Source organism: Pseudoliparis swirei, chromosome 2 (assembly GCF_029220125.1).
Source record: "Pseudoliparis swirei isolate HS2019 ecotype Mariana Trench chromosome 2, NWPU_hadal_v1, whole genome shotgun sequence".
NCBI classification, from domain to species: domain Eukaryota; kingdom Metazoa; phylum Chordata; class Actinopteri; order Perciformes; family Liparidae; genus Pseudoliparis; species Pseudoliparis swirei.
This window is the reverse complement of record NC_079389.1, coordinates 8,153,729-8,261,649: the sequence shown is the minus strand read 5'-3', so window position 1 is coordinate 8,261,649 and position 107,921 is coordinate 8,153,729. Positions and strand designations below refer to the sequence as shown.

Below are 107,921 nucleotides of genomic sequence, written 5' to 3'. Positions count from 1 at the left end.
AACAAAATATGAAGCATACAATTTGGAAAGAAAACGTAAGTTTTAACCGATTCAGGCAGAAGTGTGAAAGTGATTGGAGTTATTAAACATTATTGTTGTATGTTCCTGTTTTTTGTAGATTTATTGCGTAATTCAAAATGCTTTCATTTCATCCAATTCTAATTAGATTTCTTACAAAGAAGATATACTAGCTGAAAGTATAAGGTGGCCGGATGGCCTTTTCTCAAACAACACACACACACACACACACACACACACACACACACACACACCCCTGCTGTTCCCAGTCCGGCCTCCTTGTGAATGAGGACTGCAGAACAGAGGTTGGCAGCAGTCAGCAGGGCTACGGATGCTTATCAGAAAGGCTTACAAATCCCCCCCGATGCTCCTGATATGAAGGACAATGGGTATGCGTGTGTAGTAGGAGCTCTCTTTAAATCCTCATGGAAACTGACTTCATCTGCTCTTTAATGAGGTCAGAGAATAGCCTGCTGGCTGCATTTCATCACTAAATACAGGACACGCAGTCATAATAAACTCCTGTGGGGTGACCTGTACGAGATAACAATATCGTGTTCCTAAGATAACACGCTGGACATACTATACCCGGTTAAGTCAACACTTCAATCATTGGACATGACATCGAAATAATTACTTTCACTATCAAAGCATATCATCAACAAATCAAACATAATGAATGTGTATATGTTTTATACATTCCACAGAGCTTTTTTATATAGATTGTGTCTTTGTATTGAACTTGGGGTTAATTGCCCTGGTGGGAGCAGCTGTGAGGCCACCAGCGTTGCAGGTGAGCTTTCAACGGCTTTCAGTAAACACAAGAGCGTCCCACAATGCTTTGTGCTGCTTCCAGAGGACGTGCCTCACATGAGTCTCAAACGACAATGAAACAAAAAGGCTTCAGCATCTAATGTTGATTTTTATATAGTTTGAAGAAAAGCATTGAATCAATAAAAGAACTCATCCTTTTTATTTGATCAACATTATTCTAAATAACACAGACTTGACTTATAGACCCAAGCATGAATATAGGTGTTGGCGTGGTTCGTTATTCAGAGGCTAATTTCAGTCCCCTCAGTGCGGCTTGGTGTTGGGTTTAACCCACTTGGTGGTTTTGGGTGGATGCAGAAAACAGATGTCGTTGACTGACTGCAACTGGTTTCATATTTAGGTAACTGGGGCGGGGCAAAGGGAGGGGCCCTTGTAATACGGTTTAATGTGGTTAATGTGTTTTTTACATTATATTTATTATGCATATATCCTATATAATGTGGTTTAAAGTTTGACTTTTTTTATTGCAGTTTCTAGATCATAAGAGAAATCATGTGCAATTTATAAAGCTCCACGATTTTAGGTAATATGTCTCAATAGATCATATAACTGCTTTGTTTTTACTAATGTGATTATAGCCCCTTTTCTACTAATTTAATGTTTTAAATAAATGATATGACATAGACGTAGACCCGCATGCAATATAAAAACTGGATTATGGAAATATGAAGCTCCATTTGAAATGTTCTATGAAATCACTATTATGTATAATCATATATTTTGTGTTATTAGCCTGTACAAATCAGTCACCAAATCTTAACAAGAGCAGCATGTAGGTAGTTTCAAAATACACAGTTTGCATGTATGATAGATTATTACATTACAGTACATGGAAAATGTCCTAAAAAGTTCATCAAGACAATAATAATATATAATATTATGCCATGCATAAAGGACTTAAAGGTTAATTTATCGGCATCTCTAGGCCATATTCAATCTTGTGGTAACATGCAGTTTGATGCTACAATCATTTAAATATTTGATTGTGAATGTATATGTTGGCCTGTAGCAAGTAAATCATAACATCATTTTAAACTGTTGCGGGACATCTAAACTGGTGAGTCATTTAAAAAGCTTTGGGATTCTACGTTTCCTAAAGTTGCATAATACTAGGTTATTGCATTTTTCTTACATGGTAGTTGTTTCCTAAAATGGTCATACAGGCTACTTTACACCCTTTCTATGATACATTAAAAATAACATAGACTTTTGTCCTGCAGTGCATAGACATGCACAGCGTTGTTTTCCATAATAACACTGTCATGAAGTTAGAAACACATATAACGTGCAGCAATGTGAACTGTTGAATTAAGTTTGATTTATTTGTAAATTAGTTGTAAACAGGAAATTCCACGTGTTGTTTATTTCCTTCTTGACCGAAACTCGCCGGACTGCTCGCTGTGTGTTGAACCTCTGAGGCGATGTCAATACGCATCGCTGTTAGGACCAGCCTTGGAGGCGTTTCTCCTCCGGGTTTCAGCAAGTGCAGAACAAGGAACAGGCTCAGATTCATTTGAGGACGCGCAGCGCAGCGCACGATCACCGCAGAGCAGTTGAAGTTTCCCCTCAGCACCAAAGCTAAACAAAAACAAATCTGTTCTCCTGAAGAGAAGATTTCAGCGGGGGATCAGGAATCTTAAAAGGTAAGGAGACTATATGAGCACTTTTGGAGACAGGATACGATGGTCGGTGTGCAGGGAGTTCCTCGGCTTTCTAACACTTCAAACAAAAAACAGAGATGCTCGATACCGACGATAACCAGTACATACATATAATTATTCTTAATTAGTTTCCATCCAACAACTTTATGAACTTATTACATATACACGCTAGGATAAAATATATCTTACATTGTGATGAATGAAAAGCAGGAAGTTCCTTAATTATCATTTATCACATTTAAGTGACTTTTTTTGTAGTTCTCCATCTCCCCAGAGTGCCTCTCCGCTGTTTATTTGCCTCGAAGCTCAACCACGGAGTGAGGCTACTGTATACCAAGCGGATATCTGATAAGAGCAGTTTGTTTCCAGCCTGATAGAAATCAACAATGGCAACAATGAAATTGTATGTGTTCGCGGTCAACAGCGATCCGGGACTATTCGCTGGATTCGGTTGTGCGTAATGACGCACGAGGCATTAAAACTCGTTTTAATAATATACACGAAAACCTGAAGTCATGTCTTCTTCGGCCCATATGGGATCCCTCCAAACTAAAGTCCGCAGGAACTTCTGACCAACACGCTGCACCTGCACCATTCATGTCGGCAGCATTAGCACATGAAAATCGCTTTTCATTTTCTGTGTATTGAGTAACAAAAGACGTTTCAGGCTAATTTGTAACTGGATGCTCGCGATCTGAAAAGAGGAGAGAGACATAGAGAGAGAAATAGAGAGACAGGGAGAGAGAGAGACAGAGAGAGAAGGAGAGATGGGCTACTTGGACTACATGGTCCGTCTCTGTTATCTGGTGGTGTGGGTGTTAAGAGGTTAATTAGCTTGAAGCCTGTTGGGCTACCTGGCACCTCTAAGTATTTTCCATATAATATAAGGGAATTAGACAGAGGCCATTGTGAGGGATTATCTCAGCATATAAATCCCTCTATTAGAATGAAAAGCACTTTCCAGTGTCTCAAAATAATTGAAAGCGGAATTAAATGTCAAGTTTCTGACATTTCTCGAAACTGCTTAATTAAAAGCTGTAAAATATTGATAGTAAGTCGAGGTAGCTCGATCATACATTACAGACAAGAGTCCTGCATTTAAAATGGGATGCACCATTCATCAAATTCATATTACAAACTATTCTATCACATGTATGTCATTTATCTTGCAGTTTAATTTGAATGATTAGACAACCAGATGTGTATATCTGTTTTGGGCTAATCTAGTACATTAATTCACATTAAAGCAAAATTATACAAGTATAATGTTTCCTTCAAGCGGTCCAACTCAATATGCACAAAATAATGTTGATGTTGCAGCTGGTGGAGTTAATTTTCACAACTTTCACATACAGTATTATTTTGGGGTATTAAAATATGTGGCGTTTGATCCTATTTTACAAAATGATTACATGTTTTTCTATGTACAACATTTTCAACCTGAAGCAACTGTAATATAGCTCTCAAATACTTGTGGAAAAGTAGCATACAATGAAAATACAAAAGATAACTGATAACGAAAAGCAGAACCCACACATGCTGGACGGCTGCACATCACAATGCGTCCTTGTGCACATTGTCTTTGCCTTTTTCTTTTATCATCTTCTGTGACTGTGTGCCAATTATCCTGAGCACTGCACAGACAGATGTGTGAAGCGGTCACATTTCACTGTTTTCCGGCACGCTGTGTCACCTCGTGGTCGCTGACCCTCGTTTTGACCTCGTCCGGACCATTTTGCAGGCGTCAAGACTCCCGCTGATTTCACCACACAATTCACTCCGTGGGTGTACAAGTCAGTCAGGGGCAACAGCTGGGTTTAGCCTCTCGCGTTCTGGTTTCAATCTATTACCTTTCACCTCTGATCTTTCACACTGTGGCAGACTGCCAGTTAGGGGAGCTAAGAAAGACATCACAGCATACAATTGAAAGTGCAGGTCATGCAGGGTTTCGGTGTTTTTTAAAGCTTGAACGAATCATGCCAGATAACTAGCATGCCAAGCTGCTCCAGACTACCCCCTCTGTGACGGTGCATATCGCTCCTGTCCCCTCGCTCATAGCTTTAATGTATCACGCCTCAGCTGTCAGACTCAGATGCTGTAAAATGACGTATTCAAGGCTATAAACTGCCTTTTCTTTGATCATCCTGGTGGTGACAGCTCTTCTCTCGCCCTCTCCTTCACGAGCAGAAGAGAAACATCTGATTCTTTTTCTTACTATAACAAGCACGTCAAAGGAAAACATGGTATCAGGTTTCCTACCCTGACCAACGCTTTATCTTGGAATGCCCGGAACGCTCCGGAAATACACCGTGTTTGGATTTCTCAAACCCACTTCCTTATGCCTAATCTGCACTCGGTCCTCGTGGAGCTCGTGTAAACATTTATTGTACTGCAAACCCTGACTGCACATCAATCACAGATGATATATGTGTTTGTGACAGGGCAAAAGAGAGCTTCTATTAACTCATGAAAGCAGTGTTTTAACAAGTTAACCGCATTAAGATTCTTCAGGATCTGGTGGCACAGCACATGGTTTTATGTTTTATAAACTCATAAACTGCGAGGCCACAACGGTAAAATAAGCGATGCTTTATGAACAGAAAATTGCTTCTTAAATATGATAACAGGCGGTACCCTGTAGTTGTTAGATCTGTATCCAGATAAATAAATGATGAGTTGATGTATTGTTTTTACAGGATCTATCCCAGCCAGAAGTGGTGTGAATTACCTCCCAGTGGCCAGTGGTCCTCTCCCAGTGCTGAAAAATGAGTCTGAGCACCAGTGAGCTGGAGGCCCTGTGGGAGTCGTTTGGGGACCTCAACTTCTCCGAAGCCTTCAGCAACATATCGAGTGTGGATGCACTGGTGTGCGCCACGGCTTTCAACCGCAACGCTCTGCTCTACTCCATGTGCGTCCTCTACACATTCATCTTCATCGTGGGTCTCGCCGCTAACGCCCTCGTCCTCTGGGTAAACATCCGTGCCCAAAAAGACTCCACCCCTCGCCATGAGACACACATGTACATCGCCCACCTGGCGGTCGCAGACCTGTGCGTGTGCGCCACCCTGCCTGTGTGGGTGAGCTCGCTGGCCCAGCATGGCCACTGGCCCTTCGGCGAGGTGGCGTGTAAACTGACACACCTGCTGTTCTCCGTCAACCTCTTCGGCAGCATCTTCTTCCTGGCCTGCATGAGCGTGGACCGCTACCTGAGCGCGGCGACGCACGGGGACCACGACAGAGGCGCGCGCAGGAAGCTGATCCGCAGCGGAGTGTGTGTCGGGGTGTGGCTCCTGGCTCTGGTCGCCTCCCTCCCGGACACCTACTTCCTACGCACCGTGAAGTCGACGCATGGGGACACCATGCTGTGCCGGCCTGTGTACCCAGAGGGGAACCCCAGGGAGTGGATGGTGGGCGTGCAGCTGAGCTTCATCCTGCTGGGCTTTGTTCTCCCCTTCCCCGTCATCGCCGTGTTTTACGCCCTGCTAGCCAGCGCCTTCACCCGCTCCTCGTCTTCTTCATCGTCTTCCACGGTGGAGCAAGAGCGTCGCGTGAGCCGCAGGGTGATCCTGGCATACATCGTGGTGTTTCTGGGCTGCTGGGGGCCCTATCATGGCGTCCTCCTGGTGGATGCCTTGTCTCAGCTGGGCCTGGTGCCTCTGACCTGTGGCCTGGAGAATGTGATCTACGTGGCCTTGCACCTCACCCAGTGCCTGTCCTTGCTCCACTGCTGTTTCAACCCGATCCTCTACAACTTCATCAACAGAAACTACCGCTATGACCTCATGAAGGCCTTCATCTTTAAATACTCCACGAGGACGGGTTTGGCGCGTCTAATCGACGCTTCCAACATGTCTGAGACGGAGTACTCTGCTGTAGCTGTAGAGAACCCACCGCAGATCTGAGAGGGTTTGTCATGGCTGCAAACACAATGTAAACATATGTTACAACTGATTTATTCTTCTTAGAATCTGTCTGCAGACGGCATCCTGTGAACGGAAATCAGAGTCGTGTCGAAAAGCTTGAAGACAGGCTAATATCAATGTTGATTTATCAATTTAAAAGCACTTACAAAGCAGTTTTATTATAACAGCTGATACTGAAAGCATATATTTCACTCATTGTTACTCATTTGCAAAGCCAGTCCAGTGGCCGTATATGTGTAAAATCGTTGCTCGTACTGTTGATGTAGTAGTGTGTGTATATGTGTGTGTTGCATATGTTCGTGTGTATAATCTGACAGGCATTGAATATCAATAGCATCAGCAGAGTAATATTGTTAATCTTTTTTTTCATTATAAATTTGTATTTATATACTGTAATTTTTAAATGTTTTTCCTCCCTCGTGTAAATCAAAGACATCACACAGCGACGGCTGCTCAGTTCTCCACTTCATTCAATGCTGCTTCATCGTTTTAGTCGAGCCACTGACTGGCTCAGTGTTTTAGTCCTGCTGTCTCCGTTGGATCATCACCTCACGTCATGAATCCTTCAAACCCAAAGATTTTATATTTGTTTTCCTGCAACTTGCACTTTGTAAATGATGTAAAACGTGTGTTCTGAGTCGCAGAGTTCGAGGGGTAGTTCGACATGTAGGAAAATGTAAACGTCCGTGCACCAAATATGAAGCTCCAGCTTGCAGCTGTTAAGCTTCACTTTGTATAAGAACTAGAAACAGTGGAACGGCTGGCCTGGCTGTGTATGAAAGAACACCCCCACGCCCACAACAATCTGCTCACCAGCCCCTCCAAAGTTGACTAATTAACAGGTTTGTGGACGCGGTGTGGTGGGTTATGGGCTGGAGGCAGTGACTCTCCTGTTGTCTGAGCTCAAATAATCACAAGCTGGCTGTATCGTCATATTTAGCGTACGGACATAAAGAGTGGCACTGCATCGACCCTCTCATCTCATGTAACTCTGCAAGAAAGCAAATAAACATATTTTCCAAAACTCAAAAACTGAGGCGTTGTGCTTGCATATGACACACATGGCGAATCATTACCTCGTCTGTTTTCTTTTGGTTCTAAATATGTCCGGATGCTTCCACTGGGAGTACTGAACTTAAAGACCAGATGTGTCTTCTGAAACGTACACCATGATGTCAAATACTGTATTTTGCATCAGTGCTAATAATGGATGCAGACATAGAGACATATGTTCACATCCATGTGGTATTAATCCTGCTGTGTCAGCACACAGGCCACACATACAGAGAAAACCTCTATGACCAAATAACATAAACATTTGAATAACCTAAATACCTTGATGTAAGCAGCAGCTGTGGTGTGTAACAACAACGTGTTTATTAGGGACTAAATGACAACATTAAAATATTTAATAGAGTTGTGTGTGTGTGTTTGTGTTCCACAGCTTGACTCCCAGAAATGACGTTCAGTTTACTCTCATTTGTAGGAAACATCTTGTTTTGATATTCTGACATAGGGCTCATGGTGTCATGTGATTGGTTACACAGACATTTTTACACCGAGAAGATTTCATTGAGCTTCTCAGAAAAGAGTGGACACACACACACGTGTCGACGAGAACAGAGGCATTCCTTTGGTATTGTACATGTGTTTTTGGTTATATATTAAATGTTGTTTTGTTCTTTGGCTCTTGTTAAATTAAGCTTACAATATAATGACCATGCTGAGTTTCAACTGAGAAGCTCCAATGACAATGGTTCTGTGAATGCTTTTACTTCCATTTTGTCACTGCCGTGCTATTTGAGGCACTGAATATAGGAAAGAGAAATGTTGTGATTCTTTATTTTATTTTCTGCAATATTAAAAAAACAAATTCATGCATTTCTGGATTCATTACAAATCACTGAAATATTTTGCAAGCTTTTTTCTTTTTAATATTGCTGATTATGGTTTACAGCTTAAGAAAACTCAAATATCCTATCTCTAAATATTAGAATATCATGAAAGTATACTAGTAGGGTATAAAAAAAAATCACTTGATTGTCTAATTTACTCGAAACACCTGCAAGGGTTTCCTGAGCCTTGACAAACACTCAGCTGTTATAAATCTTTTTTTGAAATAAAATTTTTTATGAGAAATTTTTGAGTTAGTTTTTTAGTTTTTTCTTAATCATCAATATTAAAAGAATAAAAAGTTTTCAATAAATTTTGGTTTTTGTTTAATGAATCATGAATATGACATTTTTTTTTTTTTTTTTTTTACAGAAAATAAAGAACTTCATCACAATATTCTAATTTTCTGAGACAGTCCTGTATAAACAACAAAACCAAAAACTCAATCACTTGTGATAAATGTGATTTAAGTCACTTTCCAGCTCGGCTTCAGCTTTTCAATCATCGTCATACCGACTTTTTTTCAGATTGCGAAAGAAGAAAGAGATGTTACTCCCGCCATCTTGAGGCACAGCAGGAATGATTTGTTGTACATCGGGGTCACAGGGTTCACTGAGTTCGTTCTCTTGCATTCCGAACAGAGTTTAGTCAATTTAGTGGAAAAATAATGAAGCGCTTTCGCCAATATGCCCTGAACAATGCAGAAGGATATAGGTGCATGGTGATACGTCAGTGTTTTGCTCCTTTAACCCCAGTTTACTGTCCTGTGGGATGGACACCAGCCTTCCGCTGTTGTGCTCAGGATAAACGACGGCGCTCCACAGTGCCTGCTTGCAATCAACTGCTATTTATGAGACCTTCATCTTCTTCAGGCAGCCTCTTCTCCCTCCTTCAATGGGAGGATGAGCACAATGAGAAAGACCATCTTGGTGGCCATAGACCACACCGCTGCGTCTCGGCGGAGGGATGTGGTGATCTCCCTGGGAGATCTCCCTGAACAAGGTCACCTATTGTTTTCGCCTGAGACGAGAAGCCTGCAGTGTCCCTTCCTATCCTGTAGAAATAGATAAACAATTCGTACTGAAGCGTGACTGTAGTGTGTGTCCTCCTCGCAATAACAATGTAAAATATCAACAATATCAACGATTCCCTCAGTGACACATGTTCTTGTTGGTCTGCCTCATCACACTAACGTCTGAAATCGTTTTTGACATCCACCACCTTATTCTTTTACGAATGTTTCACCACATACCTACACATCTCCAGTGTTTTGGCCTCCCATTTTTGGTATCTGCTCATGTCACCAGCTGCGGTGTCCTTGAGATAGTCTTGCTGACAGCATGTGTTGAAGGGTTGCATTGTTTGGGAGAGGGCAGCCCGGCCCTCCTCTTTGCTGAACCACTGGTGCAGGCGGGTCAGGAGTGTCGTCGGTTCCTCTGATGAGGAAACTGTGCGGGGAGGCACAAAGGTTAAATCAAGTGATTGATCTGCTGTTGATACCTTCCGTCTCCCTTGTGAAACCGCCTTGATCTCACAGCACTCCCGGTGTGTGGTGGTCATCTCTGCCACAACCGGTCACTTCCTCCCTTTTCTTATTTGAATGCATTTCCACCTCACAGGACCAACTCGTCTGACCTGAAAACCCTCCAATCTCTTCCTGATGTTGCAGCCTGCTGACGGCGTGCTCCAGGTCAGTGAAACTTCCACCGACAAACTCACTTAACACGATCACGTGTGTAAATGAAACAACTTTGTAGTGCAGATTGTTTTGGGTTTGACCAAAAACTCGCAAGGAGGCCCCAGGCAGGGCCCGTTAAGCCGACTCCTTGTTGAATAGTGATGTCATGAAATATATGAGATAACCCCTCGATAGGACAAAGGCATCAATCACCTTAACAACAACCAGATATTGTTTGCTTTCGTCACCGCACATTCTTCTTCTTTGTCAAAACCTGTTACGGACAATACAAATCTAACAAATGCCGACGTTTCCGAGAGGTATTTGGGTGTGTTATGCTAATGTGACCGCAAGCGGATAGTCTCAAGCAGAGTCCACACCTCCACCTCGTTGTCATACTTGTATTCTTTAGCCCCAACTATAACAACTCAAAAAAGCAGCTGCTGAACACCTCCCCGGAGCCACAAATGTGCTTCACACAAATGTTCTCAAATATGCAGTAGCACTCCCCAGGTGTTTAAACGGACTCGTAAAATCAATGAAGTTCTCCTTCGACACCCCCACCCACTTCCAGTTGATATTAATCAATAGTTCAAGGTACCACAACATAATTGCTAACCTGAGGGCTTTGGGGCCCTCGAGAGCCTGTGTCCTCGGAGCAGCTTCCAATCGGTAATCCGGCCTCAGATGGCGCTTGTTTGATTTTTCATGCTACAAGGATAAAAACAACCTAAAGCGGTGGTTATATAGGCTACATACAGACTGTACACACACACACACACACAAACACACAAACACACGCACGCACGAACACACACTGAAGATGCAGGTTTAGACGGAAGTCAATCTCAGTTTTAATTATAACTTGAGATCATTCCAAACTGTTCCAGCCTTACAGTCGGTGCTCAGGTGCTGCCGATACGCTCAGGGTGAACGTGTAACACACACTCCTGCTGCTCCGCAACTCAACGCCCGTGTTTCACTTGGCACGCACATATGCTGTAAAGTGCCTCGCTTCCTTTTACCGTTTGCCACTTGTGATTCTCCTCTGGTCCCGAGATGAGCTGCTTATACACAACGTGTCAAACACAATTTAGGAGACAATCTTCTGCTCAAACCCGAACACTCGACTAAGTGTAAAATCTAAAACTGGCTACAGAGGCGTGAACTCTGAAAGCTTCACAGTCTCACTGTTTGCAGTTTTCTACTGTTACCTGGAGGGCATACAGAAATATCAATTTGTAAAAGGAAAGATAGAGATTCAGAAAAGCTCAGTGATTCAAAACTGGATACTGAAATCATCCAACACCCAGCTCTGTCCTGGCTTTTCTGTGTTTGAGTTACAGTGTAATCTGTTTTAGTTTGTTTTAAAAAGTGTAGGAAATGGGCTGGAGATGAAGTCGAATAGGGAGTGTTGTTTTACAGCACGATGATAATCTCTACCTTATACGTAGTAGAGATAACATAATTAATGATAAAACAGGGAGGTGGAGAGTCATTTATGGACTTTTTTATGTTATCAACTTGAGGAGCACACTTAAAAAATGTACTAAGCACTCACATAACATGCTATATAAACATACTCTGAATGCATGTAGAGTTGTAGGAGTAGGTTACATTATTTCTGGCCCGTTTCCAACATTTAGAATAAGTTCACTTCCCAATCAAGTCTGTGCTTGCTTCGCTTGGTCTGGCAGGAATTCCACATGAGGACTCATGCGTGGCGAATAAAGGCTCTTGAATTATACATGAAGTAGAAGAGGAACGCAGCAGCTGCTTGTGCTCACAGGGATTTTAGGTGTGAACATAATTTTGTTTTTAGAATAGGGTTAGTTTAGTACTCTATGACCCCACTCCCGTCAGGAGAGGAGGACAAGTGGTCCGGCCAGATGTCGGACACATGTTCAGCCAAAGGGGAAAGGACGAAATATAGTTAAAAGACCGTCTCGTGATTGGATCAAACAACACTGATGTCACATTTCAATTTACAAAGTCACAGCTTGTTTAACCTTTTGAGCTCAAGGCCCTTGTGTTCACTGGAATAAAGAGAAACTAAGATGTTACCGAGCTAATGATGATACAGTAAGTCTTTGAGGGCCTATAAATCAAGCATACTATTTGTTCTGTTTCAGATGAGAGAAAAGGGCAAAAAGTCGGAGAATAGAAAGACAAAAAAGGGGATTTTAAAAGACATACACTACCGTTCAAAAGTTTGGGATCACTTAGAAATGACTTTATTTTTCAAAGAAAAGCACTGTTTTTTCAATCAAGATAACATTAAATTAATCAGAAATACACTCTCTACATTGTTAATGTGGTAAATGACTATTCTAGGTGGAAACGTCTGGTTTCTAATGAAATATCTCCATAGGTGTATAGAGGCCCATTTCCATCAACTATCACTCCAGTGTTCTAATGGTACATTGTGTTTGCTAATCGCCTTAGAAGACTAATGTCTGATTAGAAAACCCTTGTGCAATTATGTTAGCACAGCTGAAAACAGTTATGCTGGTGATATAAGCTATACAACTGGCCTTCCTTTGAGCTTGAAGTTTGTAGAACAAAATTAATATTTCAAATATTAATCATTATTTCTAACCTTGTCAATGTCTTGACTATATTTTATATTCATTTGATAAATAAAAGTGTGATTTTTCATGGAAGACACAAAATTGTCTGGGTGATCCCAAATTTTTGAACGGTAGTGTATTTCTTCACTAAATTTTATGAGTATCTTTCTACACAGAGTTTTATTTTTATTTATCCAGGTTTTTGAGCTATCTGTCTCGGAGATATCTGATTTGCATTAGTTAAAAAACTCAAAGCAGGTTATCTCATTAAGGGCAACAACATTTCCTGATTTGGCTGAACATATAGTTATTAGGAGAATCATTCGTAGTTTCTTTGCACAACATATCACACAGAAGTAATAGTCTTCTGCAATAATTCTGCTATTTAAAGATGTTAACACAACACTGCAATGTTAGCACTTTATGAAGTTCATGATATGGCAAACAGTTGCATTATATGTACAAACAAGTCCAATATTTACTCTCTCTTTAGCTCGGTTTTGTTTTTATTGGTTTTAGCTGCTCGGTTTAGTTGTTTACTTTGACTGTTGGCTTCGTGTCCAGGAGGCTCTTCAATGGAAATAGCTGCCTGTCGCTATACGTCTGCGAACAGGTTCATAAAAGCACTGAGACGTAGCCAGAGAAGTGAAGTTGTGGCCAGTAAAACCAAACAATGAGCTAAAGAATATGAAGACACTTGGTATCTGTCTGCCTTTGGGTTTATCACTTGCACATTTTACAATATTTTCCACATATATTACAAACATATTGATTGGTGCAGCTTTAAAGATAGCATGGCTTTTGTACAATGATGAAGTCAAACCTGAGGAATTCATTTATAAAGCATAACTTTGTTTATTCCAAAGACATGAAAGCCCCACTCTATGGTTCTTATAGATAGATGGCTACAATATCCACCGTAGGTTGCCTGAGAACTGGATCTCTTCCTCTAATGTAAGGCCCAAACATAAATCAGACACAGAGCGCTCCAAAATAAGCTTCACATGTACAATGAATGATGGGTTGTGATGTTCTCTCATGTTACCACCGCATGCCTGATAAGACTCAGCCCTTCATAAAGCATCCTGCGCTTATTGTTATTGCGAAAGCGCTAATCTCTTCCAGATCCACAAATGTAACTGTATAGGCTAGAAACATATGTCTGTGAAGGCCCGTTACTTAGGGGCCTGATTCATACTGCACTCCGTGCCCGAGCCACGGATCCGGTGTTTAGACATCACCTAATTCATCCACCATCCCGCCGGCTTTAAGAGCTGAGCCTGATGTGCAACGTGAAGGTTCACCCTCCACTCCATCAGCTCCGCAGCACGCTCGTGTCAGAGCCGCTGATGAAACTTCAGAGATGTGTCACAGAAGAGGCGGCAGCTGCTTTACGGCTTATGGAGGCACACAAATCCATACAGAGCATTTGCCTGAGTTATTATTCAAATATCTGTATTACATTTTTATAAGCAACCAGTAATGTGTTTGGAGTTAAGAGGAGGTTGATGATGACTTCATGTGGAAGTATCACTTATATTCAGCCATTGTTTATTCAACTCATCCGTCTTCTTATCCTTTCATGCTAAGTATTTTATATTTCTATCGTGTGGATAATGAGAATGGATTATATGACATAACATCATTACGCAAAGAACTATACTACACCCAAAAAAGCTATAATGTGCTGAGCTCACAAATCTGGCTTTAGTACACAACTGGTTATGTGTATCAAAGTGTATCACTCTGTTAACTCACTCCTTCTCCTGAGATGGATAATGAATGACTTACACAGAGCACTTTGAGAGGTAATGATAGCTTATTTTGTTTCCTGGGAGAGAATGATAGAATGCAGCCGTTGACACACTTTTATCTCAACATAGTGTCTTAACAGTGACAGCTCAAATCAAAAGTAGGATTAATTTCCTCCTCTAAAGTGGCAAAAAATCTAAACTTTTGTCTGCGTGTGATGTTTTGTCTGTGATGGTGTTTAAACAGACGAATGTCCTCCTTTGGTTCCTGTCTGGGGTCAGACTCTGGCATTTGGCTGACAAAACAAGTGTGTTTATTCAAACAGAAGCAGAGTGTCCCAGTCAAGTCAATATGACATCCCTGCACCAGCACCCAGTTTAATACGGTCCATAAACTTCATCGCGAGACATGCCACATTCACGAGATGTGTCCTGAAAAATAGACTTTGTTCAACACTGCAGTGTGAAACGCTACACCTGGGATCACAACATGGAAATCCCCAAAACTAGAGTTAGCTGCCTTTACCTCCACGAATGAATGCAGCACACACAATAGCAATTCTCTGTTATTCTCATTACTATCACTCAATGTTTCTTACGCGCAATGTGAACACGTGCCAACACCGAATACAAAATACCACAGATCCAAAGATGTAATTCATCTTATTTGGGTTTTGTCTGGAAATTATTAAATGTCATTAGGACATGGGAATTCTGAACATAATTACACCATGTAAAGCGATATATATCATCAGGGAAACAAAGAAAAAGAGATGGCATGAATTGATCATTGTAATTTATTTGACTGTATATGCTCATTCTATACACCTGCTGATTCTATGACAGGGTCAAAGGGGACTCATACACTATTTTTGCACACTGCTTTGTGACTTTTCAGAACAAAACCCTTGTCTGTCCGAGACATAACAATACATTTATATTGCCCACCGTCAGGCCCAACACTAAACAGGATCAGGGCAGCGCAGACAGCAGAGAACATATATCGTTAGATTGGGAATAGTGGTTTGCTGCAATATCAATGCTGTGAATGTCACACTGTAACCATAACCAAGAGCTCCCAGAGCCTAAAGATCGATTAATGCGTTTTTAAATTGTGTATTACTATGTTGGAACCACCAAAGCCTTTTTGTGTTGAGACATAAGCTGAGTTTTGGTTACATTGCATTTAACCATCATGACTATAGATTCTCTAACAATAAATATACCTGCATACATTGTATGTACAACTTGTGCAAAACATGTGTTTAAGTCTGTCTGTCATTGAAAAGAAAGCATGTCTGTCTCTCTCCTCTGCTTTATTGTTCTTCTTTTTCTGAATAGCAGGACAGATCTCTGCAGTTTTCAGGGAGTTCCTCTCACCATGAAACACACGATTCACACCATAAGCTGGAAAAGAATGTGTGTATGTCATGCGGTTATCACCTATATCATGTTTTCTTTAAGAAGAGGTACTCGTCATCCTCCATAACACCCCACTTACTCCCCACGCAGGCGTGAAGCTTCAACTGCTCCCCTGGATCTCTCAACTCTTCTTCCATCATGTTGTCTTGGTTGCAGATTCACTCTCCAGCCCTCATGTATGTCATGCATCCTGCAGCGATAACAAGGAATTCCTAATGAGCGTGCATGAACACACCCAGACAAACAAGATTAATCACATGTGACACATGTTTCTAATATAAACCAACTTTGATCCTGATCCTGAAACGGCTGTATCTCATTGTGTGACGAGGTTTGCTGCCATTGGCCTCGACACAATAACCCCACAACCTTTCGGATTGAGGTTTCTGAAATCCTTTTCTCTGTATACAAAGGAGAGTTTCCTCGCCGTTATTTTCCTAAGCTTGGTTTCAGGGGGCTCAATAAACTTTTGTGTGGCTGGACAAATGGGTTTGTGAAAAAGCTTCTGAGAAATAAAACAACAATCACTGCGAGATGAATGGGGGAGGAAGTTGTTGTCTCCGGGTGTGGGTGAGGGTGGCGACGGTGGTGACGGTGGTTTGGGTGGGGAAGCTGAGCGCTGACACGCCCATTGTGTTTGTGACACCGAATCTCAACATCCCCCTCACAGTTGACTAAATGAAAACATGCCACGGATTGCATTTCCCTTCCGGCCTTTAGTTGTGAAAAGAAGATTTTCCGAGCCCGAACTTCTCTTCTGTCCCCTCTTCATCCATGCAGGGGTTTGGAGTCGCTCTCATGTGGCGTTACTTCCAGTTGTATTGTGTTCAAGTCACAGCTGCAGCTATTCCATTTTTCAATAACAAAGATTTTGACATGTTAAAATACCTTATGAAGCAATGAACACCACCTCGTACCACGTTAGCCCTTGTATCTGAACTGGTGGTAACTCCTGATTCCATAGACAGTAAAAACACCCCTATACGACACTTTACTATATTTGTTTAATCTGTTAATTGTCCTGAACTGAGGTGCAGTGGAACAAAACATTCTAGTTAATTTTTCTCAAAAATATGGCATGAAATCATAAGCTATCAGCAGCAGAGTACAGGAAAGAGATTCACTCCACATGAGGACGTGGAAAAACACTGCAGCGGAGATTCTTTTGCAGCCTCTTGTCTCAAAACAAAATGACCGTCTTGATCATTTGCAGCACTGTCCAATTAAGTTACCATAGTTACCTAGAACATCAAGAGACCATAATGTTGGGCTGGGGGCCAAAAAATGCCAGAATAATGAAAGGAGAGAAAGAGGGAATATAAATCCTTTGCCAGCTTTTTAAAATTAAGTGGGAAATCCCTCAATTAAGAATAAGGCCCCTGAAAAAAAAGGCAAATAAAACAGGACAGAAAGGAAAAATATTGAGGATCATGATTTATTTTGGTGCACTTTGTGAGGTCTTAACATTATCACAGACGACAGGCATGCCAATATGACACAATATGAACACTGGACACATGTACAAATTCAAACTTCAAAACTTATAGGTGCAAAACAAGACAATTAACTATTCATTACTTCTCTATTGTTAACAAAGAAAAAGAAAGAGAATAGCGATTGGTGTTAGTTGTCATGGTGACACACATCGGTGGCGCCATAAAGTGTGTCACACATCGTTGCTCTGGCGCTAAGGTCATCCTGGCAGAGCGCACATTGTGTATACTGATCTTAGCTGACCGGATACTGATGAGCCAACAGTGGAGGTAGTTGTTTCACTTTAGGAGCCGAATTGGTCGCTAAATTGACACAAAGCCCTTGCAACTGCAACGGTGCACATAATGGCCGCCTGCTTTGTCGATTCTACTCTATGACTGTCAATATCCTGCTTAGCATCACAATGTTAGCGTTCTCATTGTATCCACGTTGACTCAACGGGCCGCTGTGCCTGAGCGTACTGCCTCACAGAGCCACTCGCATGGCTGGAGACTAAGGCTTGATTAACATTGCTCACAGATGGGTTTACAGCTTAATGTTACTTAAAAGGTACCTCAAGAGTCGGCTATACAGAAAAAGAGGAATAATATCAAGAGAACAATAGTCAGGATGCGTGCTGCGTTTACCTGTATAAACAAAGGCTAAATGTTAAGCTTTAAGAAGAAGTCTTAACCAATAAAATCACCTTTCACGCAGCAAACATTTCAACATTTTGACAGATGAAACGTGGTAAATTCTCTGAGTTTTTTTAGACTTCTCTGTAAACTCCTGAATGTGTTGTAGATTGATGGATGAACATTTTCATTGGGGTCAATATGTCACAAGTAAAGGCTGCAACCCCAACAGGGCTTTCCATCCTGACCTTACACTTGGTATATGGGTTGTAATTCTATAGGAGAAGTGGGGGGTTTGAACAAACACACATTTTAGGGAGGAGGTGTGCGTAGGTGTGTGTTTCACCACTCACTGCTACAGTATTAAATAGCTTTCCTTCACATACCTGTCACCTGGTAATCAATAATGCTAGAATAACACCCGGAACACAACAGCCATCCGTAACCTGTCACTCATTCACAACCAAACCTCTCCACACATGCACACAAATTCAAAAGCATCTATCATCAATGAATGTCTGGTAGCTGTTCAGACAGGCACTCATGTGAACACTTCTTCCAGGCGTCATCCATCACCTCGCCCCACCAGAGGGGGTCCACGCCAGGGACACACACAGGCAGCGAACCTGATCCACACCAGGCCGCAGACCGGTCACACACAGACCTTCCTCCTGGGATGGACAAATACAAACCCACTTTAAATATCGGTCGCCTACGAGCACACACAGGTGCCCGTTTACATTGCTCCGAGCACTCCGAGCACTTCACCTCCTTCTCCGTCATTACGCTGAGTCATTATTTTCAGTCCGTAATCAAAATTCATAATTAAATCCTTCTTTTTTTCCGCTACTTTCCACCCATTCTCCAAGCGATTACCCTCCTCCTGCTTCTCCCGCAGTGCAGATTATGTTTGCAGTGCAGTGTATAAATAGTGCTGAGTAGGTGGCCTCGTAATGGAAACACAGATATACAAATATCAAAAGGTTCAGTCGGCACTTTTCAAATTATAAACACATTAATCAAGACTTGTGTTTAACAGATGTTTCGAAGCATACACGGTGGCTGCTTTTACTCTCTCACAAGAGCAGGTTCAGTAAAAGCCTCAGGTATATAGTGTTAAAGATGATGAAACAAATAGCTCAATGAAATGCAAATGTGTGCGTCCATCCAACATCTTCAGCTTGTTTCATTCACCAGCTGAGGTGTAATGACGGAAAGAAATGAGAACGCAACAGAGATACAGTTGTTCATGGCATAAAAAGTCCTGAGAAACATTATCAACCATGCTCTCCCACATCAGTTATGAGACGCTTAGTGCACTCTAGTGTACACTTGGTCCCTCTTTCCTGATCCCGTTCCCATGGCCTGGTTCTTCTCAAATGACAAAATACATGGTCTTATCTTGCTGAGAAAACAGCCTCAGTTTATCTTAATAGTGTCTGAAGGACGAACTTGAGGTCAGTCTGGTGTGGCTACGAGATTAAGTTTATATACACAGAAATGTATTTAGTTTGTATACCTTTCTATTGATTTTCGATTTGCTTCATTGGCTTGAACATGTCATGGTGTTGATGATCAGTTGTTATGACTTATGGTTCACCATGTGCTGTAAAATTGTTATAAAGCATTCTAGCTCCCATCCAGTCCAAAGAAAAGGTCAAAACCAGTCAGTAAAATGCAACCACGTTCACTTCCTCAGCCAGCTCTCCCCTTTCAACCAAGTCCTGTAATACACTGACTCCTGTCTCTTATCTTACCTCCAGCGCTTGTTGAAGACTATAACATTTGGTGTAGGGTGCAGATAAGGAGGCTTCAATTGATTATCCAACCTCAGACCAAGGAGGAGCACTGCGGATCCTGTCCGTCATGGCCACTGAGCAGTGGACCAGCTATTAACCCTTGCAGTTCTGTTGGAGGAGTTCTTGAGTTTGAAGAAGGCTTAAGACGGGAAGACCTGTTCCAACAGGAGAGCATGTGATGGACGGTTCGATGCGGCGACAGCAGTGAATGTGGGTGTTGTACTGGACCGTTGTGGAGAAGAGAGAGATGAGCCGGAAGCTCTTGATGTACCAGTCAATCTACGTTCAGGCCCTCACCTACTGAGCTTCCTTCGTAGAGCTCAGACATCCAGAGGCTGCCTGGAGTTGAGCTGCTGATACGATGACGTTGAAAGGCTGTGGTGATGGAAGTGGCGACAGATAATTGGAGTACTGTTGGTGGTTCTGCTGAGACACAATACCAAAAACATAGAAGTAAAATAGAAGCAGAAGTGTGAAAATAACATGGATCTGCCTCTGGAGCATGATAAAGTCAAACCAGTAGAAGGAAAGGACACTAATACAGTCAAAGGAGAGCCATCATCGCTCACGCACAAGCAGGTCTCACAGAAGATTTGATGTGAAATTAATATTACTTGATTTGTTACATCGGACAATATCTGGACAGCTGGCTTGATATTGTTTAATCCCCTAAAACCACTGTTTTGGCCACTGGGATGAAGCGGAAACAAACTGTTCACTGTTCATTGATATGTTATTACCTTTAGATAGCAGCCTTTTTACACATCTAGGAGACATGGAGAAATATTAGCATTCATTCGGAGTTATGCTTCCGATGAATGCAAGCCCAATGTTCACACAATGAGAGTGAAGCACAATAGTAAAGTTGCTATATGGAAAAGGTGCTAAAACACTGTCGAGCTGCGGGGAATTGCAGTCAGGTTTTATATCTCAGTGGGTTTGTCACAAGCGACACCTTTCACATTCACAGTACACACTCACAGTACACATTCACACCACACATGTACAGCACACACACTAATGTAATCATTTGTTATTTGAAAAGAAATATTCTTCAAGTCAGCATAAAAATAGTAAATATCAAATTAATTAATTTATCTGCACAGATAGCTGGAAAATGGATGTGCAAAGAGGGAAATATCAAAGTGTCCAGTCCACTGTAACCATGTCCAGATGTTTTTTACATCTGCACATGATATTTCGCCACGATGACGCAGAAGGAAAACAAAGAGTTCCTCCCTTGCAAGCCATGTCTCCCTTCTCCTGATCTTTGCCATCACTGAATAGGTCAAACCCTTATGAAATATTTCACACAACCTTTTGCAGTCAAGGTAATATTGATTATACTCCACGTTTACCCATAAATCACTCAGGGAACACAGCTCGGAGACATCTCTGGACAGAAAGATGAAAATTGGACCCTCGTGGCATCGAGCTGCGGTTGAAAAAAACAAAAACAACTTCCTCCACAGAACATGGTGGATGTTGCCAAGGCAATGGCATGAATCACTTCTAGTTTTTCTCGTATTCATTTAAGATGCTATTCAGAGGTGTCTATTATCCTTTGTCTGCAAGTAATTTGATCCTCCCACCGGTCACTACCATAGTCATAATCACTGCAACAATAATCCTATTCCTTTATGTGTTCATGGATTTGTTGAAAATGTCAGGTCATTTTGCCTTTGTAATACACAAAGGATTTGATATGGATCTGAGTACACTGTGAAACATGTCCACACATACAGGACACGCACAAAAACACCCATATTATTTCATTACGAATTCAGAAACCTGCCAAAAGAAATCCCGAGACTTAAAGTCTTAGCATCTCACAGTGAGGTGGACGTTTTTCCTTAAATAGTCTAGAGAAACACTCAAAATAGAAAAAATATACTTTCTCAGATTCCAGATTTGGTGTGGTTGAACTTTCCCTCACCTCCAAAAGCAGGGCAGGGACACACAGAAACAACAGAGAGCGGGCCAGGGGAAATTCCTACCAGGGATGCACTAGTGTCTTAATACCACAGGAATGCACAAGTGAAATCTACATGACCACCATGACAATGAACAGATACAGCGAGATAAAGCTGGGCCATCTCAAGCAGATTGTTGTGTATTTGTTTGTAGAAAGCTGCGGATGTTGTTTTTGTTTTCAGCTTAGTCACATGGTGAGGTAAAAACATATTAATGTTGTTTCTTACAGCGATCAAGCTTTTCAGGAATCATCACAGATTGGGTGTGGTCTTTTAACAAGGCTTACATTATGTTGGCATATGTAGAAACGTCAGAACTAAATAGCATATTCCCCAAACATATTTCTTGAGATAATAAACTTTATTCCACAAGGATGGTAGGCTATATGTTAGAGAGTTAGCTATAAAACAAACAGAACGTAATGTGGGCAAATTAGTGAGCTTTCGAGGTTCTTGATTGCAAATGTTGTAACCTCTGGAAAGAGAGGCAGGCCTGCAGTTTCCAGTTGTCTTCATGCTAAAATAAGCTAAGCTAAGCTGTTGGTTGCATTCAGGTTACAACCCCCGGGCCTGAAAATGAAGCCAATTTCTGTGGTAAGTTATTTCAAGCGCCTTAAACTTACATTCTGCCTGAATGTAAGTAAGGAATTAGCGTAATTTACACTTGACTTATTCCCTCTGTAGGAGCCAAATATGGTAAAATTATGTTAATCTGTATGTAGGCCTACACTGGGTTGGCGCTGTTCTGGTGTCCTGTGGGCCGACATATAGTCAATGAAATCCTGATCGACGTCAGGAGTAGGACCCTCGGGAGTATTAGAGTGAACCCAATAGCACGACTAGGGAGACAAAACTGCAAATAATGATCCTTTTGAGTAACATCAGGAACCGAACAGACAGAAGTATATAAACACAATGTGGAACGCTCGAGGGCTTGGTCGGAAAAACACAAAACAATCTGGCAGAGGACAAGTGCAAGTGAGGGGACCTAAGTAGACAGGGACCAGGGTTGCCAGGTCTGTGTGACAAAACCAGCCCAATGGCCAATAAAACCAGCCCAAAAACCAGCCCAATGGCCAATAAAACCAGCCTAAAAACCAGCCCAATATCAGAACTCAAAATATGCCCGTGCCAAACCATATGCACTGCTTTTAAAGTCCAACAGCATTGCTATCATTGCCAAATGTATTGTAATATCTACAAAGTAACACCAAATGTTTAGTATGCCAGCATTAAAAGAAGTTTTCCCTAAACAGTTATTTCACCTATAGATCCTAAAATGGCCTTGTGTAATTAGATACAGAATATTATCATAAATAAAATGTGTGAACGTGCTGATCTGGAGTAGGATTTGGGTATAAATACATTATTTCATTTAAAATATGGATTTTTATTTAAAGATATTCATGTAATTTGCATGCAAAATAGGTCGACCCGAACCAGCGGACAAAAAATTCAACCCGCGGCAACACTTCAAAAGTAGCCCAATTCCGCGGGGAAACCGCGGACCTGGCAACACTGACAGGGACTAACGAGGGAATGGGCAACAGGTGAGACGGGCGTGAGGACCAGGTGAAGGGAATGAGACTGACGAGGTGGGAGTGGCCAGAGGCAGGTGAGAGAACAGGTGAAGGGAATTGGAGTGACGAGGTGGGAAGCAGGATCTGGAATGACATCATAGTTAGTGGCAGGCAGACAGAATGAAAACAGCTAATAAAAGAAAGGTGTGAAGCTAAACTGTTACACGGAAGGGAAACCGGGTTTGATCACTTTCGGGTGAACCACGGCCGAAGAGAAGAAATAAACTCTTCCTAACAACAAGAGTGCGTCAACCAGGGCCACCCAGAGTAGCCAACAGTATTGGACTCCTTTAACACCCCCAATAAACACAGTTTATGGTCTCAATCACTAATTTGAAGTCTTGTTCAGTGCAGCATGATGTGCATTTAGTAAATGAAGGTCCCAGTCAGAGTAGAATAGATAATAAAGCAACAGTTTTGGAGTTGCCCAGAGTGAGACCTTACACAACCCATCGAGGGAACACCCTGTCTCAGACTGCAAAACAACATTGATGTGTTACATTGCTGTTTTTTATTGCTAGGTGAATCACCTCCAATACTGGCAGTATTATATTCATTTCTCAAATAGTTTCTGTAAGAGAAAGATTTGTCAAGGCTGGTGAGGATTCGTGGTTTACTTGTGTGCTGGGCTCCTCCCCATCGTTCCTCTATTCCTGTTGATGGAGTAGCTCGTAAAATCTGTTGGCAGAGGGCCCATTGATCTTTGCTCCCCAATTGTCATCTATATTTTCCGAATTCTCTTCTTCTCTTTCAATGCTGTGGGGTGTTTCCTGGCAAAGACGATAAAACATAAGTATCTTCCTCTTTGGAGCTTCAGGCTTCAGGAAACTATCAGGGTCCAGGTTAAATGCTCTACTAATCTCTAAAATCTGTGAAACTCTTTTCTTTGCCATTGAGGGATATCACTGTGGAAAGCACCGTAACGTTGTCACATTTAATGCTATGCATAAACAGTACACTCACCCACGTTACAGTAGCTTGTACCAATATAGCTGTTTCTTCCACTCCATTATTAGTTGTTTTCCGTGCTGGCTATCCGCCAGGACTCTCTAGAAAGTCACTCAAAGAGGCCAGCACCAGCCTGAGCCTGGAGCGTTACCATGCCAAAGAAAAACACATCACGAAAGTCAATATGAACCTTTAATGTAACCAAGAAGCAGGAAAAGCAGAAGACCAGAAGCAAAAATACCTCAAAGGATATCCAGTATGTAAAGGCTGAACTCTCTCTCTCAGACAGTCGGATCGGTGGGCTGCCGCAATCACGCGGAGTTTGGTGAAGTGCACTCGTCGGTGTGTGCGTCTCCAGAGAGCTATAACCCATCGCACTTTTGCTCTCACTTCCTTCTATTCTCCGCGTGAGGTTAATTGGACGGTGGGACACGTTGTCAGGATGTGTGTGTGAGTCTTTACGGTCATTCACACAAGCCTCTTTTTATGGAACGTGTTATTTCCCCAGGCGCTCACGTGTTTCACCGACTGAAGAGTCAGACGGAGAATAACGTTTACAAAAATCCAAGCAAAATAGAGTGAAAGCCACTATTTATTGTCTTGTTTCGCGCACTTTATTAAGAGTTATTTTCTGAGATGTACAATAACTATCATTCTGTGCGGAGACATATGTAGAGAGGTATGGACAGGTCTTTTTTTCACCCGCCTTTAAACTGCACCATCAATACATCTGCACTTATGGCTGCATATGCTAATCCACCATGCGGAACACTGTTGTGAGACATGATCACACACAGACACACTAAGAGTTGGCACATTGTTGATTCATTTAATTAGCTGTGGGAGGTTTGAGCCTCCAGTCATTAGTAATGACTATTTATTTAATCGTCAAGTATGTGTGTGATTTTGTGAGCAACTGTTTTGATAGTTAGCCGTTAGTCAATTGATTTGAAATAATTCCCACAGTCTAAATATTAACGTTGCTTGCAGTCGGCGTATATAAAGAGCGTAGTTCTGTAGTCACTCAACCCCTCTTCACTTAGGAAGAGGATTTTGGAGGATTTCTTGATACTGCTGGATTCTTAAGCACAGTGGATCCAACAGCTGTTGGAAACACAAGATGGGGTCAGGATTCCTAATCCCACTTGGAACATGTGATTGTGACAGTGAAATTGTATTTAATGCTAAGTTATTTTTTCCAAACGCGATCAATGCCTAGTGCCAAAGAGTTTGCTCCATGTTGCATTTCATTCCCCAGCTGAGTAATGGTCTGCAGCTGATGTTCGAGGAGTATTCTTATGACTGACAGCAGATGAGGAAGTCCTCATGATTCACCGTCCAGCCTGCACATGGCTATCGACCAGGCTGCTCTCTGAGGAGTTTGGACAAATATTCTCATTTGTTTCCAGGTTCGCTTTAGCTTTTGTAAGAATGTTGGACTGTATGTCTATATCATCTGTATATATGTGCGTTTGAATATATTAATGGAAAAGTAGCATCAGAGAAATTTCAGATTTAGGTCTAAAAACACAGTTGAAAGCAAATTTAGGATTACACCATGTTTGAAGAATAAATACAAGATTTAAATATAAGTAAAAGTCAATAGAATTCTCACTGTATGATCTCATGAAGCAATTTCATTAGAATGGGATTTTGTGCTCTGGTCAACCAAACTCCTGCACTCCACGAGTTCATGTTGTGAGAAAATATTAAACCCGGCCGTGTGTTTTCTCAGCAGCCCACTTACATGCAAAATCTTCAAATAACAAAAGATTAAATCAGGTGGATTAGATCCTCTTTGAAGTCGGGAGGAAAGCTTCGCACACATAAACCTACTCGTGGGTTACTGTTATTAAATCACAAAAGAATATTCAGAATCTTATTTTATTCTTCACAAGCTCAATTTGTCATTTTTAAATGTCACCGGTGCCCCTGTGGTCACATTTTTGACCCTTTGAAGTGACACATTATCGCCCATAGTGCACAAAATTATGACTTTTGGAACGGTCCATTTCTCCCTAGAGGTGGTTTTCACTAGCAATTACTGTTACATGCTGACCTCTTCTCTGTTCTGTGGTCAGAATACATATAGCACTTTTAAAAATAGTCTAACAAATCAGTTCAAAGCTGGTCAGCGCTGAACTAATTGAGCAAAATTACTATGGCTTGTATTACTTACCTTGACTGGTTTTTATTACTTGCTTTTAATGGTGTGTATTACTTACTCTTAATGGTTTTTAATACTTACTTTAAAATGGTATGTTCTTCTTAAATTTAAAATGCTGTACTGTAACTTTGCATTGTGTGTATTTATCCTATTATTAACAAATATAATATTTGTTATTGTTTTATGTTTCATGTTGTACGGTCTGTCAGGGGACTACAGATGCAAATTAGCTGAAGTTACACTCTGGTACAGTGCATCAAATGGTGACATTTATGTTTTACCTGTACATGGTCCCTTTTAAATAAAGATAATAATAATAATAATAATAATAATAATAATAATAAGTTGAGGTCATGTCAGAGAATACGCAATTTGACATCAATTGATTAAATACTGTTTAGATACTGGACAACGCTAATTATCGTGATCACATATTTGGACATACAACATATAAGGACATGAATATTGAAGTACCACTTCAATGATTTATTTATTTCATGCACTTCTAACAGTGTGAAGTTATATACAACACACACTAAAATAAATACTGCAATCCCAGATCAAGCTGCACAAAGAAATCATTTGTTTTCCTGTTTCCAACGGCCCCCAGTGAGTCTGCATTCCCTGTGAGTGCATCATCACAATAAAAAGCCCTTCTACTACACCCAAAGAGCACCCTCTTTACGGCAGGAAAAACAAACTTGATTGGGAGCACTAACATAGCGAAGGGAGGCAGCACCCACCCCTCCCTTCCCTTTACAGTTATGGACCCCGACCACAGCGACATAAAGCTCCGGAAGGGAGAGGCTGCAAGGACACATGCTCCACACGTTCCTTTCCGACCATCACAAGAAACTCGTTTCGCGTTATCTGTTTGCTCAGGAGTCCCGAATCAACTGCTGGGGGGGAAGCGGGATGAAGGTTTCAATCAAGATAATACATGAAAGTTTGGAGTTGTACCAAGTCCTTGATAATCAACAACTGCAGAGGAAAAATAAAAATAAACTGAGCAGCAGGTTATCAGTTCCTGTTCCTGCCTTAAATAACAAAGGTTAAAGGTCAAATAAACCCAATTGATGAAAGGTTACAGCACACTTATTGTTCGAAGCAAATGTACGTGACAAGAATGATGTCTAATGGAATTAACACAAGTGGCTGATTTTCAGTCGGTTCTTCATTGGAACTGAGCTCACCATTGGTTTACCAGATAATTATTACGGAGTCGGAAAAAAATAACGCACTTCATAAGACCGTTAAACAAGTTAAAACATGTTTAATACACGCTGCTGTGTGGCTGTTAAGTAGTTACCTGCAACGGATAAATCTTAACCTGCAGGGGCACATTTTAAAGTGCTGATGAAGGCGCATGCCCACTTAGTGAAGAAGTAATACTTTGTGGGAAAACGGTGAAAAACAAATATTAATTTAGAGAATATTCTGAAGAAAAACACACATTTATTAGCAATTTAAAAACCAGAAACTGTCATTGCTGACACACATGGAAATGAACAGACGGAAAGTTAGCAGCCGGGAATGGAAATGATTATTCTTCAACTTTTCAACCAAAGACATTCATAAATCATCTTCACAGATGACTGAGATGCAGGAATGCATATAACGAAGGACCGCAGACCATACACACCACAACGAAGCACAATATGTACAGTGCATTTTAAAGATTTAAATAAGTTATGTAAGTTAAAGCCTTTGCATGTGGAGGGGCCCACTTCATGCCTCGTAAAATGAGATGGTATTACAGAAAAGCAAGACTTCAGGCTGTGAATCATCTTTCAACTAGTAATGGAGTACAGTACTGTTTATTATGGACCGTTATTAAAATGAGAATATTTCGAGAATTTGCAATAGAGAACAGCCTGGCAGTTTCCAAGAAAATGCAAGTCACATTCCAGAGCTGCACTTAACCAAAAGAGATGTCTTTAACGGGGACCTGCGATGCACAGAGGCCAATGTAGACTGGAATGGTGTGCTTGTGTTAGAGCTGTTTACAGTCAAGGTGAAGAATGAGTCTTTGTATCAGCTGCAACACCCACATCAACTCTGCTCTCAAGACACCTCAAAGGACTTTTGTCGGGACAGACTTACGGGATAACAATCCTTTGCCGACATGGTCCACAAAATGACTGTCAAAGCCAGAAGCTGGTTTACTACCTCCCTCAGAGAGTCTAGAGGCCCCGGTTCTTTATAAAGCCAACTTACTCTAAATCAGCCCGACTTAACAATCACATATATCATCTCCCTGTCTGCCAGCGTACACCGGGTCACCCGTGTTTCCATCCTTGCTGCAGTAAATGCAAAAGGTGGGTACAACCCGTAAATGTCAGATTTAGTTGAGCGAATCTGGGAACATGAGTGTGGCTCTTTGTGGGCTGAGTGCTGCAGATCCTTTGTAAAACCTGCTTCTTAAAAATCACAACAACCTACACATCCCATCGAAAATAATTATCCCATTTCAGTGGCAAGATAATGACAAACAAATGAAAATATATTATTAGATTATTAGATTATTCCATTATCCATACCGCTCATCCTCATTAGGGTCGCTGGAGCGGAGCCCAGCTGTACACCCACCAGTCCATCCAGGGCACACATAGAGACAGACAACCAATCATGCTCACATTCACACCTGTAGGCAATTTAGAGATTGATTAACCTGCTGCATGTCTTTGGACTGTGGGAGGAAGCTGGAGAGAATACACGCCGCCGCGGGGAGAACATGCAAACTCCACACAGAGGGACCGCCCACGGCCCTCTTGCTGTAAGGCGACAGTGCTAGCCTCTACACCACCGTTCATCCCCAAGGGGAAATGCCTTTGTTGCAGCAGCAAGAATGTTTACAATATATACAATGCAATAGAATAAAATAGCAGGGCATATTACATTTAAGAATTTAAATAATGAAGGAAATGAAAATGAAGAAGAATAAAATAAAAAATAAAAATGCAAAAGTGTATACAGTGTATCCAAGTGTATATAAAGTGAAGCGGTGCAAGGGTTATTGATGTTGTTAAATTTGAGGAGGATCTGTCCAGGTGAATTATTGTCTTATTGCAATGGGCAAGAATGTTCTCCTGTATCTGTCCTTGCAGTAGGAGGTGGTGGATATACATATTTCGATTCCCAGTTTTCACAGGCCTTCTGTGTGGAGTTTGCATGTTCTCCCAGTGGCAGTGTACATGCAGGTTAATTGATGAATCTAAATGTGGATGTGAGCATAAATGGTTGTCTGTTTTTTATCTATAACCTGTATCTTCAACATTATATGATCAAATTAGTACGACATCACAGTTAATGATGCAGCAGGTGAGCAATGCCAAGATTCAAATATTTTGTTTACAAGCCTTTTATACAGCTGCACTTTAAGCTTTTATTTTAATGGAAACCTATTGGCTTGTTTTGTCTGTTTTATCAATCGTTCATTTCTAAGTTGGTTTCAGGTTACATTGGACAATAAAGGTTTTTCCCAAGGTAAGAGTGCTGCAGATGTTTTCTTTCTTCATAACAGGTATTTGGCAGGCAACAGTAACCTTGCAGGCTAACCTGCTCCCTATCAAGCCAAGTGATGAATCAATACTATCTATTTTTCTCATGCCCAGACAACTTTCTATTCGTACATGTTGGTGTCTTCGCAGCACCAAGTACCTACCAATAATTATTCCATGGGGCCATCAAACTATCTTTCTGCTCATACTGACATGTAACTTATATGTTCAGTGATTGGACAGCAGAAACATAGAGATTAGAATGCAGACAAGAAGTCGGACGTTAAAATAAGAAACCAGTGGCCAAATACAGAGAAAATAGAAGCAAAGGGTATGCTGGATAAATTAAAGAGGGGATTCAAAAGGTTTTGCAATATATGCCCTTTACACCATTTATTAAACGAACTGATTAGGCCTGATGTGCCCTACATACTACACTGGTGATGACACAACTGTGTCTCATATTACCCAACAAAGAGCCCTGTCTGTTTGAGGTCGTTCACTGCACCTATTATTATGCCAGGTCCTTGCCTATATGAGCTTTGCGCCATCTAGGGTCAAGAAGTGGGAAATGTCTATTTTGAAGGCAGAAATTTGAGACCACAGTTGAATCAAGTTAACAATTGACACAAGTGTAAAACCTGAAGTGAGAGTCTTTGGGTAAAAAAGAACAATTTTAGATTGCAAGAAACATATTATTTGATCAAAGTGATTGAAGAATGCAATATAGCAGATGCAAAGATATTGACAAAGTAAAACGGTAATAAATTACCTTTTTTCCTGTTTTCTTTACAATTCATTTTTCCTCTTTTATTTTGAAGGGAATCAGCGGAAGTGGTGCCGTTACGTTGCGGTTAACTGGTGTTAGCTGTCTGGCTGCATGCAGACAGGAACAACAGCAGCATGGCATACAGTGCGAAGATCGGTCCGTCCATCCTCAGCAGCGACCTGTCCTGCCTGGGCAGCGAGTGCGTGCGGATGATGGACTGCGGGGCCGACTACCTGCACCTCGATGTCATGGACGGGTGAGTTTATCACTTAGTTAACGCCAGTTCAAACCAGCTAGCGTTGCTAACTAGCGAGTCGATGGGAAGTTCAGTGCGTGAGAGCTAAAGTTGGCTAACACCAACATGCTAAACCAGCTTGGCGGAAGTTAAGCAGGGAAAGCCGATATTAATATGACTGGTTTTAAGTGGCTTGAGTCCGTCAATAAAGAGGCGTTGAAAACCTCAGGCTGTCAACCATTGTAATGTATTGCAAGTCTTTACAGCAGACTTCCTTCTGCTTTTTAGTTTACTCGTTGTTTACCTTCCTGTTTACCTCTGCGAGGCGTTTGTTTGCAACCGTTTACGCAACACAGACGATTTCGTCACACTCGGAAGTGAAATGCATGTTTTTGTTTCCCTTCTAAAGGCACTTTGTCCCCAACCTCACCTTCGGACATCCCATGGTCGAGTGCCTCAGGAAGTCAGTCGGCCCTGACCCTTTCTTTGGTGAGACAGTCATTCCCACACATGTGAAAGACCTAACCCGTGGACCCTGAATGCATCGGCTATGTCTGCAGTACTGAGCCGGGTCATTTTGCAGACCTGCACATGATGGTGTCTCGGCCAGAGCAGTGGGTGAAGTCCATGGCTGCGGCAGGAGCCAGCCAGTATACCTTCCACATCGAGGCCACCACCAACCCTGGAAACCTCATCAAGGAGATTCAAGAGAGTGGCATGAAGGTGGGGAAACAATGCTGCAGACTAAAGACACGTGTGAAATATTGGTATTAATCGGCTACATGCAACATTGCTGAGGCGACTGCACTGTCTATGTCTTCACACTAACACTGTGTGAGTCCTGTAGGTGGGTTTGGCCATCAAGCCTGCTACTACTGTTGAAGAGCTCGCGCCTTGGGCTAACCACATCGACATGGCTCTGGTCATGACTGTTGAACCTGGCTTTGGAGGCCAGAACTTCATGGAGGACATGATGGCCAAGGTACGGTCAAACCGCAGGGAGAGGAAGCACAAACAGGAAGTGCACACAGCAGCAACATGTACAAGACCGTAAAGATGATAACAGTTAATCAGACCTTTTTTTTTTCGAGTGTTATTTAGCTTCTCTTAGTTTTATTTCTGTGCGTGTGTCCAGGTGAGTTGGCTCAGGAGTCAGTTCCCTTCATTAGACATTGAAGTAGACGGAGGAGTCGGACCTGACACGATTCACAAGTGTGCCGAGGTAAGGGATGCGACCGCATGCCTCTCGCCTGGAATCCCAGTCCACTTTTGTGTGGTTTTTAAAAAAAAAGTAAATTTCTGCTCATTTTTGCCGCAGGCAGGAGCCAACATGATCGTGTCGGGCAGCGCCGTCATGGGCAGCGAGGACCCTCGCTCCGTCATCGCTCTGCTGCGCACCGTGGTGGCTGAAGCCATCCAGAAGCGTTCGCTGGACCGCTGAGATGCCCTCTGTGTGACAACCTACCCGCCCATCAGCAATACAACACGACAGCCAGTGGAACAGACTCGACGCGGACATTTCTGGGGTTGAGGTCAGGGGTCAGAGCAGGGCCAAGTCACTTTGATCTGAGTGCAGGTGCACCGTGACTCTACAAAACATTTAGAACGCCATCCTGTCCTCCCACAATCGCCCCTCTGAACCAAAGTTGAGTCTCATCTCGGCGTGGGGACGACCGTTTCCAGACCGGCGGTGAAGTTACACTTAGTTCACATGTGGAAACATTCCTGAATATAGTTTGACACTGTTTTAAGGGGATATTAAATGGTCCAAGGAGGTTCTGTGTTTAGTAGATCTTCAGGTTTGCGAGTAATTGTCTGAAATCACGTTTCATAATTCTGTCTCTTGCTGTTGGGTTGAAATGAACCGTTGACAACTTGCTAAACTGCTCCGCTTAAATAATGTACACTTGTAAATTTCAGGAGATTTGTTTTTGCAAATTAAAGACTACAATGAAGTGAAGTATACGTTTGCTTTTGAATTACTACCAAAATGTATTTAAAAAAATTGCTTGCCTATTAAATAAACCAATAATGTGTTTCATTCAACTTGACAAATGTGGTGTGCTTGCTGCTGGACATCGCTTTTATTTGGAGGTTAAAATTGTATATAGAATATATCCCCTTGGTATGATGTCTTTAGAGAAGTAGGACTACAATATATGATAATTAAAAACAAATTGCATGATTTTTACATTATAATATACAGGACTCTCAGAAAATTAGAATATTGTGATGAAGTTCTTTATTTTCTGTAATGCAATTAAAAAAACAAATGTCATGCATTCTGGATTCATTACAAATCAACTGAAATATTGCAAGCCTTTTATTCTTTTAATATTGCTGATTATGGCTTACAGCTTAAGAAAACTCAAATATCCTATCTAAATATTAGAATATCATGAAAAAGTATACTAGTAGGGTATTAAACAAGTCACTTGAATTGTCTAATTAACTCGAGACACCTGCAAGGGTTTCCTGAGCCTTGACAAACACTCAGCTGTTATAAATCTTTTTTTTTACTTGGTCTGAGGAAATATTAAAATTTTATGAGATAGGATTTTAGAGTTTTCTTAAGCTGTAAAAAATAATCAGCAATATTAAAAGAATAAAAGGCTTGCAATATTTCAGTTGATTTGTAATGAATCCAGAATGCATGACATTTTTGTTTCTTTAATTGCATTACAGAAAATAAAGAACTTTATAACAATATTCTAATTTTCTGAGACAGTCCTGTATAATACATTTCAAGTAATCCAAAGTGAAGACAGAATATTAAATACCATTTAGATTTATGTCACAAATTGGCCTGAGTGCTTTGCAATCTGGACAACATCCTTTTCTTTCCTTGGACCGTTGCATCAGCAATGTATGTAATGTGAAACTAAATAACTACAAGCACTTAAGTATTGAACTTGAGGGGGTAATATTGTACCTTTTACTCATCTACATTTAATTGACAGCTGGAGTTTGTCGCTACATAGCAAAACTTCCATAGAACATTAGCTTTTGCGATCCATTGATGTAGATGAAATCACCAAACAGTATATAAAGCGTTACAATGAGCTGAATACATCAGTAAAAGGTACTTTTTTTATTTATCTGTATATATAGATATATAAACCAAGCTCTGTTGTCGACTTGCACTCCTTTTTCATACACTAGATTGCGAGTCTAAACATAGTTGCATCGTTGCTAGCACCTGGGGAGCTCCAAGAAATTATTTCATTAAAATCAGATAATAGTTCCATTTGTAAGAATGGGCAATCATACACAGTTCTAGATTAGAGACGCGGGGCTGTAATCTATAACGCATTCAAATATGCAGCGTGAACAGCGGCACCAACAGTGTTGCAGAGAATCGGCTCCAGAGCGAACGCCACCGCTGTCGAGTAGTTTGGCAACATCATTTAAAAATGAAGTGTATTGTCCGACTTCAGCGTGTGCATCCCGACCTTTTTCTCAGAATCACCACCCTGTCCATCAACATCACCAGTAAAGTTGTGTGTTTTTGTAAGAAGCGGTGCTACTGACCATTTAAATTTGAATAGAAAGAAAATGTTTGTGAGCAGGATGGGTTTCCAAGAATCAATATATTGCATTGCACCCTTTTCCCGAGGACACCCAGAAACACCAAAGACGTGTGAGCCGCATCCTCATCTCTTTGTCAGCTGAAAGAATTCCTCCTGTCACAGAGAATCACCCATGATGACATCCTCCCAACTGCAACTAGCTCGCTCTTAATAATGCAGCACATGTCTCGAGGCAATTCAAGGACCGGTTGAAATATTGATGCCTGAAATCTGAATTTTCATTTCAACGTCACATGCGACGCATCCGATCGTGCGATGGGAGAGGCGTGTGCATGTGGCAAGAGAGCGTTTGTGTATCATGCATGCGTTTGAGCATCATGATGGGATGTCCTGTGACAGACATGGGTTCTAACAGGTATCACAGAGGCATCTCACACGCTGGGCCCGAACTTATACATCAAAGTCAGTCATGAGAGGCTGTGGTGCCATGGCAACCACATCCATAGGTACGGTCATTTGTGGTTAAGAGCAGTAATAGCTCTGGGAGGGCGAGGACCGATAGAAGAATGGTCAGATAACTATTAGCATTTGGCCTTTCCTCCTGATCACATGTGTGAAACTCTTTCACAGCATGCACACACACAGGGAAGGAGAGAGAGAGCGATAGAGAGAGAGAAAGAGAGAGAAAGTGGTTACTGAAAGTCCAGAAAAGATTTTCCACCAACAGAGAGTCAGACAGCCGTCATGTGGAGCTTTTGATCTTCAGACCAGTGCTGTGAGGGAATCAGTGCCTGCAGAGTGTGCAGACCTCAACACATACCACGGGTTGAACAACCGCACACTGAAGGTCAGATCGCCAAACAACAGGTCCCTTGATGGGCCGCAGGAGCGACTCCTCACTCACAGGAACGCAGAAGACAGCTCTACGTCTGGCAGGAGGAGGAGAAAAATCCACAACGATACATTTTGCATCTGAATTCTGATACCAGAATCTTCACGATCACGACGGTTGAATCGCTGCACGAGGATCCCTTCTTTATAATAAGCTGTGAAATATTCAATGGGCTCATCAAAGATACTGTTTGAAGTCGCTGTTTTGCCCAGGGGAACATCTCTTTTTCCCATTTACGCCCTTATTTCTTTCTTCTCTTCCCCTTTATGCTGCCGTTAATTGTGTTCCTCGTTGTCCCGTCTGTTTTCTCTTTGCCTCCATGACTCCCCCCTTCCCCCTCTTTGGAATCATTATACCTTCCTACGTCTCTCATCCTCTTCAGCACTAAAGGCACATTAGTGGAGACACTCTGGCCTCTCCCGCTCATTCATAATGACTTGGGTTCCCACAGGAGAACATCATGCACATCGCTGATTAGCTCGCCGGTGCTACCACGTTTACGTATGCATAAAGGCCTCATCCTATTGAGCGGGCATAGTCCTATTAACAATTGAAACACAACTTGCTAAGAATAATATTACATGACGTCACTTTTCTTTGCCCTGCAGCCAGGCGGGCTCCAGTAGAGCAGACACTGTCCAGGTGATGGGAAACTGAGCTGTGATTCAAGGAAGGATGCCAATGTCAAAGGTCAGCTATCTGCCCTGCTGCTGCTTCTAAGCCCCCTGGTTCCTTTACTGCTGTGTCAAGTACATCAGGCCATCTACTGGGATGGTGTGAACATATATTTTTCTTACAGATGGTAATTAATAATTTGCTTGTATTGATTTCTTACTATACAGCCCGACTCTACGTATGAATGAATTCAACGTGGCTGTGGGTGGAAATGTTGGACTTAAATATAATAACAACTATGCAGACATTAAAGGTCCCCTAAACATAGACGTCATTTTGATGGTTAAATCTCGGACTCCTCTTCTAGCACCTCCATGAGGGTGACAGTTGTGGGTTTGAGTGACACATCTTTACAACTGTCTGACTAATTGCTCTGATATCTTGTCCAGACATTCATGTCCCTGAATCTTTGTCCATCCCTGAACTGTTTCTGTATCGGATCAAAATCTGGATTAGTTCAATAGTCAGATTTATGGTTGATTTATACCTCATTCCCACCAACCTCAGCTGGACTTAAAAAATGTGAACTTAGTAAACATAACCGCGAAGCATTCGGATGTTAGCCTTGTCATCGTGAGCATGTTAGCATAACGTCTGCGTCCGCAGCGTGGCTGTTTACTCAGTCTTGATGAAAAATGCCTCGGGGATAGTTTCTTCTCGACATCTGCTGCTGTTCACTGAAGCTTCCTCCGGTAAGCCAACCTTTGGATCGTGATGAGTCCTACGTGCATTGGCCAAGCTCGAGATTAGCTTGATTGAGAAAGGTCAGGCCAATTTCCCCTAATAAATTATTCATCGTAGCAAAGACATCCCACCTATCAGGTATTTAAATGTTCATTTAAATTCTCACCGAAACAAATACAACTAGAACGGGCACTCGGTAGAGCGCATACCTTCGCATATCACAAGATTGGGAATTGAATTATGAATATTTTGGCATTAGTTGCATGCCAATTGGATACAAATTGACCGTGCTATGGTAAAAAGAAGATGTTGACCTTTCCATGACCTTGACCTTTGACCCGATTGATCCAAAAATCTAATCAAATGGTCCCCGGATAATAACCAATCATCCCACCAAATGTCATGCGATTCAAGAAGATGTTGACCTTTTCATGACCTTGACCTTGATCTTTGACCTGATCGATCCCACAATCTAATCAAATGGTCCCCGGATAATCACCAATCATCCCACCAAATTTCATGCGATTCGGTTTAAAACTTTTTTTGTTATGCGAGGAACACGCATACAAACAAATAAATAAATAAATGGTGATCAAAACATAACCTTCCGCATTTTCAATGCAAAGGTAACAATGAATGTCTGGCACACTTAATTGGGTCTACATCTGAATCTCCGGGCTTCTGCAGGGGCTCAGAGAATAGAGACTAAATGCAGCTCCCAGAGGAGCATTGCTTCGGTAGCAAGCTTAGCATCAGTTTACTCCATTGTAGGCAGAGCCAGTGCAAGTGCACACAATGTTAGTGTTCATCAATTATGGATACATTGAGAATATTCCAGTGTGTGAATCGGTTTGTGTGTTTGTACATTTTTTAATGATTAATGAATGTGGGACCGTCAGGGTTTTTGTTGTTTTTATGTTAGTCGGCGTCAGAATGTCAGCTGCACGCTGGTGTAGTGGCGGGCACTGTTGCCTCACAGCGAGAGGGCCACGCGTTCGGTTCTGGGCGGTCCTCCTCGTGGCAGCGTGGGTTCCCTCCGGCTTCCTCCCACAGTCCAAAGACATGCAAGTGAATTGAACTCTAAATTGCCCGTAGGTGTGAATGTGAGCATGAATGCTTGTCTGTCTCTATATGAGCCCTGAGATGGACTGGCCTGTCCAGGGTGAACCCCGCCTTCACCCAATGTGACCCTAAAAAAAAGGATAAGCGGTTTGGAAAATGAAAAGGTGTCATAATCATGTGATTCAGTTTCTATAATAATGTAACGTCTCGGACGTTATGGACTGATGACACGGAGACGGGACGACGTTATTACTCCTTCTTTATTGGGAATCCTCCAACACAGACAGCGTGCTCCTCTCGGCTCAGCAGCTTGAACCTCGACACAACGGTTCCCGTCAACCACCCTTAACTCCCTCCACAGGTTAACCCCGCCTCCCCTCTACTCCGCCAATCACAGGCACGCCCCCTCGACCAGCACGCACGGTGCCACCTGTGATCGACAGCCACTTCACAGGGTCGCTACAATAACAAATGCCAAACTCTGAACATCTCCAATGAACAGCCTTAACTATCAGGCCCACACTACAACCATTTCTCCGATTTCTCCTACCTCCCCCCCGCTGCATAATTCACGCAGATCACACAGCCCTCCAGGTTACGGACAGCTGCTAATACATCAAGAGCCACTTGCGGTGCCATTTGCATCAGGACAGGCGGCACATCTGTTTTTCTGCTCACGTGGAGGCAAACCAGCGCGCTGCTCGCCATGTGATGTTGCAGGTGGTGTAATAACACGATTTCTCGCCGTTCTTGTTGACTCACTCTTACTGCACTGTGAGTCATGGCAGTGTGGAATGATACAAAGGGGAGTTCAATGAACTGAGGACAGGCCTCAAAAGAGTAGTCACACTCTGCAGGCTGTTAATTGTGTAGCTGTGCCCGCCTCATCGCTTCACCTCCGAGAACTAAACACATCCTGTCGATACATCGTGGATGCTGAACATTGTGCATTTGCGAGTCAAGTTGTTTTTGTGCAGAAGCGCTACTCACACCCATGGACGGATTAAGAAACCACGGGCCCCTGGGCCTGGACGTGTCAAGGCCCCCCCCCCCACCCGCAAAAAAAAAAAATGAAGTAAAAAACAGTCCGTATGGAACAACGATACCGGAGCTGAGCAGACAACATAACGTGAATTATATGACCATGACATGAATGACTTAAGCCTAGCATATACCGGCTATGGCGCATCGTGTTATATCATCATATTCATATCAATACAATGTTAATAACTGAGCTCATGGGCCCCCTGAGGCCCATGAGCTCACGGGCCCCTGGTGCCGGTAGGCTCGTTCGGTAATCCATCCCTCAATAGGACTATTGGGGCCCTGTTACTGACATGAATGACTTAAGCCCAGCATATACCGGCTACGGCGCATCGTGTCATATCATCATATTCATATCAATACAATGTTAATAACAGCGACGTCACGCGCAGAGGCTCTGGCTTAGGGGCCCCCTGAGTTTATGGGCCCATGAGCTCATGGGGCCCTGAGCTCATGGGCCCCTAAGATCAGGGCCCCATGAGCTCAGGGGGCCCCTAAGCTCATATCATCATATTCATATCAATACAATGTTAATCACAGCGACGTCACGAGCGGAGGCTCAGACCCAGGGGCCCCCTGAGCTCATGGGCCCCTGGGCCCGGTAGGCCCGTTGGTTAATCCATCCCTGCTCACACCCGTATGCTGTTCAACGAAACCAATCTTTATTGATTATTCTCTCCGTCCTTGTATGATGCGTTCAAGCTCAACCAAAGCAGTGAACGCAGGAGACGCCGTGTCCTGTCCTTGTCCTCGTCTCCAGCGCTTCCTCACTGGTAATAACAAATCATAATCTATGCTGCCCTGCTGCTCTGGATCGTTAAGTACGGTCTGCCCATGTGTGCCCTCTGGTGTCTGCATCGGCGTCAGCGAGGACCATCGATGTGTGAGCATTTCTTACTTTTTATGCAAAACAGATCTTTCTCGCATACAGTGTGTTTCAGAGAATGGGAGACAGATAACAGGAATCGGGGGGGGGGGGGGGGGGGACAGACAGACAATGTTCAAAGCCTGAGGATTCAGTGTTTTTTTCCTTGTTTTTCTGCATCATGTGAAGTTGTGATGGATTTGACTGACAATAACATCAATAGTATCAGTGTGCCTGCTATTAGCGCCGGCAGCATCATTCGTCTTTGAATGTGTGGCCTCTTTCAGTCAGGACAGATTGTTTTTGTCAAGAATCGACCAAAAGCTCCTCCAGGGGAACTTGTATATGCACCACCACCCAGAACAAACTTTCCAGTGACTCCACACGCATACACCAAACTGATTTTTCTTCCAGTGAATTATCCTTCCCCTTTGTGACACCATGACTTATTGAATGGTGGGCAGCATTTATTTGTGGCTTCATTGGGTGTGCGTGCATCAATATGAGTTAATGTGAATTCATGGGAGGAGTCAGAAAGCAGTTCATGAATGCCATGGACTGGTTGAAGACTGCAGCTCAATGCTGTGGAGGGAGGCGGGTATGAGTGTGTTTCAGAGAGAGACGGGAAGAGTGAGCAAGTCCATCTGCATCGGATGAGTTAGGAGTGCCGAGGTGTGATTTGCTGAGGTTGTCAAAAAAGTGCCTGGTTAACTTGCACGAGGCCCTCTAAGCATTATTTATCCCCTGACATGCTGACCCAATCCTTCCCTCTCTCACACACACACACACACACACACGTACACACAAACCCAACCAAACAAGCGGAATGAAGAACCCTCACGTAGAGGGGCTCAGAGGTCCAACGTGGACTCCAACAGAATCACCGCCTGCAGGGCATTAACCTTGAGTTTATGGTCAAAGCGGAACGGGATGATTGGGTAGATGTATTTTACTATATCAAGGTCATTTGGATAGTTGTTTTAATAACCAATCTCCAAGTTGGTCCCCTCCAATTGATCTCCAAATACAAATGCATACAGTTGGAAGGAAAACAGGAAGATGCAGTGAATGTATTTTATTGCAATAAACTGACAATAGCAAAGTGCCTTTTTAATGGCCACGATGGCAACTATTTGATAGAATAACAAATGAAAAAAAATAAACAAACCATGGTCATATAAAAAAAATACATCACTGAAAATAAAGCACCACTGGCTGAACTGAAAATATATCACCACAAACTACACCTACATCTGGAGCCGGCACACAGCCAATACATGCATCCCTCAAAACGCAGCTACAACACGGTCACGTTCGGAGGAATCTCGGGAGGCAGCTATGGATGGTATTAATATTAATACAACCGCCCAAAAAAACACCAGAGTTCAACTGTAAAGCCCCAATGATGGCGGCAGCGCTGACATGATTTTCATCATTTAAATGTGTTCGGTTATGTGAGGCTGAAGCAGCTGTTACCCAACCTGCATCTCTGGGAATGTTCAAGTTATACAAAAGGCAATCAGTCAGCCAATAAACACACTCCTGTCACTCTTTCTTGATTATAAATAACTGAAATCAGCTCCCATTTACAAAATAATACATTATGCAACTATGACTGTCAAATCAATGAAGAGCTTCAATCCATCATTCCTTATGACACTGGAAGATGCACAGAATGGCTTCCCTGCAGTTTATAGATATATATATAAATATATATATATAAATATATATATAAAAATATATACACTTTGACTTGCAGTAGCATCAAGTAGCAACAGGAGGCTAAAGACTGTTTATAATTGAAAAAGAGAGGAAGTCCACACACTGACTATTCCAATTTAATGAGGCAACCTTTCCACCAAGAAGGTCTTTGTTCGGCAAAAATCCTTCTGTGAGAAAAACAGACAATACGTACAAAGAAAATGACAACTCCACCTCCACCGAGGAGTTGTACGCACAACTTACTATCACACACTCTTTTTTCTTGCATTTAATCACAGTAGTGTACATATTTCTAGGCTACGAACTAGCTTTAGTTGCCCTGTGAGGTTTCGTTTAATGATTACTTTTTGGCTCATAGGAATTATCTTAAGCATCGGTGTGTAATTGTAGCTGGAGTTTTCATTTGATGTTTCTTTTCTCTCGATGTTTGACATAGAAAGACCCTTTTTGCAAATGTTGCCTCATTAAGCGCTTGGGAGCAGGCAATGTGCAGTGTGTGTGTGTGTGTCACTCGTCTTTGTCCATTGTGCACCACATGACAACACTTGGTTATGAGTACACGGACAGCTCATTGATGGGCACTCTTTGAAGACGTTGACTCATCTAGTTGCATGTGCATTACATTTCTAACGCCCCTGACAAAATAGCACCAGCCTTACTCAACGTGGCATAGTGGGCGTTCTCCTTCAAATGGACCGTGACCTTGAAAAACAGGGACGCAGGTTGAAACCTCAGAACGTGGTGCTTTGTGTGTCAGTCTCGGCGACGCACTTTTTGCTTCTTCATCTTCTTTCTATTTTTTTGCGACATAAATCAGTTTAATGAAGTGCTGCATAAAAGCAAACATTAAATAGACAAATATGAGGAATAATATCAAACACAATCTCCACAACAGCCATTCTTGAAACGGATTACTTCACAGGTCTCAATGGGCATCTGGAATTGGCAGTCAAATATTGAAAATGACAAAAGGACTCTGCTTTTTGTTGAACCTTGGCTCAGGAAGTCTGTGGGGGTGGGGGGGGCACTGCTTTGTCACACAAACACAATGCTCAAAAGAGTTCAAAGTTTACAAAACATCAAAATTCCTCCTGCAGTATTGTCATGCAATATACACGTAGACGAGTCCTTCGAGAGCGTTCCTGTCCGGCCTGGCAGTGAGCGGGTCGGCCCGGGTCGGGGAGAGGACTTCACGCCTCTCCTGGCCGGTGACACCGACTCGCAACCCTCCTTCTGCCTTCTGCACCAGGGGAGCCGAGGACGACGGCGTCGGCTACAATCCGGGATTCGAAGATGTTGGAACAGTTTGGTTTCTCACGTCCTCTCTCCGCGTTACATCACATTTCACGAAGAAGAAAAAAAACGCGACTCAAGTAAAAAGCATTAAGTGAATTCCTTTTTGTGACTGGTCTGTTCGACTATCGCACATGTAAAGCCACAGTAATCTTCGTTATAGGTATAGATAAACAGTGTTTTGACACCGACCAAATTTGACAATCTGGTATGAAATGCTACAGACTGCAATGCGCAGGACAAATCTAGCATTTCTACATCTATCACATTGCCAACACACAGGCTTTTGACATAATCTACTTGGTGCAGTTGCCTGGCAACACAAGCAGCACATTTCTTAGAGAATTTAAAAGCAGAAAAGAAAATGTTTTCAAAGCTATGCAAAGTAGTAAAAAAACAAACAATAAATAGAAAAAAATCGTTAAAAGTCAAATATTTGCCCCCGGCCGTCTTTTTGTTTTTCTAATAATGTGCAGGTTACATTTTAAAGTGTTTTTTACTACACGTCTACACAGATAAATCTCCAGTGTGGCATTTAACGAATACAACTTTAGAAATTCAATTAGCCTCTTCTGATATCTTGAAAGACTGGACGGAGTCGTCATACCGGGCAACTTAAAGAAATGTGCACTAACTTAATTGTAGTCACGCACCGCAGCTGTGGAATAATCTACGCAGGACATTTCAACTGATTTAACACGAGTGTAGAAATGGCCCCGTTGTCCTCACGGCCCATAAACCCACAGCGGGAGGCACGCAGACATATTTACAATCTGCTGCAAAAAACAATCAGCTTTCCGACTCCCTTGAAAAGTTCAACCATCGGCTGCAGAGAGCAGCGCGGAGAGATAAGGAGGTCTTGGCACTGGAAACGTTTAAAAGCACATATGTTTTCTGCTGTTCATTTACACCCCCCCCCCCCCCATCCCATCCCCCATTTCTGAGACCTTCTCTCTCTTCATCTCGTCTCTTTTGGGGTGAGGAGGGAGGAGGAGGAGGAGAAGAAGAAGAGCAGTCCTCACCCAGGCCAGAGTGTCTGGCAGTGTGTAGGTGGCGCGAGAGGACCGGTGTCTGTCTGCCAAGGCAGATCCATTGTGGAGGCAGGTGGGCACACATCCTCACGAAGGGACACAGACTTGTGTGTCCTTGCCTTTGTCTCTTTGCAGCCTGCAACCAAGTCATCAGCTACCGACCGAGTCAGTAGGCGCAGAGAATCACTATGGCAACCAACATAGTGGGTCGGGCTGTGGCTGCTCTCGCATCAGAGCGGGGGACCTTTTTCTTTTGGCTTCCACTCGGTGCCGGAGTCGATGACAGAGTTCCTTCTCTTAAATGCTCTGCGGGGATTGGCCAATGATCTCAAGTGCAATTTTCCTCTCTTTCTCTCTCTCTTGAAAAATAGACAAACATTCAGAGTTCTAAAAGTTTGACAGAAAAACAAAAAAACGCTCCTAAAACTCTCTTGTCCTTGAAATCGCACTCGCACAGTTTATAGTGCTAACATGGCACACCCATTCTAGTCCACACACACATACACACATTCACTCAGAGAGACAGACAGACACACACACACACACAGGTTAACGTAACAGGGTTATTTAAACTGACTAATTCAACACATCAGTGGACGATGGTGAGGTCTGAAGGTGGAGTCCAGATCTGGTCCCTGACATTGTGTTGGCTGGATACCCGATGTGCGTGAGGCAGGGGGGGGGGGGGACCCTCACTTAGTCGACAGAGCCGGGGTGCAGGCTGAGCACAGGTGGGTCCAGACAGGTGGGCGAGTAACTGAGGTGAGGTTCTTTAATCCACAGAAGGGGGGCGCCGTTCTTGCCCTCTTGGCTCTTGCTGTTGTTGCGGCTCTTGTAGCGCACGAGCAGCACGGCGATGAGGAGGATGCCGAAGATGGGGAAGGGGTAAAAGAAGACAAAGTAGAAGAGGGAGTCGTTGGAGCACACCACCGACTGGAGGGTGGACACTGTTGACAGAGAACAGACAACGGTTCGTTTTCCACAGAGGAAGAAGAGGTCCGTGGTGAAGGCCTGAACAAACTAAATCATTGAACCGTATGTGTGTGTGTGTGTGTGTGTGTGTTCCTCACTCATTTACATGTGCAATGATCTTCCAACACACACCGGTGAATAAATCAGTTTGACATCTTTAGATCAGCGCACCACTATGACAACATTAATCCCTCTTTAATGCTTAACTGAGCTTCATCTCATCTATAAAATAAGTGCTGCATGTGGGGAAGCCAGATCATCGAAGGATGACATGTCGAGTACCTGAGAGCTCCTTAATTGGCCCGTAATATTCTCTAGTTATGTGTCCTGTAACACAGAGGACCTATTAAGATTGAGCACTGTGACAATAGTGAGAGGAACCGTCCAAAGACGCAGCGGTTAATGACACCTTGTGCCGTCGGCGAAGAGGCTCCCTGCTCTTCAATTGCCCGTATCCTTTTGGAAGACAGCCATTGATCCGAGTACGGTTGTGTCACAGTGTTCACTTTCAGCCGCGTTCAGAGAAGCTTTCAGGTTTGAGATGCTCCGGGACTTACCTCGTTGAATGACGTTGACGATGGTGAACCCGGAGTTGTTGGTGGCCAGGCGGTACCATGCATTCCGGGGGTTGAGGAGCCACTCCTCCACGTGGCAGTAGTACCGGCCCGTGTCCGTCGACCGGGCTCCCTGAATGGTCAGGCTGTACTGGTCGGAGGTCATCCTTTCAAACTGCAGGCGGGAATTGGGGCCCGGCTCCTCTCTGGGGCTGCAGTTTCCATTCCCAAACACGGCATCGTAGCCGATGGAGAACACGCACTCTTTCTCTTCCTGACCCGGCTGTTCCTCATCCTCCTCATCGTCGTCGTCGCCTTCGGGGCGCTCCACGTACCAGGACACGGAGAAGCGAGAGTCTCTGGACGATTGGGAGGGAATGCTGCAGCCCAGCCGGATGGAGGCGGACTCCTCCACCGTCATGTTGGACTCCAGCTCCTCCACCTGCAGGCGGATCTCTGCGGAGGCCGGAGAATAGAGGGAAAAGACGCAGATGGGGGCGGAGAAAGTGGAAATGGATTTTATGGACAGTATTTCTCAGGGCAGAGCAATAGAACACCAAATCACAATGTTCAGTCAAATGGGCATTAACCATCTATTCGATTATCGATTGATTGATACCAAACATTTAACAGTTAGAACTTCTCAAATGTGAGGTTTTTACACTTTGACAGCTGAGCATCTCTTTGTTTTGACAGTGGATTTATATTAAGACTCTGGAAAATTGCGGCAGACACTTCCCCTTTAAACAGGGACTGCAAATGGTTCAGCAAAACGGGGACACCAAACTTTCAAAATGTGTAAAAAGAGGACAAACATAAATATATCCCGCAGTGATCCCCGTAGCTTTCACCAGTCGTTCAGCTCTCCAGCGAGGTTAGATCCTACCCTAAGGCCAGCCTGTGTGTCTGTCGATGCTACAGCGCTTTAGGGGTGGTGCTATGCCCCAGTTTCCCTGCAGTTAAAAAACAAAAACAAAGACGGCAGCGAAGATCTGTCCTGCTTTGGCTGCTCACACAGTTTGGAATGGACTTCTTGTTAAAGCTCAACGAGAAAAGACAGCAGGAGGGCAGGAGAAAATAGGCGAGTGCTGGCACACATCTCCGCTCATCTCTTCCCCCGACAGGCGGATTTCTGGATGCCTTCTTGGGTGGGTGCATTTTTTTCCGCACCTTTTTGAATATGAATGCGAATTATACAACATATTCTATTAATCGTGTGTAGATCTCTGCGTATCATGAAAGGTAAAAAGAACTATACTTGCCATCCAGTAAGTGTTAAATATGAACCCAGACCCCTGGTGAGCTTCCACAAATAACCATGTGTCAACCTTTAAACCGAGACTAAACTAAAGCTGGCGAAAAGACACACAAATAAAGTGCTTAAAAAGAAAGAAAGTAAACGAAAGCATGAAAGCAATCAGTGTCAAATTGTAAGTCACTTTGGATTAAAGCGTCTGCTAAATGAAATGTGATGTAATGCGTCTTAGGCAAACAAAAGTCGACAATAAGGTGAACACATTTCCAAAGCGATGCATTTCAATGGGCGCTGACGCTCAGTTCACTGTGTGGCAGCTTTCCCGTCGACATGAAACAAAAGCCTCTTTTTCTTTGCCCTACTGGCTCGTGACCAGATGCTTGGATCCTCACTTGCTAGTTGGACAGATGGCATAACAGGGATTTCACGCTGCATTATAAACAGGACACCTAAACAGATGAACAGCGCCGTCAGAGAGACGCCTGTAACGAGTCACCCTGAGCCGCTGTGTGGAAGAGACTCGTGCGAGGATACGTTGTTATCGTCTATTTGCATAGATGCAAAAAGGAAGGCGAAGGAAATTTGTAATTATGAATATTTGAGTATGGGCTGAGGGGAAACTCTGAAGAATACAGCCGTGAGGTAAGGCACCAGCGTTTGGGTGGCGGTCGGCACATAATGAGCTTTGAGCGCTCTGAAAGGCATACAAGAACTGGCGTGACTTCAACTCGTATTTCGCCAGCTGCACTCTGCCCAGGACAGGTGTAAAGTCATCAGAGCAAGACGGCCTTGAGGCCTGGAGCAGAGCATGTGAGAGGCGGGGGATGGGTTGACAACGTCTAAATGGTCTAAAAAGCGAGGCAGCGCGTGGGGCGAAAGTGGCAGCTGCTGCTCCCCTGCGGTGGAAATAAATACCCAGTGGTCCATTTTTTTCCGGTGGACCCCAGAGGTTTAAGAAAACAGCAATTCGGACCACTCGCTCACCTGGCTGTCGGACCTGAACCTGCGTGAGCCCCGAGGACTCCCGGGAGAGTCGATACCACGCGCCATCTGGGTCACTCAGCCACTCCTCCACCAGGCAGTAGTACGTCCCGGAATCGCTGCTCTCGGCCCGGTTCAACGTCAGCACGTAGAGGCGGCTCGACAGCCGCTCGGCCTGCACTCGCCGCCGCAGCCGCTCCTCTTCGGCGTAGGCGCCGTACTCCAAGGCGCCCGAGCGTTCGATCCTCAGCAGGAGCTCGTCGGCTTCGGACCCGGTGGCGCGCCTCACGTACCACAGCACGGCGTGCTGGGAGTCCGGGCTGGTCTGGGAGCTGATGGAGCAGTTGATCTGGACGCGACTGTCCTCCAGGTACACCAGAGACTGGTTGGTCTTTTGCACCCGCAGCTTGCTCTCTGCGGAGAAGAAGCAGATGGAGGGGGGGGGGGTTCAGGAGGGAAGAATATTAAACACCGGTGACAGGTACACAATGAAATGTGTGTTTTGCGACAGACGACCTGTGGCTAAGTTTATTTCTGGTGGCAGCAGGGCAGGAAAAGACAGTGGCGCGTGGGAGGGTGAGGCAGGTGACAAAGAGAAAGAGAGCAACACGAGGGAAATGTCTGGCGAATCAAATCTGAGGGGGGGTGGCAGGTGTGTGGGTATCAAAGGTAGGAATGTAAGATCAGATGCAGAACAGCAGAACAGGGTAAAGGAGAGGGGGGTGGATTGTAATGTTCGGCTGTGGATATTATTCAGTAAGAAACGCACGAAGGCAGCGCTGCAGGAGGTCTGACAGTCTGCCAAGAACAGGAAGACATAGGAGGACGAAAGAACACATTCATATGAAGTCAGGCGAGGATGAGGAGAGAGAGCAGATCGGAGAGGGAGGAGATGAGGATGGGAGACGTGTGACTGAGATGTCAGGAAGAGGCTGAGGCTGCCGAGCGCTGTGGCAGGATTGGTTACAGTGACATCGGCTGTGGGTTAGGATTAGCTGCAGGTACATCAGGTGTGACCACGACCAGGGTCTCGCTGTCAAATGCTTGGGGGGGGGGGGGGGATTAGTTCAGCACAGAATGTATAACACACACACACACAAGATGTGTACAAACACAGGACCTCAAAGCGAAAGACGATTCGCATCATACGATCCTCAAACACTAGATTCTTATATTTTATTCATGAATAGGTACGATTGGTTCTCAAACAATCCTCTGGTGTATTTACCTGCTCTGAAACACACATCACACAGATTGAATCCACGGAGGACAATCACACACACGTGCGTCTCGATCGGCAAATCTGGCCATCTTTGACCGAGGCAGTAAGGATTTGATTGGTAACACTTTCTCGTGTCGGCACGCTGGCAGCGGGCCAACAGTTGTTTGTTGGCCGAGGTCAACTTGGGGAAACAAATCCTCTTAATTGATCACAGCGGCAGAATGTCATCCTGACGGCTCGACACACACAAACGAGAGATGAATAGCGATTTTAGGGTGAGAGCCCTCGTGTCTGCCAGTACGGTCCAAATAAAACCCACATCGCACACACACACACACACACACACACACACACACACACGACAGCCTATAGAGACCTTTTTGATGGACATCTGTAGAAGAAGCCCACTCTAATGCAGCATTTGATACAAGTCATTGTATGGAAATCGGTAAAAACATACACATTTAGGATATTTCAAGTGCCAAAGGCTCACTCAGATCCATTCCCTCCTTCACGTATTCTTTAGTCAGACCGTTTCTGATTTGGAGATGTGAATGAATTTAGAATTGTGACCACATTGTTGAATTGCTGTGATGCTTTCTGCTGCCAAATAAAAAAAGGAGTAAAAAAAAGGGTTAATATTGCTCAATGTGAGGTATAAAAACATATATATATATTATTCAAGGACTGGTATGGTATTAGTGCAACACATATCAATGGATATGCAGCCTTCATCAGGAGTATGCACATCTAAAACATGTTTCAATTGATTTTCTGGCACAAATCTAACCCAATACAAAACACAACATTTTCATCTCTGCGCTTCTCCTGCATCCTAAAACAACCCCTTCATCTCCCAGTGTGGTGTCACCATCGGCTTTGCACTGACTGACTGACTGCCTTGGGTCACAGCCATCTGCCCTGGAAGTCTCACCCCCACAGACGCTCAGATGATCGCCCTTTGTGAGTCTGCATGTTTGCACTATACAAACAGTATGCACACATTTGGTTGCAATCAAAAGATGCATGGCTGCAAGGCATCGCCAGACCACCCTGTTCAAGCAAGCGTCTGAAATGAGTAATTTGCGTTGCCTCGGTACTCACTGGAGACCCCCCCCCCCCCCCCGCGCGCCCCGCCCATCCGAAATTACTGCAGAGCCTGCGGAATCCTGGCAATCTTTAACTTATTTTTTTTATACAGGAGAATTACCTCTGAGCCTCCTGGAGTGGAACCATGCAGGATTGGATTGGCAGAGGACAAAGCAATTCTCCGCCGCTCCCATTTGAAGTTTGAATCCGGAGCCAGGAGGAAAAACCAGGGGCTAAAAACCTGTTGCCAACCGTACGTCAGTGTTTACAGAAAATGCGAGAATGGGCTAATTATTCAAGCCCTATTAGGTAGCTTCATGAGCTATTACAAAGTTATCAGAACTAAGCACTGACTCAAGCAGATTAAGTGGGACACATTAAATGCAGTAACAATTGGCAGGAGGGGAAGACAAGGAAGAGAAATGGGGGATCTGTGTGTCCCAAAACAACTCCTCACTCCCCTTTGGGGTGAAAAGCCTCAGTAAGAGAACCGCGGCTTCACAGACCGGTCAGATCCTCGGACACGGGTCCATCCCCTTGAGAGGGAGGTCTCTTCCTTCAGCGATCACCAACGCCTCTTCTGATGCAACCGGCAGAAGATTCTTTGCGGGGTTTTTATTATTTTGTATATGTTGCACTGATGAGGACAGATTGTTGGGAGAGGCCCAGCGTAGGAAGCCCGGTTCAGTCATACACGGTCCACGGGGCCACTCATCACGCATGTGAATTCCCTCATCGAGTGCGTCCTCGTCAGGCCGTCGGCTCCCATTCAAAGTGTCTTCAAATCTTCTTTGTTCTTTTTAATGAGTCTCGAGGGTGCATCGATAAAGTTATACAAATCTCTAATTGGAAACAGTATTTTCGCTGCTTTGCATGAGTTCAAGTGACAGTCAAACCCTTGGCCTTGGTGAGAATGAAAAGTGCCAATTCTACACGCGCCAACCTTTACCTCTCGCTTGCTTTTGCTCGGTGGATTTTCTTCACAGAGAAAAGGGGCAACAACTGTGTCACGTTTATCATCGAGTAGACAAAAAACTCAATTTTAAGTTCATCCTTGAGCATACATGAAGACAGCCTCTCATACACATCACCGGCCGCTGTGGTTTCCAGGGCAACCGTGTCTCCGTGAATAACGCAGCATGGCTAAGATAAGTCGTTTAAGGAACTTGTTTTCTCGTAAGAAAGGGCAGACTTAATTAAACAAACCAGAGCCTTTTGTTCACTCAGATTCATAATCTCCTTAATATATTCTTTAATCAGATACAATTTTATTAAGTCACAATATTGGTTTGCATAATATTAATCATAATAATAACATAATAACAATAGTAATATGATTATTAATAACAGTAACAAAACAATAATAATACCAGTAATAATAAGCAATGATATGAGGTGGATCTCTTTTCCCCCCCTTCAGTATCTCAGCTCCACTGGAGGCAGTTTGCTGAGCATGTAGTGTTATTAAAGTACACACACACACACACACACACACACACACACACACACACACATATCTACACAGTGCAGTCACTAATTGGCTCATTGAACTCTTGTCTCGCCCCCTTCCCCTAGGTGCCCAATTTGTCTGGTTTAATAGCTACACGAACTGCAGAGTTGAGACAAAACTGTCTTTATTCCTTTCATCAATCAGTGGAGGTAAATACACACCGGCTCCAAACGGCAGCCCGGTTTTGATACGGAGGACAGATAACAAAATGCACCCCTAACCCCAAAAGCTTTACCAGCAACACACAACTGTTGTTCATGAGGCGCAGCGATGACAACTAATTTGAGTCCGGGGGAGAGGAGGAGTGTACAGTTAGGGATGCTACAGTGGCACGTCAGCACACACACATACACACGCACACCCACGCTTGTAGCACAGTGTTAGGACTTCAAAGGACGGGTAAACTGCTCGGTCCTCTTTCAGAGGAGGAGAATACCGATCGAGACTGTAAATCAAAGAAGGTTCATCTTTTATTGTGTTTGTTGTATAGAGAGAGGATTACATTACTTTCCATCTCGGTCTTATGCTGCTGCTCCAGGTGAAGTCTTTTAATACAGGCTCTCGACCACCCGACAACTCGCACTACCCCTTCATCACAGTCTTTGTTTGGACTCTTTGCTCCCCCGTGTGTTCCCCTTCTCTAGTCTCTCCTGATCACATGCTGTCTGGTTGCCTGACACCGACATGACTGAATCGGTATGTATGAGGCCGACTGGTATGAACACGAGAGGTGCTGGTGAGGTCTCTGCCTAACATTTTGGCTTTTAAACACAACATAAATCTGGTCTGATATGTACTTAATGACTAGAGCTGACATCCTGTCTACTGGGCCACAGATGTAATACTTCCACTTAGTTGAAAGGGACCAGAGTGGGCAACAGACGGGGAGAAAGAGACACACAGAAATGAGAGGGGCGAATAAAAGGAGAAAGATAGACACTGAGAGGGATGCGATTCTTGGAAGAACACATGATGGGAGAAAAGCAGGAGAGTTAAGGGATATATCCCCACACTCCATGGATATCCACAAGCACCGACCGACCGAGAGCTGAGGAGCGAGAGAGTCTGCAGAGGGAGAGAAAGAGCCCGGGAAAGATGAGAGAGATGTAAAAACACAGAAAGTGAGAACATGCGCCTGGGGGGATTTGGAAAAGCAGCAGGCAGTCGCTCCAGCGCCACTCCGGAGGACTTATCGTCTGAACGGCTGCCTGCTCCGCCTTTAGCGTTAGCATTAGCACAGCCATGGGCTAATCCACGGCCGCAGGACTGAGGGCGTTAGACACGCCCTGATCGCCTGCAGAACAGCGAACGCCGGTTTGCTGCTCCTTGCCAACCTCTTCAAGGACAAACACTAATACGCACACCCCGGCCCATCTGGACATCACACACAGAATAGATTGGAGCGGGCGGCATGTCAGAGGCATCGAGGGATGGGGCTCCCCCGACTGGAAAGTGTCTCCTTTGCCGAACTGGAAGCCTAATTTCTATTGTAATGACTGCGATGTATCTCTGATCCCATTGTGTCAGAGGGATATTACCAGTCCTCACTCCTCTCCTTTCCAACTCCCACTACAATATCATTAAGACCGGTCTAATTAGGGGGCTCTGTGCACGTAACTGCACCCGTGAACACACCAAGACAGAGCCGCGCGCGCACACACACACACACACTCGCACACGCACACGCAGCCTCCACCCATATTCCCATTCTTCACCATCAGTGCCAACACGCTGATGCACTGATTGCACTTTCCCTGTTCCGGCCTACCCGTCTGTCTGAGAGAGTGATTGCTGTATGCAGGTTTGGCCCACCGGGGAAAAAACGGATGCACAAGAGAGGGTGAGACAGAGGGTGAGACAGAGGGTGAGACAGAGGGTGAGACAGAGGGTCAAGACGGGAGAACTCTGGGAGATTAATGGCCCAAAAGAAGCTGGCACGGTGGGGAGAGCCAAGAAGTATCGGATGGAGTCGTGCGCCTGCGCGCACGTCTCTGCGAGTGTTTAAAAAAGGCTGCTAATAAGCATAAAGCACAGTATGCTCTTAAAACCCCAGAGCACAGTGGTCATTCAGTTAGTGCAGGCTAGAGTTTGGTGTGTGTGTGTGTGCCTGTGTATGTATTCAAGGGGCGGCACTGCTGAGCGTCTCCTGCACTGCTCCGACTATTAGCCACTGATTTACATGGGGAGCAGCAGCACTGTAGCTAGCTCTGAGTTACGACTTCAATTACAGCAGCAGGAGCAGCAGGAGGACACACAAGCGCGCGCATGCACACACGCACACATGCACACACGTACGCACACACTCACAGGGGCTTAAGAGAGATGGAGAGACAACACAGAGAATCTCATTGCGTCTTCAGCTCGGGCTGAAAAGGAAATGAGGCCCAGATTGGATTTGACAGGAATCTGTGCCTGTGTTCTTGCACAGGTCATTAGGGCGTTGCCCTTGTGAGGAGGGAGACACCGGGAAACAAAGGGTCTGACCTTGAATATCTGAAACGGGAGTGCTTAATCAAAAATCTTTCATGAAACGAAGTTCTGTTTCAGTGCACCCCTCAAAGGCTCTTCAATTATCCTCCACTACGAGGATGTGCGACGACGACACAGCCAGTGCACTCTGATCATGTGTGCGTGCGTGTGCCGAGTCAGGTTGTGTGCCGCAGACGTACAGGCAGCCGGCGCACGCGGGCGACGCCTCAGGTGAGCTTGTGGTCAAACTCGAACACACATCTGCTGCAGCCAAACACCGGGCGCGGACAATAACACCGCGATGAGCACGCTCTGTGCGCGCAAACAAACACAGCTGCCACATCCGTCGACTGACAATGGGGAAGAAGCCATTCGAAAGAAACGCGTAAACATAACGGAGGGCATTACGAGAGGATAGAAGGCGGCAGGGAATTATGAAATATGAAGGGAAAAAAGAGTGAGAAAGAAGCTGGCGGCGTGCACGGAGGAGAAACATGCAGCGGAGTGAGAGCGCAGGGTGAAAGAAGACATTCAAAACAGAGACTCGTTCGTGGGGAGAGTGAGAACACATGTAGAAAGATAGAGCAGGAGCGCGAGAGGAGGACGAGAGGACGAGAGGACATCCTTAATTAAGACAGGCAGCTCTTATCCGAGCCCCGATGAGCGGGGGATCTCCAATCGGTCATGTGACGCCAACGCTATCAATAACGGCTGGGCGGCAAGTACTTCACTGGCATGAGAGGAGAGCACACGCGGCATCTGCTTGTGCCAAACCGTATTAAATGGAAAGATACCCTCAAGAAAAGAGAGAGAGAGAGAGAGCATATGAGGCAGGACAAGATTAATTAGGAGGCACATATCCTCTAATTCAAAGAGAGATGGAGAGAGAATAAGAGCACAAGAGAAGGAGGATAAGAATGAGCGCGGAAATTGCGTGATGTGCGATCCTGGGAGCGGAGGTGTGCGAGGAGAGATGAGGAGAAATCTCTAAGTGGGACACCCCTCTCCTCTCCATCATTCTAGCTCAGCCAATAACCAGACGGTCTTAATGTCCCACTCCTCATGCCAGATGCACGCGCGCACAAACGTGCACACACACGCACACACTCACATGATGAGAGAAATGTCTTGAACTCTCCAAACCATCATTAATCCAAACTCCGGTTCCATTAGGGAAGATTCAGTATAATTAGTTTTGCGTGTTTTCTGGGAATGTGTGTGAGCGCGTGCGCGTCGGAGTGTGTTTTTGTGCGTGTGTGTGTGTGGTTTGAGTTATGAGTCGATGATATTACACTGTTGTGCAGAGCGTGGCATCCCTGGTGATCTGCCATGCTGAACATGTGTTTGCCGTTATTGTGTTTCAGACAGAGACAAAGAGGAAACTCAATCAGGTGGAATCTAATATTGCTGCTACTGTATGTGGAACTGGATAGCGCATGTTTATGTTTTTTTTTGGGGTGTGAGCATGAGGAGATCCTCTCCTGTGAGGACTAATATTGAATTGTGTTTTACTAAAAGATAATTACACCTTTGCTCTGGGAGAATCCCCCCACCGCCGTGTGCATCTACGATAATTCAAGCGCTGGATTGCTCTCACAGTAAACATAAACATATTGCATGCGTGTGTATTGCGTGTGTGCAGGTAAGGGCGAGGAACTCATCTAATATGAGCCTTGGGCCGGACAGACAGTGTGCTGCTCATGCAACCTGGACCAGGAAGAAGAGCGCGGGGGTCTGGGCTCCAGGTACCTCACCTGACGGGCTGAGTGTGTCCGTGTGCTTTGGGTCTCGGCTTTTATCTCCATCCAACAGCATCGCTTTCAATTTTAAGGAGGCACGGACATTCGGGCACCACGTCTGATGCTTGTTTCCACTCTTTTTCGATTTTGAAGTTCTCCGCTAATTTAATAAGGAGCGTGATTCAGCATTTGAGAATCCGTCTTCCATCTGAATGCAAGATGGTGGCGTCGCGGATCATCAAAAGGCCGAGAGAGACGGTTCTCGCGTTGCGGTGAGGTAAGCCTCTGCATATATGCAGAGTGAGCGTATGGGAGCTCTCAGAGGAACATCACAAGACACACGGTTGCAGCGGCATTCAGGCAAGAAGGTAGACGTGCACACATCTGTCTGTGAACACGTCATAATGCTGGGGAGGCAGCTCATGCATATTGAGCAGGCACCTCTGGAAGACTTAAAGCCTCTCAATTATGAATCTAGTCCGACGCTGTGTTTGCTCACACCTCATTACACACACACTCCCCTTCATCCCGCTTCTTTGAGAGGGGCGCTGAAAATGCCAGTCGCTCATTTAGCCAGGAGTGGTTAACATTTAGCAAAAACAGAGAGGAAAAAGCAGATGGGGAGGAGAGGCGTGTGGCAGAGGGAGGCGTCCTACATGCTGACAGATGAATCATCGGGCTAAACGAAGGTCTGACAGCTCAAATAAACACGCACAGAGGAGGTGGAGGAGCCCAACGCCACCTGACGAGACTCAACCAGCTCTCCACGAGATAAAGAAATGGCTCGCTCGGCCTCCCCTGAGAGGCCCCTTACACACTGCCATGGTTACTGATCGGCTTTCAGTCGGCAACTGATCACATCGTCACGGTTACTGGTGGCATTACCAAGGTAAGTACTGATCACTTTGTCATGGAGACCCTGGTAAAAGAAAGGGAGGAGGACCCATTTATTCACTGCAAAATGTGTGTGTGTGTGCGTGTGTGTCATTTTCCGGCTTCAGGTTAACAATGTAAACTGCACAAGGGGGGAAAGGTAAATGAGTATCCGGGATGATAAGTTGGTCTCCAGATACCTCCTGAAGGGCCCGGGGACACTGTGTGTTCTGAGTGAATGCTTAAGGTCAGGGCTCAGTCAGTCAAGCAGGTACAAGCACCGTCTGTCTCTGAAGTGTATGGTTATGTGTGTGTGTGTGTGTGTGTGTGTGTGTGTGTGCGCTTACATCAGTTTGCATTCATCTGAATCGATAGCAGCGGGGAATAAAAGACGACACTGTACTTGTGATTACTTTCCACTGCCTCACTTTTAAAGTGTTATTGACCACCGCAGTCTGCCTCTGAAGTCGATACGGCATCTTAACTGTCCTCACCTGCACATTGTAGGGACATGCAGGCTCGCGAAGACACGAGCTCGCACACATCTATTCCTGCATTGCTTTTGGTTACACATATAACGATACAGAAGTCTAAGAAACCTGTCCACCGACAAAAACGTTGCGCATAATCCACCAACTTTAACACCATCATGCTTTGAAATACAGAGTTTGGTCTTTTATTAGCAGGATGAGAGTTGGCCTCAGGCAGTTTTACCTGAATAAATGCCGTATAAAACTGTAGAGGCACACCAGACTGAGCTAAATTGGGGCCAGTGTGTGTGTCTGCTGCTTGTGTTCAGTCACTAATTGGGCTGTCTGTATGGGTTTTTCCTCCTTGTATGTGTGGAGCACAGAGGGCCAATGAGGGCGGTGCAGACAATTTAATGCCTCCTCAGAGAGAAAAAAGGTTCAAGGACAGATCGCTCGCTCCTCATCACACTTTCTCTGTCTCCGTCCTTTGCTTCCTTCTCGCCTACCTTTATTACTGCACTTTTGTCTTTCTTCCTGTGGGATATTTAGCATTTAGTGCGCTCCATTACGAGACTCCACCCTGCCCTGCACACACACACACACACACACGCACTCATAAACTCCAATTAGTGTACAAACCAGAGATGAGGAGCAATTACGTCAGGCAGACATCCTCTAAGGCCTGCTGAATCCATTCGATGTGCACGTGTGTGTGTGTGTGTGTGTGTCTGCATCTGTGTTTATCCCCGGTTGTGTGCTGGTTTGTGTCCGTTCCAATTAGGTGCGTGTCTCCTAGCAAGCAGCCGCGCAGCTTTACCTGGCTGTAGGACACTGATGCCGAGCAGGTTGGAAGTGCGGTTGGCTACTTTGCTCCAGCTGTTGTCATAGTTCCTCCTCCACAGGTCAGCGGTGCACTGGTATTTGCCCGCCTCGCGGCGGCCCGCTCGGGTCACCGACAGCCGGAAGTTGGTGTTGGAGTGGGAGCGGTCCACCGTGGTGCGGGTGCCGAGCCCCAGCAGCTGCTCGCCCCACTGCAGCGTGCCCTCGCGCGTGAAGGTCACCAGGTCCTTGAACTCTCCCTGATCCCCGTCGACGGCTTTTGCGCCGGCCGGCATGAAGCGCCAGGTGACGGAGGTGGGCACGCGAGGGTTGTGACGGGGCTTCACCAGGCACAGGAGGTCGAAGGCGTCTCCGAAGGTGACGGACGGCGTCCGGGACGAGGCCGACACCATGAAGGACGACTCTAGATGGTGGAGGAAGAGGAGAAAGAATGTTAGGAAGTGTGAAAAAAAGGCTTTTTTCCGTTCGACTCGTGGGGAACACTTCAAACATCCGAGTGCCGCTGATTGCATGTAAGAGCAAAACACAGCGTGGGTGTGTGATTGAGTCTGTTCTTTAAAAGTTAAAGCTCAGCGAATGATGTGGGGATTCATCATCATATCCAGGAAGGAACTCTCTTTCGAGCCATCAAGAGGAACAAAGCCGCCAGCTGGAACAAATACAGAAAGTATTTACCGAAAGTGCACTTCTTCTCAACAAGCACCTTCCTCTATCATTAAGCACCTGAAGACACACATTTTTGCTTATGCACATGCTTGCATATGCATCTCCTACCGTGTGGGCTGTGTCTAGCTATGAGTTGGAGTGCTAGACAGCATGAGCACTATAACATTAATGGGTGATGCAACAAAGGAAACCCAGGGGAGAGTTTTTCCCCAAGAGCTGATGTTCAAACTATCCTCATTAAACCCAAAACGTTCAGCCAACTCCATATGGTTGTGCCAAGAAACAACGAGGGAGTCGAGAGGAAGACGCCACGGCCCTGCGGCGCCTATTTCAGGGCATTTCCATGAATGTGAATGATTGCGCTTGAGAATGAGAAATACGGTTTTACACAGACATAAACAAAAGACAGAGGGAGATGGGGAGGAGAGATATTGATGAATTCTGATATGGATTCAGCCAGATCAGATCATTCATTTGCAGATTTCTCTCTAACATTCTCACCGTCAGCCCCGTCGCTTCGTCCCTCACCCTCTCTCCGTCAATGTTTAATGTCGGTGTTCTTTCGGGAGTCAACAAACAAACATAAAGTACCTCACACTTAAACTTGGAAAACAATATTAATTCTAATAATTTTCTGGAGATTTTAATAGCTGGGGTCATATTGACCTCAAGGGTAAAATATGTTAGTAAATATAAAGGTAACAGGAGGGTTAAACATTGAATCGGGTCATATTGACCCGAAGGCGACAGGAGGGTGAAACATTGAATCGGGTCAAATTGACCCGAAGGCAACACAAGGGTTAAGTGAATCAGCTGGTAACAAGACTCTCGACCGGGCATCTTTGTCTTCCCTGTGGCAACAAAAAACACAAGGCCACCCCAAAAGAAAATCCCTCTCCCATCCCCTCCAGGTCTTGTGAGCGAGGAGTCCACAAAGGAGGAGGCTGTCATCTAAATGAAGGCACAGTGACCATATATAATATCTTTAGCTCCGGCCGATGGAGCAGCACAATCAGGAGGACAAGTCAGCGTGAAGTTCAATCTAAGGTCAGAGAGAAACTGGAGCACGCGTAAAGACGGAAGGCCAACGTCGGAGAAGAAGAGAGCGCTGAAACACACGGGGCGGAAAAAAAGGCATCTGCAAAAAAGTTGGAAGCTGAAGTGAAAACAGCGAGGAGCGAAACCCCGAGAGGAAGTAGAACACACACACTGACCGTCACACACCGGCGTGCATTTAGAAGATCCTTTGATCATTAAGCACGGAGGAGCGGGAGACGAGATGTCGAGGAGTGAAACTGAAGAGTGACTTCTTTTCCATGATTTGCATAAACGCCCCTTGTTCCTCAAACTGATGTTTCTAATGTTGCCCGAACTTAACAAATGGACACTTAAAACCCCACATCTCTTCTTTGCAGTGTGCTGCTGCAGGGAGCTAATCCTTTGGTTGTGTGTGTGTGTGTGTGTGTATTGAGCCCAGTGCTCCTGGTCTGCCAGCTTCTCACTGCTCCGCTCCAGTGACTTCCTCAGCTCGTACAGAGGATGTTCAGCTTAACTCGGGCCTGACGGAGAAGACCCGCGGACTGTGAAACACATTGCCGCTGCATTTCCATTCTCATAATTCGGGCTTATCCATATGGGGCGTGTGCAAATGTACGTGTGCATCTCTGATGTTTGTCACGGAAGCACGCTGCTCTTGACGTGCGGCAGGTGGTGTGTGTGTGTGTGTGTGCCATATTGTCTCTTTCCGCTGAGCGGTGCATGAATAAACCCTCCCACTATGTGGACTGCATGTTCTGCCGTTGGCGTTCATTAGTCTTTAGCAAATAACAAACCACAAGGCCTCACCGTGCACGGTGCGGCAACCGATTCACAATCGGGCGGCTGCCCTGGATTTTATTTGCACGAGCATATTAATGTAGAAAGGATCATTAGCTGACGGTACATTTTCTGGAGTTAAATCTGCACCTTGCATGGAAACAATACCATAGCTGGATAAACAGTATGCTCCACATTATCACAGATATTTAAACCTGCTATAAGTTCAGCAGCTGCTCGTCCTAAAAACACAGGCGCAGCAAGAACAGCCTGATTACTTATGAAGCCTGAGAACTGGTATACCTGCAGAAGGATCACGACCGGATATCCATGTCCGGATATCCGTTTTATCCATATCGTCTATTTTCTTATATAGTTGTGGACTATGTACGATTAATATATTTGATGTTTTCTATAATTATGAGGAGCACATTTAATATCTTAGCTGATGTGAATGCACTCATGTGCATCCCGTCAGTCAGGATACATATAAGAAAATTGTGTCCATGTTTATCCTTCAAGTTTACCAGATTGTTCACTCTTGAACTTGAAAAAAATGCATCCTCTATTCTAATTTGAATGATTTTTAAAAGGTTATTATTTTTCCACAGGGGGGGGGGGCTGCAGTAGCCATCGGACTATAGATGTTGAGGTTGGATAAGGTGGCACTAACTTACCAACGGTCTTGACGGTGACGGCCTTGGTGGCCAACTTCTCCCCGATCTTCTCCCAGTTTAGTTCTGGCTCGGTGCCGGTCTGCAGCCACTCGGTGGCCGTGCAGCGGTACTGGCCCTCGTCCCCAGGTAAGGCGTTGTACAGGGACAGAGAGAAGGTGTCGGCCTGCACCTTCTCCACGCGTATCTCCCCGTAGTTGGAGCGCTCTCTGTAGGAGGGACTGTGCAATACAGTGCCGCCCCGATCGAAGGAGGCCACCTCCAGGTCCGGTCCGGTCCCCTGCTTGTCTGTCCAGTGCCAGACGACAGACAGGGGCCCTGTGGTGGACTGGACGGAGCAGGTCAACTGGATCACGTCGCCCTCTAGGACCTCCGAAGAGTTGCTCGACAATGACACGGTGATGTTGCTCTCTGAGAGGGGAGACAGGAGATGGAGACATGGAGGTCAGGACACATAAACAAAAGGACATTTCAAAAAGTTTCTCAAAATCTCAGCTCCTTCTTTTCATCGAATCCCAGAGACAAGAGCCCTACTTTCTGTGTTAAAACATCAACAGGGGCAATAAAACAAATTGCTGAGCCTGTTCCTGGGAGTGGAGTATCATAGAGTCCTGCGAGAGTGCTGCACTGTGTCTGTGTGTGTGTGTGTGTGTGTGTCTGCCTGAGAGAGGACCATAGTGCGGTTTTGTAACTGGCCCCAGGCACATCAAAGTGACAGCCAGAGAGGAGGCCCTGGTGAGTTAATGTGGGTTAAGATTCTCTTTCTAAATCCTGTGTGGCTTGTTGACCGAGTCCACACGGGCACAGAAAAGATCACCGGGCCGAGCCCTCGAGAAGAGAATACAAAGTCATGACTGGCTCTTCTCCTCGGTTTTTTTTCTGCTTTATCTTGACTCTCGTCCCTTCAACGTCCATAACGCATATCATGGGTATCTGGTTGGTTTCAAAAGCTCTCCTTGCCCTGTGCTGCAGTCTGTGCTCCCCCCCCCCCCCCCCTCAAGACAAGCTCCGCTGCTTCCCTCACAGTTAGCTCTCTGTGAATATATGGAATACACTGGGTTGTTACTTCTATCACGCTCAAATGAACAAAGGGGAACGAGCATCATGATTTATTTTTCTCTTCCTTTCTTGCATTGAAACAGCTTGAGCACATTGTAGTCCATAACTCTTTTTTTTTAACACTGAGGTGTATAGAAAAGCTTGCTTGACAGTTATACAATTCTATACAATTCTCTCTCTCTCTCTCTATATATATATATATATATATATATATATATCCTATACCATTGCCTGGTCTCTGGGCAGCTTTTCTTTTCTTTAACAATTCTCTTTCCTTTCCTTCTCTTTGAATTTTCACATTTCCCGATAGCAGCTCCTTCTTCTTTGTTTTTTTTAACTGAAGAAAGCATTTCCTCTCTCGAACAGCACATCCTTCCTCTACCCTTGCACTTCTATCTGTGTGACAGAGATCCAGTGTGGCGTGTAAGCTCTCTCTCCTCTCTTATTGCAAAGGAACACTCATCCATCATCACGGATTTGTCAGAAGTGTTTACCTCCAGTTTTAACTTCGCGGTCACCTTTGCCTGCCTCTGACTCATCAACTTTAACCCCCGTCGCACCCTATGACCAACTTTAATCCAACTGGAGTGATGAAGCACATCTTTAAAGTGTGTGCGTCTGTGTGTGTGTGTGAGAGAGAGAGAAAGCAGGCATGAGAGAACAGCTTGTGCATTAAACACATGCCTGCCTGACCACTTCTGCTGTATATCACGGAAGCTCACCTCCAATAACCATGGCCATTACCCTGTGTAAACCATATAAACATCCTTTATGGGGCATTAAGGTCTGTTGTTGGGAAAAAACAAGCCCTCCTATCCAGAGAGGTTCCCGGGAGACTTCCGCAGGCTCTGGGCCATTGTTTTGGGATGATTTAGCGTTAGCGGGGGGGGGTGTGCAGAGCGGTCAGGAGAACGTGGTCGCTGGCTGCTTGAGAGGAGATACTTTCCCTGTGCTGATTATGTTTTATTATGCCGGTAGCGGCTGGCTCCACACACTGTTGCATTACTTTGAGACGAGAGGTATAGAGAGGAGAAGGAATGAAGAGGATGACCCAAACCTGTGGAGGGGCATTTTCCTGCTGCCACTGATATGAGGACAAAATCTCAGTGAAAAACATGTTAACATGACGTCTCACTGAAAATCTCCATCGATCGGCTGCAAGCCTGAACCCCGGCGGCCGGCCCTGCTCCACCCAGCTGACGAGGACCGCCCCAGCAGAAGCCATTCATTTTGCCTTGGGAACCACTTAGATGGCCCCTGGAGAGCGAGGCGCCTTTCTCTGCTTCTTTTCCCTCTCTCTCTCTCCACGCATTGATTTCATGGCTGTTAGCTCAGCCTCCTTGAGTCCAGCTAAGCCAAGGAAATGGGAACGCCGTAATGCTGCATTATCGTCCCTTAGCAATCCACTCAAACCGGAAACACATCAGGACTAAGAGGAGCATTAACCTTTCCCCCTCTTACTCTCAGTTAACAATGGCCACCTTGGAGAAAGAGCGAGGGGGGGTGGGGGGGGGGGACAGAGAGAGAAACAGAGAGCGAGGCTGGAGAGGAGCACGGCACGACTTTCCATCTGGCCGACATGAAGATAGAGCGGTTATTATGAGAAGCTCATCGTTCTTCGTGTAATTGACGACTCAGGACAGATTATTACTCACTGAGCGGCTGGACTGTAATCTGGACGTTGCGGGACCTCTTGCTGCGGTCGATGAAGTCCCCCGTGGGCGTCTTCTCCCTCTCCGTCACGCGGCAGATGTACTTCCCGGCGTCTTCGGGGCGGAGGTGCTGCAGCTTGAGCAGGTGCACGTTGGCGCTCTCTTTGCGCACCGTCATCTGTCCGGCGGCCTCGCGGGAGACGTAATCGGGGCCCAGGACCGGCACGGCACTGGGGCCCACCACGGCCACCGGTGAGCTGCTGAAGACCCACGACACCGAGAAGAAGCGCTCCGGGACGTTCTGGGCCTCGATGGTGCAGTGGAGCTCCAGCGGCTCACCGGCCGTGAAGGACCGTCGCTCCGTGTGAACCTGGATGCTGAAGTCCCGATCTGAGGGGAAAGATGGGCACGCAAAAAAGTTAGCAACTCAGAAATATAACTGATATATGAAACAAAGAAACCCCACTTTGGGATGTTGAACATCACTGCGGTTTAGTTGGATGTTGATTTAATCGAACACCACTGAATACAGTACTTGATTGTGAAGGAAGATAGATAGATATGTACTTTATTAATCCCCAAGGGGAAATTTATCGTAACAGTAGCAGCACCAATAAACTAAACACACAAGAATAAAAAATAAAATATAAAAAACAGGGATGAAAGATAAAGATGTATACAAGAAGTATACAAAGTAAAATATAAAATAAAATACCAACGTGAAAGAAAAGGAAAAGCAGCAGAATGGAGAGAGTGCAGTCACGAGGAAGATCTCTTCAATAAGATACGCGGCATGTTCGAAAACAAACTTCTCTCTGATGTTTAAAAACAAGAATGAATGCGGGCTATTGTGAAATGTCTTTTCTGGAAATCCAATATGTGGTTCACGGAGTGAGAGAGAAAGAGAGAAAGAGAGAGAGCTCACACTCCAGTACAACGTTGATCTTTCGGAGAGCTCTGCTCTCTCCCCTCCTCGGTTTCACCTTTGCAATAAAAAACACATCCAATTAAAATTCTCTTCAGCAGTCTGAAACCCTCCTCCTCCTCCTCCTCCTCCTCCTCCTCCTCCTGCAAAACCGACACAGCTAACACTGCTCGTGCTAGCTCTTCCACGTCACGCGTGTGTGGCTGTGCTCGCGCGTGTGTTCATGGCGGCGAGTTCAGCTTTATTTGCTGTATTAATTTCCCGAAAGCACGGTACGCATCAGAGACGCCCGCTTCGCCTCTCAGTGATTGGGTGGCCCCGAGCTGTAATTACAAAGACTTTAAAAACAGACTTCCTGAGAAAAACACTCATGTGGAAAAGTTCAAAGCCTGCCGTTGGTGTCAAGCTCGTTTCGGGAGGAATATAATGGTGGGAGGGAGGAAGGGATACTGTTTACACAAACGTATGAAGGCACACAGAAGAAATATTGACTTGTGAAGTGGAATATTGAGCTCAATTTAATTAAAGACAAACAGCCTCTACTGTCAATCAGAGCGGTGTAGTTGTAAGTCATTTGTGCTGAAACGATCATCAACTATTACCTATAAATAAAGTAAAATGAATGTATTACTATCCTATTATTAAATAGATACCCCCTTAATATAATTAACTAGACTAATGCATGTAATGGCACAGGAGTGGAAGGAAAGGCCCTCAGCTCGCATGCTTCACCTCTAACAAGGGCAGCCGCACATTGGATGATTGGTTTAATTGTGGAAAAAGGACAGCAGCGCTTAAAGGGCTGAGCCCCGATTTGATACGGTTTGGGTCTTACTCAGCATGGAGCTCTATTTAGGCCATTTTTACAGGAAGAGCTCAGCTTAGAGGGTGAACAGAGGAATAAAAACAGCCCCACAGTTCATGTATGTGTTAGTGTTCAGAGCCAATTATAAAGAAATAAAAACAGGAGTATTGAGTGCGAGTAGCAGAAGGACTAAGGAGGAAGTGGGTGACAGAGAGAGTCTGAGAGAGGAGGGAGAAATGCAGTGAGGAGACATGACTGCATAAAATGAGAGGTGATGTAAGAGAGAGAGGGGAGTAGAAGGGAGCGAAGGGAACAAGGAAGGAGGTGCGAGGAGAGAATAAGACGGTAAAAACCGAGAGAGACGGGTACATTAGGATTCTGCCCGTTGCTCCTCTCTTTAATGCCGGATGTGGGTTATTAGCTCGTGATGGTCTTGAGATCCACTCCATCTTTTATAGTGGGAGCATAATGGAGGGTCTGCCCCTTCTCCTCAATGTCTCTCTATGTCTGTCAAATATGCACACGGACAGGTGCAACATCAGAGACACAAGTTCAGCCTGAAGGTATGCGTCGAGTCGAGGACACGAGAATAAATCAAAATGATCCACACACACACGAGCTGGAGCACTCGCACAGCTCTGCTGCATTCTCTTTGTCGCGTAACAACGCCGTCATCCATTCTAGATCACAGAGACGACAGAGAGTGACGAAGGGCACCGAGAGGAGAGCTCTTTGTGCCTGTTGTCTCCTCCCTGAAGTCGCAGGAAGTCATCTGACAAACCCACTTCACGTCCAACTTTCCACTCTCCTTCTCCACCACCCGGCGCTATCCGGGGCACCATCACGTCGTGTCGGTCCGGAGCGGATCTGAGGCTTAATGGAGAACGATTCCACTTTGAAGTGATTTACTGGCATGAGACACTCGCCACTGCGCGCCGCCTTGCTAATTGAGCTCATGTCAAAGCGGTTTATCACCCATCTCCGTGCCCTTTTCAAGGAAGCATACAAAGAGATGCTATGTACGGGGAGCACAGAGCAGCGGGTGTGACGGCGGGTCAAGTTGGGCGGGAGGTTACGAGAACACGCGAGGAGTCATAACGTCGTCTTTGTTTCTGGCCCGTCGAGTCTCCAGGCTGACGGCTTATGAGATCATGATGCTATGAGGCCTCGTCCTGTATCAGTCGCCCCAACAAACCCTTTCTTTCTCCCTCATCCTTCCATTGTGCCCCCCGCGTTACCAAACCGAACCCTCTGTCTGCCCGCCACCCCTCGCGGCCCCTTCCTCTTCCTCCCTCAGTGGGTAAGTCCCCTTGTCCCTTCCATCAGACAATATCCTCGTTCAGAGTTGGCAACCGCACAATATCTCCCACTAATGCACTCAAGCGCAGACTAGAATGGTGTAATTGTTGGCGAGGGGTGATTATTGAAAAATACATTTTGGGCTTCTGATATCCGGGCCACTTGTTGCATCGGGGAAATTCTCTCTGCAGGAGCCACGAATCTCCTTCCTGTCAAACACCCACCGACTTACACTTGGATGTGCTTGTAATGTCGCCAATACAAAAGCGGGGAGCCTGAGGAGGTTCAGTGAAGCCCTTTTTAGGAAGCTAATGAGCTTAGTGTGAGATACTGATCAGCAATCAGAGGAAGCCGGCCCACGTGGATGTGTGTGTGTGACGTCTGTCAAAAAGGACAGGGGCGATCCAAGAGTAGAGCAGCATCTTTACCCTCCCTCTCTCTCTCTCTCTTCTCCCCTTTCCCCCCCTTCCCTCTTCCCTCTCCTCACCAGTGGGCTGAATGCGGAGCTGAGTCTTGTCGCTCTGCTTGCGGGTCATGGCAAACCAGCTGCCGTCCGTGTCCTGAATCCACTCGGCAGCCTGGCAGTAGAGCAGGCCCTGGTCCACCGGCTGCAGCTTGTGAATGGTCAGCCTGTAGGCCGTCGCGCTGGTCTTGTCCAGCCGGAGGTCGCCCGCCGCCATCCTCTGCCGGTACGGTCCGCCGGAGCGCAGCACGAAGTCCCTCGACAAGGTGACCAGCTCCTGAGGGGGCGCCGCCGCGTCCTCCGGGGACCGCAGGTACCAGCCCACGGATAAGTGGGTGTGCTGCAGGGTGGTCCGAGACACCTCGCAGGTGAGCTGTAGGGTGTCGCCCTCCACCTTGGACAGAGTCTGGGCCGGTGCCGTGACCGTCAACGAGTCGGCGATGACTGCAAAAAAGAAAGCAGAGGAGAGAAAATGAGCACTCGTTGAGGAAAGGTGGAGGCTATTTGAGAGATCAGGGCATGATGGGCGGGTTCCGCCTCCTAAAATAAACAGGTGTTCTGTTGCAAGTGCTTCAAAACCTGATTCACTCCCCAACGTGTGAACAAGATGGTTACGCTCCCGGGTTTTTGTTGCGAGCTGCCTGCCCTCCGTTCTCTCATCAAGTTCAAATTGCTGTAATAAATTCATCCAAGCTCTCCGATCCGCAATACGACCGAGAACAGAGGACGGACGTCAATCCAGATGTTTGCGAACAGTGGAGACGAGAGAGGGCGACGGCAGTGTCGCGCAGGGAGGCAACGGAGACATCACAACGTGATTGTTTCAGAACAGCAGGCTGGAAACGCACATCGACGGAAATAAACGTGTATGGCTTCAAAAGAAAAAAGGAGTTTACGGGACTATTTCTGGATACGTACCAGGCCGCCGTGTGTGAGTGTGCGTGTGTGCGGAAGAGAGACTGATAAACACAAAGGACCTCAGATGTACTGCAACCAAAAGGAAGTGTGGGTGTATGGTTGCGATTAAAAAACAATCCCAGGCTGCCGAGTGTCTCTCAGCTGTGTTGGCATGGCGGCACATGAGTGCTATCCCATTAGCCTCCTCATTGGTTGAGGCTGCCTTGTTTGCTTATGGATGGTGTAAAACATACGAGGATGAAAACACACACACACACCTTAGAAAATGAGAAGATAGAATCAGTGTTTATAATGGACAGCAGTGCTAACCTAATGTAATCTAATGTTACACCAGGTACACATTTAACCTCATATTAATGTTAATGCTTTTCTTCGTTGATCTATGCCGTGTGTTTGGTCAGGTTTCTCTTGCATGTCTGCACGTCCCTCTATCAGACAATCAATGCACGTTATTGCACTCGAGGGTTTCAAGGATATTGAACGCCTTCCATTTTTTACTATATTTGAAACTATGCATGTTTTTAAAACGTATTTAAGTATGTTTTGTACTACCGTTTAAAACTTTTTAATTTGTTTGTTTCATTATTTAAGCTTGGCGGGGATCAAATGATTTCAGCGAATATTGCTCAGGAAAGCTTTCTTGCGTTGCCATGTGGTGACGACTGTGAGCCCTTCTCAAGTGCTTTGTGTGGTTTATGCTCGGGGAGTGCTTTGTCAAGATGTTTGGCTATTCAGGCTCGGCAGGGATTGTCATTGTGGAGACTACAAACCAGCACGTTTAAGATATGGGCTGCTCTGACTAAACATCAATTCAGGGAAGAAAAAAACAAAACATTATTCCAAGAATCATGCAAAAACCAGGACATGCTACATGCATCTGTGTGTGTGTGTGTGTGCCCTTGCTTCTGGGTTTGAAGACTAGAGTTGAAGTGAGAGAGGGAGATTGCGAACAGAGAAACAGACACCTCTAATGAAACAAACGGGGGGAGGGGGAACAAAGGCAGCGAGATCAGAGTAAAGATGGAGGCGGAGGAGCGGAGAGGCTTGACACCTGGATATTGGAGTTTAACAAGACGCTCAAAGAAAGAAACTGCGCTTAAACAAAAGTGGCAGGAACAGAAAGTGTGAAATCAGGCGGGTCGGACACAGCGGCGCTCCAATGAGACGCTGCACCGCCAGACACGAGAGTCCAGACACCAATAAACCGTTTGATGCAATCTGGAATACACCGACAATGGAATACGCCCTCCAATGCACTTCTTCATTACCGTGAGTGTTTTATAAACAGTCCAGCAGCAAGGGAGGTAAACGGTCAGCGGGCAGCAACAAAGCTATTGCGCCGATATATTTGTTGGTTGCTTGTATGAAGAAATAACCAGCATGGGGCTCTTACTGTTCATATATTAGTGTTTATATACAGAACCCTATATTTAGGTTGCGCAATCAGACCCTGTTAATGTTGGCAACTGCTGGGTGATGGACCCTCAATATTATCATTAACTCGCATTCAGTGGAATTATATTGTGTGTGATGTGAGTTGGAGTTATGGTTCCACAAATGCGTTTTCAAAATAAACGTGTCCGCATAATGGGAACCAAACAGGACCGGCTCGTGAAGTTTTTACAGATATGAAGCGTTTTCTTGTTTATCATCTCTGCCATCAGAACCATGCAATCGCTTGGATGTGAGCGAGCCCCCCCCCCCCGTGTCCGTCCGAGGCTCAGCTCACATGCTGCTGCGGCAAACTGCATCGGAAATAAATAAATGATGAATAATAATAAGTAAATTGGTTCGTTGACGGACACTGTCTTGAAACACTTTGTATTGCCGGTGTTTAACTGCCTTTAACTGCCTGCTCACTCAACACTCTTAACCGGGAAGGAGCCGCGAGTGATAACACAGCTGAGTGCCACCAGTGGTACCAGAACTACCAGTACGCGCCCGTTGTCCATTCTCTGAAACTCAGACGCTGCTAAGCGGCAGACAGCTTGGTGAGTTTAAATTTGTTCTCGGCGAGATTGCAAGACGTGTCTTATATGAAGACTTTGAGCAGATGGGCTTTAAATTAGGGGAATTTTCTGACACCTTACAGACAATTAGAGGCCAGAGGTTGGCCGATTGTGGGATGTATTCATTCAGTCACACCTGAATGAATTGGCCTGCTATGTGTTGAGTCTATAAAAGCAAACTAAAACAAAAGATAGTTTTCATTCCACAAGCATAACAAAGATCAGCTTCTGCTCTTCAAGGACCCGGGGGTGCCCAGTCCTCTCACCCCGACTCTCCAGTCAACACCGAGTGAACGGCAGCCTCGCGTAGACATACTGTTACCACAACAACACACCTACGCTACAACCTGCCATTGCCATGGCAACCCTCCCACATGACGCTGAGGGTTACTATATACACCCCCCCCCCCTTCCCTCCCAAGCCCATCTTGGGAATGAACAGTGTGAAAACAACGAGCTGTTTCTTCGTATCCCTCGGCCTGCTTCCGATAATAAAATATAATACAAATATTAAACACGTTGACATTATCTCAAGCCTTCTGGGCCAATCAGATCCCCACATACAGATCCGTCTGGAGACAGAACCAGTGAGAGAGCACCGGCCAATCTCAGCATTTCAGAGGGTTAGACTAAGGTTGTAAACACACCGAGATCCTCCAATAGCCCCACCGACCTCAATCTGGGAAGGATTAACAACAGGAAGAGATGGCATTCTCTGGAACACACACACACACACAGAGAGACTCACTTGTGTCTCTTGTGAGGACATTTTATTGACTGATTATTTCTTAGCCATAACTGCTGCGTGCCTAATTGCAACCATTACAATAACCTTGAATGACTGACTGGGGATATTCCATATTCTCTTTAGTAAACAAATCTAAACAAAAAGACCAAAACCAACAATGAATTGATCCTTTTATGACAGTAAGTGCAGCTAAAACCTTAGTTGTAGTGCAAAAACTATGACAAACGCAACAATGAGCTACGGCGTTGCACTGGGTACTATACTTCTTCATCAACATGCGGATGGGCACTGTTAATTATTTTAATTTCACATTATTGCAATAAACACACACACACCTTCCAAGCTCATCTAAGTGTTATCAGTGTTACCAAAGCGAAAATACTTTGGTAACTTGGAAATTGCATTTTGTATCAGGGCAACAACAGCTAGATATTATTACAATATTTATAGATTTTAATAAATGCACTTAATTTCCCTCACTAACTCAGGCAGCACTGCCACAGTCTGTGGAGGCCTCTTCAGTGCATTGCCCACCATTTCTTTTTAAACAACTGTAAATGTGTGCGATGCAACTTAATAAGCCAGATTTAATTACCAATAAATAAATAAATGCATTTGATTTCAGGGCTTTGAGGAACATAGTCATTTTCCTCACTTGCATCATATCCGTAGAGACTGGGGTCTCGGAAGCAGTCGCGATTAAAAGCTTCCTCGCTGATAAATCAGTTAATCTTTTGCATTCCGAGATGGAGGTCCTCGCGTGTGGATGGGAAGAAAAACATGTCGGTGTTATTCCGCTTTCCTGAGTGACACAGAAGCTGTCTATCCTTTATAAATCTTTAAAACGACGCCCTTCCAGCTCTACCTCATCTGCAATGTATGCTTTGATCTCCCTTCATTCCCAATCTTCCCCAATCTCTCAGCCCTGTGAAGTGAATGCCGGTTGTCGTCCTCCGAGCTGGACTTTTAAGTCCAGTCACACAGGGATGGATGTGCAGGGGGACGCGAGGAAACCAGTACCGGGGAAAAGACGTTTTTGCAAAGCCTGATCTTAAATGTTGTGCATGCACCCAAACCTTCACCATCTCTCTGAAGTGTGTGTGCGGTTACTGAAGTTGCAGAAGCGAAAAATGAAACAGAAAAACAAATGGCAGTGTTTGTTTCTGCATCTAGTGTTTTTTTATTTTTTGAAGACTGAACAAAAACAGCAGAAAGTGCAGCTCCAGCCGGCCGACACGTCGTGCTCTGGGTTCTGGTCCCGTCAAGGAAGGAGATGATGACAGGAGGAGGAACCGGAGAGACGTACACTGCCCTCTGGATGTTACCACTGCTGTAAATGTTCTGGCTCGAAAAAGCACACGCGCTCTCCTTTCAACAACAAAAACAACACATGTATGCACCCACCCAGATGGCTTTTCATTGTGTCTGTGCATGTATATGTATATATACCTGTGCCTATTTGAAAGCCTAAGTGCTAAATGCAAATGTAAAGGCAGCTGGATTCTGGCTTCTGCTGTTGGTTTTATCGAGAGTCAGGTGGTAGCTTAGCCTCAGTTAGAAAAGTCAAATATTTGCTACTGGCTGCTGGCCAATCAGAATGAAGGAGTCAATATCAAGAGTGTAACAATATGGAGCTTTCCTCTGAAATATCATTTAATGTGTTGATGTCTGCTGGCAAATACTGCAACAAACTGTCGGCGAGGCCTTCAACAGAAACCCCTTTGAGGGCCGCTGGGCTGATCCCGCTAGCTCCACAACATGGACCAGTATGTGGACTTCCTTTGTTATACATCTTACTCCACAGCGTTAATCTGCTGTCATAACATCCTCTGCTTTGCTGGGAAGACTTTCAAATATGAGAGAGGAGGGGAGAGGTGGGTATTTCATGGGTTTGAGGTTGGGACTCTGTGCAGACCAGTGAAGCTCCTCCCCCCCTTGGGCCCGCATTCAGACAGACTTGAGCCCAGGGTACCCGGCCCAGCTGCGCTGCTGGACTGGGAGCATAGATGGGTGCCGACGTAGGGTCATCCAGCCAATAGCAGCCAGATCCTCTCTGGATCAGATTGTTATGGTCTCCGTGGAAACCTGAACAGTGAACACCACAGCAGAGTTGGGGTTTCGGTTCAGTCGGGTGGTGTCACGTTGAACCAGGAATGTTCTGAACTGTTTCCAAAAACCTTAAAAGCGCATCACTGTCGGAAATATTGAAAATTAGAACAAAGAGGACAAACTAAAATAATGTTAAAAAGCCAATGTCCAAATCAACACAAAGGTATATGGATGCATTACTTTTGCCCACCACTGCAGATGTTCAGCCACAGCCGACACGGTCACCACTTGTTGCTGCGCCATAAGTGTCTGTGTTTATGTTGCTCTGGAGCAAATGGCCATTTGGCAAAGCCAGCGGGGTAATTATTGATAATTACTCTGAAACGGAGAGAACAGCTGAGTGGAAAACAGAGTGAGTGAGGGATCTTCAGCTGCACTTCATGCACGTCCGGCCTCATCGCCAAGCAGACGTCACTCGCTGACCCGGGATGCCTGGAAGACATGTGGGCGTGTCAGAAAGCAACAGAATACAGACACGGTGCCTACACCTGTCTTCCACGTACTTATTACCCGTTATCCTGCCCATACACATCCTCCACTCCTCTGTTCCGCTCTATGTGAGAGCGGCTGGTGAGTCAGAATTAGGCATGGAGAGGTTCAATTGGGAGAGAGGAGGGGGACGTAGGAGGAAGAAGAACATGGGGAGGATGGAGAGAGAAGAAAGGGGCTAAAAAAAGCGAAGAACAAAGAAGGACGGTGCTCTTTTACTTGAGGTATCCAACAGCCCGACACACCACATATTCTTTATAATTCCTTTGCAGGAAGTGCAACAACTACCTCAGATAGATTCGAAGTGTGTTTGTAGCCAACATCTAGTGAGTGTAGCATCACTCTAAATTGATGCACACACACACACACACACACACCGAGAAGTTTCTCAGGAGACTGGAAACTCTAGCAGATCTTTAAAAAAAAACACCACGTTCAGCCAGTAATGCAAACTCCGATGAACTGAGGTCTCCAAACCATTCCCAAGAGGCTGAACTGATAACAAGGAGAGGATATGGAGTAAAACTACAAGAAAATAGGGAAGAGTAAGGATCATGCCTTGGAGCCAGAAGGAAGGAGACGCGAGGGAGCCCTTTTTAATAGTGAAGAAAGGGGTGAGTGGAAAAAGAGAAGGAGACTGGAGTTGAAGTCTGCGTTGTGGGATCTAGGTCCACAGCAGGAGGTACATTCATAATTGAACACACACATATGATCAGAGCCTGGCACCTTATTGCACATCAGATACAGAGCACCACTCCTTTCATCCGTCTCTTTCTGGGGTTTTGAATATTTATGTAGTACAGGCAAGAAAAAGGCTTCTGTGCATTGTGTGGCTCCAGGGAAACACCTCTGTGTTGATTCAGTTGTAATCACAAAATGTTGCTTGTTAACATGACTTTCTCTTGTGAATGTGGGAGTTTGCCACCGTGTCGTTTTGAGTTGTGTCCGTTTGTTTTGTTTCTTTCCAGAAGGTTTCCATTTCCTCGAACGCTGTGGTTAGAAACCAGGTCCTGCATGTCACGGCGTAGAGAATCATCGACAGAACAACTGGTTGATAAACATTAACCCCCCGTAGTACGACTACGGTCTTTATTGTGTCGCATCAGAAATGTGGCGGATTTTCTCTTCCAAGATTCTTAACCATTCCTTAAACAAAGTGGTCCTCCGTGATGTCAGAAAGACAAAGAAAAGACGTGAAGCATGCTTCTCCTTTCTAGCCAGCAACTTGCTCGGAGGTTTTTGGTTTTGGAAAGGCCAGACGGCAGCTCCTCAAACTCTTACTCGAGCCCCCCGCGCACGCCGCTGCCCCGTGTGGAGAAAATCCAAAGCTGGACAGTTCCTGCCGAGCCTGGCGATGGTTGCTCAACTATGATTGGCCAAGGAGGGGTTAAACCAACTGCCAACTATGGATTAGTAATTTTAATCTGATTTTAATCCACTGCATGAAAATAGTTGAAATGTAATTACGGCACATGTCTGCGTGTGGAGGGCGGTGTGGACTCCCATAGAAGTATGTGTCACAGCGTTCAGTTTGCAAAGCGGTCAGATCTTGGACCTTGACCCCGCTGAGTCAGCGGCTCAGACCATTGCCACATTGCTGTGTGGCACGAGGAACGCTCACGAACAAATCCCTTTCATACAGGTCACAAAAACAACCCATACTTCCTCTTAGGTCATCAACGGTCATAGAAGGAGTCTTCATTGAAATGAATCTATTTTCTCTCCTGTTATTTTCTCTCGGCGGATAGAAGCAGCCATGCAGTGGTCAGAATCCTCTGCTTGTTAGAGGGTCAAAGCAGTTTGGATGTTGGCCTCCTGGCCTGAATATATACTTTGTCTGTGTTCCCGGTCAACTCTTATTCAATACATTTAACAAAGGTCAAAGCACATCTGTAATTTCAAGAGTCCCAACCGTGTATTTAACAAAACGGTAATAAACACTATCTCAAGGTTTTTCCTATCAATCTCATCCCCCCATAGCCTGAACCCCTTTAATCAGAGGACAACAAACCATGAATGAAAACTACATTATTTGCTTTTAAAGAGGCATGACCAGATGAACGTCTCACACTATCCCCTTCGATCAAAGAGGCCTGCACACAGTGCTCCCATCACACAGCACATCCAATCTTCAAGACATGTGGAGAGATAAAACAGAAATGAGGGAGGGATTTAGGGCAGGGGTGAGAAGATATCAGAGATCTCACAGATGCTGTTTGGAGATTTCCAGTGAGGAGATGTGAGGTCCCCTGCTAATGGAACATCAGTCTGAGTGTGTGTGTGTGTGTGTGTGTGTCCTGTGCTATAACACAGAGGTCACATTGACTGAAAGGAAAAGGGCCTCTTCATTTAATAAAGGGGGTCTCTGAAGCATTCTTCCTTGTCTCCTTACATTCTTCAGACTCTGTCTGTCCCCCCCCCCCCCGATCTAGGCCCCCACATTATGCGGTGAGTTAATATTTTTTTTGCTCGTCAGCACCCAATTAACACTTATTCTGTTTTTCTCGGCATCCTTCCTCCTCCAGCCCGTCTTCTTCGCAGCCGTCTCAGAACACGGTCTGGCACGTTCTACGGAGCGCTGATCACTCTCGGAGCAGCTCGTACTCTCCACGTCAGCCAGACAATGACCTCGATGAGAGTTGTAGTTGCTATTTTTTTATTTTTTATCCAAGGGGGTCACACAAACTAGTAAAAGGAGCAACATCTGCTCTGCGCATGAGAGGGAGAGAGAAACCGAGCCAGGCCCCTGTGGCTGTTACAGCTCATTATACCTAGAGTTAGAATGAGCGGCACATCAAAATTGGGCACTCTCTTTCTCTCTCGCAGTCTCTCACCCACCCAAACACCCAAACACACACAGATAGTCACGCTTGAGGGGACAGCTGCTCTCTGACAGACACACAAACACACACATACGTATACAAACTAACACACACACAAACTAACACGAACACACACACACTGCCAGGTACTCCCTTCTGCTAACCCAAACATTTCCTCCAGACTCAGCTGTACTGGGTCACTGAATCATACCCAGTCCTGAGGGGTGTGCTGCTTATTAACATAATGTTTGTAGAATAACACACCCAGGGTTAATAATAAAAAAAGAACTTTACTGGCACAGGGTGTTTACCATGTGCTGAGCGGCAAAATACATGATTAAAAAAACTAATACTTTGAACACTAAAAAGCATTAGCGGTATAATGTATGATAAGAGATGAATATAACAATATGCAAATGAATATATAGTAATACATAGAAAGCACTTTTCAATTCTCTCTCAAGTTTCCTATGCGTTTCTCACTGGATGGAGCCCGCGGAGAGGGAAAGGTACGACAACAAAAAGGGTGAAAGTGGGAGAAGAAGGTCGCAAGACAGATGGACAGCGAGCGAAGGCGTGTGCTTTGTTATTGCAGCAGGACGATGGCGACGCCGAGGTAAGAGGCTGAATGTTGCGATAACAAACAGATCTGTGTGAGAAGACGCTTTCAAATATGAGACGCTGTTTACACTAAAGGCAGAGGAGGAGGATTGAAAACTAACTAAGACGCACATGAACCCACACACACACACAATACGACACAACCTCTCAATGAGGCCCGGGCAGGAAACAAGCCTGAGTGTGTGTGAGTGTGTGTGTGTGTGTGTGTGTGTGTGTGTGGTGAAGATGGAGAGTAAGCGGGAGATTATAAGGCGACGCGTGAGAGGAGGGGTCGTCTGAAGAGAGGTGGGACTATGAAAGACAAATCTTCCGAAGAGCATTTGAGAAGAGCGGTGTGCAAAGCCATCGTCGACTGAAATCCTTTACAGCGTCAAAGATGTACTCATCATTCTTAAACACATGACATCTCCATGCCCACCCCTTCCTCTCTCCCCTTCCTCTTCCTACGTTTCTCTTCTCATCTTCACCAGCTTCAGACCCGCCGCCTTCCCCAGCATTTCATCTGCCGTGCGCTTTTCTTCAGTGTTTCCCATCTTCCGCCTGCTCGTCTATCCAAATGACATAATATTACCGCAAACACATACAGATGCCAGCCCTGTGTGTGTGTGTGTGTGTGTGTCTTCTCCATCGCTGTCGTCCTGGAGGTTGTTCACACATGTGCAGGGTTTTGCTCCGTCTGCCAACATCAGCACAAACACACACCCCACAGTCATTACCACACACACACATGTAATAACACGTCTACCTACTTTACAAAAAGACACACAGACGCACCAAGTGCAATGATTCACACACACACACACCTTCCCACTTTAAATGTCATTCATCAAGTATATTATGCTTCTAATAATACTGGTGGTAGTGGATTAAAACTAATAAGCTCCATCCCTCTGCTGCATTTACCGTTTCTCCCCCTCTTTTTTCCTCTTGATACCCCTAACAGGAGCTCCCACCATCTCTCTTCATCCCTCCATCCGTCGCCCCAGCCGCAGATGGTAAAGCATGGTGACCAATTAAAGACTTCCCTGAGGATAGAACCAGTTATAGCCCCAGCCATCTGACCATCTCTGTGTGTGTGTGTGTGTGTGTGTGTGTGTGTGTGTGTGTGTGTGTGTCCAAGTAAACCTCCCAAAATATATCACAGTGTTTGAATCGGCACACAAAGACTTGTCTTCCTGCCAGTTCCACATGGCTTCTCTCCTCAAAAATATACAATGGCTTATGAGTTGAGGAACACAGTCGTATATAAAAGCCCTTTGTGTTGTGCATAAACACACAATGACAAGCTCTCGAGTATCACTTCGGAAGGGCTCCTTGCCAGGCTCGGGTGGAGCAGAGTGTGGGAGCTGGCCAGAGGTGCAGGGTATTAGTAGGTGTGTCTGTGTGTGCTATGTCGGTGTATGACAAACAGTGTCTTTGAGGGGAGGAACAACAATATGCAGATTGTAGCTAAGGGAGGTGGGCAGCACCAATCACCAGGCACCCATCCAGCAGGGCAGCAGATGAGGGAGCAACTGTCTGTCTGAGCTGCCAGCACAGAGGGGAATTAGGCATATGCCAGCCCCCCTTTCTCACACACACACACACACACACACACACACACACACACACACACACACACACACACACACAGCAAAAAGTCCTTGCTGAAGCTTTTCGATCTCTGTGAGTGTGTTTGTCGATGCCGGCGTGTCTCTGAGATGGCGCTTGTGGGTCATCAGCTCGCTTGCCTTGTCGCCACTTCACCAACATGAGTTGCTCCTCCCAGGCTTCTCCACGTTTACTTTTCACTTCAACACCCAACACTTGAACACAGCCTGCGGCTGGCTCCGCAGCCCACACTCGAATCCATTACAGCAGATGTTTTTAACCAAACCTCTGTTTTCCATTCCCAAATAATGAGGCCGTGATTAGCGCGCTAATGAGGTGGGTGCGATGCTCATCTTTCCACCCAGTACCAGCGGTCCTCTCTGACAGGCCCAAAGGACGGGGACTTCTTGTCAGAGTAACTCCACGGATGTCAGGCGGAAACGCATTGTTGCCCTGAAAGGGATAAAAAGGTGTGGCTGCTGAACCTCTGACCACACCCGTGATCATCGCTTGTGGCGGGTAAACAATAAACCAAAAGCATCATTAATACTTATTTCTCTATGACTTGTGGCTGAATCTACATTTTAAAAGCGCTGGAATGTCCCTCCTTAAACCAAAGAAGCTGGACAGAGATCATCTAAAAAAAATGTACTGCGGCATTTTCACAATGTGGTGGTGTTTGATGATCAGCCTGTAGATATTTAACACTGTACCTGCCGCCTCATACGCTGTTTGATCGGGTTTACCAGCCGGTGCCACTATGCAACAACTGGCATGCTGGCAAAGCCCAATGGAATGCAGCTCATGTGCTCGTGACCTACGCCGGCTGTGGTGCACCAACAGCTTCATCAATGCCAACCACTCGTTGGCATTGATGAAGCTGCCTGTGTGCAGTTTCTCTTTAACGATGCCAATTATCTCCACGGACCAGCTCCAGAGTGCGCATGTGTGCTTGTTAGCATCTGCAACTGAGTACCAATATCTGTACATCTCTGTGACTGTGTGTCAATGGATTATAATGCCTGGAGTGTGTGTTGTTGTGTCTGTGCAGAGGGGGGGTACCTTCAGTCCCCCCCGGTCTCAGATACGGCAGCCGACATCAAACAAAGCAGCCGTGCGAGAACTGGACCACACTCAAAAAGCACATGAGCGCTGGAGGCCATCATACCGCAAGCGCCACTCTTTACTGGCACACATTTTAACGACGGGAACTCAGACACTCGTCAGCAGCACATTCATTCACATCCATATTCATGTCGAATTCATATTCAAGCTGTGGCTGTGTTCGGCTAATCTCACAAAGAAGAGACAGCGGGCCCCCTGAGGGTTAGCGCTTAGCTAAGCTAATCAAATCAACCGGAGGAACAGTGGCACATCTTTAGTTCATTATATACACATTAACACACATATACCAACACACACATTCGTGAGCACATTCAATCCCTCCTCATTAGCATCGCTTTATAGTGTGGGCGATGAGCTAAATGCAGACCATCTCCGACATCATTTAGATTTTCAAAAGGGTAACCACCAAAATGTGCCAGGCGGCACTTGACAGCGAGTCTGTTTGCTCCAAAAACATTCACATTTATGTTTAACGGCAAGCTGGAGTTAGAAAACCTCGCACAACCTGAACAGCAGTGGATTTTCTGCTTCCACGTCACACTTGTGAGGTCCATTCTCTTTTTAAAGGAAGATGGATGTTGCTGTGACTAAATTGTGGGTTTGAGAGAGAGAGAGAGAGAGAGAGAGAGAGAGAGAGAGAGAGAGCCGCGTAGATTCTGCAGTTGTAGGTTTTTCACAGGTCCTGTGAGAACCTGAAGCTTCATCACCACGGCCATCTTTGAGTCTGACAATATACAGTGGGTACGGAAAGTATTCAGACCCCTTTAAATTGTTCACTCTTTGTTTCATTGCTGGGTCTGAATACTTATGATCATGTGATATTTCAGTTTTTCTTTTTTAATAAATGTGCAAACAATTCTACATTTCTCTTTTTCGTCAAGGTGGGGTGCTGAGTGAACATTAATGAGAAATAAAATGAACATTTTTTTATTTTAGCAAATGGCTGCAATGAAACAAAGAGTGAACAATTCAAAGGGGTCTGAATACTTTCCGTACCCGCTGTATCCTGTTAAAAGTGGCCAACATTTGAGCACAGCCTGTGTGAGGCTCTACCATTTTAAACTCGGGACACTTAGCCCAAAGCCACCCTGGTTGTCCCCAAACACACGTACATATAATATAGTAGCCTACAGCTTTCCCTACAGGACTACACATATCACGGCGTCTGCTCGACCCGACTCAACAGCACTGTTTTATTCACCCAACGGTATCTTCTGCTCAGCAGCTGTATAGTCTGCAGTGATCTGCTGGGTTTTTAAAGCGGCAGTGGAACGCGCGCCTTCTGATGGGAGCGCTGCAGCGCCGTCTCTCTCAGACTCAATTATACTGTACGTGCGACATCTGTCCTGACTGGCGGCTCGCTACTCTGTGTTTGTGTTTCCGTGCGTGTGCGTCTCTGTGTGGTGGGTGCAAGTGGCAGTCATGTTATTGAGCAGGAGGCCCTGCCCGCTAAAGGAGATGAGATGTGCGAAGGAAATGGCAAGCCAGACATAGAGGTACAATTTCTTTCCGTTCGGAGGACTGCTTGGTCGGCAGCTTGTGCGCTTACACACATGTGCACACATACACACAAAGCCAGAGAATGTAATGGAATAGTAAATTAAACTGAGAGGTGATGGTAAGGCCAGAGAGGGGGGGGGGAGCTGGAGTGCCACTGCAAGGAAGATAAAATGCTCCAGTCACACACACACACACACCTCTGGTCCAAAGCAATGCCAACGGACACAGAGATACAACTCCTCTCGTCTCTTCGTCTACTCTTTATCTCGTTAATTTTCCCTCAGTAAATCTCGCTGTGTCTTTCTTTGTCAACGCAAAGCTTCAGCCATGTGTTCTCCTGCTTTCGCAGAGATCCTCCACATCCTCCTTCCTCCTGTCTTTATTCAATCACCGATTCCCCAATCTGATACCCGCATTGCCCACGTGCCTTTCTCCCGTGATGAAGCTCAAACAGCAGCTGTATCGACAAACCCATATACCTGCATGATCGATGCCAGCTGGGGGCCCAAAGCGGTGGACCGGACGGAATCGACTCCGGAGCTACGGATTGATGCCGGATTCGGACGATGGCGGAAGAGCGAAGAAGAGGGTCCCGACGTCGCCCCGTGTACAAGATGGAACGCAAGATGGCATCGCCACATTCGGGCTATCTCAATAAGGGAAGTAGAGGAGTGCAACTGCCTCCCTCGAGAAAAGAAAGGCAGGGGAGAGATACAAATCATACACACATACACACTCACACACCCACACACAATGCTGCGCTCAGCAGAAGCATCATTTCGCCTATCTTACTCTGTATGTATGTTTAGCTCAACTATACGAAGAGAAAACACTCACTCCAAACCACATTGTGACCTTGGGCAGGTGTTGCTTCACACAGTTTCATCAAATGAACGGATTTTCCCCTTTTCCGCTAAAGATCACATTCACGGTATGCCATAATAAATGTAATGGGACTGAAAAGTGTGACTGCAGGAATGTGGTATTTTGCCGCGGTTTGTTCTGAAAATATCTCCTTCTTCCTTAATTGAAATTCCGAGTTCTCATCTCTAGTCCGTCCCTGCTGTCTCTTTAGTTTGTGCTGGGTAATTGCATTTCCAACGTGCATGTCCGTTTGTAACTGCATTAACCTTAGAAGTCACATCAGGCAGACACTGTTTAAGACACAACCCGCTGTTGCGCCAGATGTATTGTGGGTAATGCCTCGGGGAGGTGTAACCAATCACATTGGAGTCGAGAGGAAGAGCTCATCTTTTATTGGTCACGCGCGCTCCATTCAGCATGGCTCCACTAGTCATTACCTTCGCATTGAAAATGCCGGAAGGTTATGTTTTGATCGCCGTGTATTTATTTATTTATTTGTATGCGTGTTATTCGCAAAACTCAAAAAGTATTGAACCGAATCGCATGAAATTTGGTGGGATGATTGTTTATTATCCGGGGACCAGTTGATTAGATTTTGGGATCGATCGGGTCAAAGGTCATGAACAGGTCAAAATCTTTCGCACAACTCAAAAAGTATTGAACCGAATCGCATGAAATTTGGTGGGATGATTGTTTATTATCCGGGGACCAGTTGACTAGATTTCGGGATCGATCGGGTCAAAGGTCAAGGTCAAAGGTCATGAACAGGTCAAAATGTTCTTGAATCGCATGAAATTTGGTGGGATGATTGGTTATTATGCGGGGACCATTTGATTAGATTTTGGGATCAATCGGGTCAAAGGTCAAGGTCAAGGTCAAACTCTTTTTTTACCATAGCACGATACATTTTTGTCCAATTGGCATGCAACTAATGCCAAAATGTTCATAATTCAATGCCCAATCTTGTGATATGCGAAGGTATGCGCTCTACCGAGTGCCCATTCTAGTTTCCAATACAATCGCTACTGTCCTCATTCCCTTCTCTTTCTCACTATCCTCATATCTGTCTTTTTTTCACCGCCATTCTTCCTTTTCTTTTCTTCAAAACCACTCGCTACCAAACCTAATTTTTTTTTCCAGTGCCACACATACTTACTTTTTCCTGTCCGGTGACAGTGAATAAAAGAAAGAAACAAGAAGATTTCAGTTTGAAAATTCAGAAAGGCTTTCGTTCCCCCGGCTCTCTTACTGCATTACTACGGGACTGAGGATGGATGACTGCTGCCAAATGGGGAGGCTAGAATCTGTATATCTGCCAGCATGGTGACTCCTATGATGCTTTCTAGGACAGTAAGGGTGTATATGTGTGGTAGCTTCAGAAGTAGGAGCAGTGTGGGGCTTGTTGTTCAGCTGGCTGCTGGACACACAGGCTGGTGCGTAGGATAAGGACGACCACGATGACAGCCTCAGGCTGTTGTCCTTTTCTTCTACAATCTGATGTGTAGGAGGAAGACAAAAACCTGTGCACACAACATAGACATGAGCAAACAAGCACACAGAAACACACACACTCAAATACGACAGGCTGAGCTTGGTCAATCTTTAAGATCAGAGTATGGAGCGATGCACAGAGAAACCACACAAGATTTTTGGTCTCAAACTGCTTCCCAACGCCCAGGTTAAATACATGCCGGGTGCAACACTTTACTGCAACTTGTGCAGTAAACAGACACACAGTGAAAGGGTATGGGAAATAATGCATTCTGATAATGCCCTTCACGAAGAGGGACACTCTGCTCCCTGTGGGTCACGCAGCCATTACATTACATGACATTCGATGTCAATTAGCTGACGCTTTTACCCAAAGTGACTTGCAATAAGTGCATTCAACCATGACAACAAACTCGGAACGACAAGAGTCATCAAAGTAACGTTTCTTCTGGAAAGCCAAACGACAAAAATGCCATAAGTCAGCCAGACTGTGGCGCTGGTGTGTTATCTCTTACCACTGTGTACTGTAGCCTCATTCAAAAACACCGAGTGGGTGGGTGGAGCGGGGGTGTGGTTCAGGGAACGGGGACCAGGTCTCATCGCCCTCAACTGGTGGTTGATTGTTAATCAACCCCAGCTGGGGCTAACCTGTGTGTGTGTGTGTGTGTGTGTGTGTGTGTGTGTGTCTTTCCCCATGAAGGAGCAGTAGGGACTGAGGAGCGAGTGTAGAGCAGAGGCCCAGTCTGCAGTGGAATAAAAGATAGGACCAAATATCATCCCGGTGTGCTCAACCTTTGGTGCTTGGGGGGGAGAAACCTCCAGGTGACAGCCACGAGCCTGTTACAGTGCCAAAACGAGGCATTTGAATGGCATTCCTTCATTAAGATGAACACTTCGAGTGCGGTTTACTCTCCTCGGTTTTTCAATAATCTCGTGAGGCAGTGCAAACATGGAAGGATGTGGAGCGATGTATGTTTAGTGATGTGTGCCTGACTTGGAGCCACTCTCGAAAAGGTCCGTGGCAAAGTCGGGCTGCGCAGGCGAGAGGTTTTCAGAGGGCGCTTTGTGCCAACAGTCAAAATGAAGTCGTGTTTTTTTGACACTTGATAAATATAGGTTGAACAGTCACTTTACTTAATAAACTGTGTTTGGTCTCCAACACACTCCTGAGGCAAATATCTGGCACTTTAGCGATTGAATGCTCCACTCTGACTGCTGTGTGGTGGCGAGACGGCTGCCTGCAGCTGATGGAAAACAACGTGGAGACCAGTGGGGCTGAACCAAAAACGACTTCAGCTGTGAAGCCATCAACTTTAATACGTGATGAATGGCTTTAGAGCTGACGTCTGGGTTTTTCTTCACTCCCAGATTTTACACACAGATTCATTTGGGATTTAAAATGATTGGTTAGAGACGTTTCAAGACCGTGAGCCAATTTAGATAATTTACAGGCATCCTTATGGAATCACTCCGTCATTACACCGGTAAAATAACACTGGAAATGTCAAATCTAACCTTTTCTGCATTCGCAAATAATGATGTTCCTGCATCTCTGTGTCACCCTCTGATTTAGTGGCTATAATCCAGTATTTGTGTCATGATGGCCAATGACTCTTCTCACTTGGCAATAATACAGCACTGCCTATAGGCAGTGTTGGCACTTGAGGGGCAGAGGTGCATTTTCATTTGAATAAAACAAGTTTAGCATAGCGGCTGATTCCATTTGACAGACGGAACATGTGAAAACACAGCGTCGCCGGTCTCCTCCTCAGGCACCAGCTATTACGTTACACAATAATGATCCTCCTCTGCCATTTGTACAGAACGCTTCCAAAGGAAGAAAGAAACACATCCCTGTGAGTAAGCCTTAATGTGGCGCTCAGGACACAGATTACTGTGTGGCCTTCTATGCCTACAATTAACCCAACTGCACACCACCGGTCACACACACACACACACACACACAGTGACGCACACAGACAATTCTGGCTGCCCTTCTATCTCATAGCCTTCCTCCCACATGGACCCCACAATACCCCCCTGCTTATGGTTGTTCTTTGACATCACCCTTGACACACACATTCTCAAAGGCAGCATCAGCAAAGGGTTTTTTTTCATTCTATATATATACACATATATATATAATATTTATACATATATATATATATGTGTATATATAAATGTATATATTCACATATATACACATATATGTGTATATATAAACGTATATATATTTATATACATATATATATACACATATACACACACATATACATATACTGTACGTACATACATACACACAACACAGCAAGAGCAAATTGGAAAAAGAGGGCAGGGCTGATAAATGGTAGACAGGCATATAGATGACAGAATGAAAGACAGTGGAACGAGGAAGAGGGTTAGGAGGGGGAGGGGAGAAAGGACACGGTATCATTGTTTGCCCACCACGATGCAAGGAGGCGTGTAGCTGCCGGGGGTTCACAAAGGGACTCAAGTGAAGAGAAGAGGGGAGAGACCCTACCGCGAGCCCCTGACCACTGAAAGTGGGTTAAGAGGTTAGAGACACAGAAAGGCTCCGATAACAGTCCCTCAACACCTCCGCTCACACGCATTTCTATAAATACGGCGTGCTATCAGCAGCACTGTTTAACAGAGCCCTGCCCCACATTCAGATCATACCGCCAATCCTAGAAAATGCAACGCCTGAGGGTCCTGATAATAACACGCGTTCAGTGAAAAGCAGAGCGCACCGTCGCTTTTAAACTGCAGCCTGACCAGTCGCAGACCCAAAAGTTAGCATTGCAATATCGGTAATTCTCCGTTTGCAGTGACACTCACCGAGTGGCTTCAATATGAAATAAATAACTTATAAGAATTTCCCCCCCAACAAGCATTTGGTTTGAACTTTGACCCTGTGAGCAAGGTCAGCCATGAAGGGAATGGATTCTCTATCTATGACAGCTGTGTCTTCAGTGCTGCCGGCCTGTTGGGTGGATCTGTATATATATATATATATATATATAAATATGAGAGAGAGAGAGAAGGAGAAGAAGACGGAAACGAATGCCGTTTGAAACAGTCACACATCACGCCAACCCACCGGATGCGTTACTGAAACAGCTCCGGGCAATGAAAGAATTCAGGAGGTGTGGGAAGGAGGTATGTGAGTTTGTGTGAGTGTGTGTGTGTGTGTGTGTGTGTGAGGGAGATATGAGAGAGATAGGTTTTTTCCCGGGGCAGAACAGAGGAGGTGGGACGTTGTGTTCAAATGTGCAACAACACGTCCTCTCATCACACTCCTTCAAACGAGTGCACAGATCGCAGCTCGGGGGTCCTGTTCATCGATTCCTACGTGCGACCGTCGCTGATCTAATCGTGACGCGACGAATGCCACGCGGACACCTGCACATCTCGAACAGGTCACCGCATTCAAGTTCACAGCACACAGGCGCCACACTTTCACGGGCCCTAAAGGTCCCAAGCAGAACATTTTAGTGGAAATTTGTTTTGAATATGCAACATTAAAATGGCACAACGTGTCTTAAAAAGACTCAAGCTAGGCCCTGCATGTTTACTTAAAAGGTGCTAAATAGGAGATTGAGAGCATTTTCCATTGTCTCCTAACGCCGGTGAACAGCACGAACAGTGCTACCTGAGGGGGGATCGGTCCAGTTGGCCTTATCAGCTGGAACCGCCGCATGGGAGAAGTGCAGCGCGGCGGCGGCAATGAGCTCACCAGGCATGCCCGCTTACATGCACAAACACTCACTAAACGCACACACGGCCAGTCAACGAAGCAAGGAGGAGACATACGACTCAGATGTGTGACTTCATCCTCTGCACAGGAAGGCATCCCTCCACTCGGTCTGTACAGAGATAATAGCCGTTTGCTGCTATATTGCTGCTCTGGAACCCGTATATTGCACCTTTGTCTGGGAGGGGCGGGAACTTCTCCTCCTTTCGTATACCTAAATAAATGTGTTTGGCAAATTGCCACAAACTTACGGACACGCCGCACTCGTGTTGGCTTTGTGTCCAACGCCTTGATCAGACACACCACAGGATATGTGATGGCAGGGGATTCATCTGTATGTTGACAGTGTGTGTGTGTGCTCCGAGACTCACCAGTGAGGTTGGTGCGTGCGCTGTAGGATCCCAGGTACCGCCCGTCTGTGTTGGGCGTGTAACACTCAAACAGACCCTGGTCCTTGGCCTCGACTTTGGTGATGTGGAGCACCGCCGAGTCGCCGCTCAGCCTCTCCACGTAGATCTCTTCGCTATTGGCCCTCTGTGCGTACACGGCGTAGGCGTAGTTTGTCTGAGTTGTGCTCACGATGCGAATCTCCCGGTCCGATGCCGACGGCAGGTACATGGACCACTCAAAGTCCTGCTCCACCCCTTCTTTGAAGCCACTCACGTTGCACATGATGGTCACATGAGAGCCCTCGGTCCGGACCAGCGGTCCACTTTGCACAGTTACGACTCTCTGAGCCACGGCAACACCGGCTACAGAGTGATGGGAGAGAAAGAGGGAAGAGAGACGGGGTGAGGGCCGGGGAAAGAGGGAAGAGAGAACATGGGTTACAAAACTTTCGTTTCAATATTTAGCGTTGCATTGTAGTTTACGCAGCGCCTCACATCCCCCAGGAAATACAGAAATAGCGTGACATGTGCAGCGAAGCGTTGTGCCGAGTGCTTCCTGGGGGTGAGGTGTGCGCCGCTAACTTCTCGAAACATTCACAGGAACTCCTTTTAACAGCTGCCATCCAGTCACGCCCACTGCTATTACACACACTCTGTCACCGTAACCCTTCAGCACACGGACAACACTGCAGCTAGAATCCCAGCGGAGGCGAGAGGCGGCCATCTGGGAGGGGGCAGAGTGGTCAGCGCGAGCCGCTACAACACAAGTCGGGCGTGGAAATGTGTGGAGCTGCGTAGAGCATCGGTATTACTGAAGTGAACCAGAAACAACGTTTTGTCTTGCGCATTCATAATTACCTTCGCATAGAAAATGCCGGAAGGTTATGTTTTGATCGCTGTGTATTTATTTATTTGTATGCGTGTTATTCGCAGAACTCAAAAAGTATTGAACCGAATCGCATGGAATTTGGTGTGATGATTGGTTATTATCCGGGGACCAGTTGATTAGATTTTGGGATCAATCGGGTCAAAGGTCAAGGTCAAAGGTCATGAACAGGTCAAATCTTCTTGAATGGCATGACATTTGGTGGGATGATTGGTTATTATCCGGGGACCATTTGATTAGATTTGGGGATCAATCGGGTCAAAGGTCAAGGTCATGGAAAGGTCAACCATTTTTTTTTACCATAGCACGATACATTTGTGTCCAATTGGCATGCAACTAATGCCAAAATGTTCATAATTCAATGCCCAATCTTGTGATATGCGAAGGTATGCGCTCTACCGAGTGCCCATTCTAGTTACTCATATTTCAATATATATCAGTGTCTGGATAAATGGCCGCTGTAATGCTACAAGGCATTTCTGTAGGGAAATGCCCAAAAAATGCCTGTTTGTTTGAAAGCATGAGGAAAAATGTTTGTTATTTTTAATTAAATGTACAAAGGGGATGTACTTTGTTTTCCCTGACAGCCAAATTAAATGCCAGTAGGTGCAGTTCAAACACAGAGTCACGCTGTACTGCCAGAAGTCAAAGCTGCAACTTGCTAATTGTAATGTGTTGTTCTCATCCAGAAAAAAAACTAAAGGTTTCATGAGTGGAGTGAAGTATGAGCCGTATAGCGAGCACTGTAGCTATCGGAGAACTGACTTCAGCGTTAACCCCCGTCGAGAAGACTAACTTCTACTTTTCTGTACGTTGCTTTGTAGCCTATATTTAGGTAGGAAGCATATGCAAGTCTTGCCTCAACCCCTTGCATTGACAGAGACACACACACACAGCATTCACCATTCAGGGAACAACTACAAACATCCCTCTCATTGGGGCCGGAGACAACAGAGCACTTACACATACACCCCCAAATCCAGACAGAGTACGCCGTTTCCTGTTTGCACCAGCAACTAGGGATTGCAGCTGTGTTTGTGTGTGTGAGTGTGTGTGAGAGTGAGAAAGTCTCTAGGATGCTGTGTGTGTGTGTGGGACCAAAACTTGGCATTAATATTTCACCAGAAAAAACTTTTCCCCTCACACTTCCACAACATCCCCACCTTTCATTCACGGTCATTAATGGGAGTACGTCCTTTTTCACGAGCGTGCATGACTGTGTGTCCGTCGATCAGCCGTCTCTCACTTCCCTTCCTGCACTCGGAGCTTCGTGTCTTTTGTTTATTGATTGCTTGGTTTTCTTAAACCACACACTACTCACTAGCGGTTAGAATCTTTACAAATATACGTCTAAAGTACCCGGCGTGTGGCCTCAATTGGATGGGATTTTAATTCGGTCCCAGTGGCATCCCAAAGTGAAAACCCATTACAGTTATCATTCCTTATGGCTTGATTTCTCCGAAAGGACCCCCAAAGATAACCAGGGTATGAATCATTAATCTCTACTCATTAATGTTTCAACTTTAAAATGTTAACCTTGTTCTCAAAGAAAAAGGGAACAAGTTAAAAAGTTGTCTGCCTCCAAGCTACAGCAGGAACATCAAAATATATTATAGTTTCGGTAGAAATGAAATTAACAAATGTGAAGTATTAAACATCAGATGAGCCTCTGGGGACCGGGGGCTACATTTCTGGGGTTCCGGTGTCGCCGGCGGATAAAAAGACTCGCACTTCCTTTTTGTGTGTGCGCTGCTCATTGTTTCCAGTCCGATTTTTTTTTTTAAGCAAGAGGAGGCCTTGTGCAAATGTCACAGAGCGAAGATGGTAGCTTCCAGGATTTTTCTGATGAATTAACGTACAAAGATAAGATGGAAGTACGTTTAGAATAGCCTTATAAATAAGGACATGCCCATGATTTCTTCTACGGATTGGCAATGCAGTCCAACCAACTAGGGATGGGTATCGTTTGGGTTTTTTCCGATACCGGTGCTAAACCGGTACTTTTAAAATGATACCGGTGCCTAAACGGTGCCTGAACCGATATTTTTTTTTTTAAACGCACAATGAGGACATTAAAAACCTCTTTGGCCATATTCCCTGTAGAAGCCGTTATCATGGAGCACTGACAAACAACAGATATGTATTTAATCATAACGCGTTAACGCGTTATTTTTCACAGCACTAAAATATATATATATATATGGTTCTTTGAAATAAGTTTTTTTGAGAAATCATAGGTTAGGGCACTTATAAGCTAGATAGCTTCAGCCTCGACCCTTTCGGTCAGCCACTTTCTTCTTTTGTTGAATTCTGATTGTTGTATATTTTGCTGATCGAAATAAACTAAACTAAAATAAAATAAAATAAACTAAACTAAGGGGTAAAAGGGCCCCATTTGTGAATCCCACAGAACCAAACCCACCCCGGGATGGGGTGTAGGAGTAATTACACGAGGTGATTCTCGCCAAACCGTCCCACCCCGTTGGGGAGGTCGGCGATTCATAATCAGACTCGCCTATGAATCGCTCCTCCCGTGTAGGCGATTCTGAACCGCCTATCGCCCACCGCTCCTGTGAGATTCACAAATCCCTGCTGCTTTGCTGGAAATCACTTCTACTTACAGACTCTGGTTCGGGGCTCCGTGACGTCACTAGCACCAAAGTGCTTAGATGTCACGTGACAATGTTTCCATGGTGACGGACAAGGTCGCGGAGATCGAAGGCACTGCGCGGATGTGTCGGCGTGTACGTGCTGATCTGGAGTCAGTTTGGTAGGATTTGGGTATAAATAAATTATTTCATTTAAAATATGGATTTTTATTTAAAGATATTCATGTAATTTGCATGCAAAATAGGTCTACCTGAACCAGCGGACAAAAAATTCAACCCGCGGCAACACTTCAAAAGTAGCCCAATTCCGCGGGAAAACCGCGGACCTGGCAACACTGCACACGGCGCAGCCTCCGCTGTCAAAGTTAAATATGAGAGGCTCGTAACCTGCTGACAGGGCGGAGTCACCAGAGAAGTTCACAACAATAGTTTTTTTCAATTTTAATCGGCTCAGGCACCGGAAAGAAGCACCGAAATGTGCGTTGCGTTTCGGTCCGGGTAATACCGGTTGTATTGGAACCGGTACCATATTGGCACCGGGTTTCGGTACCCAACCCTACAACCAACCCTTGCATACAGGGAACAATGGTGAATAAGAGCCTGAAGATTAGTTATGCACCTCAATGCTCCATGGTAGACAGTACCTAAGGAGTGAGGACATGGAGAGGATGCATGCATATATAAGACATCACCATAATCAATCACAGGCATAAAGGAGCAGCAACACGTCTACAGCGATTAACAACTTGAGCTGTGAGACCGGAGTCAAAACGCGATGAGTCACGAGTCACGACAACTCGGACTACCAACTGAAACCAGATCAATACAAACATCTTGTCCCGTCGCCTATAAAATATGCGCAACGATATTAAACCTTCTGTAATGTCACAAATATGTCCCTATAGGAATATTATAGAGATTCACATGGGGCTTGGCATTCTAAACCCAGCAAACCACTTCTCCTCATGTACCCTTTCATAATTCTTTAATATAATGTCTCGCTTGCACACTGCTTATATTTTTGATGCAGTCCTGCTGAATAAAATAAGACCTCCCCTTATTCTCTCATACAATAAACATAATAACATCATTTCTAGCACATAACAACACGTACTGCTGTACCACACCGGTGTAAAAACTGAGATTGACAGATGGTCTGCCGTGAAGTGCTGACTGAATCTTGCTGAGCATACTATGGGATGCATTAGGTAAGAGGCAGCCATCTATTCTGACTCAGACCTTGGTTTCCTGTCTTTCTTCCCCGTGATGTCAGTGTGCTAATCTGGCGGCGCCCGGTCTGCCCACATCCAACTCCGACCAGCGCTGAACCGCCGCATCACTGCTTCTCATGTTGCAGCTACTCATCCAGAACTGCGGGAGACATATTACTAATACAGCCCCCCGCCCCTTGCCAAAAAAAAAAAAAGCATACTACCCATACTGTGTTGGTGCACTAAGAGCTTTCCTCCTCTTGCCTGTCTGCTGTCATCCTCCCGAAACAAACTTCCCTGACGTACTTCCGATTACTCTCACTCCCTTCCTGCCTGTTTCCCCATCATCAATCCTCCCCTCCGCTCCCCCTCTATATATCCCCGTCTCTTCTTTGTTACTCGCCGTTCTCTGCCTCTTTTCAGACTTCAGCATTTAAGCAGCTCTGTGAAACTTCAAAGTGCCCGTCGCTCTGCAGGCTATTTACAACGGCTGACAGTGACATACCGAACGCAGGCAGACCTTCAACTGATCGCTATATTTCACCAAGCCTGCCGCAATAATCCCGTGGCCCGCAGCCTTCCCCACTTCTCCACCTCTGGCTGCGCCGTCTCGATCGCACGGTGCCCGTGTTTGCTCAACAAGGCCTCGGTTTTTTTTGATATTATGAACACTCGTCTCCATCTCTGCATTCCCTGGATGTCTTTCTACCCATCTCCCCCTCCATCGCCCTGTCTGGCTTCCCTCTTCTTTGTCCTCATCGCTCATCATCTTCGCTGCCAATCGCTTCCCACGCGGCTCGTTGACCGGACACAGGAAACATGCGCCCCGCGTCAGATGATGGAGAAGGACCACGGACAGGTTCTCTAACTGACCTTGTTGTTTGACACACAAAAACACACACAACCACATACATACACATACACAGCTGCAAAGGGGATTATGCTCAGTGGAAGGGGGGTTAAATCCTAATCCAATCATTTGTGGCCAGTGTCTTATTCTCAGTGGAAACAGCAGGGAGGCCACTAGCATGCATGCCTCCTCACACCGTCACTCTTCTACGGCACATGGTAATTACACACCAAGAAAGGTGTATAATAAAGACACTGCAGGGTGCAAGTAATGAAGAGGACATTCTCAGTGTGAAGATGTGCTGGTGGGAGAGATTGGAGCTGTCCATCACATCCTAAACTCATGACGTTTTTGATTACTCGTCACAACTGGTTCCTGCTTCTGTTCTGTGCATGCAGGCAATGGAAGAGGAGCATTACCTGGCCAATTGATGTTTGATGAGTGAGCCTCCTTCTCCCAACTTTTCTACAAAAAAGTTGAAGAGGGGAACTGAAGAAACTCCAGCCAGTGAAATATTCATTCATTATAAACGTGCTTGGTAGACCCAGGGAAAAAAAGGGCCAAGTCAATGTCCTTTCTCCCCAAGGGAGGTTCAGACTCATCCCACAGATCTGGAAGCTTGTGAAAATGCTCAGATGGAGCAAAGGAAAGGACGGCATGGTGAGAGGAAAGGAAAAAGAGGAAGGAAGAGAAAAGGACCGCTGCCTCCAGGGTGCTGAACACCACACGAATGCACAGAACGAAGCAAATATACAAGTGTACCACTGACTTATTATGCTGCAGACACACGCGAGACAAGGGGAAATAAACGCTGGAGGAAGATGAATAACATAAGAGTACTTCCCTCTCGGCACTTCTCAGCCCTGGTTAACCAGTCTCCAAAATCACTGAGCAATTTTCTCCCCTTAGGCCCGCGAAAGCATTTGACCCCGTTAACATCATTACCAGAGAGAGCACCAGTGTGAGGGAGACGGAGAGATTCGAGGATGAGGGAACACTGGAGGGAGGAAGATAAGAGCTGTAGAAAGGGGACATATTTTTTTCAAACTTTTTCATTTTTTAGAGGGGATGGTACAAGACGTGCCTGAAACCATGCAACAAAATACACCTGTTTGCGATCAATGTACTGCACCTTGCACGTTTATAATAAGCATTTATTTCATTTCCCTCTCCTCTGCTTCTTCTCGATTTTTTAATTTGACATAAAAGAAGTTGAGCCTCTGCATGTCTTAGGCATGTCATCCGATTGTAATCCATGCGATGGAGTGAGGAGACTAGGCTCTTTGATTGTTGTGCTCGAGGCCCTGTCGGATATTGCAATTCTGGCTTTATTCTCACAAGCTTTTTCCAACGCTTGTCCATCCGGCGGCGATAATCATCACCTGCTTCTTCTTCTTCAGAGTGTGGTAATCAGTCGGGAACAACCTCAGGCCCTTTTTTGCCAGCTTTAAATATTTCAACAAACCCCATATCCACCGTTTGTTTTTTCTAAAAGACAAAAGACGGCGACTGCACGATCCTTCTGCGCTGAAGAGGAAGCTAAATGATTTTCAGTGTTCAAGGGAATACATTCAAGCTGCTGGAAGCCTGTCAGCTGGGAAGCAGTAATGACACTCTGTGTGCGAGCGTCTGACATAATACATCCAGCCAGAAAGGGAGAAAGAGAGTTCCAGCCTCCATTAGAGGGCCAGCTAGACCGGCTGGCAGGCCAATCTAACAGCTGACAAACAGTGGCAACAACCGCCCAGTGCATCCACGCAGAGAACCAGGGGAGATGAAGGGGATACAGTCTCATCGCGGTATGGCTATACATGCAGCGATCGCTCAGGGCCAGAAGGCAAAGGGAACCAACAATAGCACTTTTTCTTTCTTTTTTTACACTACACATTTATGCTCCCTCCCACTATCTCTACCGGGGCTCTAACTTTTGTGGGTTTTTTTTGACATAGTTTGCTGAGCGTTAGATGCAAAGAATGGCATCGCTCTGTGTGTGTGTGTGTGTGTGTGTGTGCTAAATATGAAGCTACAGCCAGCAGCTGGTTATCTTAGACTGGAGGGAGGGGGAAGCGGCGAGCTCAGCTCCGTTGAAAGGTAGCAAATCCCGCCTTGGAGCGCCTTTAAAGCTCATTACGAACATTTATCTTACAGAGTGTTGTGTGCTGGACTATTTCTTGGCGGTACAGTAACAAGACATCAGGAAGTTGGTGCTGGTGACCAAAAATAATTGTGCCACCCTTGGATACAGCCGGTCAAGCAGCTTTTCTCCATTTTACCAGGAGTAGTTTTGCTTTCAAGTCTCGGCAGAAGGAAGCAAAAGTCCATGTCAACTCGTCTTAAATCTCCATGTCTGACTCAAACGTCTCCTGCTGTGAGTCACACCTGGGTCATGCTGTCCTCTCCTCTCTCTCACTATGCTAAATAGTCCTCATTTATGGGCCCCCCCGGGCTACAACAGTCATGACCTCACCTGCGATGTTGCTCATAACAGCTGGTGAGACCAGGAAAGAGGCAATGGGGGGGGGGGGGGGTAAGGCTAACTCATACATCTGTGGTAATGTGTAAGAGTACACTGCAGGTGGCCCTCACTACACAAGTAAGTGAGCGTAAAGAAGTGGGATTTTTTTCTCTCCCATGCTCCTCCGTTGCTGCTCGTATTTGTCGATGGTGTCAACAACAAGGAGCAGATCAGAATCCACCCTCCTCTGTTGAACAGCTGCCTCTTCATCCTCCCTCCTACACCCTCAGCTGCTTCGCCTTCCCGTTTGTCCACGATGGAAAACAGCATTTGGAGGTTTATTGTTTCATGCTGAGTGATTGTTTGAAGCAGCTAATCAGCATGCACCGATTCATCGGATCCTTTTTTAAATAACATTCTCGAAGCAATTTACGACACACTTCTCGCGACGCCAGAACTAAATATATTCCTTCTCATCTGGTGAAGCTTCTGATTATCAAATGCGATGTAGCGCCATGGCTCCTTCCCATTCCCTCAACGCGAAGGAAGGTAAATGTGATTACTTTGGAACTGCATGAGAGGAATGATTACATGACGCAAGCTAGTTATCGGTTCAGTCCATGGTGTAATAAGCCTGTGCCGAGCTATAACTCAGTTATTACACCACGGTCACATATGGCACAGCTACAGCGACATCTTGACATATAAATATAATTAAAGCCGAAAAATGCTGTTGGTACTTGAAGGCAGTTCCTCACCAACCTAATTGTGAATAAATAATTCATAGGGATCGAGCAAGACAATGGGAAAATGGAGCTGGGTGGCACTTATTTTCCTCTGTAAAAGGTATTTAAGACAAACTCATTGGACTGTGACGCCTACGGCCATCCGGCTAAACAGTGGCGGGCTCGGTCAGGTCCAGGGTAGGAAATGTATGTATTTTTTAAGGGGCAATTTTTGCCCCCACTAACTGAAATCCAGGGGCATTTAAAAATAAATTGGGGAACTTTTTAAAACTTGTGAAATAATATGTAACCTTTGTTTAAAAATAATAAATACTTATTTAGGTTTACAGAATATGATTAATTGTCATAAAAAATGCAAATAATAAGACTATTAGGCAGAAGGCTACAGATACAAAATGTTTTATTAAGATTTATTTTTTTAACAAAAAACAAACAGAAAACATAAATCAGACAACCATATTCAATTGTATTCTCATTTTGTTGTGGTTATTTATTGTTATGACATTTTTTTAATAATGTACCTTTTTTGCTGTGTACCTACCTAGTACAGGCACTACAGACAAGACATATACCACAAAGAACAAAACAAAAACCCTATTAAATTATCATGATTAATTAATAAGAGGAAATTATGGGGGCCTTTTTTGCCCCTCTCCTATGGATATAGGGGGCAAAATGATATTTCAGTTTTGCCCTTTGCCCTTGTGTATTTCTGACGCTGGTCATTCACAGATCAAATACAGGCTCAGTATACTACACATGAATCCATGACTTTCATTCAACACCGAAAATACTATGGGAAGAAATCATGCTTCCATCATTTTCCTCATGAATGCCCCCTGCCAACTTGCTGATGAATTCTCATCACATAGATCTCGGACTATAAGCTCCCAGTTGAAGGCACTCGACAAAAGGTGCAATTCTCAAAACGGTGTACCATTCTTCTCACGAACGTTTGGACAATATCATGTCTTGACTATTGAAAATAAGGCGATAAAATTGTCATATGGTTTGAATATTGTCTTGTCAAATCGACAATTATGTGGGTCATTGAGCGCTTAGAAAACATTTACAGTGTACCAGATGGTTAGAGTCGGTCTTTATGCGATGACTGGAGGATGCTGCGGGACGCAGGGACGTGTTTAGGTGAGCAGTGTAAAGCGCCGCTCATTCTTTCACACAGATTTAGACCACTATCCCATCTTCTGTTTATGACGATGAGGAGGACAAAGGGGTCCCAATAGGGGACAGGGCCGAGTTGTCAAAGTGGTTTATTCATAACACACACACACACACACACGCTTCCAGTACATTAAGTGCCTCAATCTACTCCCTTCGCCAAATCCATTAACTATATAAGGACACCTGCTACCCCACTAACCTCATCTCCCAACCCCCAGTCCCGACACTGGGTGTGCCCTACACACACACACACACAAAGCCCCCCCCCCACACACACACCCACCATTCAGTCTGTATGACAAAGCACTGAGGTCTCAAATCAACCCCGAACCAAAAATAGATAGAATCATAATACCCTGTAAAAGGAGTCGGCTGAATGTTTGCGTTGATTGTTGTCAAAGAATGCAAGGCTATAAAAACACTCGGCTTATCTTCGGTCATTATCCATCTTGTGCTTGTGCACAATTAAGCCCGACAGCTGTATCTACTTTATGTACAGTGGTTTGTTTTGTATGACTGGCAGCTTGCTATCAGTTCCAACGTTTGCACATTAAGCTGAAGATTGGAAAGGAAACTAATTGACTATTAATTAGTCCACTACAAACAGACTTTTTTCGGTTTGACATTGTCAGTCATTTTGCCTTTCAGGGAGTGAAAGAAATGCGCTTATAAATTCATGCATTTATGCACAAGCAATCAAGACACAGACACACACACACACACACACACACACACACCTCTTTGGTAAGTGTTAAGCAGAAAATAAGTACATTACCAGAACATAGTGGCAAAGTGGGTGAGGCGCTCTTCATTATTGCGTAAGAGTATTTTTTTAAAGGGATGAGGGGTTGAAGATGCTTTTTTTCCCTTCATGCGCACCGAGCCGAGTGTGTGCCACTAAATGTGGATCAGCGGTGCGCAGGTGGGGAGCAGTGGCCATGGTTACTCCGCCTGGTTGTGTATCCCACCAGCGTGGAATCTGCTCGAGTGGAGGATCAAGCATGGAGCAGGGGAGTGTGGCTGCACCGTAGGACAGCAGCTCAGAGGATGGGGTGTGCGTGTGTGTGTGTGTGTGTGTGTGTGTGGAGGAAGAGGAGTAAAGTGGATTTCTCTTGCCGGCCAGTCATCAACACAAAATAGCAGAGTGGGGGAGGAGGAGGAGGAGCAGACCAAATCCCAAGAGGAAGGGGGCTGGGTCTTTTGGCCGGGTAGGGAAGGTGTTAGTAAACCAGTCGAACGTAGATGTGGCCGTAAAACACAGATTCTTGCTTTGAAACTGCAAGAACGATGGAAGTATCTGGTTTGGATCACCCTTGAGGGCAATTTCTAATTTGTGCTCTTTGAAGAAGAGGTGGGCTGGGCATTGTTGAGGAAAAAGTGGGGGAGGGAGGGAGGTCAGGAGCTATTCACTGGAGGAGGAGGAGGCTTGCGTAGGCTACCATCTGAGTGGGGAGAGGCAATGCTGATTGCAAATCATCCTAAAAGAACAGTTAAAGATGGCCTGAGGTTATTGTGGGGTTGTGTGACTTCTCCGTGGGATTAGAGATCTCAATTTGTCTCTCGGCTTGTTTTGAACATCAACTGAGGAGGCACGCCTTAGCCTGGAGGAGCTCCCGCTAGAACGGCTCAGCACCTGAACATGGATCTCTTCCTTGGCGGACACGGATGCAGATTTAGTTTCAGACATCGCCACACATCCACACATGCGGACGTTATATTATCTATCTATTAGACTCTCCGTGTTTGTTTAGCTTAGTTCATGCATTCCTGAAATGAATGTGCTCATGTGCTACTTTCAACTCTATCTCTCTGGTCTCCTGTTTGTGTTGCAGCCCGTGAGCAGGGCTGGAACAGTCGTTATCACTAAACATGAGATACGGCACGGCCGTGCGATCCCGGCAGGAAGCTTTGATGTGGGACAGAAGACAGGAGCTGCTGAAGAGTCACAGAAAAAACACAGACACGAAGCAGACGCTGCCTCTGCTGCACCGGCTCGGGACGCGTTGCTGATTCACTGTGGCAGGCAGGAAGTCTCCCTCCAGAACTTAACTCAACACTTCACAGCTACTCATCTCCCCATGTGGATTGGAGAGACACCACAGCTCAGATCTGGGTCAAAGGGGGTGGATCAGCAGTAAAATATATATATATAGAATTAAAAAGACACTGTACAAAAAGATTAACTGTGATTATTCAAAACTAACTTTGCAATAAAAGTCATTTCAATCTCAGGTTTTCCCTGTGACCGCTCCAGTGGAGGGAAAAAATGCTTTCTTCAGAGAGGAGGTACCCGGAGAACAGAGGACAGTGGGGTCGGAGTAAAACGTCAGCGGTGGTTTGGTGTGAGTTTCTGGAGCAGGCTGTGAAGTCTGCATGACAAGGCAATTACTTTCCCTGTTGGTCGTAGACACCAGCAACCAGTAGTGGACTTGACCTTCTGGGTGCACCTGATGCAACAGAGACCACATGCACACCCACGCACGGCTCATCATGTTCTATTGATCCGGGACTAATAGGACATCTCAGTCCCCAGTGCCCACACTGACCCACGAGCGGCCTGCGTGTTCATTACCCATCCCACCCATGAATATCTCGCCCTCAGTCGGAGGATGATGGTCAAGCTGACGCTCGCGTTTCTTCTCCCTCTATCGTTTGGATTAGTTTAGGCAACAGTGTTATGGTATAAAAAAAGACAATAGCACAAAAGGCCTATTGTCATGGGTGCACACAAAAGACATTGTTTCCAGTGCTTATGATGCAAACTGTGTGTGTGTGTGTGTGTGTGTGTGTGTGTGTGTGTGTGTGTGCAACCGGAGAGTGCAGCCGGCAGGCACGGAAAACAGCACACGGCACCACAACCAGACAGCTGCACAGGCCCCTTGTTTCCCCGAACAGAGACGCATAGGTGCTCCGTAACAAGAGGCGGGCATAATGAGCGACAACACACACGCACACGCGGCAAACTTCCCCATCCAGCGGACACACGAGAGCGACTTCAACCATGCAACCGTCTCGGACGGGGAGTTATTGCATTCTGCTCCGCCGTCTAGACGCTGGACTCGCTGTTGTGTCAGCTGAGGCCCGACGGTCACATGGAAAGCATTCGGCAACAGCTGGCTCGAGATGTCCAAGCTTGACCACACACGAGCTAAACATGTTGGGGTGGGAGCCCCCAGCTGTCATTCTTATTTGGGACAGGGGAGAGTTTGGGGCGGGCATCAGGGTGTGGCAACGCAACCTTTGAATCCTGACCGGATTTGAAATGCTTTGAGGGGACACCAACATTCCCATGACCATACAGAGACACGCCATTTGTGTTTCCTCTTCAGCTTCCAAAAATATATATATATATATATTAATGCAAACAATGAACATAAGGTTGAAAAGCTAGATAATTATTTTCCTGCTTTAACATTTTTATGTTTGTGTTTCCTTATGGCCCTTCTTGGCCAGATGCATGGATCATTTTTACTTTATTTTTAAGTTTTATTATAATTATGCATTCTGACTTTTGAAGGTTGTATTTCTGTAAAAAAAACTAAATAAAAATATCAACTATTAAAAAAAAAAAACAATCATACAGTTTTCACTTCCATGTCCCGGATTTCTTTCACTGTAATGGACTTAGTTCACATTAAAACGTCCACGCATTTTAATGAGTGTGTCGGTAAAAGAAAAAGGGATTATTCCGTTTCTTGCCACGTTCACGCATTTGTGACAATTGTCAAGGAACAGCGTGGACATTCAAATCTATACTTGAGTGGCTATAAGTGCTGCCCTTCCTGCACTGCACAAACGTTTTGGGAGAAAACAAAAGACAACAGTTAGGCCTAAAATGGAAATGAGCTCTTAAGTACCTTCATGTTGATTGGGCCAATTATGGAGAGCCAACTTTGGACTCAAAAGTTTGATGGCATGACTTCAAAAACTTCAAGAGGTGGGGGAGGAGGAGGAGGAGGAAACAAGATGCTTTAAAAAGAATCATGCCACTCTATCAACTTCATGATTTTATTTGTCTTACTGTCCAGGCAGGTAGCCACTGGCTTTCAGCGGTTTCTTGGGTTGTGCGACCCGACAAAGTGAACATGTCCGGCGTATTGTTTTAAACCCAGTATCACTGAAATTCAAAATGTGTTTGATTACAGATTGATTTTCATTCATTTGTCACCCGAGAACAAAAAACGCATGCAGACATGATGCAAGTTTAAAGTGTGTCGATATATATTTCCAGACCGGGTAGAAGCAGAGTGAAACCAAATGGATCAAAGGAACCATAAAGAAACCAAAATGTTACAGCAGAGCTTAGAAAATGATGATTTGGTAAATTGGTGAAGATATGTTCCTTTGGAATAAGAGGCCACGTCGCCAACTGCCACATTGAGCCAACCTGCATGCATTAGTTATCACATTTGTCCTATCCCCATGACCAACCATCTGACAAAGGTTTGTGCAAATGAATTTATAACAAGTTCAGCGAGTGTGTGAACAGGGTGAAAACAGCACCTGTTTTACCGAGTTGGCGGAGAAAAAGAAGCTATAAAAAACCACCGCATCGTGACTAACGTGTGAATAACTGCATCTGGCAGAATGTGCATCTTGTCAGACATAAGCGTTTTGAATTATCTCTGTGCAATGTGAAGCTGCTCTGAGACCAGCTGATAAACGGGACCCGTGGCAGCTCATCTGAACCTGGGCACCTGGAAGCAGCTCTCCTGTCAGCCCAGTAAATGGTAACCACTCAGGAGCTCACAGTTACACCAGCGAGCCTCACCACTAATTACATTTCAATTTGCTAATATAAGCCGAGACATCTTGGGTACTTTAGGTTGGCAAAAGGTACTCTGACACAAACAGAACCAAAAAGAAAAAGCTCAACTATGTCACACCACACACAGCTCATGACGTGTTTCTCACCGTCTGCGGGGGGGAGGAAGACTTCCCGTTTGTAAAGCTCATAAACATTTGTTGCTTCAGGCAACTCTTTTTATACGCTTCATATTGTGTACCCCGGTGACACAAAGGGAGCACACACACACACACACACACACACACACCTGGCTGCAAGCTCAGCAGATATAATAACCTCGATATAAGATTTGCCTTCAGAAGAATTGTGTAAGTGGCACCTCTGGGTTTAACGATGACGGATCTAACACAGCTGTCATCCACCTTTGTTTTATCCTCCCTCCCAAACCGACGAGAGTACAAATACGTGTGCCACCGACGCACACATCTCATTTAACCCTAGGATCCACTGATATGGTGATATATTGTTATACATGCATATCTATACACTAGCCCCAATGTTTAATGAGTTGTATCCTTCCATGAGACACTTTTATCCTGGAAGAGCTCTGTTCTCCGAGTCAGATGGGCCGTTTGCCAGGGTGAGTTGGTGGAAAGATGGCACATTAGGATGTGTTGCTGTATGTTACACCCGGCACAACGTCCCTGAGGCCAATGTGATGTCTTCCAATGTCTTGTTTTGCCTCCCCAATGGTCCAGCCCTGAAGATATCGAGCGCCGTCATAAAAACATTTGATTTCAGAAGCTAGACATATTGCCCTTTTGCTTCAAAAACAACTTGATTATCAGTAAATGTATTTCCTGTGCTCTGGAGAGGATTCCTCTGCATCATATCACAAACAGGAAAATTACCAGCTTAATTCTATCACCAATCACGCCCCATGTCAGCGCGGCATCAGAAGCTATCCTCTCGTGATTTGTCGATCCACAGGCAGGCCACAGAACAAACTCTTTCCTAACACCGGAAATGTTCGTCACCACCTCAAACTGATTTCCTTTTTTCTTTTTTAGAACCTAGTCGTATGATTCACGGTTATGCAAGATGAAAACCCTCCGTAATCCAGCCTCAGCCTACACTGTAGATTCTGCCCGTGTGCAGCCTTCTCTACTCGCCTAACAACACTCCTCACATTCTCATTGGTAAAAGTCATTTGCAGCCCCCCCCCCCCCTTGCCCCTCCCGATCAAGGTGAAAGTGGTTTCTGATATACAGAAAAGGGGGGACGCAAGGCAAGACGAAGATTGGTAATCCTCTTGGCCGAGAAGGGGCCTCCGAGCGGGCTGACGTCCACTCCCCCTCCTCTGTGGCCCCGGCGGCGCTGACAGGCCTCCCCATCCAGGAACAGAAAAGCCATCTGGTGTTTGTTTGGGACAGTTTGCAGGCGGGATGCACGACGAGTGTGTCGGCAATCACGCCTGTATTCGTGTTCTTGTGCGTCACTCAGTGTCATCGGCATTTGACTATAGAAATCTAATAAACTGCAGGTGGACGTTCACACATGTGTGAGGACAGAACCCCCCCCCCCCCCCTTCATGGGTTGACTTACTGTACAACAAAGCTGGTGGCCCACACAGTTTATCCACACCCACGAGATGACTTTCTAGCCTAAGGATTTGAAATCCAGGTGTGCCCCTATGTGTGTGCATGTATACACTGTTGGCCGTGTGTGTGTGTGTCTGTGGGGGTTTACTACAGACAATAGCAGGTTGCATATTTGATCAGCTCATCTGAGGTCAGACTCTATCGGGTTAATCTGTGGCTAGAAGACCAAATATCACATTAACCCAGTTCATCTCTCACACACACACCCACCCACACACACCTATACACACACCCACACCCACACACAGCTGTTCACTGGCATCTGTCATTATTGCAGCAGTTATCGATGGAGCCTATACTTCCACCTGACTCATGCATGGAGGCCAGTAGTTGCTCTCCCAACTAATATGTATGGCCTGCATGTGTCATGCAAGTGTATCCCTTTAACCTAATAATAAAAAAAGACAGGGGGGTTGGGGGGTTCACGACACAGATGAAAGGCTTCTCAGAAGACTTACCGAGCAGCGCACAGGCAAGCAGGAGCGCACCGGTTGCCATTGTGTGTTGCAACCGCAGATTCACTTGTTATATTCCCTTCAGATGGAGACGCCTGGATCAGGTTTGGAGGTTTGACAACGTGGTTGCCCGCGGGGTCCGGGAATCAAGATCTTCCGAATCCCGGGCGACAAAAACCGGCCGGGGTTTGCGTCGGGAGTCCAATCCACAGCCGGTGGGTCCGGTTTTCCCCGTGTCCGACTCACCTCTCCGGTGTCCTTCTGATTACAAAGCCTCGGGTATCGCTTCCCCCTCCTCCCACCTCACCTATCTTGCTTCTTCTTTCTTTTTTTTATCGCCGACGACGTGTGCGTGCCAGGCGCCTAGGCGACCCAACCCACTCCCCGTTTACTACGCATCAGAGACTGCGGAGGCGATTCTCACTCGCAGCCTCCTCTGTGGGAGACTAAAGTCCCGGCGTGACTTGCCTGTTTAAATGTAAAAAAAATTTTTTTTTAGAAAGACCTGATTACAGACGGAAGGCTAAACGTGTGTCGGGGCATCTGAGGGGTGCTGCCGCTGTGGAGGCGGGCTGAAGTGCGTCCTCGCTCGAACGTGTCTCCCCTCCTCTGACGGTCCAAGGCTCTGGCTGGCTCTCTCCACACGAATATAATCAATCTCCCACTATCGCTCCGCGGAAAGCCCGATGGGCGGGCGCTCTAGATGGAGCCGACAAGGCTTTGTGTTATGACACAATACATCAGATGAATCAATGAATAACTTCAAGCACCGGCTTCTCTGTTGTACGATACACACCTGAGCCAGTGTGTCCTAATTCATAACACTAAAATACGGGATATAAATGTCTACGGCTTAACGGGACAAAAACAACGACGCGTCTTTACGCATGAATTTAAACACTACACGGCTTCATTACAATCTATTCCCCAAACGCAGGGACCTGCTGCCACACACACCGGGCCACGGCGTCGCTTCTTCAAAGGTTTTTTTTTTCCTGCTTCCGGTTTGGAAAATCACTTTTGTTCGCCAGGCAGTTTGAAAACTTCGCAGCGTGCCGTCTGCGCCCACCCCCCTCCCGGAGACCACGCCCACACCCCCACCCTCCCCCGGAGGCCACGCCCCGGCCGCGTGGGCACCGGCCGCTGTTGGACAGGAGGGTTTGCATTTCAGAATTTCAAATTCCATCGGCCAGGGGGGCGTAGATGCTTTGAATAGGTTAAGTGAAGGGGAGGGTAATTGAGTCTCTACTAAAGCTTATAATTTCCTCAGCTTTCTTACATTTATTTTGCAGGGTCAACTGTTATAATGCCACACAATCACAGCATACTGCATATTACTTTGCACAATGAAAGGGTCCAGCAAAAAGGAAGAGAAAGAAAACTAGACTTTCAGTCCCTTTCTCATGCGGAATTATTCCAGGCTGTCTGTCTGTTATAGACGGGAAATAATATACCCCCCTCCCCCCCACACACACACACACACACCCTTTATCTATCTCTTCTACCCCACATCGCCACACACACGACTGGCAATCACCATAATGAGGTGCCACTTTGCTTGGGAACTGTAGGAAATATCAGAACAAATTCCACCCCCACCCCCACACACACACACACACACACACACACACGCCCGCAAACAATATTACTATTCGCCTTTCAGAGATTGCAAGATACAAATTACATCCCTCTTTGATTGAGATAATAAGTAGCTTAAACAAAGCATTACTTTGACATATGCTGAGGTCTATTGATTTGCACCTCAGCACGAATATTAAGAGGTTCTCAGAATACAGGGTAAATGGGAGTTAGCAACAGAAAGTAGCACAATGAGATCACACGGCTTTGGTGGGAAGCTGTAAAAGAGTGCGCTTTCTGGAAAAGACAGAATTGTTGAATCCAAAAAGATCTAACTTAGTGGAACACAAAGCTCCCTTATTTTTTTCCATAAATAATTGATCAAGCCTTTGCATGTGCATACAAAAAGTCTACTGGACTCATCGGGTATTTTCTTTATCAACCGGGAATTGCAAGTTTTGAAAACTTCCTGAATTCAACACAAATACCAGTTTTTTTAATGATTTTTCTCCATTTACTGTGCTTGTCCTGAACAACTGGAGGAATAGGTCTGAGCCCGGAGGCACGAAGAAAGATGTTTACAGAGTCCAATACATTAATAAACTGCAACCGTACGTCTCAATAACAGTTACCAAAACCCCAAAAATGTAAACAATTCTTCTTTCTTAAACTGTGTCATGACATGAGCAGAAAAGAGAAACTGTTTTTTAGCATGTTTATGAAGAGAAAATAAAGGCGTTAGCAGATATCGTTGCCAACAAAGCACGTGGGCTTCTCCAAAGATCTATCCAGGTCCAATGCAGCCACATTAATACAGAGCTGGCTAGGTAGGCCATGTGCATTAAACCTGGTCTACATATTGCTGCACCTAAATTTAGCTGAGCTCTCCACTGACTCCGTATTGCATGGACGAGGGATGGCACAGTTTGCACAGGCAGACAGCTGAAAGGAAGTCACGTGATGAGCCCAGCGTAATGTTCGCCCGGAAAACGAGATCCCCTTTGACCTCTCATGACAGTTTTTGGCAAGTCCACAAGTATGTGTGCTTAGAGACATAAGGGCTTTACATTAATGTGTGCAAATAGAGTGGGTGCTGGGGATTACAATAGGTCTCCATGGAAACAGAGGAGTCTGCATTGTGTGCACTTCATAAACTAAATCCATCACCTGAACCGTAAACTGTTGATCAGAATCAGAATCAGAATCCGAATCCGTTTATTGCCAGGAATGTTTACACAAACGAGGATTTTTTTTTGGCGAAAGGTGCAACATTTGACATGACAAACAACAATCAACGCGACAGCAACAGTGCAAAGTGTGTATTAACTTAAGTATAAGATAAGATAAAGATAAATAAAGATAAACAAATGAGATAAAGATAAACAAATAACGTTAAAGTGTTTAGGTGTGTGTTTAGGTGTGTGTTTCAAGAGACATGTGTGTTTAAGTTAAAAGTGTTTAAGTTAAAAGTGCATGTTAAAGTGACATGTGATAACAGCAGTCTTCTTCTTTTTTTGCCGGTGTCTTTTGTAGTTGTTCAAGAGGTGTTTCAGGCCCACTTTTGTTTTGTGCTTATTTTATCTTAATAATGAAGTACCCGGAGAGCAGTTTCAGTTGAGCTGGTGACTGCAAGGCTCCACAGGGTCGCAAACAGAGGCTCGATGTGGAGAGAGGGAGAGATTTGTTCACTAGTTTCATCATACACACATCTTCATAGTAAGTCCCAGAAGTACATGAATGATTTATAGGATTTCTCTGTGCATTTTGCTCTGGTCTCACATGGATGTCAGTTACACACAGAGGAGCATGGAGAGACATTCCACACACAAGCTCATGCACATCTTCAGATGCCACATTACAAATTAAATGTATGCAAATATGCAGATAAGTACACAGACATACGCAAATTGCAAACTACATTTAAAACGCACATGTGAAACCAGATGAACACAGACACAAACATTGACTCAGGTGTGAAAGGTGCGACTGTGTCCTTGAGCAAGACTCTTAACCCTGAATTGCTCCCTGTAGCTGTGTCTACCGTGTATGAATGTAACATGATTGTAAGACGCTTTGGATAAAAATGTAATGTAACATGGACTCACATGTGAAACCAGACAAATATGGACTCACATGTGAAACCACTCAAACAT

The 107,921-nt window shown here is 45.2% G+C and overlaps 3 protein-coding genes across 3 annotated transcripts; 2 read left to right on the top strand and 1 right to left on the bottom strand.

The window, feature by feature from the left end:
• The first annotated feature begins 2,378 nt into the window (after window positions 1–2,378).
• On the top strand, window positions 2,379–8,186 carry ackr3a (atypical chemokine receptor 3a). The gene is made up of 2 exons (XM_056430320.1): window positions 2,379–2,495; window positions 5,210–8,186. Exon 2 carries the CDS (start codon window positions 5,279–5,281, stop codon window positions 6,413–6,415), a length of 1,137 nt encoding a protein of 378 aa, XP_056286295.1. The 5' UTR covers window positions 2,379–2,495; window positions 5,210–5,278; the 3' UTR covers window positions 6,416–8,186.
• A 22,526-nt stretch (window positions 8,187–30,712) lies between these two features.
• Window positions 30,713–32,875, top strand: rpe (ribulose-5-phosphate-3-epimerase). The gene is made up of 6 exons (XM_056430913.1): window positions 30,713–30,850; window positions 31,239–31,318; window positions 31,413–31,552; window positions 31,677–31,811; window positions 31,965–32,051; window positions 32,148–32,875. The coding sequence occupies exons 1-6, from the start codon at window positions 30,729–30,731 to the stop codon at window positions 32,268–32,270; spliced, it is 687 nt and encodes a 228-aa protein (XP_056286888.1). The 5' UTR covers window positions 30,713–30,728; the 3' UTR covers window positions 32,271–32,875.
• Window positions 32,876–40,641: 7,766 nt separating this feature from the next.
• On the bottom strand, window positions 40,642–104,786 carry igsf3 (immunoglobulin superfamily, member 3). The gene is made up of 9 exons (XM_056428379.1): window positions 104,194–104,786; window positions 87,371–87,751; window positions 66,984–67,403; window positions 63,471–63,857; window positions 60,760–61,167; window positions 57,579–58,004; window positions 47,393–47,803; window positions 45,157–45,609; window positions 40,642–44,574 (listed from the first exon to the last, which is right to left on the bottom strand). The coding sequence occupies exons 1-9, from the start codon at window positions 104,231–104,233 to the stop codon at window positions 44,324–44,326; spliced, it is 3,177 nt and encodes a 1,058-aa protein (XP_056284354.1). The 5' UTR covers window positions 104,234–104,786; the 3' UTR covers window positions 40,642–44,323.
• Between the last annotated feature and the right edge of the window lie 3,135 nt (window positions 104,787–107,921).

Excerpts from the sequence above, each read along its gene's own strand:
- ackr3a (XM_056430320.1), top strand. The coding sequence starts at position 5,279 with ATGAGTCTGAGCACCAGTGAGCTGGAGGCCCTGTGGGAGTCGTTTGGG.
- rpe (XM_056430913.1), top strand. The coding sequence starts at position 30,729 with ATGGCATACAGTGCGAAGATCGGTCCGTCCATCCTCAGCAGCGACCTG. Across the intron at positions 31,319-31,412 it reads CGGCCCTGACCCTTTCTTTG|ACCTGCACATGATGGTGTCT; the intron begins GTGAGACAGTCA and ends GTCATTTTGCAG. Across the intron at positions 31,553-31,676 it reads TTCAAGAGAGTGGCATGAAG|GTGGGTTTGGCCATCAAGCC; the intron begins GTGGGGAAACAA and ends TGAGTCCTGTAG.
- igsf3 (XM_056428379.1), bottom strand. The coding sequence starts at position 104,233 with ATGGCAACCGGTGCGCTCCTGCTTGCCTGTGCGCTGCTCG. Across the intron at positions 87,752-104,193 it reads GCTTGCCTGTGCGCTGCTCG|CCGGTGTTGCCGTGGCTCAG; the intron begins GTAAGTCTTCTG and ends ATCACTCTGTAG. Across the intron at positions 45,610-47,392 it reads GGTTCAGGTCCGACAGCCAG|AGATCCGCCTGCAGGTGGAG; the intron begins GTGAGCGAGTGG and ends CGGCCTCCGCAG.